At 47.8% G+C, this 106,504-nt stretch overlaps 3 protein-coding genes and 1 non-coding gene across 7 annotated transcripts; all 4 read right to left on the reverse strand.

The window, feature by feature from the left end:
• Positions 1-13,853: 13,853 nt before the first annotated feature.
• Positions 13,854-39,788, reverse strand: DAPK3 (death associated protein kinase 3). 3 transcript variants are annotated; one of them, XM_035120307.2, is made up of 9 exons: positions 39,683-39,788; positions 38,566-38,693; positions 29,586-29,946; positions 25,577-25,706; positions 24,978-25,026; positions 23,443-23,469; positions 21,870-22,022; positions 17,833-17,878; positions 13,854-15,754 (listed from the first exon to the last, which is right to left on the reverse strand). In XM_035120307.2, the coding sequence occupies exons 2-9, from the start codon at positions 38,625-38,627 to the stop codon at positions 15,212-15,214; spliced, it is 1,371 nt and encodes a 456-aa protein (XP_034976198.1). In that variant the 5' UTR covers positions 38,628-38,693; positions 39,683-39,788; the 3' UTR covers positions 13,854-15,211. The 3 variants fall into 3 exon arrangements, with proteins under 3 accessions (XP_034976198.1, XP_060131362.1, XP_060131363.1); XM_060275379.1 differs by having other exon boundaries at positions 38,566-38,737; XM_060275380.1 differs by lacking the exon at positions 39,683-39,788 and adding an exon at positions 39,562-39,627.
• Positions 39,789-43,774: 3,986 nt separating this feature from the next.
• Positions 43,775-64,094, reverse strand: LOC118086535 (elongation factor 2). The gene is made up of 15 exons (XM_035118262.2): positions 63,955-64,094; positions 61,323-61,537; positions 60,209-60,390; positions 59,767-59,978; positions 54,301-54,479; positions 53,667-53,772; positions 52,364-52,477; positions 51,246-51,384; positions 50,892-51,087; positions 49,455-49,713; positions 49,146-49,253; positions 47,087-47,440; positions 45,484-45,666; positions 45,249-45,381; positions 43,775-44,592 (listed from the first exon to the last, which is right to left on the reverse strand). The coding sequence occupies exons 1-15, from the start codon at positions 63,955-63,957 to the stop codon at positions 44,399-44,401; spliced, it is 2,577 nt and encodes an 858-aa protein (XP_034974153.1). The 5' UTR covers positions 63,958-64,094; the 3' UTR covers positions 43,775-44,398.
• LOC118088067 (small nucleolar RNA SNORD37) lies at positions 53,527-53,599 on the reverse strand. Its single transcript, XR_004692927.1, has one exon. It is a non-coding gene; the product is annotated as a small nucleolar RNA SNORD37 (small nucleolar RNA).
• Positions 64,095-74,504: 10,410 nt separating the features above from the next.
• PIAS4 (protein inhibitor of activated STAT 4) lies at positions 74,505-106,232 on the reverse strand. Of its 2 annotated transcripts, none has more exons than XM_060275378.1 (11): positions 106,170-106,232; positions 95,585-96,047; positions 89,249-89,333; positions 88,736-88,777; positions 86,153-86,243; positions 84,977-85,105; positions 82,932-83,037; positions 80,638-80,711; positions 79,693-79,853; positions 77,878-78,020; positions 74,505-75,808 (listed from the first exon to the last, which is right to left on the reverse strand). In XM_060275378.1, exons 2-11 carry the CDS (start codon positions 96,042-96,044, stop codon positions 75,606-75,608), a joined length of 1,494 nt encoding a protein of 497 aa, XP_060131361.1. In that variant the 5' UTR covers positions 96,045-96,047; positions 106,170-106,232; the 3' UTR covers positions 74,505-75,605. The 2 variants fall into 2 exon arrangements, with proteins under 2 accessions (XP_060131361.1, XP_060131360.1); XM_060275377.1 differs by having other exon boundaries at positions 106,174-106,231.
• Positions 106,233-106,504: the final 272 nt, after the last annotated feature.

Genomic DNA, 106,504 nt, shown 5'->3' on the forward strand with positions numbered 1-106,504 from the left:
GAAAACACATGATTTCCAGGAAAATGAAACTTATAGCTCACATAGGAATTCGAAACGTAACTACAAAAAGCACAACCATTCCAGAAATCCAAACTGCCATATTCCCTTCTCCCTTCTTATCTGGTCCTGTGAGCCTAGCATGTACTCACTCCCCTCCTTCCTTTTTATCTGGGGACTGAATGTCGTAACTGTCTTCCCTCTTTGTTCTCAAGTGGAAGTTACAGCAACAGTTAAAATTCTTAGATACATGGATAGGTGAAATAACTGTAGGAACTTAAAATACTCATGTCAAATGGCACAGATTGTTTGATACATTATAAAAGAACTAGTGTCATTCAGCCCGTTAAGTAAACGGGCGCTAGAACGTATGTGAGAGGAGCGGCGGGGCCGCGGCCTACCTCACACCCCAACGTGTGGGCGCATTGCTGGGCGTCTTCCTGCCGCGGCGGGCCTGCGTCTGGGAGGAGAAGGGGAGGCAGCCTTCTGAAGCCCACTTCCTCCTGAGTAGACCTGCCCGCCCCCTCCCGGGGGGGGGTCTCCCTTCCGAGGCCTCTCAGGGGCAGCTGCGGCTGCTGAGAGAGGCTGAGAGCCCAGGACACTCTCATGCGGCACCGGAGGCTGTGCTAGCGGGCCCGCTCCCAGCGCCGGCCTCCATGGGCGCCTAGAGGATCCCCGCCCGCCGCCCTGGCTTCGGCCCAGTGACAGCCATGTGCGTCCCGGAGCCTGGCTTCAGCCCAGTGACAGCCATGTGTGCCCCCGGAGCCACCTTTGTCACCAGCCTCCGTTGTTCTCAGGACGGGCAGAGGCCAGGGATGATGGTGGCGATGCGTGGGCTGTTTGGCCCCTCCCACAGCCGCTGCTTCGTCGGGGCGGCGCCCAGGAGAAGGCCGCGATTCGGCCTCTTTCTGCAGCGGCGGCAAAGGAAGCAGCCTCCTCCTCGCACAGTGAGGCACTTGTCTGGCCGGGAGCGGCAGTTGGCAGAGCGCTCGTGCGAGTGTGCGTTCCAAGTCTCTGCGTCCAATCCCTGTGTCCGTGGGGCACATGCGCAGTAGCGCAAACCCAGGGACACAGGGAATACTGGACGCAGAGACACATGGACTTTATTATATAGGGTACTGTAGTTGAATTATACTTTATAAGACAGATGTATGATATGAACAAAGCTTCAGTGTTTGCATCCTGGAGGTGTCTGTTTTAACAAACAACAAACAATGAGATTACTGAGCTTCTAATACTTGACTATGTAGTAGCAAGGCTTTCATATGCACAAAGATGGAAAGACTTATACTTAAAATATTGGACAGGAGATCATTATATTGTACAGAGTTCTTGAATAATAACCACTCTCTGTAATGGTCCTTCAGGCCCAAGCCCCCAAAACTTTGCTGAACCCTGGTCTACACCATGGGTAGGCAAACTAAGGCCCGGGGGCTGTATCCAGCCCAACCGCCTTCTAAATCTGGCCCGCAGATGGTCCAGGATTCAGTGTGTTTTTACATTAGTAGAATGTGTGCTTCTATTTAATATGCATCTCTGGGTTATTTGTGGGGCATAGGATTTCGTTCATTTTTATTTATTTTTTCAAAATATAGTCCTCCGTCCGCCCCCAAGATCTGAGGGACCGTGGACCGGCAACCTGCTGAAAAAGTTTGTTGACCCCTGGTCTACACTGAGTGGCAGCAACTCCTCAGGCTTTTTAGGTAGGGAACTGGAGTCTTCTCCCTGTTCAGCAGGTGCTCAAATGCAGCTGATGCCCCACTGAGAGGCCTCAACATCCTCTGTGGAGAGCTGGCATCCTCTAGTGGAAGATCCCTTCGAAAACATTCATGTTTCCTTGTAGAGCTGTGTGGCAGCTGCGTTTCAGAATCAACAGCTCGGCCACGGGACACGCCAGAGCCAAGGTTGTCCTCAATAGCCCGTTTGCAACCTGATTGAGGAGGCCCTCTGTTATAAGGGGGGGGGAACCTGCTCCTTTTCCCTTATGGGGTACCCAAGAGCCCATATAGAGTCCTTTTTTAGATTATCGGTAGGAGAAAATAACAGAGACCAACCAGAGAATATTGAGAAGCAAAGCAGCTAGTAAGCTTGATCTTTATTAAAGCTGTTGCAACAGGGTGCTCACACACACGGGGGGGACGACGACCCTGAGCCATGCGAGCAAGCAGGGCCGACCCTAAGGCAAGGCTGGGTGCGCAATGTGCCAGGGCGCCAGGGGGTGCCGCACTGCGCCCGCCAGACAGCCCTCCCGCCCTCCCGCCCTGCTCCTTGCCTCCCGCCCACCGCGGGGGCATGAGGAGGACAAGAGGCCGGGCACTGTGCGGCACCGCGCCCCCCCCCAGCAGAGGCCTCCGCGCAGGGCTGCCTTCAGATGTCTTCTAAAAATCTGGTAGCTGTTTTTCTCTTTGACATCTGATGGGAGGGGGTTCCACAGGGCAGGCGCCACCACCGAGAAAGCCCTCTGCCTGGTTCCCTGCAACTTGGCTTCTCACAATGAGGGAACTCCCAGAAGGCCCTCGGTACTCGACCCTATATATATATATATACACACACACACACACACACACACACACACACACACACATATATATGACCTTAAAATTCTTATAACAAGTCTCTCCCCACCCCTCTCCCCACCCACTTTGGACAGTATTGTGGGGTTTCAGGAAAAGCCACAGAGGCCTGTTCTTGTCCTGTTTGTTTGTTTGTTTGTTTTTTGTTAGCCTAACTGATGCTAGAAGTGTGAGTCAGGAAGTTCAGGTGATTAGCTGTGGGCGGAGCTAGTCAGAGCTTGGAGGGCAGCGACTGAGGAAGGAGTAGAAGGTGAGCTGAGCTTGGGAGACACTCTGTAGGTTTTGTGGCTTTGTCTTTTGGGGCTGTGTGTGAGTAAGTTTGTGTGCTTATCTGTTTTCTTACTTGTTTGTGTGCTTGTGCTGGTTTTCTAGGGCTGCTGCCTCTTGGATTTGGGTGACTGTTCAGGCTTGTGTGGGTGTTTGTTTCTGGCTGTGACCTTGTTTGTTTCTGGCTGTGACCTTTCACCTAGAAGTGTGAGTCAGGAGGGTCAGGTGATTAGCTGTGGGCGGAGCTAGTCAGAGCTTGGAGTGCAGCGACTGAGGAAGGAGCAGAAGGTGAGCTGAGCTTGGGAGACACTCTGTAGGTTTTGTGGCTTTGTCTTTTGGGGCTGTGTGTGAGTAAGTTTGTGTGCTTATCTGTTTTCTTACTTGTTTCTTACTTGTTTGTGTGCTTGTGCTGGTTTTCTAGGGCTGCTGCCTCTTGGATTTGGGTGACTGTTCAGGCTTGTGTTTGACCCATCTTTTTGATCTAGGGCAGCAAGTCTCACTCGTTTGTTAGGGGGGACCTAGGCCTCTTCCTCTTTCCCCCTTGACCTCAAGGTTTTCAAGATGGAGGTGGAGGGAACAACCGTTGTCACCTGCAATTCCTGTGCAATGTTTGTTTTCTTGCCAAAGGATGTGGGTAGCTACACCTGCAACAATTGCAAGTTGGTTGCCCTACTAGAAAACAAGGTTGCCCTTCTGGAAGAGAAGGTGCAGCAGCTTCAGGGGCGTGTATCTACGCTCCAGAGAATTAAAGAGCTGGAGCTTTTCTTGGATGCAGCAGAGCACACTGTCTGCACCAAGGAGGAGACAGGGGATCTCCCTGAGGAGGAGGTCAGTTCCCCAACACAGCAGCCAGATGTATGGAGGAACGTGACTCATAGAAGTAGAAGGCCCAGGGATCGCTCTGAGTGCTTAGAATTACAAAACCGTTTTGAAGTGCTCATGGAAGACGAGAAACAGACTCCACCTGAGGATCTCTCCCTCATCACAGTTGATGAGGAATATGAAGACGAGCAACCAAGTCAGTCCTCTGGGAATATGCAGGTAACCTTGGAAGGGACAGCACATGGAAGAATCCCAACCAAGCCTATGAAGAGGCGTGTAGTGGTGATTGGGGATTCCCTACTGAGGGGTACAGAAGCAGTAATCTGTGGGCCTGACAAGATGTCTCGAGAGGTGTGCTGTCTACCTGGGGCCAAGATCAAAGATGTAACAGAACGGCTGCAAGGAATCATAAAACCCACCGACAAATACCCCTTCCTTTTGGTGCATGTGGGAACCAATGACACTGCAAGCCATAGCTTACAGAAGATCAAAAATGATTATGAGGCTCTGGGCAGGAAGTTGAAGCAATTAGATGCACAAATTGTCATCTCTTCTGTCCTCCCAGTTGAGCGACATGGCCCAGGGAGAGAGGGAAAAATAGGGGAAGTGAACAACTGGCTTCGCAAATGGTGCAAACAGGAACGGTTTGGATTACTAGATCACGGTGTGCAGTTTCTTGAAGATGGACTTCTGGCAAGTGATGGACTGCACCTCACAAAAGTTGGGAGGAATGTTTTTGCCACGAAACTCAAAAACCTCATCAGGAGGGCTTTAAACTGACTTATGTGGGGGAGGGAGACAGTGGTCCTGAAAGTAGGAGTCTATCAAATGCTGAAGATGATCATCCGAATGTCAAGGACCAAATGGAGCAAGAAGCATGCAGACCTAGTGGTGGGACGAAAATATCCTTAAATAAGAGACATGGGGGAATGATCAACGGTCTTCAATGTCTGTATACTAATGCACAGAGCATGGGAAATAAACAAGATGAACTTGAGCTCTTGGTACAGCAAACTAAATATGACATAATAGGCATCACTGAAACCTGGTGGGATGAGTCTCATGACTGGAATGTAGTAATAGAGGGATACAATCTATTTAAGAGAAATAGACCAAACAGGAAAGGAGGAGGAGTAGCTTTATATGTTAGGGATATGTATACCTGTGAAGAGATCCAGGATTTAAAACTTCAAAGCCAAATTGAGAGTATCTGGGTCAAAATTAAGGGAGAGAAAAACAACAGTGATCTCATTGTGGGAGTTTACTATAGATCCCCAAGCCAAACTGAGGACACAGATGATGCCTTCCTGGAACAGATGGCCAAGCATTCCAAAGGAAGTGAGATAGTAGTAATGGGGGATTTCAACTATCCTGATATTTGTTGGATGTCAAACTCAGCCAAGAGCATAAGGTCGAACAGATTCCTCACTGGCCTTGCAGACAACTTCATTGTCCAGAAAGTGGGAGAAGCAACAAGAGGATCAGCCATTTTAGATCTGGTCCTAACCAATAGTGATGACTTGGTTAGTGGGGTAGAAGTGGCAGGATCATTAGGTGGGAGTGACCATGCTCTTCTGGAGTTTATTATCCAGCGGAAAGGAACAACCAAGCATACTAAGGTCCAAATTCTAGACTTTAAGAAAGCCGACTTCAGAAAACTTAGGGAAACGCTGGGTGAAATCCCATGGACAGTAATACTAAAAGGGAAGGGAGTTCATGATGGTTGGGAGTTTGTTAAAAGGGAGATATTAAAAGCACAACTTCAGGCAATACCAATGAGACGGAAACATGGAAGGTGCCTAAAGAAGCCAGGCTGGCTATCTAAAGAACTTTTGACTGAGTTAAGATTTAAAAGGGATATGTACAAAAAATGGAAAAGGGGGGAAATCTCCAGAGAGGAATTCAAACATATAGCCAGCACGTGTAGAGACAAAGTCAGAAAAGCTAAAGCACAGAATGAACTCAGGCTCGCCAGAGAGGTTAAAAGCAACAAAAAGGGCTTTTATGGGTATGTCCGTAGCAAAAGGAAAAACAAGGAAACAGTGGGGTCACTCAGAGGAGAAGATGGTGAAATGCAAACAGGGGACAGAGAAAGGGCAGAACTCCTCAATGCCTTCTTTGCCTCAGTCTTCTCCAAGAAAGAAAAAAACGCCCGACCTGAAGAATATGGAGCAGATGATTCAGCAGGGGAAACACAGCCCAGAATAAGTAAGGAGGTAGTACAAGAATACTTGGCTAGTTTAGATGTATTCAAGTCTCCAGGGCCAGATGAACTACATCCAAGAGTATTAAAAGAACTGGCAGAGGTGATTTCAGAACCACTGGCAATAATCTTTGAAAATTCCTGGAGAACAGGCGAAGTTCCAGCAGACTGGAGGAGGGCAAATGTTGTCCCTATTTTCAAAAAGGGGAAAAGAGAGGACCCAAACAATTTCCGCCCAGTCAGCCTGACATCAATACCAGGAAAGATTCTAGAGCAGATCATTAAGTCTGTGAGCACCTAGAAAGAAACTCTGTGATCACTAAAAGTCAGCATGGGTTCCTGAAAAAATAAGTCATGTCAGACTAATCTGATCTCATTTTTTGACAGAATTACAAGCCTGGTAGATGAAGGGAACGCTGTGGATGTAGCCTATCTTGATTTCAGCAAGGCCTTTGACAAAGTGCCCCATGGTATTCTTGTAAAGAAGCTGGTAAAATGTGGGCTAGACAATGCTACCATTCAGTGGATTTGTAGCTGGCTTACTGACCGAACCCAAAGGGTGCTCATCAATGGCTCCTCCTCATCCTGGAGAGTAGTGACTAGTGGGGTGCCACAGGGTTCTGTCTTGGGCCCAGTCTTGTTCAACATCTTTATCAATGACTTGGATGATGGGCTTGAGGGAATCCTGAGCAAGTTTGCAGATGACACCAAATTGGGAGGGGTGGCTAACACCCCAGAGGACAGGATCACACTTCAGAATGACCTTAACAGATTAGACAACTGGGCCAAAGCAAACAAGATGAATTTTAACAAGGAGAAATGTAAAGTACTACACTTGGGCAAAAAAAATGAAAGGCACAAATACAGGATGGGAGACACCTGGCTTGAGAGCAGTACATGTGAAAAGGATCTAGGAGTTTTGGTTGACCACAAACTTGACATGAGTCAGCAGTGTGATGCAGCAGCTAAAAAAGCCAATGCAATTCTGGGCTGCATCAATAGGAGTATAGCATCTAGATCAAGGGAAGTAATAGTACCACTGTATTCTGCTCTGGTCAGACCTCACCTGGAGTATTGTGTCCAGTTCTGGGCACCACAGTTCAAGAAGGATACTGATAAGCTGGAACGTGTCCAGAAGAGGGCAACCAAAATGGTCAAAGGCCTGGAAACGATGCCTTATGAGGAACGGCTTAGGGAGCTGGGTATGTTTAGCCTGGAGAAGAGAAGGTTAAGGGGTGATATGATAACCATGTTCAAATATATGAAAGGATGTCATATGGAGGAGGGAGAAAGGTTGTTTTCTGCTGCTCCAGAGAAGCGGACACGGAGCAATGGATTCAAACTACAAGAAAGAAGATTCCACCTAAACATTAGGAAGAACTTCCTGACAGTAAGAGCTGTTCGGCAGTGGAATTTGCTGCCAAGGAGTGTGGTGGAGTCTCCTTCTTTGGAGGTCTTTAAGCAGAGGCTTGGCAGCCATCTGTCAGGAATGCTTTGATGGTGTTTCCTGCTTGGCAGGGGGTTGGACTGGATGGCCCTTGTGGTCTCTTCCAACTCTATGATTCTATGATTCTATGATTCTATGCTATTTTGCTTCTGTAAAAAAAAAAGTGCCTGATTTAGAATTTAGGAGAGTGAGCCACAAATATGTGAAGATCAGATAACATTGCTAGGCGATTTTCAGGAAAACCCCCCTCTGCCAGGCAGCTCTCCCTTTCAAGGTCTCCAGGCAAGTGGGGGATGCCTATAAAAAGTATGAACAAAGGCTATTTGGGGTGACTTCACCATCACACTGCTGAGTGTGGTTCGCCCGCTCTGTTTTACTCAGCTGAATAAATGAGTGATTATGGGAATCTCCTCTGTCTATGGCATTTATTGGCCTTTCAGTGACCAAGGCAGCTTGGGCCCGATTTGCAGACCCCAACAGGATCCCCCTCCTGGTGCCCAGTTGGGTCTTGGCTGTGCCTAATCTGGAATTCCCCGCACTGCTTTGGGTTATTTGGGAGCTGCAAAGCCATATATTGCCAAGGCTTCGGGACGTCTATTCCTCCGCCTGGTGGCAGCGAAAGCAGAGAAAACGAGTCAGAGTCCTTTTTCAATGAGTTTATTCATTCATAATGCCAAGAGGCAAAAGAACGTGGCAAGCCCTAACAATGGCATTGCTCCAACTGGGCGCCTCCTTTCTAGATACAGCATTTGCCCTCATGGTGGCTGCTTGTGGCCAGTCCTGCACCCTGAATGCACGCCGAATCCTGGGAGAAGGGGGATCAGAAAAACTCTCCAGTGACGTGCCTCAGTCTCTCCCCCCCCTTTCCCCTAATGAGGGAGGACCCCAAGGGCCACAAAAAATTGATAGCGTATCGCTTTAAGAAAATGCTGTACCGCTTTAGGAAAAGGCTATGAAACTGTGAAGATTGCTAAAGCTTTGAAACTGCCGAGAATGCAAAAGCCCTTTCCCGCGAGGAAGAGCAGCAGCTAACATTTTTATCGCGGAACATACGCAGGTTTACAAAGCACAATAGCTTCGTGTAACGCGATGTTTCTGTATGGAGGACAGCAAAACAGCCAGTGCTTACGCTTATTGCGCAAGCGCACTAACCTAAAATGCACCCAATGATTAAAGGTAAAGGGTAAAGGGACCCCTGGCCATTAGGTCCAGTTACGGAGTGGTGCCTATTTATCTACTTCCACTTTGAGGTGCTTTCAAACTGCTAGGTTGGCAAGAGCTGGGACCGAGCAACAGGAGCTCACCCCGTCGCGGGGATTCGAACCGCCAACCTTGTGATCGGCAACCCCTAGGCTCTGTGGTTTAACCCACAGTACCACCCGCTCCCTATCCAATGATTGTTGTTTAGTCGTTTAGTCGTGTCCTACTCTTCGTGACCCCATGGACCACTATTGGACCAGAGCACACCAGGCACTCCAATGATTAGGCTGAGGTAATTTGAAATACTTCTATGCATACAATTGGATGAAAATTAAAGGACTTTGTGTAGGAACTTATATAAATAACCCCCCTAGACCGCTAGTTGGGGGTTACAGTTTTTGCAGAACGATCCAGCTGTAACCTATCGTTTCCTCACATAGGGACCTGCGATCCCAATCTTATGTAATTTGTAGCCCGGTTGCAGCTGGAATCCAATACGGGTACGACGTTCAGATATCCTCATACCTTAGGAATTTGTCTATCGGCATTTATTTACCAAAGCCAGACTAAATGTTTTTCCCTCAGAAGTTCTAAATGGCAGGCTGAGGGGTACCCCCTATCAGAATAGGCTTTGTTTATGTTCCCAGGACGTTGATTGTATGAAGCATATCCTACTGCATTGTGGGCAATATGAGCAAGCGAGGGGCCAACTGATCAAACCCTCACTGGCAAATTTGTCAGGAAAATCTGAAGCCTCCCATATTAAATATCTTTTGGATGACAGGTCTAATGATATTACACTGGCCGTGGCAAAGTTTCTTTCAGGGGTTATAAGAAACAAAGATCACTATGCCCTAGATAAAACAAAAGGACCGCCTTGGTTTCTTTCCATCTGTCTGTCTGGTCATTTTAACTGTATCTATTTTTAAAAAAATATCTATATATATTTTATTAAAGATTTCTTGAATCACAAAGGTGTGTGCAGTGTCTCTCATATTTTTACATGTATCGTTTTTGCAAATCAGTTTCATTTGTTAAGACACTAAGAAGAAAGAGGGAAAACGAGGTAGATAGAGGGTGGGAAGGTGGATGGGGATGAGAATAGGTGACGATGCTTCTGTTTTGCTTAATATATGCAGGGCTTGATGTCAGCTTTGTTTGTGTAGGTAGGTTCTCCTTTATTCGCTTGAGTTCTTTCGGTGGTGAGAGAGATTGGGGTTGGCCAAGGGTGTGGTTGTCCATTTGTGATTGGCTATGATGGCCTTTGTTTTCATGTGTGAGTGGGGTGGGTGGGTATTTTTGGGTCAGGTTAGCCATACTGATTTATATGCTGGCGGTAAATTTTTGTCATTATCTTGTTGGGCTGTGTGTGTGATAAAGGGGAACCATAGCGGGGTGAAGGCATCCTCTTCTATTTGTCCCTGTGCCGGTTTCAGCTTGTTGGTTAGTTTTTCTAGTAAGGCTGTTTCCCATACTACTTGGTACCATTGGTCCATGCTTACTCCTGACAGGTCTCTCCAATGCCTGGTTATGACATTCCTGGTTGCTGAAAGTAGGTGGGTTATGAGGTCTTTGTGGTCTAAATGGGCATTATTATCTTGGAAGATGTTTAGTAGGGCCAATTCTGTGGTAATTTCTATTACAGTGGTACCTCTACTTACGAATTTAATGCGTTCCGAACGCACATTTGTAAGTCGAAAAAAATTGTAAGTCGAATACCATGGGAATGCATTGGGAGAAAAAATTCGTAAGTTGAAGCAACCCTATCTAAAAATTTGTAAGTAGAAAAAATCCTATCTAAACCACATCCAAGATGGCGGACGGAGCTCCATTCGTAAGTAGAAACATTCATAAGTAGAGTTATTTGTAAGTAGAGGTACCACTGTACTTGTCCGGTTATTTTACATATTTCTTGAATGGTTGGTTTTGAAATTGTTTTGTGGGTCTTTGGACCGCAATAAAGTTTGATTTGAAGTAATAAAATGGCTGGAGTCTATCTCCTCCTGGCTCCCGAGTCTTACTGACAACAGACTTAGGGGTTTTTTTTATAGGGCTTGACCCCTTGCTACGTTAACACTTCCCAACTCTTCTGCTCGTCTAACTCTGAGCTGTGATCTTCCTCAACCCCCTGATGTAAACCAACGCTCCGCTGGAGTGTGTGTGGGTGTGTGTGATCTCCACCATTCCTCCTCCATCTCGTCCCCTTGAGTCCAACCCCTGACATATATACTGAGCGCTGTGACTCCAGCAGCTTCTGAAGATCCATCCCCGGCTGCAAAGGAATAAAACTGCATCGCCAACACATCGGAAGAGCTAACGTTCAGAATGGAAAGTGGAACCTGGCGCGTGCAGCTTGGTCCCAGGTACTGGTAGGCGTGGCAAAAGGAAATCAGAAGTGCGTCTCCTAAGTCCTGGGCAGAATGCGTGGGCATCAGCCCCTGCTAGAAATCCAGCGCTGGAGGGATTCTACTGACCAAGCAAAATGTGCCAACTTGGGCGACTGAAGGCCACAGTTGGAGCACAGCGTGGACTAGGGTGAAGTGGTAGGGGAGAGGATTTGGAGGGGGAAAGGGGGGAAATGAGACGTTCTGGAATTTCAGGATTTCATGGTCAAGGAGAAGTTACTTCCTTCAAGAGTGAATTCTGGGGTTGAATCCTGGCAAGAAATAAGTAGTTTGTGGGGGACAGGAGGCGGGCAGGTGTGGGGGACTCCCTGGTCCTGAATGGGGTAACTGTGCCCCTGAAGGACCAGGGGCGCAGCCTGGGAGTCATTCTGGACTCAAAGCATAGCTGCCAAGTATCCCGTATCCGCCGGGAAAACCCCTTTTTTCTTACCGTTTCCCGGCGGTCTCCCGTTTGGCAGAAAATCCCGGCATTGTCCCTTTAATTTGCTTCTTCCCGGCGGCCATTTTTCTGGTGCCGCTTTGCCCTTCTATGGGCACCAGAAAATGGCGGCGCCGGCGCCGGAAGTCGCTTCCGCGCATGACCGGAAGTTGCGTGACGCGACTTCCGGTTGCGGTTTGCCCTTCTATGGGCATCAGAAAATGGCGGCGCCGGCGTCGGAAGTCGCTTTTACGTGTTTCCGGTCATGCGCGGAAGCGACTTCCGGCGCTGGCGCCGCCATTTTCTGGTGCCCATAGAAGGGCGAAGCGCCACCGGAAGTTGCGTCACGCAACTTCCGGTCATGCGCGCGCTGCCGATCCCGGATCTTTACGATCCGAACTTGGCAGCTATGACTCAAAGCTGTCCATGGAGGTGCAGGTCAATTCTGTGTCCAGGGCAGCTGTCTATCAGCTCCATCTGGTATGCAGGCTGAGACCCTACCTGCCTGCAGACTGTCTCGCCAGAGTGGTGCATGCTCTAGTTATCTCCCGCTTGGACTACTGCAATGCGCTCTATGTGGGGCTACCTTTGAAGGTGACCCGGAAACTACAACTAATCCAGAATGCGGCAGCTAGACTGGTGACTGGGAGCGGCCGCCGAGACCACATAACACCAGTCTTGAAATATCTACATTGGCTCCCAGTACGTTTCCGAGCACAGTTCAAAGTATTGGTGCTAACCTTGAAAGCCCTAAATGGCCTCGGTCCAGTATACCTGAAGGAGCATCTCCACCCCCATCGTTCTGCCTGGACACTGAGGTCCAGTACCGAGGGCCTTCTGGCGGTTCCCTCATTGCGAGAAGCCAAGTTGCAGGGAACCAGGCAGAGGGCCTTCTCGGTGGTGGCACCCACCCTGTGGAACATCCTCCCATCGGATGTCAAAGAGAAAAACAGCTACCTGATTTTTAGAAGACATCTGAAGGCAGCCCTGTTTAGGAAAGCTTTTAATGTTTGACAGAGTATTTCATTTCATTTTTCTGTTGGAAGCCGCCCAGAGTGGCTGCGGAAACCCAGCGAGATGGGCGGGGTATAAATAAGAAATTATTATTATTATTATAACTCAGGTGGTTGAAGGGTCAGCAGAAATTGAGCCAGAAGAAAGCCACTGATAAGGTGTATGGCACCACAGGTACTGTTAATATATGTGTGCGGAAAGACAAAGACCAATAATGAGGGATATGATATTGTCTATACAGTAATAATGTTTATCTTTGTAACATAAGAACATGGTTTATATTCTGCGATATATAGAACACTCGTATTGAATATCAACTTTATGCATTGTTCTGTCATGTATTCTTTTGTTTATCAGTCTACTTTGTAATATAAAATCTTTAATAATAAAAAACAATTTTTTTAAAAAAAGATAAGCAGTATGGTACCACAGGTAAAAGGTAAAGGACCCCTGGGTGGTTAAGTCCAGCCAAAGGCGACTATGGGGTATGGCGCTCATCTCGCTTTCAGGCCAAGGGAGTCGGCATTTGTCCACAGAAACCTTTCCGGGTCATGTGGTCAGCTGAAGGAGGGGCTAGAGTTTGGACGCTGGAAAGAGTGGTGGCGTCGCATCTTTTGCAGCGAACGCTGCCTGAACGGAGGGTGGAGATCGAAAGAGGACACAGGACAAGCCGAGGGGACGGTGCAGCTTAAAAAGGGCGAGGCAAGGTGCATGCTCTAGTTATCTCCCGCTTGGACTACTGTAATGCGCTCTACGTGGGGCTACCCTTGAAGGTGACTCGGAAACTACAACTAATCCAGAATGCAGCAGCTAGACTGGTGACTGGGAGTGGCCGCCGAGACCACATAACACCGGTCGTGAAAGATCTACATTGGCTCCCAGTACGTTTCCGAGCACAATTCAAAGTGTTGGTGCTGACCTTTAAAGCCCTAAATGGCCTTGGTCCAGTATACCTGAAGGAGCGTCTCCACCTCCATCATTCTGCCCGGACACTGAGGTCCAGCACCGAGGGCCTTCTGGCAGTTCCCTCGTTGCGAGAAGCCAAGTTGCAGGGAACTAGGCAGAGGGCCTTCTCGGTGGTGGCGCTTGCCCTGTGGAACGCCCTCCCAACAGATGTCAAAAAGAAAAACAACTACTAGACTTTTAGAAGACATCTGAAGGCAGCCCTGTTCAGGGAGGCTTTTAATGTTTAATAGATTATTGTGTTTTATTTTTCTGTTGGAAGCCGCCCAGAGTGGCTGGGGAAACCCAGCCAGATGGGCGGGGTATAAATAATAAATTATTATTATTATTATTATTCCGAAGAAAGGAATGCTACCCCCCGCGAGTTAGCAGAGAACCTCAGAGCACAAGGAGCGCCATACTTGACTTTTGAGGCTGCAGGGCTCCAAAATAAGGCGTATGGACTCTGTCAACACTAAGCCACCTCACCTCCAATGCGCATTTTGCAGCAGTTGCATTCTACAGAGGGGTTCTAGACAAAGTAACAGTGCGCCAAGGTGGGTTGATTCTGTTTTATTGGTGGCTCTGCAATGCTTCCCCAAAGCTGCACCACATGCTTGCTGAAGCACAACATTTGCAGAACGAAACATTACAGGGTTTCAACAGGAGGTTACAGGATGCGCCCCGACTGGGGACGAAGCGGTGTGACCACCCCCAGAACCTTTGCAGTTACAAAACAGCGCTGAAAGCAGGACTTGTGTGTGACCGCCCCAGCAGCATCCTGAGCACAAATCATAATAAATGTTCAATACAAAAGACACCTGGAGGAGTCCAGACACAGCCCTGCACGTAGCTACACCAGTCCTAAGCGTGTGATTTCTTAACAAGGACACACACGATTCACAGTTTATAGCTGAAATTCCCAGAGCACGAGAGCTTCGGCTGGTAAGAGAAGCTGGAATTGTTGTTACCCTAATCACCTCCTCCTAAACATGACCCCAAACCAAGAATCCTGTGATTATTATTGTTATTATTTTAAAAGCAAAGATTGCTTCTTGATAAAAAGAATAGTAGTAGTAAAGAAATTGTCCCAGGAGGCTACTTCGAAACGATAAAAGGATAAAAGAGGCAGATCCTGTTAAAAGATTTAAAATGTTTGGATGTCCCGCCTAGGCAGGTGTTTGTTACTACAAACACTGGCCTTTAGGGAGGGAAGTTCTCATAACCTACTTTTCGCTGTCCACAACCCAGAGACACCCTGATATTTGTGAAGTGAAGCTTCCTCCAATATCCAGAACCCAACTCATGTGGTTTGTAAATGCAGCCTTGGTCCCAGAGAACCTGCTACGAGGTCCCTAGCAGAATAGACTTCACAGGGTAATGGAGTGTCATGCGATGCCCTGGAATGGCTGATTTAGCAAGGCAAAACCCCTTCTCTCGCACATCACATCTGGACCATAATCTCCCAGGGCTGCCTCGGCAGCCGTCTCTCCGCACTCAGAAGCCCAGCGAGCGAACGGAAACTAGACTTTCGGGTTTCAAAGTTTGCTGTTGGTACCTCAATCGTGGGAGAGAACACCGACGTCCTGCTCTCTTCAAACCCTCAAGAAAGTCGGCGCATCCTCGGGCCAAAAAAGGGCAGAACGAAAAGTCCCGGGCAAGATGGGATATTTAAAGAATCACAAAGTTCCACCTTCAGGCTACAAGTTCCAAGCCAGCAGGGATGTCGCCCGCCATGCTGGGTCCTGGCAGGAGCGCTGCATCATGGGATACGAAGTCCAGGAAGCATGTCACACCAATTATGAAATAAGGAGCCATAGATCAACGGGTCGTTGGGATGCTGGGCGGGGGGAGCAGCCCTCGAACCCACAGCCGAGACGGATCTGCTCCCGTCTCCTCACCCTGCCCCAGGAGGGAAGGGCGCTAGCGGATCCCGCAGTCCCCTTCCCCGCCCTGCAGCTTCTCCAGCTCGATGGAGTGCACCAGCTCTTGCACAAACTTCATCTCGGAGGCCAGCTGCTTGGCGAGGGCCTCGTAGCGGTTCTCGAGTTTCCGGTAGCGTCGCTTCAGCCCGTTGGCCGCCAGCGAGGCGCTCCTGGCCTCCTCCTGCGCCTGGCGCTTGAGGGCCTCAGTCTTCTGCATCTCCTGCCGGATCTGCCGCAGGTCCTGGCCGACGGCCTCGTTCTCCTCCTTGTACCACAGCTCCTTCTCCTCGTAGATGGAGCGCAGGGCCTCGATGTCCTCGCGGAAGGACTTTTTGCTCCGCTGAAGCTCGCGGAGGCCCTCCTCGGCCGCCGCCACCTCCTCCATGACCTTGGAGAAGCGCTCGAAGTTGACGTAGGTGTTGTTGGGGGGCATGCTTGAGTGGGACTTGATGGTGTACTCCTTCAGGCGGGTCGTCTTGAGGCGACGGCGCTCGGGCTTCTTGCCGTTGTCCTCGTTGCGGACGTTGCGGCGCTTGATCACCTGCAAAGGGTCGGCAGGGAGAAGCTCAGAAAAGAGGCCTGTGCGCTTGCGTCTCTTTCCCACCCGCCACTCCCATTCCAGGGGGTCAGTCTAGAGGACCCACAGGGTACCTCCCCACTTGGCAACTCTACCCATCCTTTTTATCTGGGACTAAAAGTTCCTTTCTTTTAAATCTTTACACGTCTGTTTACTTGGGGTTTGGGCTGAGGGTTCATCAGTATGCAGACGATACCCAGCTCTACCTGTGTCTTAAATTGGAACCAGTGAAGGCGGCGAATGTCTTGTGTGAGTGTCTGGAGGCGGTTGGAGGATGGACGGACTGTTCTTGGGGGACAGGGGGCAGGTGGGTGTGGAGGACTCCCTGGTCCTGAATGGGGTCACTGTGCCCCTGAAGGACCAGGTGCACAGCATGGGAGTCATTTTGGACTCACAACTGTCCATGGAGGTGCAGGTCAATTCTGTGTCCAGGGCAGCTGTCTACCAGCTCCATCTGGTACGCAGGCTGAGACCCTCCCTGCCCATGGACTGTCTCGCCAGAGTGGGGCATGATCTGGTTATCTCCCGCTTAGACCAGTGTTTCTCAACCAGTGTGCCTCCAGATGTTTTGGGACTACAACTCCCATCATTCCTGACCACTGGTCTTGCTAGCTAGGGATGATGGGAGTTGTAGTCCCAAAACATCTGGAGGCACACTGGTTGAGAAACACTGGCTTAGACTACTGCAATGCGCTCTACATGGGGCTACCTTTGAAGGTGACCTGGAAACTACAACTAATCCAGATTGCGGCAGCTAGACTGGTGAGTGGGAGCGGCCGCCAAGGCCACACAACACCGGTCCTGAAAGACCTACATTGGCTCGCAGAACTTTTCCGAACACAATTCAAAGTGTTGGTGCTGACCTTTGAAGCCCTAAATGGCCTAGGCCCAGTATACCTGAAGGAGTGTCTCCACTCCCATTGTCCAGCCCGGACACTGAGGTCCAGCTCCAAGGGCCTTCTGGGCGGTTCCCTCCCTGCGAGAAGTAAGGTTACAGGGAACCAGGCAAAAGGCCTTCTCGGTGGTGGCGCCTGCCCTGTTGAATGCTCTCCTATCAGATGTCAAAGAGATAAACAACAATCTGACTTTTAGAAGACATCTGAAGGCAGCCCTGTTTAGGAAAAGTTTTAATGTTTGATGTTTTCGCGTGTTTTTAATATTCTGTTGGGAGCTGCCCAGAGTGGATGGATAAAACCCAGCCAGATGGATGGGTATAAATAATAAATTCTTAATTCTTAATACCATCCTTTTTTCTGAGACCAAAAGTTTCTTTCTTTCTTTTAAATTCTGTTTACATATAACCTAACAAAAGGGGAGGGGAGGGGAAGCATCGCGGACCCCTCCTGGACCTCCCCTCCAGTCACCTTGCAGCCACCAGTTCAAAACAAAAGACAAAGTGAGTGAGGAGGATTCTGGAATCCATTTTGAACCTGCAGGTCACAGTCAGGGTGAGCTTGTCAAGGTGAATGTGCCCTTCTGCCACCACCGCCAAGCCCAGTGCTCCAACCCCTTCCACCAGTTCGTCCTTCCCCAGTGGCACCGTCTAGCAGTGAAGGCCGCTTACTGGGCGATATTGTATTGAACTTGCTGGCTCCCATCTTCTCTCCATCCCGCCCTCCTCAACACCCCCTTCTGGGTGGATTAGGAATCACTGGCATGCGAGCGCTCCAGTTGGAGAACAGACTTTACCAGAGGTGCCCTGGGCTTTGAAGATGCTCGAACTCAGAACGCAAGGGAGAAAGGTGCTAAGAGGAAGGCACGCTTGGCAAACCCTCCCCAGGCTCGACTCCTACCCGGAAGCCTATGTCCCCACTGTGGAAGGACATGTGGATTCAGAATTGGCCTCCACAGTCACTTACGGACTTATCGTTAAAACTATGTTTCTGGAAGACAATCTTACTCGGCTACGAGGGAACGCCAAAGAAGAAGAAGAAGGCTTTGCTTACTGATCGTACAAATCTGGAAGCCTACCTGCTTCAAGACTGGGTGAAAAATAAGCTTAGGAACCGCAAGCCAACATTCTGAAACACCTCGGTTTTTACCTTAATCCATGGGTGCTCCAGGCTCTGGTCAATCGTCATACGCTTCCTGAAACGGGACGAGGAGTAGAGGTCAGTTCTGTTCGTGAAATCATTAGCACTGTGGAGTTGGACCTGAGGGTCCCCTGCCCCTTGCGACTAAATGGTTCTGTTATTCTAACCCCCTTTGCAATGCAGGAATCATAGCGAAAGAATCCCTAGCAGATAGCCACGCAACTTCTGCTTAAAAGAAGGAGAGCCCAGCACCTTCCACGGAAGTCCGTTCCACTCTCAGACAGCTCTTGCCATCAGAAAGTTCTTCCTGGTGTTTAGTCAGGATCTCATCTTTCGTCACTTGAGTCTGTTGATTTGGGTCCTGCCAAGCTTGAAGACCAGCTTCCCTGTGACAGCCCTCCAGATAGGGGTAATGATTAAGCATCTCGCTCTCGAAAAAAAAAAAACACGCCAGGGACGCGAAGCACCGCAATTCTGCCCAATACAAGCCCTGTGGAAACTCACCCTGCTCATTTCCTCTTCGAAGGCATTTTATAAGAAAACACTGCTCCCTTTCCCTTATGGGGTATTCCAGAACCCGTATAGACTCCTTAAGTGGGTTCCCCATCGGCAGAAGAAAATGACAGAGGCCAACCATATTGAGAAGCAAAGCGGCTAGTAAGCCTGATCTTTATTAAACTGTTGCAACAGGGTCCCCCACTCATCACACACAAGAGGGAGAACCCCGAACAATGGTGTGCAAGCCCCTATATAGACTTTTGAAACTTCCCACCCTGTAGCCCAGGCATGTCAAACCTGCGGCCCTCCAGATGTTTTGGCCTACAACTCCCATGATCCCTAGCTAGCAGGACCAGTGGTTGGGGAAGATGGGAACCTGGGGAAGCAGGTTTGACATGCCTGCTGTAGCCCAAGAACACCACCCCGAAGCATCATACATACATCACAGGAGGAGGCTGTCTGCAGCAGAAATCCTGCCTACCAGGATACCTGATAATGGTCACTGAATGCATTACCTGGGCAGCCTGGCCATTCTTTTGTGATGGTTAATACTTTAGTCCAGGTCACAGGGTCAACTGATTCATACACAAATAAATATGCCCTTAAGACAGGATTTGTAAGCAAAAGATAATGGGAAGGCTTTCCCCATTTGCCTCCCTTACTGCAGAGGAATATTTGAGGTCATTGGGAGAGTCAAAATGGCTTCAGGATTGCTCTCCCATGCTATTTCAGACACATGGTTTATATATTTAGATATGTGTGCATTTATGAATATTTATTCTATATTGGAGACCTTAAAATTCTTATAACAGGTGCTTCTGCAGGAGAATATCCTAGGGGGTCATGCAAGAAGCGACTTCCTTTACAATGCTTTATAGAATCTTAGATTTGCAGAGTTGGAAGAGACCTTGAGGGTCATCAAAGTCATCAATGTGGGGCTCGAACTCACGATTCTGTGGCATTATAGATCATGGGTGGAGGACAACCTCAACCTGCCAGGGGGTCCAATTTGGCCCATGAGGCCATTTCCCCAAAACCGCATTCACCTGTCAATCTGCTGCAGGGGCTGTTCTGGAGAAACAGCCTCCTGCAGGGAGCAGGATTGAGCCGCTCTGTTGATAAGGTTTAAAAGTCAGTCCTGCTGGAAAGTCCTGCTTTCTCAGCACGTTCCCACTAGCAAAGCGCCCACCACCACCACCACATGTCATCTTTGACAGCCCACCTGTCAGTCACCTGACATCATGACGTCAGGTGACTGGCAGGTGGTGGCCCAGCCCATCTGCCAATGTTGACCAGCTGGGTAGGGGAAGATTCAAGCACTAGGCTGAAAAAGTTCCCTGCCCGTGTTCTATGCTTTTAGAAGCTGCACGAGGCGGCAATGCGCGAGCAAATACAAGCTAAACAGGTTTTGTGCATAGGTGTCTCATGCCGCCTAATTTATTCTACTTCCTCTCAGGCCTTGAACAAATGTAGGTCAACGGGAAAATGTATATTTGCCTCAGGAAAACACCCATTTCTCCCACTGTTGTCGTTTACGAACGTCCGGCCTGGCAAAGAGATCTGGTGCAGTTCCCAAAATTAAAACTGGACGAGTGGCAATCTTCAGGTTAAAATTGAAAGTGGTTGATACTCGCCAAGACCAACTGTTTCCACTGATATTAGAAGGACCTGTCCCGACCCATGACGTATCCCCTCTTCCGCTCACCCCCGGCTCATCCCTGTGACTGGTCCCGCCGTGTTCTGACCTATCCCGTCCCCTCCTCCCCCCAACCCCCACCCAGGCGAGTCAGTACCTCCATTCGGCCTAGTCTATAAAGGCTTCGGCCTAGTATGTAAACGGGAGCCGAGGTGCTGTTGAGAGGGAAGGTTTTATAGGTGCAGTACCAGTGTAGCCGCTGCTAGAGGGCACTGGTTTGCAACCTGGTTCTTTTCCCAGCATGCATTTTCGTCTGAGTGGTGTCAGGAGTATGGGCAGGAGTCAGGCTCTGGGGCCTGTAGTGCTTTGCAGGACTGGGGCCTGCCTCAGCTTTTGCTGGAGAAGCAAGGAGTGGCCACTCAGGTGAGGCCTCAGCTTGTGCTGGAGAGGCAAGGAGTGGTCACTCAGGTGAGGCCACTTGATACCTCACTGCACCTGGTGGCAGGAGCTGGGAGGGATAAAAGCTCAGCATTTCCCTTCAGCTCTTTGCCACAGCAACGCTATCCCTGCCTTGTTGCATCTGGCCTCCTGTTCCTTGATCCTTCGCCTTGCTCCTCAACCCTTGGACCTTTGCCTTGCCGACGCCTTGCTCCTCGACTCCCAGACCTTTGCCTCTGCCTTGCTCCTTGACCCTGCGACTGCCTGCTGCTGGACCCTCAGACCTGCACCTGTTCCTGCTTCTACATCACCATCTTGCCTCTGGTCCTGACGTCCCCAGTCAGGGCTTCAACCGCCCGCCGACCGGACCGTGACAAGTGGTATGTTTTGAAACACAGGGTTTTTGGGGTTTTAACTGGCACAGGTGTGCCATTTGTCTTAGCAAACTTTCCTATAGCCTTCGGACATTCGCATGTGATGTTGTGTCAAAATTTCACCTCAATCGGTCAAGTGGTTTTTTTGAACATTGGAGACGAAGGAACCGTGAACCACGAAAGAGAATGAACCATGGAAAGAGAAGAAGGGAAGCCATTGATATTTTAAGGCTGTTTAAATGAATGTTCTAAAATGTAAAACAGAAAATTTAATAAAAATTACAGAAAGGGGGTAAAAGAGTTGGGGACTTTATAAATTTGTTCTGATGTATTTTATTTACATTTTTTTTAAAAAAAACAACTACAGTGGACGCTCGGGTTGTGATGTGATCCGTGCGGGAGGCACGTTTGCAACCCACAGCGTTTGCAACCCACACCTGCACACGCCGGGTTGCGATTCGGAACTTCTGCGCATGCGCAAAGCAGGATTTAGTGTTTCTGCATGTGTGCTCGTGTTGAAACCCGGAAGTAACCAATTCCGGTACTTCCAGGTTCAGCGCGGAGCGCAACGGACACTGAGGTCCAGTACCGAGGGGCTTCTGGCGGTTCCCTCACTGCGAGAAGCCAAGTTGCAGGGAACCAGGCAGAGGGCCTTCTCGGTGGTGGCGCCTGCCCTGTGGAACGCCCTCCCATCAGATGTCAAAGAGAAAAACAGCTACCAGATTTTTAGAAGGCAGCCCTGTTTAGGGAGGCTTTTAATGTTTAATAATTATTTTAATATATTTTAATAGATAATGTTTAATAGATTTATTTCATTTTTCTGTTATTATTATTACCCGAAAAGACACAACCTGAAGCGGCTGTAACCCGAGGTATGACTGTAGTTTGTTTTTACTAAACATTAAAGAAGAACTTCTGACGGCAAGAGCTGTTAGGCAACATCACTGTCTCCCTCAAGAGGTTCTGGATACTCCTTCCTTGGAGGTTTGGACTGAAGAGCTGGATAGAAACGCTATTAAGTGAAATAATCTTGTTCCTGCCCTCTTGCCTCTCCCCCTCACACACAAAGACACACATAACCCATCACCCGAGTCTCGTACTTGGGATCCTTGACAAGCAGCCGCCGAATGAAGTCCTTTGCCAGTTCGCTGGTGTTGCTGAAGTACTCCTCGTCGAAGTCATAGTTCACGGCAGAAATGTTGGTCAAGGTTTCTTGCTTTGTTTCACCCAAGAACGGAGAGGCGCCACTTAAGCTGTGAGGGTGAAAGGGTAAAAAAAGAAGAAGAAAGGCCTTCATTTAGGCATTTTGTAACAACTAACCAAACAATTTAAACCAGGCATGTCCAAAGTCTGTTTCAGGGCCCAATCCAGCCCGCCGGTCCATTTAATCTGGCCCCCATGGCAGTACAGTGGTACCTCGGTTTATGAACACAATTGGTTCCGGAAGTCTGTTCATAAACTGAAGCGTTCATAAACTGAAGCGAACTTTCCCATTGAAAGTAATGGAAAGTGGATTAATCCATTCCAGACGGGTCCACGGAGTACTCAACCTGAAGCATACTTTACCCGAAGCATGGGTGTAATTGCTTCCAGAAGTCTGTTCATAAACTGAAGCGGACTTTCCCATTGAAAGTAATGGAAAGTGAATTAATCCATTCCAGACGGGTCCGCGGCGTTCGTAAACCGAAAATTCGTAAACCGAGGTGTTCATAAACCGAGGTTCCACTGTATATGTCCTGGGGTAAAATCTAAAATCCTTTAAAAAAGAAAAAAAGCTCAGCAACTTTGGAACTTTGGGGTAAAATTGTAAAAAGAACTCAACAACTTTGGTCGGCCCTCACGCATGTTCACTTCATCAAATATGGCCCTCTTTTTTTAAAAAAAAGTTGGGGCACCCCTGATTTAAACCATCAATAAAAATCCACAGATTTTTGTTTTGTTTTTTAATTTAAAGCAGGAATCCAAGTTGACGAAAAACATACCATACTCTGGAATCAAAGACTAGCAAAAGTCTGGGAGGGTTAAGTACATAAGGAGGTAGAATCATAAAATTGTAGAGTTGGAAGGGTACCCCCAAAGGTCCTCTAGTCCAACCCCCTGCCAGGCAGGGATGACGGATAAAGCATCCCTGACAGGGGGCCAGCCAACGTCTCTTTAAAAAGCTCCGGTGAAAAAACACCACCCATAACCAGGATTCGAACACACATCCAGAAGGCCCTTGTCATATCTTTATGATCTTTACAGTATCCGCTGCTCGGGGTCTCCCAGGCTTGTTTGACCCCAAAGCAAGCTGCTGTGTGTCCTTCGACCACCAGAAACACAGCTGTGGATTCCTGGCTGGGCTAAGATCTCCACCCCCCGCGAACCCCAGTTCCTGAATCCACCAGCATGTGCTAAGCGCCTAAAACAATAAACTAAGCCCCCCTCTTCCCCAAAGGCATCGCACTACTCAACATGCAACCCTTCTGGAGAAGAACAGACTTGTCAAGTTGGAAGGGGGCCGCGTGAGTCATCTAGCCCAACCCCCTGCAATGCAGGAATCTCTCGCCCCACGCAGGGATCGAACCCAAGACCCTGAGATTAAGAGCCCCGGACTCTACCGGCGGAGCTATGCTTGTTCTCCGAGTGCGGTGTTTTTACTTTGCGCAACGTATTTTGTTTTGAAATACTCACAGGATGTAGGTGATTACGCCAATGCTCCTGGAAGGAGGGAAGGAAAAGGAAAAGAGGGTCAACAGACTACCATCGAAATGTCCCAAAAGATGCAGACACATGGGGTGGCCGATCATCAACCCCCTCCAAATGCTGGCAGACTCGGCCCTAGCCAACTTAGAGATGATGGGGGTGGCGGCCCGACAACACTTGGTGCTCCCCACTCGACTCAACAGCCAAGCCGACACACAGCCGAGGATAAGCAGTCAGAAATGAGCAATAGAGAAGGACTCTGGGGGCATAAAAGGTCAGCAACTAAGAATATCTCTGGGTCCCAGCAGGGAGAAGCAAGAGGAGTGGGATTGGGGCAAAGAGGGAGAATATTATTATTATTATTATTATTATTATTATTATTATTATTATTATTACCCCACCCATCTGGCCGGGTTTCCCCAGCCACTCTGGGAGGCTCCCAAAAGAATATTAAAAACACGATAAAACATCAAACATTAAAAACTTCCCTAAACAGGGCTGCATTCAGATGTCTTCTAAAAGTCAGATAGTTCTTTATTTCCTTGACATCTGATGGGAGGGCGTTCCACAGGGCGGGCGCCACCACCGAGAAGGCCCTCTGCCTGGTTCCCTGTAGCTTCACTTCTTGCAGGGAGGGAACCGCCAGAAGGCCCTCGGAGCTGGACCTCAGGGTCCGGGCTGGACGATAGGGGTGGAGACGCTCCTTCAGGTCTACTGGGCCGAGGCCGTTTAAGGGCTTTAAAGGTCAGCACCAACATAACACAAACAAACAAATAAGCCATGACAGATTAGAGAAGCGGGGAAGAGGAGACCTAGGAAAGGAACTTGGGCTGCCTCAAGCAAAGGACCACGAGGAGGGGATAGAGCAGGCACCCCGAAACTGCGGCCCTCCAGATGTTCTAGCCTACAACTCCCATGATCCCTAGCTAACAGGACCAGTGGTCAGGGATGATGGGAATTGTAGGCCAAAACATCTGGAGGGCCGAAGTTTGGGGATGCCTGGGATAGAGGAAGAGTTCAGAAGGCTTAGGGTCGTCTAGAGAGGGAGAGGGGTTAAAAAGCAGGAAGGAGAAGAATTGCGGAAGGGACAGTGTAGATAAAGCAAAAACAGAGCTGTTGTCTCCTGTGATGAAAGGGGGAGAAAACACACTGAGTATGTTCCCCACCAGAGGTGCTCCGAAAGCTGGAGAGCATCTGGGATCAGAGGCAGGAATAGGGCTGATTTGCAGAATCTGCCCAGGAGCTTTCCTGAAGTTCTCTTCCCAGGCCCGGTTGCTACAGACCTTGGGAAGCGGTTCATAAACAAATAAAAATCCATGGAAACTGTGGAGTTGGAAGCCCCCCCCCCCGGTTCATTTAATCTGCAGGAATCGCAGATGAATAATTCCTGACAGATGGCCACTCAACCTCCATTGAAAAACTTCCACCGAAGGAGATTCCCACAGCGAAGTTACTGTGCATATTATAATAATAATAAAGCATTGAATTCCACAGGAAACCTAAGCCAAGCTTATTTTACTCACCACATATCAGCCTCCAGGCCCAAAGGTTCGTAGTTGACTATTTCTGGAGCTTTGGAGAGAGGGATGAGAAAAAAGAAGCATTTCTAGGACAAAGAACCACAACCAACCAGGATCCCTGCATCTGCCTCTCAAATACTTTGTGGCTCCGCGTATGTGGAGGATAGGTAAAGGGCTCCAGTCCAAGGCAACTATGGGGTTGCGGCGCTCATCTCACTTTCAGGCCGAGGGAGCTAGCGTTTGTCCGCAGACAGCTTTCCAGGTCATGTGGCCAGCAGGACTAAACCGCTTCTGGCGCAATGGGACACTGTGACGGAAACCAGAGCGCATGGAAACGTCGTTTATCTTCCCACTGCAGTGGTACCTATTTATCTACTTGCCCTGGCATGCTTTCGAACTGCTAGGTGGGCAGGAGCTGGGACAGAGCGACAGGAGCTTACCCCGTCGCGGGGATTCGAACCACCGACCTTCCAATCGGCAAGCCCAAGAGGCTCAGGGGTTTAGACCATACCTTCCTCCCCAGGCTGAGGGTTTCTCCTGCTTGCTTGCCCCTCGCCCCTCACCCACCGCACTCCCCAAACATCCTGGTCTCACACACATACCTACAAATTCAGGAGTGCCGAAGATGTTTTTGAACTCGTTCCCCGCTTCAATCTTGTGGGCGATGCCAAAGTCGATCAGCTTGATCCGAGGGCTTGGGACGTTCTTGTCAAGGAGCATAATGTTTTCAGGCTGGGAGGGGGAAATGTTGGGAGAACACATGAGCCCCAAGTCTCTGCAGCCAGAGGATCAGGGTAATCTTGTTTTATTATTTACAAGCTGCTCATCTGACCGAGTTGCCCCCGCCACTCTGGGTGGCTTCCAACGGAATATAAAAAAAGCGAAACATCAAATGCTAAGAACTTCCCAATACAGGGCTACCTTCAGAGGTCTTCTAAAGGTTGTATGGTTACCAGGGTGATGACTTTTTCATTTTTTCTCTCAAAAATTATTTCCTGTAGCACAAATGGATGAACTTTTGCCTATTAATGACTAAAATGGGGTATATCCATTGAAATATTTAAAAAGGTCACGCACAAACTGTTTTTAATTTTTTTTGTATGCCGTTTTACCATTTCATAAAATTGTATTAACAATTCTATATATATTTCGCATCAAATTTGGACACAACACCACATTCCGCAATGGGGAGTGTTCTTAGCAACATAGGGTATACAAATGCCACACCTGGCAAGGTAAAAAACCCTTTTGGGGACCTCAAAACTCAGCCAGCAGACCCTGCCGGGCATGCTGGGAAAAGAACCTACAGGAGAGGTAGCAAAACATCGTCCTCTAGCGGCGTCTATACTGTTACTGCAGCTAAAATAAGCTTCCTTGTGTGTTTGATGACCCTATATAATGTTGTATATATGTGACTCTAAAGCTTGGGTTCAATTTTATATCTGCTTACAGTGACTTCAAAAATGGTCAAAAAACTGATAAAATTTTTAAAATCATTTTGTGCGTGAGGTTTTTTTTAATCAAATCTCTTTGAAAGTAAGATTTTATCTGATCTTTAATGAAAGCTCATCAAATTATGATACAGGGAAATGAGGTTGTAAAAAAGTCATCACCCTAATGGTTACTTATCTCCTCGACATCTGATGGGAGGGTGCCACTACTGAGAAGGCCCTCTGCTTGGCTCCCTGCAACCTCACTTCTCTCAGTGAGGGAACTGCAAAAAAGCCTTCAGAGCTGGACCTGGGCTGAATGATGGGGGTGGAGACGCTCCTTCAGGTATTCAGAGCCAAGGCCGTTTAGGGCCTTAAAGGTCAACACCAAAACTTTGAATTGCGCTTGGAAACATCCTGTGAGTCAACGTAGTAGATCCTTTCGGACCGGTGTTATATGGTCCCAGCGGCCGCTCCCAGACACCAGCCTGGCAGCTAGCTGCATTTTAGATTAGCTGTCGTTTCGGAGTCACTTTCGAAGGTAGCCCCACGCAGAGCACAATGCAGTAGTCCAAGCGGGAGATAACCAGGGAATAGGGCCCAGTGGTTATTAATCGAAAGGTTGTGAAACATTTTGTGTTGGCATCAAACCATAAGTCGTATGCAGTTAGCCATGAGTCTGTTAAAAATGGCTTCATCTGACAAATGCCAATAAAAAGTGTAAATAACCTAAAGTAAATAAGCATGATTTATTCAGAAAGAGCATTCAGAAAACTGTGGATCCCAAGGTCAACAAGAACACCCCAAAAGTCCCCCCAAACCAGCCTAACTGGTCAACCATCTTCCTGGCTCCTCCAGGCTGTTGACCAGTTGGACTCGTCTGGGAGAACTGTTGGAAGCAGTATGGGATGGCAGCCTCATAAGAACATTAGAAGATGCAGTGGGAATAAATGAAAGGGAATACGGAAGGAAAACTGGCAAAAACTGCGTTCTGGATTAGCTGTTGTTTCCGAGACACCTTCAAATAATAACAACAATAAATTTTTATTTATACCCCGCCCTCCCCAGTCAAAACCAGGCTCAGGGCGGCTAACACCAATAAAATTACAATAAGACATAAAAGAAAAGAAAACAATTAATGAAAATACAGATTAAAATACAATATTAAAATTTAAAATGCAGCCTCATTTTAAGTAGTCCATAAATCCAAACCATGAGGGAGGAAAACACAGGGGTCAGACTGAATCCAACCCAAAGGCCAGATGGAACAGATGACAAATCCCACAGGGCCCTATGAAAGAGCGTTCCACCAAGTTGGGGCCAATACTGAAAAGGCCCTGGCTCTAGTAGAGGCCAATCTAGCCACCTTATGGCTCGGGATCTCCAGAATATTGTTGTTTGTGGACCTTAAGGTCCTCCGCGGGGCATACCAGGAGAGGCGGTCCCGTAGGTACCCCACATAGATGTGGCCCCACATAGATCTGGAGCTCAGGCTGCAGCCAATAAGCTAGCGAACGTTATGGACATCTGAAGCAGTCAAAGAAATGACTGTCTCTTGGAAGGAGTGGCAGGTTGTGGGGAATGAATGAAGAAGCAGCGCTGGTCCTTGGGGGCCAGGCCTGGTTTAGGAACTGTGTGCTTTATCTAGCCTAAAGCTCCTCCACATTACTTATACATTGAGCACTCATCCTGATTTGCTTGCGCAAAACTTACTTAGATATTAGGTAAAGGTAAAGGGGCCCCTGACCCTCAGGTCCAGTCGTGTCCGACTCTGGGGTTGCGCACTCATCTCGCTCTATAGGCCGAGGGAGCCAGCGTTTGTCCGCAGACAGCTTCCGGGTCATGTGGCCAGCATGACAAAGCTGCTTCTGAAGAACCAGAGCAGCGCACGGAAACGCCGTTTACCTTCCCGCCAGAGCGGTCCCTATCTATCTACTTGCACTTTGATGTGCTTTCGAACTGCTAGGTGGGCAGGAGCTGGGACCAAGCAACAGGAGCTCACCCCATTGCAGGGATTCGAACCGCCAACCTTCTGATCAGCAAGCCCTAGACTCTGTGGTTTAGACCACAGTGCCACCTTAGATATTAGATTACATCTAATCTTTGCTGAGTGTTCATTCTGATTTCTTTGTGGGTATGTTCTGTGACAATGAACACTCATCCTAATGTGTGTGCAGGGCATTCATATATATTCCCATTAATCATTCTTTTCCCCCACATTTCTTTTAAGGTGAATTTGTTGCTGGCCAGCAGCCACTTATCCTTTTGGGACCTTGTGTGTCAGGGGACCTCCTGAATTCCCTAACATGAGCCAAGTCGAAAATCCCGTGCAGGAGGGAAATATAGATGCAGAGAGAGAAGAGGCCAACGTATAGGAGAAAGAGAGGGAGAGAAACTCTGGCAGCGAAAACAAGCAAGCAGAGGGAGGGCAAGAGTTAAGTTCAAACTCAAGCACTGATGCTGTGTATGAACCTGCCAGTGCCCGTCGTTTCGTGAAAATAAGGGAACAACGTGAAGCGAGATGTAAAGCAGGCAAGGGCTGGCGAGGTTTATGCTGGGGTCATAAAAAGCTGATAATCAGCCTCGGTCCAGTATACCTGAAGGAACATTTCCACCCCCATTGTTCTGCCTGGACACTGAGGCCCAGTGCCGAGGGCCTTCTGGCGGTTCCCTCGCTGCGAGAAGCCAAGTTACAGGGAACCAGGCAGAGGGCCTTTTCGGTAGTGCCCCCCCCCTGAAGAACACCCTCCCACCAGATGTCAAAGAGAAAAACCTCTACCAGACTTTTAGAAGACATCTGAAGGAAGCCCTGTTTAGGGAAGCATTTAATGCAGGCATCCCCAAACTTCGGCCCTCCAGATGTTTTGGACTACAATTCCCATCATCCCTGACCACTGGTCCTGTTAGCTAGGGATCATGGGAGTTGTAGGCAAAAACATCTGGAGGGCCGAAGTTTGGGGATATTATTACAGTATTACAGATGAGCAGGGTGTAATAATAATAATAATAATTATTATTATCATCATCATCATCATCACCACGCCAACTTGATTCACGAGCGTGGGGAGTTTTCTTGTGTAAAAAGCAATAAAACTCGGACTATAAAACTGTTGAAGTGGCTAGCCTTCTATGTGAAGAGAGCTGCTCGTTCACCCCTGATATCGTGTGAGCAGCATCTCACCTTGAGGTCAAAGTGGGCGATGCGTTTGGAGTGGAGGTAGTGGACGCCGTCCAAAATCTGCTTGAGGAACTGCGTGGCCTCCTCCTCCGTCAGCGACTCCTTCTCTGCCAGGAAATCGAAGAGCTCTCCGCCGGAGACCAGTTCCAGGATCAAGACCACGTCCGTCTTGTTCTCGAAGATGTCGTGAAGCGTGATGATGTTGGGGTGCTGGATCTCCCGCAGGATGTCGACCTCCCGCTCGATCTCCTCGCGGCTCACCCCGCGGCGGCTGGAGGACAGGCGGCGCTTCTTGATGAACTTGGCCGCGTATTCCAGGCCGCTCTTCTTCTCCCGGCACTTGCGCACGATCGCAAATTGGCCACTGAGAGGGGGAGAGAGAGAGACGGCAAACATTGACTTCTTTTATTTTTATTTTTAAATTTTGCTTATGCTGCTCAGCTTTATACATTTCACTAATTTTACAGTCCTTTTGACATTTCAAATCTTGACTTCCTTCCCCTTTTTCTGAGACTCCTCTTTCCGACACCGCCGAAACCTCACACCGTTCCACTGTGTAAAAAGGTAAAGGGACCCCTGACCATTAGGTCCAGTCGCGGACGACTCTGGGGTTGCGGGGCTCATCTCGTTTTATAGGCCGAGGGAGCCGGCGTTTGTCCGCAGACAGCTTCCGGGCCGTCATGTGGCCAGCATGACTAAGCCGCTTCTGGCAAACCAGAGTAGCGCAAGGAAATGCCTTTTACCTTCCCGCCAGAGCAGTACCTATTTATCTACTTGCGCTTTGACATGCTTTCGAACTGCTAGGTTGGCAGAAGCTGGGACCTAGCAGCAGGAGCTCACCCTGTCGAGGGGATTCGAACCGCTGACCTTCTGATCGGCAAGCCCTAGGTTCAGTGGTTTAACCCACAGCGCCACCCGCGTCCCATTCCTCTGTGTACAACCAGCCTAAACATACTCACTCCCAAACAAATCCAGCCGCTATACGAAGCGACTCGCGGGACGAATTAAATTCGTCTTGCGAGGCAGCGCTGTAATTACAGTAGTTTTAATTCTGTCGCAGCGTTTGAGGAATTTCAGTAATAGTTGCAAGTTAGACATGAGTGTTAAGATATATTAAGAATAAGTTGAATTCTGATAAAAGTGTGTATTGGCAATAACTAATATAAAATTGAAATAAGGATTAGACGGGAGGCCGGGTCTATAGTACCAAGACCAACTTATGTTTTATTGTTTCTTTAAAAAAATTAAGAAGGAAGGAAGGAAGGAAGGAAGGAAGGAAGGAAAGAAAGAAAGCTTCTGCCAGTCATTGTAGACAGAACTGATCTAGAGATGAAGCAACGGTGTGACTCAGCACAGGGCAGCTTCCTGTGTTCCTGGAAACCGAGTCCAAGCAACACTTGCCACACCCAGACAGTTCTGTGGGCGAACCTTGACTAGGAGGCTCCAAAATTGGCTTCCACAGTCACTTACGGACTCCCTGTTTAAGACCGTGTTCATATAAGACAATCTTCCTCCATAATGAACTGTGGGGTGGGGGGTGGGGAGAGATGTTTAAAAATACTTTACCCAAAAAACCCAGAGTCCTTTCTGTCAGGGATAATCCAGACACAAATTCCCAGGTGTCAAAAAAGGTTACAGTGGTGCCTCGACTTATGAATTTAATCCGTTCCGAAGGCACCTTCATAAGTCGAAAAATACGTAAGTCGAAAAACGCCATTGGAAACACGATTTCCCATATGAATGCATTGAAAACGGAAAAATTTGTAAGTCGAAGCAACCCTATCTAAAAATTCGTAAGTCGAAAAATCCCTACCGGTATCTAAAACCGCCACGGGTTTTTTCTGGATGTCGAGCCATTTGTAAGCGCGCGGCCATTACCCCCATTCGTAAGTTGAAAAATTCGGTTGTCGAGTCGTTCGTAAGTCGAGGTACCACTGTATTTATGTATGCCACTACCACATCCTGTATTTCATTAGCCCAAAAATGGAAAAAAGTGAGGTCCCAACTAAAGAGGAATGGCAAAGTCAACCGATGGAATATGCGCAACTTGCGGACCTAACGTAAGGTTACCAGACGTCCCCGTTTCCTGGGGACAGTCCCCGTATTTACAAATCATTCCCCATACAAAATCCATTGAAGTGTCCCTGGATTCATTGAAAAAAAATATGGTAGCCTTAACCTAACATATAGAATAATAGAACAAGAAGAACGTACGTTTAGAGAAGATTGGAAAACGCTTGTCGAATATATGGGGAATAATGGTGTACAGCTGAAAACGCTGGCAACATTAAGTTAAATTCAACAGTGTAAATGAGTTATGATGGATGCAATAATGGAATACGGAATGGTTTAGTAGTTCGTGTAAAATACGCAGGGATTTATGATATGTAAAATGAATCATGGAAAGAGAAGAAGGGAAGTCATTGTTTGTTTGTTTATTAAAGGTTTTCTTGAGTTACAGAAATATATGCAATGTCTCTCATAACATGTTGACAAAACAGTTTCATTTGTTGAGACATTGGGAAGAAAGAGGGGGACAGAAGTAGAGGGAGGGAGGGGGGGTCAGGTAGGGTTTCCAGAATCAATAGAAGACTGCTGTGCCTTTAATTGCCCTGCTTGGAAATTAAACAAAGGGTCTGCTGGTTTCTCTTTAACGTTTCCAGACTCAAAAGAGAGCAGGGCAATTAAAGGCACAGAAGTCCTGTCCACTATTGAGTCTGGCAACCCTAGGGTCAGGTGACAGTGTTTCTATTTTACTTAATATACTTGCGTCGCTTGTGCAAGTTCTCTGTTGTTCCCTTGTACTGTATTCCTTTGGTGGTGAGAGAGGTTGGGGTTGGCCTAGGGCAGGCATAGGCAACCTTGGCGCTCCAGATGTTTTGGAACTACAACTCCCATGATCGCTGACCACTGGCCCTGTTAGCTAAGGATCATGGGAGTTGTAGTTCCAAAACATCTGGAGAGCCAAGGTTGCCTATGCCTGGCCTAGGGTATGGTTATTCATTTGTAAGGGAAGTCATTGATATCTTAAGGATGCAAAATGAGTATTTTAAACTGTAAAACAGAAAATTGTAATTAAAAAATTATAGATCGATGATAGACAGACAGACGACAATCTTACTCAGCTATGAGTGATCGCCAAAGAAGAAAGAAACACCACCAGAGTAGTCTTCTGGCCTGTTTTTGCAGGACAGGAGGGGTGAATAAAGGTGAGGACTCACCCAGAAAGCAACAAGGATGGGCAACAGGCAAGGACCCCAGGCCCAGACAGCAGGGGTGCAAGGAGCCAAGTGGATGAATGGCAGAAGAAGTTGATAGAATATATGGAACTGTCTGAGTTGACCGGGAGACTTCGAGATCGGAGTGAAGAAGATGATTGGAAGAAATTTAAAGTTTATTTGAAGAATAAGCGTACAATAGATTAGAATTTATGGAAGTGAGGGAGATATAAAGAGGTTGTAGATAATACAATGGTGAGAATTAAGTATTGATAGAACTAGTCATCATAGCTGCCAAGTTATCCCTTTTTTACAGGGATTTTCCCTTATGCTGAATAGGCTTCCTCACGAGAAAAGTGAAAACTTGGCAGCTATGCTAGTCATACTTGAGTAAAAAGAAAGGAATTAGTTGGAATGTTAAATATTAAGATATAAAAGGTATAGAAATAAGTTAGTATTAAGTAAAATTTAGAGTTTGTATAAGATTTAGAAATTACTAAGGACGATTTATAAAGGAGCGCAGAAAGACGAGGAATGAGGAAGTCATTAGATTAGAAACAAGGTTTATAAGTTGGAGTTTTTGTTTTGTATGTTTTTTTGTATTTTTGTATTTTGTAGATTTTGCAGTGGTTTTTTGTAGTCTGTATGTTTTTGTTGTTCGTTATAAAAATTTCAATAAATACATTTTTAAAAAAAAAGCAATGAGCCAAGGGGACAGGCGTAGCAAGGAAAACAGAAATCTTCAGCTAACTCTAAAGCAGGAACTCTTGGCTTCCCAGCTGCTGCGGAATTGCAACATCCATTCCTTCCAGGTAGCGTGGCCAATGGCAAGGCATGGTGGGAGTTGTAGTTCAGTAACACCTGATGGCTGAGGGTTCCACAAAATGGTTCTATTATGAAGCCAGGCAGATGGACAAGGACCATGAAACTGATGGAGCCATTTTGCAGAAAGGGGATATTTGTGGATTTCCCCGGGGCTCAAAAGAGGACCCAGTTAGCACACAGCACATTCCTGACACTCCCATCAGCACTTCCTGGTTTTGTGAGCGTGAAAAAGCTGGGAGAAATCTACAACCAGTTGTTAAAGAGGAGAAAATGTCCGTCACTCACACACACATTATCTCACAAATTCTGGAGCCTTTCCATACAAGGAAAGGCCTAACGAAGGAGAAACTTCTTTGCGCTCTGTTTTAATAAAGCCACAGGCATGGGGACATCGAAATGTAGCTATTTACATTTTTCATAGGTGAGATCACACAACCAAGCTGGCGACTCCGGGCTTTCCATATACGGTTGCAGTTGCAAAAACAAAAGGCTGCTAAAGCAGAACAGAAGCTACCCAACCTGTTTTATTTCTGCTGGCCATCAGCAAAAATTCATCTGGATGGATAGCAATGAGGCTGGCAGTGGAGGGCGGGGGGGGGGGGGTAGGGGGAGAGAACAAGCAGATTTAGCACACAATAGTGTGTTTTTTTAAAAAAAGAAGAAATAAGTGGATTGGCTTAGGTTTCTCAGTCCACAGTTCACCATTGTGTCCAAAAAGGGGGGGGGATTTGATTGCTAATCGGGATCTTAAATAGGGTTGCCATACAGTATTCCCAAAAGTGAAAATCTGGACAAAGTTGCTGAGTTATTTTTTTTGGGGGGGGGGCGACAAAATTGTTGAGCCTTGTTTGGGGAACATATCCCAAATAAAATTAAAATTTTGGGGGATTTTTATTATTATTATTCTTGTCAATAGAAATGTACAGTGAGAAAATTTGTATAATCATTTTGTGAGATTCTCCAAATCTCGTGACTCCCCACCCCACCCCACACCCCCTAACATGGCTCCTTATTACAATTAAGACTACATATCAATACGTTCTCCACTATTTTCATTTCTCCAAATTGTCCCTAATCCTCGTTACTTTACAAGTGATTCTTATAGTCCAGCTAAAGTTTTGATTTCCTTAGGGCCCCATTCTCTGGGGGGGGGGGGCAAAAAAAATGTAAAGGGAATGTACATTTCCAAAATATAAGATAAAAAACAAATAAAATAAAACTACATACAGCAAAGGGGGACGCGGGTGGCGCTGTGGTCTAAACCACAGAGCCTAGGGCTTGCCAAATGGAAGTTCGGCAGTTCGAATCCCCGCGACGGGGTGAGCTCCCGTTGCTCGGTCCCAGCTCCTGCCAACCTAGCAGTCCGAAAGCACCTCAAAGTGCAAGTAGATAAATAGGGACCGCTCCGGTGGGAAGGTAAACGGCGTTTCCGTGCACTGCTCTGGTTTCGCCAGAAGCGGCTTTTGTCATGCTGGCCACATGACCCGGAAGCTGTACGCCTGCTCCCTCGGCCAATAAAGCGAGATGAGCGCTGCAACCCGAGTCGTTCGCGACTGGACCTAATGGTCAGGGGTCCCTTTACCTTCTGCATACAGTGGTGCCTCGACCTACGAATTTAATCCGTTCCGAACGCACCTTCGTAGGTCGAAAAAATTGTCGAAAAGCGCCGTTGGAAACGCGATTTCCCATAGGAATACATTGGAAACGGAAAAATTCGTAAGTCGAAGCACCCCCATCTAAAAATTCGTAAGTTGAAAAAACCCTATCTAAAACCGCCGCAGTTTCCGTTCGGATGTCAAGAAATTTGTACGCGTGCGGCCATTTGCCCCATTTGTAAGTCGAAAAATTCGGTTGTCGAGTCGTTCGTAAGTCGAGGTGCCACTGTATTTTGTTATGTTCAAATGGCTTTAGATACTTATTAGGTCCATAAATTACCATAAAGCATATATTCAACACAAAAAACAGCGACAATTTGTTGTTGACAAAGGACAGGTGGACATAGAAAGGGCCCCCATTACCTTCAGTAGCTTAGGGACTCATCAAACCTAAACCAGGCCCTGTCCATTAGCCATGAGTTCTGGGCGTGAGAGCTCTCTCCCATCATTCTGGTGTTTTTGAAAGTGATTTGTAAAACGGTATTCCCCAGACTGGCATCCTTGCCATGTTTTTGGACTACATCTCCCATCTGTCAGCTCACTGGAAAACAGCAGGTTTAGGGAAGACCTTCCTCAAGGAAAGGTCACCAGAACTAAGCAGGGAAATTTTTCTGGCTCAGTTGAAGTGTGATCTCGCTTTTCAATGCAGGCTTGCAACTCTGGGGGCCCTAACTAAGGAACGAATCAGTGGGATTCAGGGTGTATTTGATTTAAATCAAAACAATTTAAATCACTAGTCCAGGCATAGGCAAACTTGGCCCTCCAGATGTTTTGGGACTACAACTCCCATCATCCCTAGCTAACAGGACCAGTGGTCAGGGATGATGGGAGTTGTAGTCCCAAAACATCTGGAGGACCGAGTTTGCCTATGCCTGCACTACTCAGTAAGGCTTGATTTAAATCTTCTTCTTCTTTTTTAACAGAAAGACTCATTCTTGCTGCTTATCATCTTAATATTTACAACTAGATGTAGGTTTCGTTTTTGGAATAATACATTTTCAGTCTTTTTTTTTTACAGTTATATAAAAAATGACTGATTTGGTTATACTATCAGAAATACGTAAACCGATAATTATGAAATGATTGCGAGGTTTAATAAGTCAACTGTTTATATTTGAACAACTTTTCTACTGCGCTTTATTGGAAGGAGAAAAGTAATAATAACAATTTAAACAATTTATTTTAACTTAAACAATAATGTTATAGCATATGTATCCCTGTTTGTTAACTGATGTGGTTAAACAATCTAAAAAAAAACACTTAGACTGAGTTTTAGCTCACATGAAAAACAAATCCTTATTTCCTGATGGACTATAATGTAACTTAAATAGAAAACCATCTTTAGAATGATTTTTCCTCCAAAAGCATTTTATTTTAAAAATCCAATTTATTTATTTAAAAAATCATTTCAAAATTTAAAAATCCAATTTAAATTTTAAAAAAATCCAATTTAAATTTTAAAAAAATCCAATTTAAATTTTAAAAAATCAGTTTTTTAAAAAACATTGATTTTTATCTACCCTGGTGGGATTTACTTCCACAAAAACAAGCATACATGGAGGCTGCCCTAGGGGTGCCACAGACACTTTTGCAAAGGTCTGACGCCAAATTCTGTTTATCGGCAGATCACGGTGGTGCTGTGATATTGGGCAAGGATCTCGCATCACCCCCTGAAACCAAAGTTGCGACACCTGTGGATTCTGAGTTCGGGACATGGGCGAGTTCCTTGCAACACCCTCGCTTCCTTTTCCCAGGCTGGGGGGGGGGGGGGAATTGCCTCACATCTGCTGGCCGGACTGGAATTACTCAGACAGGAAACGTCCCTGAAATAGTTTGTGTGGCTTACGCACAAGTCAAGAATGCAGAAACGCTGCAAGGGATGCTGCGGGGCGATCTGAAATTCTAGTGTGCAATCAGAACCCGCTTGTTAGAGGCAAGTTCACAGAATGCAAACACGAATAAATAGCCAGAAGATCGAACCAGGGTCTGAAGTTTTAATCCCCAGCGCAGCAACCGCCTCCTAGGCTTCAGTGCGCCAAAGCAGGCTGCCCCTTTGGTCCTGAAGGTTTCCTCCACTCTCCATAATTTCTTATTAAACTTTCTGTTTTGCATTTTAGAATATTCATTTAAACAACGGCTATCCCTTCTTCTCTTTCCATGGTTCATTTTGCATAACATAAGTCCCTGCATATTTTACAAAAAGCTACGCCGTTCAGTATTCCATTATTGCATCCATCAAAACTTATATACACAGTTGAATTTATCTTAATGCTGCTCACGTTTTCAAATGTACACGATTTCCCCCCATATATTCAATAAACATTTCCCAATCTTCTCTAAATGTACGTTCTTCTCGGTCTCTTATTCTATATCAGGGGTCAGCAAAGTTTTTCAGGAGGGGGCCGGTCCATTGTCCCTCAGACTTCATGGGGGGCCGGACTATATTTTTTTTGGGGGGGGTTAAACAAATTCCTATGCCCCACAAATAACCCAGAGATGCATTTTAAATAAAAGGACACATTCTACTCATGTAAAAACACGTTGATTCCCGGACTGTCCATGGGCCGGATTTAGAAGGCAATTGGGCCAAATCCGGCCCCTGGGCCTTAGGTTGCCTACCCATGTTCTATATGTTAGGTCTGCAAGCTGTGCATATTCCATCAGCTTAAGTTGAAATTCTTCTTTGGCTGGGACCTTGCCCATTTTCCATTTTGGGGCTAACAAAACACAGGCCGCAGTAGTAGCATACATAAATAACCATTTTTTGACACCTGGGAATTTCCGTCTGAATTACCCCCAACAAAAAGGATTCTGGTGTTGTTGTTGTTTTGGAAAAGTACTTTTAAACATTTTTTTCAATTCATTATGAATTATTTCCAAATTTACAAGTCCATCCTCCATTCTGTTATGGCATCCCCGAGTTCTCTGCAAAAGGCACTTTGGACTAACCTGAACTACAGAAGCTGCAAGCTGTTTATCAACATTGTGTTGCTGGGTTTTCCAAGGGAGAAGTTAGAATAGTCCATGGGTGTTTCGTGATATCATCTCGAATTGATCAGCAATAACTTTAGAATAACTTAAACTAGCATACACAAATAAACACACCTTGCTTCCTATAAATTCACCGTTGGGGAACACACAAGATTTTGGAGATTCTTGTCTTTTTTGATTGCTGGCAATTGTTGACAATGTGCTGGAAGGGAAAACCTGGCCTTTCTCTCTCTCACACACACACACACACAAAACATGCAAGCAGACACACAACAAAGTGCTCAGCCAGCTCACCTGCCCAGCTCCTCCTCCATCTCATAGTAGTCCTCCACATTTTCTTGCCGGAAGGTGGACATGGCTTCCCCACCCCTGGGAAAAGCGTCCGTAACCAGATTTCCAGACTGCCCAGCACTGGATCAACACTAAGGGAAGAGGGCGGATACAGATCAGTCAAATGTTCCTGCAACTGAGGAAAGGACAACCGCCGTAAAATCACATGCAATAATAATAATAATTATTATTATTATTATTATAATATTTATATTTATACCCCGCCTTTTCCCCGACAGGAACTCAAGGCGGCTTCCTTCTGAGACTCCTTTCTTGCCTGCTGTTCCCCCATCCCTAGAGATCCCCGCCATAAACTGTAGTCTCCCCCCCACCTTCCTCCAGCCCCCCCAAAAAACAACCCCATTCACACACACACCAGTTCCCTCCCAGGCCCACAGAACCCCCTCTGCACCCCATCTTTCCAAAAGCGTCCCTGCAACTTAACCCCATTTCAAAAACATCGCCAGGACTTAACATCAAAAGCAGCCCCACAACAACCCTTTCCCCTCCCATCAAAAGCAGCCCCACAACTTAATATCAAAAGCAAAATCCCCACGACTTAACCCCTTCCCTCCCATCAAAAGCATCCCCACAACTTAACCCCTTCCCTCCTAGCGCAAACCACCACCCTTCCGCCAGCCGTTTCTTAGAATCATAGAAGTGCAGAGCTGGAAGGGACACCCGGGGACATCTAGTCCAGCCCCACGTTTCCTCCCCACGCACCCCTAAGGGGGAAAACACCCCAACCCTATATTTCTCAAAACTCCCCCCTCCTTCCCCTCCCCCTTCGCACGCCTTCCCTGCCTCCTCCCTAACAAAGCCTTTTCCCACGAGCAACCCCTTACCCCTCCCACGAGCCCCACAGAGACCCTGCCTCAAACCCCTCGCGTCTCAGAGCCCCGCATATTTCCCCCCGCCCCCTTTTCGGCACATCTGGCACCCCCCTACAAACAAAAGCACCTTTCACGATTTCCAGTTCCAAACCCCCCATTTAATAGCATTAAAAAGCAAAAAAAAAAAAACCAAACCAACCCTCCTGCCAACGAGCGCAGCCTCCCCCACCCCCCAACCCATCGCCCACCTTAGGAGGGCGAGAGCGCGCCCGGGAAGCGAGGAAGGCGCGTCCCCGAGAGAGACAGAGAGCGAGGCGCCGCGTCCGCCCGCATTCCAACACTCGCTCCTCTGGCTCTCCCCATTGGCTAAAGCGCGGAGGTGACGTCACAGTCCCGGGCTCCGGTATCCTCCTCCGCTTCCCCGGACAGGCGGTGACGTCATTCAGCCAGCAAGGCAGCCGGGCCGGCCTTTCGGGGCAGCTCCTTGCAGATTTTGCTGGTTTTTTTTTTTGCTGGTTTTTTTTTTGCTGCATGCTATGGATTTCTGGAAATATTTTACTTTCATCGTATATATGTGGGGATGTTTTGTGTGATCCCCCCCCCCCATCGGACAAGGCACGCGAGTTTGCATTTATTTTTTCTCCCGTGTGTGATCGCAGGGAGGGTGGTTGCAAGCAGTTGGCCTTGCCTTGGATGCAAAATAGCCTTGCGGAGGGCTCACCTAAGGTGCAAAATAGCCTGGCAGTGGTCCAAATCAGTGCCGGATTTACGCATAAGCTAAACAAGCTTTAGTTCAGGGCCCCACTCTCGGGGGGGGGATTTAAAGGGAGAAAAGATGTACATTTCCATAATATAAGATTTAAGAAAAACAAATAAAATAAAACCTACATACAGCAACAGTGTTTCGTGTTGCATAGGCTCCTATTTGTTATGTACCTATTAGGTCCATAAATTACCATATAGCAAATATTAAACAACAAAAAACAGTGACAATTTGTTGTTGACAAAGGACAGCTGGACATATAAAGGACCCGATTACCTTCAGTAGCTTAGGGCCTCATCAAACCTAAACCAGGCCCTGGTCCAAATGCTTATTTTCTATCAATTATTAATATTTAAGAGTTGGGTTCCTTTTTATTTTGTAAATTTTATTTATACTTTTCAGATATAAACATTTCACTGATTTTACAATAATTTTGACATTTTAAAACTTGAGCTTGAGATAGCTCAAATTATTATTATTATTATTATTAACAAGAAGAACAAAGGGAATCACTCAAAATTCCCCTAGACAGGCAATTTCTTCTTGAATTGAAGCCCAAGAAATTAATATTTTTTACCCTGTCATTTTCCCCAGAGAGTGATTCAAAAGCAACATACAAACAAACAAACAAAAGAGCAGCTAAGAACATAGAATGAAATATTAAACACTGATATGATATAATTAAAACGATGTACGCATGAAAAACAGCATGGCCCCAGCCCTTTCATTGAAAGCCGTGGGTTCCCCTGAAAGCCTGTTGGGACAAGGAGGTCTTCCCCTGCCGGTGGAAGGGCAGCAAGGAGGGAGTTCCAGTTGTCTGGGAGGAGCCACCACCGAGAAGGCCCTCTCCTGCGTCCCCACCAAGTGTGCCTGTAATTTGTTTTTCCCAGAGGGACTCAAGGCAGCTTAAAGGGGGAAAAAATAAAGCAGCTAAAAAACAAAAGGGGGAAGTGACTTTGTGGGGAACATTTGTCTGAAGGGGAGTTAAATGAGGTTGTTGCTGTTTTTATTGTGATTATGTACTTTGTGGTTTTATATTATGTACTTTGTGGTTTTATACACGCTATGCCTGGCGTGCTATGGTCGGACACGACTAAACAACAACAATTCTGATTTTATCCTGTGAACTACCCTGAGACCTGCAGGTAAGAGGGCAGTAGCTAAACGGCGTTTCTGTGCGCTGCTCTGGTTTCGCCAGAAGTGCCTTAGTCATGCTGGCGACATGACCCGGAAAAACTGTCTGCGGGCAAAAGTCGGCTCCCTCAGCTAGTAAAGCGAGATGAGCGCCGCAACCCGCGCCTGGACTTAGCTGTCAAGGGGGCTTTACCTATACAGTACATTTTACTTATGTTGTTGTTGTTTAGTCGTTTAGTCATGTCCGACTCTTCGTGACCCCATGGACCAGAGCACGCCAGGCACTCCTGTCTTGCACTGCCTCCCGCAGTTTGGTCAAACTCATGTTCGTAGCTTCGAGAACACTGTCCAACCATCTCGTCCTCTGTCGTCCCCCTCTCCTAGTGCCCTCAATCTTTCCCAACATCAGGGTCTTTTCCAGGGAGTCTTCTCTTCTCATGAGGTGGCCAAAGTATTGGAGCCTCAGCTTCAGAATCTGTCCTTCCAGTGAGCACTCAGGGCTGATTTCCTTCAGAATGGATAGGTTTGATCTTCTTGCAGTCCATGGGACTCTCAAGAGTTTCCTCCAGCACATTTTACTTATAGATTCACATTAATCATTTCATTACCTACCAACATTCAACAATTTATTTCCATCTTTCCCCTTCCCCTCATAACCCTCTCTCTTCCCTCCACTCATCAGCCGGGTAAAATGCAGGGTTGGGACTGGCAATACGAAATGCCCTTTGTGCAGCCAGCTGTTGGGCTCTTGGGACCCCTCCATAAGGAATTTTGACAGGTGGAAGACAACTCACCCGTACATGATGCCGTGTGATTGACCTGTGGGTTGCCCCACCCAGCTGCACCGTTCACCCACTCAGTGGGGCCAGGTAGTAAAGATCCGGACCCCGGAGCCCAAAAGATTCCCCACCTGAAAATATATTAACATGAGCCTCCCCAAACACAAACTTCAGGCGAGTCTACCTTAAGAGCCAATAAGCTGGAAGGTACTAGCAGGCCAGGGCTTCCTCTTCAGAGAGGATCATGTGACCTCAATCCTTGCAGTCTGTCTCAAAAGACAATGGAGTGTGCCTCCAGGGATGAAGTCCAACCACTGTGTTAGCAGTACCCAAGTGACCACCCCAGGGTGCAAGCCTGGGCAGTGTGTATGGGAGTCCTGCGCTGCCCAGAGGAAAAGATTTGCTGATGGGGTCCAAAGGAGAGTAGAGCAAGACACCTAGCTGCAGGAGTTCCTGGTGCACAAGGCAGCATCCAATCATTTTAGGGAATCCATTTAGGATTTGTGCAGTTTATTCCTAAACCCTTTCTTCTCCCAAAGGTATCTCGCAAGGCAGGGGAGGTTTAGGATCAGTTTTCCTTCTCCTTCCCAGGTTAATAAGCCCCATCTGACCATACCATGATTAGTGATTAATTTTAGACAAATGTCAATTTGTTTCAATCACAAATTCAGTTCCACGTTTGTTTTTCAGGGTAGGGGTGGGGGCCTTTGCTTGTTTATTAAAAAGCTCTAATGAAAATTTCTCCCAATATCCGCATTCTGGTATGCAATTTTGCTCATACACACTTTTTGCAAGCAATTTCCTGTAATATACAGCAATGCATTTTTCTGCCATTCATTTCAATGTCCACTTTAGCCAAACTTAGACATTTTGGCATACATTGGGCTGGATTTGCTAACTTCTGAGAAGTGTGAATTTCAAAGGATGTTTTGGGTTGCCTAGTGTTTCAGGAAACATGAAACAAGTCCATTTATTTATTCAGTGATGTATATATACCTCTTAATTATTGCTAAGATAATTCACTCAATCACTACTGGTCTTTATTCATGCCTGTGAGTCCCCAGGCGACCTATTTTGATTGCTTGCAAACAGGCTAGATTGTATCTAGTCCTCACGGAGCATGTTGTTTGCAAGGGAAGAGGGGGTGGTTACAAGTTAATGAGCACTCATCCTGATTTGCTTGCTGGGAGTTTGCGAAAACCATTGTGTTTTTTTGACCAGCTATTCACAAAAATTAAACCCAGAGGCCTTCACATGCAGAGAAAAAGAATGTTAATGCTCAACAGGTTGCAATTGTCTTTTGAAAAGACCCTGGGTTGCAGGACAGTAATCTATGCTTAAATCCGGGAGCTATGAAGTTTCAAGGACCACTCATCTTTTTGAGGCCTGTGGGCATTATCTGTAGAACCAGATAAACTGTCGTGGGCACCACACACTGCAGCCTTCATCTATGGGTTACCGCTGAATGCTTGCCGCAGGCCTCATTACAACAGTCCTGCAGGTCACCAAAGGACTGTGTGCACACATACAACCCCTGCACTAAGCATAGAGTTTTCTAAATAAAACTGCTTTTGTACAGCACAGATGGAGCTCCCCCCTTGCTTCCAAGTGTATGGGCTCAGGTCACAATAGCTGTTAAAGACATCCAACACAACAGGCAGAGCCTCATCTTATTAAATTTATTATTCCAGTGGTACTAATACATTGATTTGCACAATGACACCCATTTTGCAGAGAGGCTGTGGGCCTTCTAGCTTTTGCCCAACTAGAAAAGCCTCCCCCCTTTTCTCTCCCAATCCTAAAAGAAAATTCCTCCAGACTGCCCCCCACCTTCCCTGTTGAATCCAGTATTTGAGTATGGAATGAAATTTCACGCACCCGTTTCTTTTCAGAAGTTTGCCTGTACTCCCCAACCTGCAAACAGAGGGAGGGAAAAACCAGGTTTTCCCCTTCACTTGGCTCCGAGCGTCAAATAAATATGGAGACGGGCAACGTTTCAGTTGCATCAGATGGAAATGTATTTTTTGAAGTTATAATGGCACTCGGTGAGCGGCCCCGCTAGTTTGTGTGCAGACGGCCTGGAACCCCTAAGGCTGAACGCAGACACAGCTCTTTTTAAAATCTGCCCCTAGACTGAAGATCAAGCAAGGAAGTGGCCCAATGCCTTTTGCAAGACACCTGCGGCACTGATGTTATTATGCAAGTTAAATTTGGAGTCCCACAACATACATTTTTAAATTTATTCTTTTACATCTGGTGCTGCATTTTTAATTCTGGTTGGTAGGTTTTTACAATTTGTCCAGGAAGTTATCTAGTGCGGGAATGCCCTCCTTCAGCCCTTTGCGCTTGCGGGTCTCCGCGACCACCTGGCAGGGGCGGCTGGTGTTGTCGAACGGGTCTCCGGGCAGGATCTGCCAGTGGTCAAACACACACTGGGGGAAAGCTTGGCCACCTGTGTTGGATCTCAAGTCGGCAGTGAAGCCTGTGGAGAGAGAGAGGAAGAGAGAAGAGTTTATACTATAAGCAAGCAAAACGTTAAGACAGAAATACAGGTGTTCAAGTTTACCCACACCCCCCACAACCAGCTCCTTGTCTTAGCTAACAGCAGCATCCTGGAGGCATATACCTTAATGAATAATATTAGTAATAATTTATTAATTTATACTCAACCCATCTGGCTGAGGTTCCCCAGCCACTCTCAACAGAATATTAAAAACACAAGAAAACATCAAGCATTGAAAACTTCCCTAAACAGGGCTGCGTTCAGATGTCTTCTAAAAGTCAGATAGTTGTTTATTTCCTTGACATCTGATGGGAAGGCGTTCAACGAGGAGGGCTCCACCACCAAGGCCCTCAGAGCTGGGCCTCAGTGTCCAAGCCGAACGATGGGGGTGGAGACATTCCTTCAGTTATACTGGGCCAAGCCCATTTAGGGCTTTAAAGGTCAGTACCAACACTTTGAATTGTGCTCAGGGACAGAAGTCTGCTATCAGGGCAAGACCCACTCAACTTTGTAGCAGCCACCTCCAGATTAGCCTGGGAGTCAACCTCTGATTGAACCTTCACACCTCTGGCTGCAGACAAAAGTTACCTGGAAGCTGCAAGTGCCAAGAGAGGCTGATAAAAGCTGACACTTACCAAAGGACTCGTTGACGGGGAGATAGGCCTTGACCACAAACATGGGGGTGCCAGCCACCTGGGACTCCTCAAAGACGTGGCCCCGCTTCCTGTTCAGCACGCCATAGATGCCACCCACAACCTGTTCTGGGCACTAGAAGGGGAAGAAAGTGGGTATGTGTTACAGCACTGCACAGAGTTAAGCCAAAGGGCTGCTGCCGCCTCTCAAGAACACAGCCTGCCTCAGGTTACCCACCTGGATCTCCACAAGGTAGATGGGCTCCATGAGGCGGGGCTGAGCTGTCAACACACAGGCATAGAGGCACCTTCTGGCCGTGGGAATGATTTGGCCACCTCCGCGGTGGATGGCGTCCGCGTGCAGGGTCACGTCATGCACGTCAAAGCGGACGGCGCGCATGTTTTCCTCGCAAAGGGCACCCTGGAGAAAAGCAAGAGGTTGGGGGGAGAAAATCATTTTCTAGTTTGCATTCAACCCAATTTTCCTGTCCTTCCTCTCTGAAGCAGACAACACAGTTGTTCTTTTATTATTAAAAAAAGCAATTAAGCAGCCAAGAAGCAAAGGTAGAGCCAATGTCTCCTTCAGCCTAAGGTCAGCCTTCTTCCTGCAGAGCCGGGAGAAGGAGGAGCCGCCGCCCAGGGGAACCACAGGGTGGAAAGAGGGCGATCCACTAAGGGGCAGAGAATAATAGACTAGATATGATGGAGAGCAGCAGCAACTGAGAAAAGATAGGCATAATATTTTACAAGGACGGGAAGAAACACCATGGACAGAATAATTGTCACACACAGGAGGGACAAGGATATAGTTTGCACGCTTCACCTGTAGCTTTATAAATCACTTAACGTGTCAATACGAATGGATGCCGTTAATATTGCAGCTGTTGTATACGGGACTGTTATTTTAACTGGAGTATAATTGAGATGAGTAAGATTTTGGAACGCAGAAATAAAGCAAACCATCAAACCATCAATTCTAGCACACGGGAGGCCACCTAAATTATTTAATCTGGCATCTGAATAATTGTAATTGGCAACTGTATTATATAATTTGGCTTTGTTATAATGAGGCTATTACTGGGTTATTGTAATTGAAAACTAATGAAGATGAAGATTATTATATACAAAAAAAAAAGAAGAATCGGAGACTAGAAACAGGGAGGGGAGATACAAGTACCCTTTAATTCCCCTACCATCCCTGCCCCACAGTAGCCTCATCCTCTGTCTCCCCACTCCCCCTGCCAGCTCCTCCTGGGGAAGAGGCAGTGTGTGGTGCATGTTGGTCAGTACTCATGCCCTCAGAGGGGGAACGGACTGAGCACCCAGCAGGACACCCCCACCCTCCTCGATCGAGAAGAAATGTAGACAAGCAACACCCAGCAAGGAAAAGCAAACACCTGAAAAGGCCGTCCCTTCGCAACTCAAGAGAGGCAAGAGCCAATCACCCATGAAGCCGATTCAACTTCCTAAAGCTGCAACACAGCCTTGAGGGGCTGATGGTGCCAAAGCACTCAGTGGAAGTTACAGGGAGCCAGGCAGAGGGCGTACTTGGTAGTGGCACCTGCCCTTGTGGAACGCCCTCCCACCAGATGTCAGAGAAAAACAAGTACCAGACTTTTAGAAGAAGCTTAGGAAAGCTTTTGATGTTTGACTGACTATTGTATTTTAATATTTTGTTGGAAGCCGTCCAGAGTGGCTGGGGAAACCCAGCCAGACGGGCGGGGTAGAAGTAATAAATTATTAATTACTACTACTACTACAACAAGTTCCGGCTCTATTCCAAGAAGGCAGAACACAGACAGCCCACCGCCCTGCAATGAGTGGAGCCCACTCTTGCTTACCTCCTTCGTGGCCCACTGGAAGCCTGCCACAACGCTGTCCTTGATCTCATTGAGGTACTGCACACCCTTGGTGATGTCAGTCAGGATGTTGGGGCCAGTGCCGTCCGGACCGAAGCACCAGATCTTGCGGGCCTCGGCGACGTCCCACTCATACTTCTCGGCCAGGTAACGGGCCCGTGTCTTCAGCTCCTGGCGGGCGGAGACATCGCCTTTGTCGATGTCCTCGGCCAGGCCGTCGGGGAAGGGGCGGGCTTTCATGTACAGGCGGTTGTGCTTGTTGGGGGACTTGGAAAGGCACAGCACACTCGACTCTTCGCTGACCGTCTCGCGGTAAGAGACCACTGGGTCGGATTTCTGCCAGGAAGATTTAAAAAGTTAATGTTTAAGTCCCTTGCTGCTTCAAAGCCAATGTGGACTGTTTTTATTGCATCTTGTACAATGCCTTGAGATAAAATAAAAAAATTCCTTCAGTAGCACCTTAAAGACCAACTAAGTTTTTATTTTGGTATGAGCTTTCGTGTGCATGCACACTTCTTCAGATACAGTGAAATGGAAGTTTCCAGGCACTTATGTAGAGAAGGGGTGGGGAGGGGTGGGGATGGGGAGGGGGGATCACTCAGAAGGGTGGTGGAAATGGGTGATTGACTGACTGATAGCTGTTGATGACCGCAAACGACTGCAAATGGTTTTGCATGAAAAAGCAAGGGTTGAGATGGCTGAAGATAGATAGAATGAGATAGAATGTAGAAATGGCTTTGTTTTAAGATATCAATGACTTCCCTTCTTCTCTTTTCATGGTTCATAAATCCCTGCATATTTTACAAAAGCTCTGCCATTCACTATCCCATTATTGCATCCATCAAAACTTTTTGACACTTGTTGAATTTATCTTAATGCTGCCAGCGTTTTCAAGTGTACACAATTCCCCCCCCCATATATTCAAAAAAAACATTTTCCAATCTTCTCTAAACATATGCTCTTCTTGGCCTCTCATTCTTATGTTAAGTCTACAAGCTGTGAATATTCAGCCAACTAAAGTTGCCCCTCTTCTTTAGATGGGACCTCGCTTGTTTTCCATTTTGGGGCTAACAAAACACAAGCTGTAGTAGTGGCATACATCAGGCTTCCTCAACCTCGGCTCTCCAGGTGCTTTGAGACTACATTTCCCATCATCCCTCACCACTGGTCCTGCTAGATAGGGACCATGGGATTTGCTGCTGAACTCCTCCATCAGCCCATTAGGAAGGTCAAAGATTATGTTAACTGCCAGCACAGCAACATCTGCACTGCCACAGGTTCCTCATCCGTCCTGTAGGGGGCAGCGCATAGTTTGAACTTAAGTATGGAACTCGCTCCCACAGGAGGCAGTAGGGGCAGCAGCTTGGGTGGCTTCAAAAGAGGATGGGCCAAATGCATTGAGGACAAGGGTGTTCATGGCTATTAGCCAAGTAGCCATGTTCTGCCTCCACAGCCAGAGGGCCTTCTCGGTAGTGGCACCCTCCTTGTGGAATGCCCTCCCACCAGATGTCAAAGAGAAAAACAACTACCAGAATTTTAGAAGACATCCGAAGGCAGCCCTGTTTAGGGAAGCTTTTAATGTTTGACGGACTACTGTATTTTAATATTTTATTGGAAGCCACCCAGAGTGGCTGAGGAAACCCAGCCAGATGGGTGGGGTATAAATGATAAATTATTCAAAAATTTGTTGTTGTTGTTGCTGTAACGCTCTTGAATATCAGGTGCTGGAAACCAATAGAGGGGGAGAGTGCTCTTATGGTTGGGTCTTGCTTGCAGGGACCTGGTCAGCCACTGTGAGAACAGGATGCTGGACTAGATGGGTCATTGGATCTTATAGTCAGAGACCTAAAGCCAAAAGTGTCATAACCAAGACTGCCCCCCCTCCCCCGAGCTGGCAGCTGAACCAGCTTTGAGCCTCACAAAGATTTATGTAGGATTCTGCTGCTTTTGAGCAAGGGGGCTTAGAGCCGCACCTTCTCTCAACTCCCGGACAGCTGCAGCCCCAAGACCGGGCTCGAGACTTGTCACGTGGTGCAAGTACCTTAATTGGAATGCAGGCATGGTCCTCCTCGAGATCCTTCAGGCAGATCTCCAGATGCAGCTCCCCAGCGCCAGCGATGATGTGCTCCCCAGACTCCTCAATGATACACTGGAAGATGGGAAAGAGTGAAAGGAATGAAGCAGCGCAGTTTCCTCAGGAAGCGGAAATGAGGCCCAGCCCAAACCAAGAAGCGTCCCCCATCCCCAACACCGGCTCACAATGTGCTGCCCCCCTGTCATCTCCCACACCTAAAAACCCTTTTGAAGGCCTCAATGGGGTTTTCTAAGCAGGCTACCCATCCCGGCTCACCTGCACCATGGGGTCAGACTTGGCCAACCTCTTCAGCCCCTCCACCAGCTTGGGCAGGTCCGCTGGGTTCTTGGCCTCCACGGCGACGCGCACCACAGGGCTGACGCTGAACTTCATGACGCGCAGGTTGTGGGCGTGCTCAAAGGTGGTGATGGTGCCCGTCTTGACCAGGAACTGGTCGACGCCAACCAGTCCCACGATGTTGCCACAAGGCACGTCCTCGATGGGCTCCACGTAGCGGCCCATCATGAGAATGGTTCTGGAGAGGGGAGAGAATTGTGAAGTGGTGAGAAGGTGAAGGACAGCAAAAGGAGATTGGGGGGGGGGAAGCTCTGGGGGCAGATTGGCATTCTTTTGAAATGAGCCACTGCCAGGGGAAAACTATTCCATATCCCCTCTCCCCAGGGACAGGTTATGAACAGGTTATCCTCAATCTCGGCCCTCCAGATGTTTGAGACTACAATTCCCATCATCCCTGACCACTGGTCCGGCTAGCTAGGGATCTGAAGCATGGGTTGGCAAAGTAAGGCCCGCGGGCTGGATCAGGCCCAATTGCCTTCTGGATCCGGCCCGCGGACAGTCCAGGAATCGTCGCATGGATCGCCAGTGCAAGCGTTCTTTCCCTCTCTCTCCCTCACACGGGGGCGGCCAGTCCTCCTGGCTGCTCCCCGCCCTGCCTAGAGGAGGAAGGGGGCTGGGCTTTGTTGATGCCAGCAGCAGCAGCTGCGCTCGAGCAGCCGCCATTTTAACCACCCCCTTCCCAGAGCTCTTTCGTGCGCTGCTCATCGCCTTGCCCGCTCGCAAGACACAGGGTAAGCTGCCACCAGGGCTCGTGGTTCTCTTGCATATATTTTTTCTTCAAAATATAGTCTGCCCCCCCCCCAAGGTCTGAGGGACAATGGACCGGTCCCTGCTGAAAACGTTTGCTGACCCCTGACCTAAAGGCCATTGGATTTCCCAGGTGAAGAAACTCATTCTCCTGCCCTGGGGAAGAAACTTATTGAGGAGGTCCTTAACCTTTTCTCTTAGAACCAGGGATGAAACTCGGCTGCTGGGTAAGCCTGGACTGGGTAAGCCTGGACTTGCACACACAAAAAAAGGGTGTCCTCCTCAACCAGGTCTGATCATGGGTGCATCTGTGGAAGAACTCCCTGCCAAATGGGAGCTCTCACTCAGTTCTCCTCTTTGAGGGTTACTTAAGGCGGGGCCCCTGGAATCACAAGGGTGCTAAACCCACTCACACCCAGCCTGGTTATGTTTTCTGGAGCTACATATAGCTGGACTCCGCAGAACAGAATTGCTGGATGAGGTGGGGTTTTGGTCTTGAACTCTTATATCCTTTTAGCTGCTTCCTCCTGCCACCCAAAGTTCACATGAGCCTGCTGACAGGGACGGCAAGTGAGAAGCAGAACCCGGCGATTTTTTGAAAAAACGGACCTCTGGATTGGCTTCAGGTAGAGATCCTCCTTCTTGCCTGGGGTGTAGTTTGGTCCCATGATTCTGCACTTCAGGCCGGTGGACACGATGCCAGAGAAGACCCGCCCAAAAGCGTAGAAGCGGCCCTTGTCGGTGGTCGGCACCATTTTGGAGATGTACATCATCAGGGGCCCCTTGGGGTCGCAGTTCTTAATTCCTGGGGGAAGAATTTTTTTAAAAAAAACATTATTTAAAGGCTCTAGGGGCACAAGAAAAAACTGCAACTGTTTCTGCAAGGCCGCTTTCTTCACTAGACAGTCAACCTCTTTCTGGGGAGGGGGCACCCTGCTCGTCTTCAGGTGAGCTGCTACCTACCCATGGCAGCTTCGTCATCAGGGGGCCCTTCATACAGCAACTCGCAACGATATTTCTGAGCGGTGACGGGAGAGGGCAGGTGGATGGTGATCATCTGCAGCAGAGCATCCCCAGCCGGCAGCCAGCGTCTCATCACAGCCTGGGAAGGAGAGGGAGGAACCACGAGTTCAGAGAGGAGAGTCATCTGACCCGCTCACATGGCAAGGGCACCACAAATCAGGGTGGATAAAAATCAATTGTTTTTTTAATTTAAAAAAATAGGGGGGTATCGCATTTTAAAAATTTAAATTGCATTTTTAAATTAAATAAAATGCTTTTGGAGGAAAAATCTTTCTAAAGGTAGTTTTCTATTTAAGCTGTACTTTAGTTCAAAGCAGGCACCCCCAAACTCGGCCCTCCAGCTGTTTTGGGACTACAATTCCCATCATCCCTGACCACTGGTTCTGTTAGCTAGGGATGATGGGAGCTGTAGTCCAAAAACAGCTGGAGGGCTGAGTTTGGGGATGCCTGGTCCAAAGGAAATAAGGATTTAAGTTTTTCATGTGTGATAAAACTCAGTCTAAGTTTAAAATAAAAATAACAAAATGTCTAACCACATCAGTTAACAGACATGGACACATATGCTATAATGTTTTTGTTTTAGTTAAAGAAATTGTTTAAATTGTTATCAAGGAAATGATTATTTTTCTCCTTCCAATAAAGTACAGCAGAAAAGTTCCCCCAAATGTAAAGTCAACTTATTAAACCTCACAATAACTTCATAATTATTGGTCTTTGTATTTCTAACAGTATAACCAAATCAGTAATTTTTGATAGAACTGCAAAAGCTACTCTGAAAATTTATTATTCCAAAAAACGAAACCGTTGTCTGGTTGTAAATATTAAGATTATACCAGCAACACCCTGCAGTGCTGAGGGAAGCTCCTGTTACTGCCCCCCCTCAATGGCTCATATCCCACAAGAAACCTGTGAGCCCATTTCTATGGAATCCCTTTCCAGCTGAGGTCAGAAAGGCCCTCTGGTGCCTACTGAAGGTTTCCTATCCCAGCAGGCATTTTAACTTCTACCCCCACCCCCACCCCCACCCCCCCTAGGGCATGAGCCACCTGCCCCCTCACCTTCAGCAAGGGTTTCCCCTCCTTGTCTTTATCCTCGCTGTCCAGCTTTATGTCCAGCTTCTCTATCAGTTTGGCGGTTTCCTCCTTCTTGAAGTTCATGATCGCATCAAACACCTTTTGAAGGAGAAATAATTGCACGCACATTAGGCTAGGCTGGATGGGTGCAGCTCCCACAGAAGAAGCGCGTTACCGTCTCCCAAAGCAAGGAAAAACACTCAAAACAGGTCGTCAGGCTTCCTTCCCAGGCAAAGGCAATACAGCTAATGCACAAGTCCATTTGTATTTCACACTGTGCTGGCTGCCCTGACGTTTGGCTTTAAAAAGCAGCAACTAAAATATCTACACTGGCTGTGCATATGCTGCCAAAGCAGATTCAAGGTTCTTTTGTTCCTATACAAAGACCTGAATGACTAGGTCCTGGGATACCTTAACGAGCCCCACAGCCTTCATATCCCAGACTTGGTCATTGAGATCATGCAGAGGAAAGCTGCTCATTGCCCCGCCCTCATTTACAGAGGCTCAGATGACCACAAACAGAAGTCAGGCACCCAGTCCCATGCCGATGAACACTCTTCCAGCTGATTTGACAAGTACCCTCTTTTTTTTCCTCAGGCGTCTCGAGACATTGCAACGCCAGGCCTATGCAGCTACTTAATTTTCGTTGGCTTGTCAACTTAATAACCATCTTGATTTTTTAAATTTAATTCATTAAGACTACCTTGATATTTTATTATATGGTGGGACAACAGAATCAGCAGTCGTACCTTGGTTTTCGAACAGCTTAGTTCTCGAACATTTTGGCTCCCGAATGCCGCAAACCCGGACGGGAGTGTTCCAGTTTGCAACTATTTTGGGGCTTCCGATTGGCTGCAGAAGCATCTTGCAGCCGATCAGAAGCTGCACTTTGGTTTTGGAAGTCAAATGGACTTGCGGAACGGACTCCATTCGACTTCCAAGGTATGACTGTACTTCTATAAATAAAATCATCCAGAACCACCATTTTTACGTTCTTATTCCAAGTGCTTTAGAGTTGGAAGCCCCTCTCAAGTCTGGACCTATACAGAGAGAGGGCAGTGGAACACTTCTACTGGTGCTAAAGCAAAAGCGGGAGGTTCTCAGAAAGTTTTATTGGGAGGCTCTGTAGTGTGGATTGGCAAACTCTGGGTCAGACCTACAAAAACTTCTTCAAACAACATGTCAGGTCAAAGTGAAGAATTTTTTTCCATCATCATGCTCAGATTGCGCCAGACCACAAAGAGCACCAAGCAACTCTATAGGGAAAACTGGGAGCGAAGTGCATCACCTTGAAAATCGGGTCCAGGATCAGCTGGCAGAAAGTCCTTGGCAGCTTCTTCCCATCTGGGCTGTTGGCCGACTTGCTGAATTTGCCGGTGGCTGGGTCAAAGTACCTAGGGACAAAAAGGCATGCAAGCTTCAGCTTTGCAGCGAAAGCAGTGTCTGGCCTGCCTGTCACCTTCTCAGAGTAACCAACTAAGCGGGCGGATTCCTGGAATCTGCCTGCATGGCCATCTTTTGGAAGAGCCAAATTTCTACATTCCAAGGCCCCCAACTCCTTTGACAGGTTGCTGTTTCCTCACTTGCCCCTCCTCAAAGGCAGTCAGCCTCCGCTGTGCCTTTTGGAGTCCTCCGAGCCTAGTTGGTGTGACCGCCTTGAAAACTGAGGGGTCTTGAGGGCTATGTATCCCCGCTCTCTAGAGAAAGCTACATGCTTTACATGTATGGCCTGGATCTGACCCTTGGTGGCCAAGCCAAGTCAACAAATAGGGGACAATTCTCAGGACTAGTCTCAGAACCAAGTGCTTGCTCTGTTCCTGCCCGTTTGCAGGGAGGTCAGCTGTAAGTGTTCGCCCCACAGCATTCCGACCTGCAGAGTGGATTCTAAAGAGCCCAACTCCAGAAGCCAAAGCCGCTCTCACCTGTCTCCCCACAGCTTCTTCATCATGTCTTCTACTTTCTTCGCACGGTCAGCTGTGCTCAGCTGCCCTTCGCCCTTTGCTGCAAATTTCGCCACATACATCTCGGCAAACTGCTTCAGCGTGAAAGCCCAGCCGTGCAAGCCAGAGCCAAAGCCGACGGTGCCCAGAACCGGATCAATCTGGAAGGCAAGGAGAACACATTAAGGTTGGGGCACAATACCTAAGGAGTCAACTTCCCGACGTGCTGGGAGCTCGTCTTTTAATATGTCATTATTATTTTAACTGTTCTCAAAGGGGGGGGACCATGAAGGGCACAGACTTTGAAAATGTTTATTACTGTGAGGGACAGGGGATATCGCGAAGTCCCTCCCCTCCTGAGTTCAAGCCCGTCCCCGAGCAAAGGGGAAAGCAGGGAGAGTTCCGATTCCAGTGGGGAAGCAGGAAGTCGTGTCCGAGGCTCAGACAAGGTAGAGGAGCCAGGGTCCCAGGGGGGACAGGAAGGGGCAAGCAAGGGGGGAAGACCCATCCCTCCAACTCCAGAATTACGCAGGAAGAGGAGGGGCAAGAGGATGGGTCTGCCAAAGCTTTTGTGTTGGAGAAAGACGCGCCAAAAGCCATTAGGAGGTTCTGAAACCGACTGACAACATCGCTCCGTGTAAATAGCAATGACTTGAGCACTGTAAATACGCAGCACCAATAAAAGAATAAAATGCAGAGCTGCGTAGCGTCGTTACTCTGAAGTAGTCCACTCCGGCCACTGTGACAGCAACCTCCTAATCATTTTTGGGCTACTTCGGAGTTGCCGGGATGAGCGTGTCCGAGGCGGAGAAGTGGCGGCAGATCGCTGAGCAAGCCCAGCTAGAACTGCAACAGCTGTCGCTGCAGGCGCAGGGAGAATTGAAGGCAGCTAAAGAGGAGACTAAGAAGGTCCAGGACGACCGGTTACAACTTGCGGAACAGGTGAGAGAGCTCCAGGAAAAAGAGCAGCATTTAAGGGCGGTGGCGGTAGACCTCCAAAACAAGCTGCATGCAGAGAAAAACAAGGCGGGAGGGGCTCCCCAAGTCCAAGTGCTGCCAGGAAGGAGAGCAGGGACCCTTGTAAGCAAGTTCAATGGAGACCCGAAGGAGTTTCAGGGCTTTGAGACTGAGATCGTGTATGCTCTTGAGCTGCACCAGAATGAGTTCCCCGATGATGAGCACAGAGTAGCGTTTATTGTGGAACATCTCACCGGAGCAGCCAGGGAGTGGCTAAGACCATTAATCGCAACCAAGAATCCTTGCATGAAAAATGTCCAACAATTTCTAGAAGGTTTGAGGACGATGTATTCGTCCGATAGTCATTTGGACCAGACTAAGGAGGAACTGCATAATTTACGCCAAGGAAATATGACAGTTCGCGCATATTGGGCGAAATTCACCATGCTGGTGCACAGACTGGGGTCCCTCCTCTTCAGGAAATGCTTGGTCTTCCTAGATGACATCCTTATCTACTCGAATGACCCAGTGCAGCATGTGAAAGATGTCAGGGAGGTGTTGCAACGCCTGAAGGAGAACCACCTGTATGTGAAGCTGGAGAAGTGCAAGTTTCACACCAAAGAGGTGGACTTCCTGGGCTACAAGCTGTCAGACAAGGGGCTGGCGATGGACAAAGACAAGGTGCAGGCCATCCTGGACTGGCACAGCCCCAGGACGCGCAAAGATGCCCAACGCCTACTAGGCTTCGCTAACTTCTACAGGAAGTTCATCAAGAACTTCTCTCGCGTTACGGCTCCCATCACGGACTGCCTGAGAGGCAAGCAGAAGTTCAAGTGGACACCAGAGGCGCAAGCAGCGTTCGAAAGCCTCAAGAGAGTGTTCGCCTCAGACCAAAACCTGTTCCATGTGGTGCAGGACGCGCCCCTACGCATTGAGACAGATGCTTCTGAAAAAGCTGTGGGCGCAATTTTGTTGCAACTGGACGCCAACAGGGAGTGGAGACCCTGTGCCTTCTTCTCCAGGAAGCTGACACAGCCTGAACGCAACTACACAGTGTTTGATAGGGAACTTCTTGCGATCTACGCTGCGTTCCAGCACTGGCGACACTTCCTGGTGGGCGCAAAGCACCCCATCCAGGTGTGCACAGACCACAAGAACCTGGAGTTCTGGAGAACTGCCAGGGTGCTCAACCAGCGGCAGATACGGTGGGCAGAGTTCTTCTCGAACTTCAACTTCTCCATCCACTACATCCCGGGGGAGCAGAATGTCAGGGCGGATGCCCTCTCCCGCAAGCCAGAGTACATGGAGGAGGAGGCGCCACCAGCCCCAAGGCACATTTTCCCCCCGTCGGCATGGTCCTGCGGAGCAGCTGTGGTGAGCGAGGCAGAACTCACAGCACTGACGGCAGCGGATGAATTTGCCAACCGCATCTTCAGAGAACTGAGAGGGGGGAGGGAGCAGGCAAAAGACTTTGCAGAACGCAGAGGGCTGCTTTTCTACAAGGGTGCGCTGTACCTACCCACCACCCAGCTTCGACGTACGGTCCTCAAGCAGATGCACGACAACCCTACAGCGGGGCATTTTGGAAGGGACAAAACCGCTCACCTAGTCATGAGACACTTCTGGTGGCCAGGGGTGCGGGAAGATGTTCGAGACTATGTAAGGGGCTGTACCACCTGCCAGCGGGCGAAGGTGGTCAGAGCAGCGCCACCAGGGTTGCTGGAGCCCTTAGCCACACCACACAGGCCGTGGGAAGTGGTGTCCATGGACTTCATCACAGATCTGCCTTCGTCCAGGGGTAAGACTGCAGTGTTGGTGGTGGTGGACCTCATGTCTAAAATGTGTCACTTTATACCGTGTGCCAGGGCAGTCTCGGCAGAAGAGACAGCCAAACTGTTTGTTGATCACATTTTCAGACTGCATGGATTACCTTTAAGGGTTATTTCGGATCGTGGCCGCCAATTTGTTTCCAGGTTCTGGCGGCGGCTCATGAACCTCCTGCAGGTGGAGGTCAGCTTGTCGACGGCTAGACACCCGCAGACCAACGGACAAGCGGAGAGGGTCAACGCCATTCTGCAGCAGTACCTGAGATGCTACGTCAGCCAGCGGCAAACGGACTGGGTGGATCGCTTGCCACTAGCAGAATTTGCCTACAACAATGCAGTGCACGTCTCCACAGGGGTGTCGCCCTTTAAGGCCAATTACGGGCGCGACCTCAGATCTTTCCCAGAGAGGGAGAGGGAGGAGGAGGAGGAGGAGGGCCCACAGGCTGAGGATTGGGCAGAGGAACTGGAGACGGTGCACCAGCAGCTCAGAGAACACTTGGAGAGGGCCAAGGAAGCGTACAAAAAGGGGGCAGATCGCCACAGGCGACAAGGGGAGGTCATCAGGGTGGGGGACAAGGTGTGGTTGTCCTCGGAGGGCCTTCCCACCAGAGGGAGGTGCAAGAAGCTGGCACCCAAATGGCTGGGCCCCTTCACGGTCACGCAACAGGTCAACCCGGTGGCATACAGGCTGGCACTGCCAGAGGACATGAGGGTGCATCCAGTGTTTCATAGATCGCTGCTGTCGCCGTACAGGGAAAGCAGCAGGCTCAGGGACAGCGAACAAACCCCCGAGGGAGGGGGGGAGAGGGAAGGCAGGGAGCAACTCAATGAGGCCACGGCCATCCTGGATTCAAGGTGGGGGGTGGGGGGACTGGAGTACCTCATGGCATGGGAGGATGCTCCACCGTCCCAGAATGAATGGGTCCCAGCCACTCAGATTCAGGAGGAATTCTTGGTGGAAGAATTTCACGCCCTCTTTCCCCACAGACCCAAGCCCTGGCACATGGAAAGGGAGGGGGAGGAGGAGGAGGCACGGGAGAGCAGCTCACCATGGCGCTGGGAAGCGGAGTTTGAGGAACCAGAGGATGAGGTATGGGTGTCACCGAGATCCACCCAGTCAGAGGAAGGAGCAGATTGGCAGAACGTTTTTACCCCCACCAGCTCTGACGCCACGGACTTTTTGGGATTCCCGTCCGCCCAGGCGGAAGGGGGGGGCTCGCAGGACTGGGGGGAGGTATTCACACCAACGGGCTCGGAGAGCACTGAGTTCTTAGGCTTCCAGTCGTCACCGACACATGGGGGGGGCCTGGGGAGGGGTGAAGGAGAGCTTGGGAGGGGGGTGGATGTGAGGGACAGGGGATATCGCGAAGTCCCTCCCCTCCTGAGTTCAAGCCCGTCCCCGAGCAAAGGGGAAAGCAGGGAGAGTTCCGATTCCAGTGGGGAAGCAGGAAGTCGTGTCCGAGGCTCAGACAAGGTAGAGGAGCCAGGGTCCCAGGGGGGACAGGAAGGGGCAAGCAAGGGGGGAAGACCCATCCCTCCAACTCCAGAATTACGCAGGAAGAGGAGGGGCAAGAGGATGGGTCTGCCAAAGCTTTTGTGTTGGAGAAAGACGCGCCAAAAGCCATTAGGAGGTTCTGAAACCGACTGACAACATCGCTCCGTGTAAATAGCAATGACTTGAGCACTGTAAATACGCAGCACCAATAAAAGAATAAAATGCAGAGCTGCGTAGCGTCGTTACTCTGAAGTAGTCCACTCCGGCCACTGTGACAATTACATATTAAAGTTACAGAATTAAAGCTCACTTCACCACTCCCTAAACGTGAGGCTATTCTAAGAAATTTGGGATAACTTCATATGAACCTTCCAGAGGCAATGAAAATGAATGCCTGTGTGGCATGCATTTTGAAGAAATGTTCAGTTGGTAGAAGATGAGATCTCTTTATCTCAAGGTTGTGGGTTTGAGCCCCATGCTGGGCGAAAGATTCCTGTGTTGCAGGGGGTTGAACTAGGCGATCCTATCCCACTCTACACTTCTAGGATTCTAAGCATTCTAATGCCTAAACATCAATACTGATTTCTCTGTCGCGCTTTGGAACAGGCCAAGGTGCTCAATTGTCAATGTAACTGTCCTTCCGTGCTGTATTTTAGCGATCGTTTGTGATATACAATAGGGGTTACGTCCAATTCACACTCACGAGTACAGCCACTGAGGCCCTTCTTCAAGGGAGATAACAAGGGTGGCAACCTTTTCAGAGGTGGATCCCTGTGTGTGGATCACTCTCCTCAGGGAAGCACACCATTAGTTGTCTGTCTATGGGTGCCAGGCAAAAACACTTATTTTCATGGGCAATTGGCTTTTAGGGTACCTAAAACATGTCAATGGACTTTGATGCACTTATCCATTAATAGGAGTGGGCAGGATTTGTACCTATAAAATACATTTTGAGTGCATTTCATTTTTATTTAGCACTCATTCTATGCCAGGTATTAATAGCCTTCACTTCTATTTTCATCGCACAAGCCGCTCTGAGAAAAAAGAGCACAAAAACGTAATTTAAGCCAGTCAGAGCAGACCCAATTTCAACAGGTCGACTCTTGAGCATGATACGGCTGCTCACAAAGGTGAAAGGTCAAGACTGCACATCCGCACGGCCTGCCTTACCATAATGTTGCCCATGGGGCCGCCCTCGCCTTCCCCGTAAGTGGAGATGATGACGTTCACGTTCTCCACAATGCGCTGGAAGGTCTGGTACAGTTCCTCCGGCTGAAGCTGAAGCTCCAGCAAAGCCCGGTCCATTTTATTCATCATCAGGACAGGCTTGATCCTCTCAGCAATGGCCTGGCGCAGAACGGTCTCTGTTTGGACACACACCCCTAGGAGGAAGAGGAAACAAAGGCTCAAGTCATTGCTATGGGGCTAGGAGCACTTGGGGGGTGATCATAAGGGTTAGGGCTGTGTCCTCCCAAACTTCCTAATGCAGAAGGTGGGGCTTCGTTCAGCCTATGGACACACTTGCTTCCCTTTCCAGCCTACGGTCCTTGGGAGACAAGGCCACAGCAAGGGGCCATGGCTCTAGATCTCAAGGCAAAAGGGGACATCTCACCAGAAACACAATCCACGACGACCAAGGCACCATCGGTGACACGCAGGGCAGCCGTGACCTCCGATGAGAAATCCACATGCCCCGGGGAGTCGATCAAATTGATCAGGAAGCCACAGCCATCTTTGCTTTGCTTGATAAATGCCAAGTCGTTCTCCGCAAGTTCATAGAAGAGAGAAATTGCTCTGGAGGAAGAAGATGCATAAAATTCCTAACAGTTAAACTACCGTTCCACCACAAGAAACCTCCTCCATGGAGGTCCGGAGGGTGAAAATACAAGAACGGGCCTTTTCTGCAGTGGCTCCCCATTTGTGGAACGCTCTCCCCAGGGAGGTTCGGCTTTAGGCGCCAGGCAAAAACGGTCCTCTTTAACCAGGTCTTTGGCTAATTGACATCCAATGCCCTTTTAAAGTGTGTTGGAGAGGGGAGGGAATTATTGAATTGTCATTATTTTTATTATGTATTTTGTGTTTTTAATGTTGTGAACTGCCCTGAAATCTATGGGTATAGAGCAGAATGCAAATGTAATACATGTTAATAATAATCCTGCCTTTTCCTTGAACTGGGACTCAAAGTTGCGTACACCCATTAAAAGAAGACAAAATACAATATACATGTATTGAGGGCCTATGGCTTGGCTTCAAAAGCACTAATTAATGCAGACATACTTGAATTACATCAGGAGTTTTACCTTTCCACTACCAACTTGAGATGCTTACAGCATAAATCAGCAAAATTTCAGACCTTTTCAAATCACAGAATTCTAGAGTTGGAAGGGATCCCAAGGGTCATCTAGCCCAACCTCCTGCAATGCAGGAATCCTTCACCCAATGTGGGGCTTGAACCCATGACCCAGAGATTAAAAGTCTCAGGCTTTGCTGACTGATGTAATTCCCCCCCCTTCACAGAGCTGCAATGCAGGAATTCTGCTCACAGCCATCCTTGGGTGGGTGCAAACCACCAACCTCCTGTGTGATTTTAATGGGAGAATTAAACCCCTATTTGAACATCCCCCAGCTGAAAGAAACCTGCCTGGCTGAGCCTTCTGCTGGGGATTCCTTTTCTGGCAGTTTCAGGAATAGAGAAGGGGGGGGGGACGACTCTGGAAAGGACTTACGTGGACTTGATAGTGATACACCTCTCCTGCTCATCTTTTCTCGTGTCCGTGAAACGGGTTTCTCCAGCACGGGCTGAGGCAATAATCCCAGCTTTGCAAACCAGCGAATCTGTTAGGGTAGATTTCCCATGATCCACATGAGCGATCACCGACATGTTCCGGATGTTGGCCTTCTTGTCCATAATGGCCCGGATCTGGTCTACGGTGAAGTTCACCTGGGGCAGCAGAAGGGAGGTTAATGTGGCTGCTTCAGACAACAGGCCATTCCTGGGCTGCTTTATTGAAGGGGGGGCGGAGAGAGGAAGCACTGAGGTGTCATTCTGTATTAGGAAGCTGGCTATAACTACTCTGCGGAATTCACCTCCAAACTTGGAAACATGTGGTTTCAGATCCTGGTTAGGGCAGGCCCACACCATACATTTAAAGTGCATCCAACAAACAAATAATCTTGTGAACGACAATCCCACCCCACCCCACAGCTTCCAGCAGAGCTACAATTCTCAGCACGATACTGTAGCAACCTACAGTGCTTAGGATTCTTTGGGAGGAGTCTAACATGGTGTGGATCTGCCCAAACTCCTGTTACCAATGAACCTTCTGCTTGCTGCAGTTGCAAGCATAACCGTTTCTTTCATAAGGCGAGAAGGAGAGGCATGTTGCACGTGTTTCTCGATGTTAAGCTGTGGCCAGCTCTATGACACCCGAATTGAGCCTGGCTATGAACCATTTTGTTCCTAAGCATCAGGGTGGGTGAAGCACTAATCTGCCTTCCATCCCATAAAGCCCAGCCTATCACTAACTAAAAAGAACTGCCCTTTTACTATCCTCAGTCAGAGAAGACAATATTGGACTAGGACGAACCAGCAGTTTGACCTGGTATAATAAAGTACATAACGTCACTTAGTCACGCCAGCCTCTCTATGTGCCAATTCAATTTTTTCCAAGGGCATTGCAAGACAAACATGAAAGCCTATAGACACATTGAAAAAACACACACACCAGACCACAAACACATTCTCTGTGGGCTTTTTTAAAAAAACAAAAACGGCACACAAAATCTTTCAAGTTGTACTGGGGATTGCCTCCACACCCACTGCACTCTGAACTATGGAGTCTGGTTGAAACGTAACCACCCTTCGCAGTTCCCAAAACGGCACCCGCCGAACTCTGGTTTGTGTGAACAGATCATTTCAGCACCAGTCACCCACGTACAGGTTCACTGGGCTTTAGGGGTGGGAGAAAATCTAATTCCGAAGTCTCTAGGCATCTCCTCCCCGCCAAAGACCGCAGGGCTTACATAAGACGGCTGCTTTAACGCAGGGAAGAGAAAGAGAGAGAAAATACAATTTCCACACTGCACACTGCAGTACCTCCCTTTGGCCGAGATAACATCCTGGCATTCTCCCAGCTTCCTCACACTGCCACATTTCACGTCCCCAAGTTATCTCCCCCCCTCAACAGATTTTTTTTTTACCTGCCAACCAAATATATTCTGATGCATAGAGCTCTGGGATTCTTTAGTTTGGCTGTGATTCCAAGACCTATTCTCCCCCTATTTGGTAGATCCCCAAAGGGAAGCCACGCCTATCTTCAAACGCACATAGAACTCACCAAGGCTTGAATATGTCATCCTGTGACCCCCTTCATCAATTCATTTCTTGTTATTACATTTAAACCCCACCTTTCCTCTCGGGAGCTGAAGGTTGTGTACGTGACTCTCTCCTTTTCCACTTTTATCCTAAAAACCCTGTGAGGTTAGGCTGAGGCCATGGTGAGGCTCAAGCCCACCAAACACCCCTTTTGGGAATACAAGGAGTTGGGACCCTTAACATGCATGTGTATGTACTACATACACTAAGGACATATGGGCATGGAGATGTAAAAATGAAATTCATCTATTTGCCCTAGCATATCCCCCAATCCAAACTTCTTATTATACAGTATTTGAAAAGGGGGGTGTAGGCTTGTTCTGCCAGAACTGCTCCGCAAAAACAAGGGGAAGGAAAAATAAAGGGGAGCCCCTTTAAAAATAAAAACACTGAGTATAAAGAGAAATACTAGCTACCGTAAGCGGTTAATTTAAAAAGAGGTTTGTATCCACCTAAGTGGAAAAAATCTGGAATTGAAGGGCCCCGAGTTACGTATCAATTTAATGCGCCTACTCTCGAGTAGGACTAACATGGGAAAGCAACGCAGGGTTTGGGGGGAGCCCTCTCCCTCACATTACTAAGGATCAACCACACCCTTCAGCTCAAAGGTCGGGAGCCCCACTCCAGAAACCCAAATTTTAAATTTCCATTCTTTTATTATTAGTGGCCGCCCTTTTCACCCCAAATTCCCTGGCCACAACATTAGCAACCCCCTGTAAGCAGGTTTTACAGTCGCGATAACAGAGCTGCTTTAGTTTTGATTTGCCCTTTTAGCTTATATACTTCCTCTAAAGGCCTCTTCTAGGCCTGGGGTTCTTCTCGCTACCGGCCCCCCTCCCTCTTGGTAGGCCTCCAACCCCACAGCAGGCCCGGCGGCCTTCCCGGAGCCTAAGCCGCGCTTCCCCCGCGGCCTTACCCAGCCCCGCATTTAGCTCCAGGCCCCCCGCTTCCCCGCAGCCCACCCCCAGCCTCCGATGCCTCACCATGTTGGCGGATGGCACCGGATTCTCCGGACGCGCTTCAGAAGGGACAGGGGGAAAAAAGAAAGGCCGGCAACAATGGCGGCGGCTCGGGTAGCCCTGTCTCGTTGGCAGGGGCCGAGCGGGCGGAAGAGGACGCTGACGTCAACAGGCTGCCTTTTATAGGAGCCGGCAAGGGGCGAGGGGGTGGCTCGCAGCGGAAGGAGGAGGGGCCTACGGCAGGAATCCGGAACGCGGCCGCTCTAGCCCCTTCGACGCAGCTCTATGATATTAGAGGCGGGAAAATAGGACGGAAGGGGAATAGAAAGGTTTGGAGGGTTCTCGCGCTTGCGTAGCGCGATCTTTCTATCAGTGCGGAAGTGAGCAGGTACGCTGCAGTCACGTGGGTGAAGTGCCTGATTGCAAAGGGGAGTTGAAGAAACTGCTATACAGTATTTCTTTTTATTTATAGCAATAAAGTTATCATATTAGTACTGATTTTTATTTTGACCTCTGTGTGGTTATTGTATCCCATTCGTAGCCATTTTATATTTTAAAAATAATAATGCTGATTTGTACTCCGTCTCATTGGTGATCTTTAAAAATCCTGGTTTTTGTCATTTGACTTGACTTTTGCAGACATACTGTTGCCCATCGCCTAGAGAGGACTAGCTCTACACCACGTTAAAAGCTTGCGCGGGAATAAAATTCGTTAGGTGACCACAAGACGTTTTTACATACGGCTGTTCCTTGGGGAAATCACTACACTGTAACGCCAACAACCCCCAACTACTGACAATGCTGGTTGGGGCTGATGGGTGCCGGGTACTGTAACCTTATGGCTTGGGGAGGGGGGCAATCAAGGGGCCAATTCACCTGGGTCCTCCAGCTCTAAAAGGGCTCAAACTTAAGACACGCTTTAACATTATTTTTTGGCATTTGATCGGTCTTGCAGTTTGCTTTTCAGATTTGGTGAAAGATGCAATTATTCTGTTAACGGGTATACCTTGTCATATCAAACAAGTTTTAAATGTTCCTAAAAATACATGGGTTACGATGTCACAAGTTTAGAGCTTTACTAGCATGTCATCTCAGGCCAGCTAATAATAATAATAATAATAATAATAATAATAGTTGTTGTTTAGTCGTTTAGTCGTGTCCGACTCTTCGTGACCCCATGGACCAGAGCACACCAGGCACTCCTGTCTTGCACTGCCTCCCGCAGTTTGGTCAGACTCATGTTCATAGCTTCCAGAACACTGTCCAACCATCTTGTCCTCTGACGTCCCCTTCTCCTAGTGCCCTCAATCTTTCCCAACATCAGGGTCTTTCCCAAGGATTCTTCTCTTCTCATGAGGTGGCCAAAGTATTGGAGCCTCAGCTTCACGATCTGTCCTTCCAGGGAGCACTCAGGGCTGATTTCCTTAAGAATGGATAGGTTTGATCTTCTTGCAGTCCATGGGACTCTCAAGAGTCTCCTCCAGCACCACAATTCAAAAGCATCAATTCTTCCCCAGCCACCCTGGTTTGCTCCTAACAGATTATTAAAAACACAATAAGGCATCAAACATTAAAAACATCCCTAAACAGGGTTGCCTTCAGATGTCTTCTAAAAGTCGGTTATTTCCTTGACATCTGATGGGTGTTCCACAGGGCAGGCTCCACTACCAAGAAGACCCTCTGCCTGGTTCCCTGTGTTATAAGAATTTTGATGTCATATATATATATATATATAATTGTTCATAAAACATGTACATGAATGTACAGTACAGGCACATGTCTGAAGCAGCACAGGAAGACAGGCCTTTCTGACACCATTTTTACTCTCTCAGACCTGGCGTTCCTCTGCAAGGAAGAAGGTGGGGGGAACCTTCTCATTGTCTCAGGAATTAAAGTGATAACCCTGGCATCCTGATACCTGAGTGCCAGACAAAAGGGTGTGATTAACTTGGCTGGGAAACAGGGAAATGTAAATATCTCTCAATTTTGTTGATTAGGTTTTGGGGGCAGGGGGCAGGGTCCAGACTGCTCAGATTACTGCCACCAGACCTCCCCGTTCATGATGTACCTATGATGAATCTAGGGAGGGGGGTCTTGGGCTACACCCCTTCTGTGACATATGGATGATGCTTCTGGGGGGTGGGCTGAAACCAATTTCAAATTTCTTTTTAAGGACAGGACACCTTTGTTTGGGCCCTTCCTTGTTCTCCTGCGTGAGAGGAAGGACCCTGTTGCAACAGCGAAATAAAAGTGCCTTGCTTCGTACGTCCTGGTTTGGTCTCTGTTATTTGGTGGGCAGGAGACGCTTAAATTCGTCTGTTTGCCTGGATCCTTGGGCTCTCCCTGGGCAGGATCCATTTCTCTGGGTTCATAGGAACCAGCTTAAATTTTACTTCAATTTGGCGACCACTTCGGGGACCCCAGTTTTGCCTTGAGCTCCGGGTTCACTGGGGAAGGGGAACCCAGCGCGCCCCTGCCCCTTTTGCAGGGGGGTAAACCAACCTCAGGACCCGAGGCACTTGGTAGTAATTGAGAGTCCAAGCGGGACCCCCAGGACGAAGCAACGTAAAAGGGGACAAGGCTGTTTTTCTTCAGGAACCAGTTGGAAGCTGGAGACAACGGGATTCGACTGAAAGGATCGGTCGTGAGTATTAAAAGGGGACACCTTGGGTGAGCTAAGAACCACAGCAACTAAAAATCTATTTCTCCACTTGGACTATCCTTTTCTACTCTCCTCTTTGGACCTTAGTTGCAGCAAGGCTGCCAGGCACAGTTATAAAGTAGAACTGAGGTCCAGGGCAACAGTGTTTACGTTAAACGCAGAGCCCAGAAAGACTGTCCCAGCTCCCTTCTGCCAAACTGAGCAGAAGTCTGAGCAAACTGTCGCTTTTCTACCAATCTGGGAATCTGGCTATCTCAGCTCTGTTTCCTATTCCTCTGCTCTTAATCTTCGGGTGAAGACGCCCCTCTGCCATGGCGACCCTTGTTGGGTATGACCCATGATCAGAGATTGCAAGTGCGCCTGTTCCTTTTCCTACTTTGTATTCCTCAGTTCCGACCTGACATTGCATAGGCAAGCGTTCAGTAGGATCTGAGTCTAGTGTGTAAGAGGCAGGGAAGTTGCTGTGGAACCCTCAGGCAATTGATGACCAGTGGGAGGGTTCCAACAGGGTTTTAGCTGCACCAGCCGCCAAGTAGTTAGTGCACGCGAACGGTAGGCAGGAACACCACTAGAACGTGGGGGTGAGTCATGGACTCGGGAAGTTAAGAGTGTCCAAGGAATAGGGTCGGGGACCCGAACTGCAGTATAAAAAGACAGAAGTAAAATGGGTGCAACCCACTCTAAGGAATTCCTTTCCCAGACTCCCAACCGAGGCAAAGCACAACTGAGGCTTGGCTCCGGTAAGGACTTTGAGGATGAAAGTCCACTCCAATACGTTCTCTTAAATTGGCACGAAATCCCCGGGGCGGACAAGCTTGAAGGAAACCAATTGCAAAAACTTTGTAAAAAAAAAAACATTGGGTCCGATTTACTATGGACCACCCAGATGAGGGGAAATGGCTACCAGGAGGTTCCTTTAACATACAGAGAATCTCCACTTTAAAATTGACCCTGGAAGACCAGTACCCCCTTCAGAATGTTTACGCGTTACATGTTGTCTGTTATATGTGTTGTCTGTTAAGTGTATGTGTGTCTGTTCCTTGTGTCTGCTATAGTTCATTGTTCCCCTTAAAGTAAATGAGAGATGTAATCCAGGTTTAGGAAAATAGGGGTTTGTGTTTAAAATTTGGCCATGACACCCACAGACTGCCTTTTTTAAGCACGCATAGTTTAAAATAATAAGGCAAGCTTGCTTAAATAATCTTATGTAAGGGCTTGATCAACCCAAAAACATGGCAAATCTTTAAAAGAGTGGAAGTAGTGTGTAAAGGTTTGTTTTAAAGAGGCTGTAGAAGGCCATTTTTTCCTCTCCAAAAGTAAAAAGAGGGGGCAGGATGAAGGAAAATAAAGAGTAGTAAGTTTGAAAATGCTTGCTCAATGCTTTGAAAATATTTTGAAACTTGAAAATGTTCACTTCATGAGGTGCGCAAATGTTTGTTATTGAGAGAGGCTCTAAAAGGGAGTCTTTCTCCAAGTGACTAGAGGAATATTGACTAAAGGAAAATTGAACAGCTATTCCAATAAAGGTGATTTGTTTGTCAAAAGTAGAGCTTCCATAGCCAGGAATTGTCTATCTGAGTCTAGTTTTAACTTCAATTTTGTTGGACAGAAGGGTTATTGTTGGGCTCCCCATATCAGTCTCTTAAGAAAAAAACAACTCATCTGCTAAAGGGTTCTGTATAAAGTTGGTATTTTCATTCAAATCTTGTGAATCCTGTATCTTAGAGGGTTAGACTAAATGACCTCAGGGTCCCTTCTAACCCCCATTTTAGAGCTATGTGAAAGGCAATGTGTCTGATGTGGTGATGGGTTGAAATTCAGCCCAGCTCTGCTTTCTGGCAAGGAAAGATTATTGGTTTTCAGAGTTGGAACAAGAGTGTCATTGTTTTTTTTTTATGGAGTGATTATATAAGTTTTTATCACTTTGTCTATTAAGGTTTAAAGTTTAAGCACATATGAAAGTCTTGAACATTTCCCAATCTTAAGGTTTGCTAAAGGCTTCTATATAACGTTGGTACTCTTAATCTTCCCCTTCCTTATTTTTCCCTTAGTACACACGTGTGCTTCCGTGATAGGGCATAGCCTGTGTTTCCTTCCCAGTCAGGCATCTGTACTCAAATGTATGTGAATCCTAAGGGCGGTGATAGTGTTGAGATCCCCATAATTCAGAAGGGGTGGACTAGATTACTCAAGCACTGAAAAGTGAGTTTAAACCCTGTTGGTATAGTGAAATGGCCTGAATTCAGTCAAGCTTTACTCTTTGGTGGAGAAGGATGGAAATATAGATTTTTAAAGTTTGGCATGAAGAGTTTGAGGTGCCACTTAGAAAGAGGTAGAGATGGTATATCATACATTGAAAATGAATGTCTGGGGTTTTTTCCCCCACCATATTGTCAGCTATTTTTTAACTGCAAAACTCCAGCCAACAGTTCAAGCACATACAAATTCATAATCAAGCAGAATGAGCCTTGACCATCCCTGTACATAAAGGCCAGAAGAATTAGTCTGGAAGATGGTGAGGCCGAGATCAGTGAGAATGTTGAATATCATTAAGTCTGCTCTGGCCATATTACCCATAGATAAGGGGGCAGAGAATTTAGTCTGCCATGGCTGTAATAAATTAATTAAAAACAAACAAACAAACGAAAACATTTGCAATTACGAATTCACCCCGAACCCTGTAGATAAAGGGGGCAAATCGAGATTTATTTTGCCTGGGGTATGAGATGTTTATTTGGTGACTTCATTAGGACTTTAATCTGACCCAACTTGTATTGCAGCTTCCAAGTTAGTTTAAGGTTTATAAGCCTGCTTCTTAAGCAGCAAGAAACAAGAAACAATGTATCAAATTGTATTAGGACTCCAAACTAGGAAAACGAATTTAAACTGGCTCTGAAAAAAACAACAACACTGCTATGTTTCTAAACTGGCTCTGAAAAAAACAACAACACTGCTATGTTTCTATCTTTTGTTTGAAATCTAACCTTATTTTTAAATCTACTCTTTCCCCTTCCCTTCCTTTATTCAGATGGTAATTTGGTCAAGAGGTGCAGCACTTTAAAAAATGGTATAATAGACTGCCGAATCATGAACTCTGTACATTCACAGAGGCTATGTCAGCTTGAAGAGGAAAATAGAGGAGAAATTGGAGGTTTTAACTAAGGGGCGAAAAAGTTATAATCTGCTCATGAAATATTATTCAAATTTCTTAATGTAAAGCTTTGAACCACTGAGGGCAAACAATCTCATGTGTGTTACTGGTCCATCAAAGTTAAATGGTTGCCAAGTTTCAAAATATTAACATGCCAGATTCTTTCCACAGGTATAAATAGCAGAGTACTCCTACTATATGTCTGTCTCTTGAGTAGTTTATAAATTAATTAAGAGGTTCAAGGTTATGCTTTGCACATGAAAGTTAAATTCTAATTTCCTTATGTAAAAATAAATAGATAAAGAACCATTGAACCATCAACTGTTTAGAAGCTGCCAATTCCAGTTCAACATGCAAAACTTTTCACAGCTCTCCCACTGTATACCTATACATTTTAGGAACAACATTTCCTGACAAGATTTTCACATGAAATAATTCCCCCCTTCCAGCAGGATACTGAGATTCAGGGTGCGGAGAAATTCTTTCAGAACCTTAATGCAAAATTATCTCCCAATGGGGGGGGGGACATGCCACCTAAACAATATATTGTTATAAGAATTTTGAGGTCATATATATATATATATATATAATAATTGTTCATAAAACATGTACATGAATGTACAGTACAGGCACATGTCTGAAGCAGCACAGGAAGACAGGCCTTTCTGACGACACCATTTTGACTCTCTCAGACCTGGCGTTCCTCTGCAAGGAAGAAGGTGGGGGGAACCTTCTCATTGTCTCAGGAATTAAAGTGATAACCCTGGCATCCTGATACCTGAGTGCCAGACAAAAGGGTGTGATTAACTTGGCTGGGAAACAGGGAAATGTAAATATCTCTCAATTTTGTTGATTAGGTTTTGGGGGCAGGGGGCAGGGTCCAGACTGCTCAGATTACTGCCACCAGACCTCCCCGTTCATGATGTACCTATGATGAATCTAGGGAGGGGGGTCTTGGGCTACACCCCTTCTGTGACATATGGATGATGCTTCTGGGGGGTGGGCTGAAACCAATTTCAAATTTCTTTTTAAGGACAGGACACCTTTGTTTGGGCCCTTCCTTGTTCTCCTGCGTGAGAGGAAGGACCCTGTTGCAACAGCGAAATAAAAGTGCCTTGCTTCGTACATCCTGGTTTGGTCTCTGTTATTTGGTGGGCAGGAGACGCTTAAATTCGTCTGTTTGCCTGGATCCTTGGGCTCTCCCTGGGCAGGATCCATTTCTCTGGGTTCATAGGAACCAGCTTAAATTTTACTTCACCTGTAACCTCACTTTTCGCAGGGAGGGAACCGCCAGAAGGCCCTCAGAGCTGGATCTTAGTGTCCAGGCTGAACAATGGAGGTGGCGACGCTCCTTCAGGTATACTGGACTGAGGCTGTTTAGGGCTTTAAAAGTCAGCACCAACACTTTGAATTGTGCTCGGAAATGTACTGAGAGTCAATGTAAGTCTTTTAGGATCAGTGTTATATGGTCTTGGCGGGCATTCCCAGTCACCAGTCTAGGTGCCGCATTCTGGATTACTTGTAGTTTCTGGGTTGCCTTTAAAGGTAGCCCCACGTAGAGCGCATTGCAGTAGTCCAAGCGGGAGATAACTAGAGCATGCACCACTCTGGTGAGACAGTCTGCAGGCAGGTAGGGTCTCAGCCTGCGTACCAGATGGACCTGGTAGACAGCTACCCTGGACACAGAACTCACCTGTGCCTCCATGGACAGCTGTGATAAACAAGCATCTCAAGAGTTTTATTTTTATGTGTGCCTTTTGTTTGTGCATGTCGCTGTCTTTAATTATGGCTAAGGGCCTTTACAGCTAAGGTGAGCTCTCTCAGAGGGGCTGCTGGAGCTGATCCAACCACATACTAGAGAGGAGACCCAGGGAAGGCTCATTCTCTGTGGCTGCTGCGCCATTTATTAAGCAAGGATAGAGAAATCTGTTCAGCCAAACTCCACACAGGAAAACCCTCCCCAGCACACATGAAAGAACGGGCATGCAAGAGGTTGCACAAACAGGGGGAAAGCAAATGGAACGGTTTCAAAACTCAAGCTGAACTCCCCCCAAAGGCATACAGATCCTCTCAGATCAAAGGAAATCTAAGGCTTCAGCCACCATGAGTAGATAAGATGTGGCCCTCCAGATGTTGCTGAACTACAACTCTCATCAGCCACAGCAAGCACGGCCAACTGCCACGGATGATGGGGCTTGTAGTTCATCAGCATCTGGAGAGTCAAAGGTTCCTCAGACCAGCTTGAGACATAGGAAGCTGTCTTAAGATCATAGAATTGTAGAGTTGTAGAGGGGACTCAAAGGGTCTTCCTGATGTTGAGTCGGAATCTCCTTTCTTATAACTTGAAGCCGGTGGTTCGAGTCCTACTGTCTGGGGCAGCAGAAAACAAGCTTATACTAAGTCAGCCAGATGTGGCAGTACCACAGCCTCCATCATTCCTGACTGCTGGGCCATGCTTCCTAGGGTTGACAGAAGTTGTAGTTCAGCATTATCTGAACCTACAGTAAATAAACTAGGGACAGGGGCTGTATCTCTCTCAAAGTATCGCCATATCAAAGAAACAAATGGGAAGGGGAAGGTTAGGACACGCACGCACACCCCATTTATCGTTCTCAGGGGCAGCTGTCTGGCTTTTTGTCCACAACAGTACTCTAGAACTTGTTTTGTTCCTGCAAGACAATTCTTACCCATGTTCTTCAGAAGTAAACCAACAGCTCTTCTAGTCTTCAACGCTAAACAGAACACACATGTTCAGAAGAAGCACACCAGAAGGTAGGGGTCAAGCAACAAAAGACTCATGCTGCTTGCAAGGCCTTCCAAACCATTGGGTTGTCCACTGCTGGAAACAGGACACTGGGCTAAGTCGGAGCTTTGACCTGACCCATCACAACAACTTCAGGCATAGGTGAAAGCAGGTTAAAGTGAAATCTTTCAATTAATTTTATTTAACAAACACTATATACTTTTGAATTCTGAAGAATGTGTATTGAAGGAAAGAAAAAATAATTTCTTTTCTTTACACACACACACACACACACACAGAAAAGGGGGGGGGACCAGTACAGGGATGTTAAGCAAAAACATATGTACAGAATGGACATCAGGAAGGAAGGAAGGAAGGAAGGAAGGAAGGAAGGAAGGAAGGAAGGAAGGAAGGAAGGGGGGTGCGAAGTCTCAATGGACAGTGTCTGGGATGGGGAGCCAAAGAAGTTTAAACACACAAATTATAATCCTGAGGGAGAGGAGTGTGACTAACTACTGAGTGGCTGAAGAGGCAAGTGACCATCTGTACAAGATCTTTGCAAACCTTTAGTGGATCTGGAGGTCTCGTGTGTGCACATTTTAAAAACTGCAAACGTATTGCTTCAGTTTGAGATGTTTGATTGGGGGCGGTTGGGGGAGAGCACGAGGGGGGAAGTGGAACAAGAGCCAGGAAGGCTGAGTGACTTGACACACCTCCCCTCCTCCAGCAATCTTCTCCACATCCGCTTCCAAAGGACTGGGACAGGGCTCCCCCCCTCCCCGCCAAGTGCTGTTTATCCCAGGGATTCTTCAAGAGCCCTTCAACAGGCACGGGGGCAATCAGTGGGGTGGGATGTTCAGGGGGAGAGAAAAGCAACTGACAAGAATTACTTGCCACGACCCAGCAGAACTCTTAAGCGTTTTGCTTCTCCTTCTTGGGTGAGGTCCTATACAGCAACCGTTTAGGTTTGGGGACTTCTATAAAATACACTTGAACTGGCTTTTCTTTAAAACACCCTCACTCTCTGGAGAGGGCTTTCTTTCTCCCATGCCATGCGCAGCCTGGAAAAGGGAGACAGAGACGCACTCTCGGAGCTAAGGAGGTGCCATTTCTCTGTTCGGCCATACCTCCCATGGGCACAATCCTTTGGAAGAGGTATTGCTCTTTTTATTAAAAAACGCAACGCTCAAGAGAAGCATGGATTAAAAAAACGATGACGGTGCTGTTCTCTCTGGCTTCATGGGATAGAGGGGAAGGTGGAGGTGCCTTGAATACACATCATGGCTTTGTCTTTTGTTTTGTTTTTCTGGGGGGAGAAAACAGCAAAAGCACCCCACGTTCCAGGTTTGCTGAGCTGGCGGAGGGACAACAGGTGGGAATGGCAGGGAAGAAGGGGAAAGGTAGGCAAAGGAAACAGGACAAACTCCCCCCGACCCGCCAAAAGTAAAATAAAATCCTAGGCCAATTGTTTTCAGAGTGTGCAATAAAAGCCCACCTAGCACAGCCTTGGCCTAGTGTACACACATGAAACCAACAGACACACTTTTCCTTGGTCATCTGCATGGGGTTACTACTATGCACCAGCTTCTGGGCAGAGGATGTGTGTGTGTGTGTGTGTGTGTGTGTGTGTGTGTGTGTGTGTGTGTGTGTGTGTGTGATGAGGGGCGAGCATTTCCTCGCTTGCCAGCAATGAAAGTCAAGAGCAGACGTAGGCAAGTGATCCAAGGCCAGGCAGAGCAGAAGGGGGCAGTATTTAAAAAGAGTCCACAGATACACAAGGGGCGTGCGCTTTTGAAAACAGAGGGGGAGACGTATCAAAGCAGCTGGAAGTCCGTAGGCAATTTTAAAAAGACAACAGTCACCTTGCATGCTGCCCCACACCACTTCATGACTGAGCTACACCTGAATTTCTGTTTGTTTGTCTTAAAACCGAGGTAGTTGGGTAGAAACAATAGTAATAACAATAAAAGTTCCTCCACCTGGCATTTCTGTTCTGGAAAGGGCCATTGTGTTCCCCCCCCAACCCGCCCGCTCCTAGCCCGCCCCCTGGCCAAAAGCTGTTTTGTTCCCCAAAACACCCAACTCAAGCTGAAGCCCTGGTGAGATTAAGGGGGGGGATGGGGACACACACAGCCCTTTTCGCCTTCCAAAACACACCAAGTTATTGCACTTCAAAAGAAAGGGAAAAAAGACAACAGGTTTGTGGTTCAACCCCATTCCGCATTCCAACACCCCTCCCCCTCCCACCTCCCCAATGGCTTTGTTCAACTCAAAAAAGTGTGGGGTGGGGGTAACAGGGAATCAGTATGTAAGAATTCTACATTATTTTCAGAAGAAGCTATAAAGAGTTCTTTACATGAGGTTCTCTCCAAGATGCTCCAAGGAACTCTAAGCCATCGTGGTTTCAAAGTCTAGGTCCATCTTTCACTGGCTCCCCTCCCGAAGCCCTTTCCTGACGTGCCCATGGGATGGGGGGCAGTGGAGAGGGGGGGCCAGGAAAACCTGCTGGTTCTAGGAGCCTACCAGCATCGATGTGAGGGGCAACAAACACACAGCACTCCCTTAAAATGTCCAGCAAGGGGGGTTTTGCACATGTCAGAGAAAGAGAAAGAGTGTGAGAGAGATTGAGAAGGAGTCAGGAATGGTTGTCGAACAAGGCAAGACATGCCGCTTTTGGGAGGCCCGCAAGAGTTCAGGTTGCCTGCCGGCGCTCAGACACACTCCGAGCAACTGGCACCAGGTCATCCAAGAAGCAACGGGGGCGGAGAGGAGAGCAGGGGGTCGGGGGCGCGAGGAAGGAGTGGAGAGCATGTGGCCAATTCCCGACACGACTCCTCCTTGCAAGGGAGGTGCGTCCTGTCCCGGCCCTGCTTCTCGGGGCGGTGCACGTTGCAGGAGCTCTGCCAACGTCGCTGCCATACCCTCGCCCCCGGCAGGCCTTCTTAATTTTTTTTCTTTTTCCTAAAAAAAACCAACTTGGAACTGGGAAGTCACAGAGGGCAGCTTTGGAAGAGGGCGAGATGGAGGGGAAGGGAGGGAAAGCCCCTCTTCCCATGTCTGAATAAGCACCAAGGTATTCAAGCTTTTCCCACGCGGAGGACCTGGAGCGCCCCCTGCAGTCAGCAGGCAGATGCCAAGCCGTTCTTGTATAGGCGGGGCAGTTTCCTTTTGGGTCCGCCGTCGTCCTCGTCCTCTTCGTCGTCCTCGTCCTCCTCCTCGGAGGACGAGCTGTCCAGCGTCAAATCCACCACATCGGCAGGGACCTTGCCGTTCTCCACGCTGGGGGCGGGAGGCGGCACACCGTTGGCATCCGAAGTGCCTCCTGGAAGCAGGGGAAGGAGAGCCAGGGGGAATTAACATGCATTATTATTATTATTATTATCCCCATCATCTTCTTAAAGTAAGATATTTCTATTATGTATACATACCGAATATTCCGGCGTTTAAGACGACTGGGCGTATAAGACGAGACCTCCAACTTTTCCAGTTAAAATATAGAGTTTGGGATATACCCGTCGTATAAGAAATACGCCCCAGCGTATAAGACGACCCCCGACTTTTGAGAAGATTTTCCTGGGTTAAAAAGTAGTCTTATACGCAGGAATATACAGTATATATTTATATCATATTTATCTAGCTTCTTCCAGCTGGAAGAAGCAAAGATCACCGGTGTCGAAGCAATGATTCTTTAACATCAATTTCATTGGACTGGTCATATTATTTGGATGCCTGATGATCGTCTTCCAAAGCAACTGATCTTTTCTGAATTTAAAAATGGAATGCGTAATGCTGGTAGTCAACAAAGGAGGCTTAAAGACTCTCTCAAGGCAAATCCTTAAAAAATGTACTATAAACACTGACAATTGGGAAACACTGGCCTGCGAGCGCTCTAATTGGAGAGCAGCCTTTACCAAAAGTGCCATGGGCTTTAAAGACACTCGAACTCAGGGAGAAACGTGCTAAGAGGAAGGCACGCTTGGCAAACTCTCACTGTGATCAACTCCTGCCTGGAAACGTATGTCCCCACCATGGAAGGACATGTGGATCCAGAATTGGCTTCCACAGTCACTTACAGACTCACTGTTAAAACTGTATTTAAAAATGCAATCTTACTCAGCTATGAGGGATTGTCAAAGAAGAAGAAAAAGAAGAAGATCATATTTATATTTAGTAACATGATAAAATTAAAACCATGTGGATTTACAGATTAAAATAACAAAATTAACACCACCCATAATCCCAAGTGTTACCACATCCAAGATCTACATTTTGCCGTGCTGAAAAAAAGCAGTTTTTTCCCCCTCTCAGGCTGAGGCCTTGGAGGCCTCCTCCGGCATTTTTAAACATGTTTCTGTCTTTCTTTTTATATTCCAACCTTTGCCCACCTCTGCAGAACTTTCCCTGTCTGATAGCGATGAGCCCGAGGGCAAGCAGCCTGGGGATTGCAGACACGGACACCCTTGCCAGCTCCAGAATTCGGCTGGGCCGCGCTTGCATTTGTGGCCCTGTGGCTCCAACCTCAGTGAGCGACTCGAGGGAAGCTGTGGTAGTGAGGCAATGGCTGGATTCTGATCACAGGGGGGCAGATTGACCCCAAGGAACTTCTTTTCACACTCTCAAGCCTTCTCAAACAGATCTCTTGTTCCTGTGGTTTCCAAGAACCGGCATTCGGAAGCATTACTGCTTCCAGCGATGGAGGAATAGGACAACCATCAGGACTAGTAGCCACCGATAGCCCTCCCCCTCCAAGAATTTGTCTAAAGGAAGAAGCCTGGTGTAGGAACAGTCCAATGGAATAGTTTGAAAATCCCCGAACTATACCTGAAAATTGTTCCCATAGCTGCTAGGCAAACTGTATGTGACTTAAGTTCATTTGGAGGTAGAACTCTGAACTGTCTCTAGTTCATTCTCTTATTGCTTTTTTTTTTTTGCGCTCTTTGGGCCTTTTGAGGCCAATCATTGGGGGAAATGAACAAAGCCAGTCATGTACACTGTGTGTGTATTTTGATGTCTCCTTTGTTAAGGATCATTTGGATGGGCTTGAATTGTAAACTGAATGTAAACCAAACTAGTTTTCAAAAGGGAAGTGGAATTAGTTCCCCTTTGAACATGTCACACTCATTTATTTATTGATTCAAGATGAAAGTTCTGATCCATGCAAGCTTCACTCACAGGAGACTCAATGGGTTGCATTCAACAAAGTTTTACTCCGAGCCGGGCCACAGAAATGAATAGATTTCTAACAGTCAAGTCCTTCAGTGGGTCTACTCTGATCAGGCAGGACTAACGTTGGTTGCAGCTGAAACTTTCAAAGCTCTGCGGCACCAGAGTTGTTTGGTCCCCGTTTAGGAAGGAAACACAGCTGTTGCCAGCAAATGTTTTTAGACTCACCTGTGGACCCACCCACAACTAAAATTGGACACTGGGGGCTGTAGCTCCTCTCCTTCTCCGCTTTGATAGGGCACCAGGAGCCGTCCACCAAGTATTCAATCTCGTCGGCATCTTCACATTCCGTCAAGATCTTTGACAAAAGCCTGTGGGGGAAGAGACAGCACAGCTGCCAATTCGAACTCTGAACTGTGTCAAGTATACACTTCCAGAGTTCCAGAGTTAACGCTAAATACAATACCTCAGGTAAATGAAGCCACCATAGGGCCGTGAAAACTTGTGTCCCGGGCTTTTTTTGACTCGTCTACCCATGTACTAGGGCCGCAGGTGGCGCTGTGGTCTAAACCACAGAGCCTAGGGCTTGCCGATCAGAAGGTCAGCAGTTCAAATCCCCGCGAAGGGGTCAGCTCCCGTTGTCCGGTCCCTGCTCCTGCCAACCTAGCAGTTCGAAAGCACGTCAAAGTGCAAGTAGATAAATAGGTACCGCTATGGCGGGAAGGTAAACGGCATTTCCATGCGCTGCTCTGGTTCGCCAGAAGCGGCTTAGTCATGCTGGCCACATGTCCTGGAAGCTGTACGCCGGCTCCCTCGGCCAGTAAAGCGAGATGAGCGCCGCAATCCCAGAGTCGCCCGCGACGACCTAACGGTCAGGGGTCCCTTTACCCATGTACTATGTGAAAACAAAGGGGCACGTTGGTTGTTGGATGTGAAATACATGCCAGATGTCATGGATCGGGTAGGGGCAGTCACAGGGATTAGCCACAGCAACGGGTGGCAGGATCAGCTAGTGTAATGTAAATACACACACACACACACACACACACACACACACACACACACACACGAGAATGATTAGGTTTATCATGATGTTTTTAAATGAAAATTGCTTGGAGATCTTGTTAGAAAGCGACATATCAATAGCCTAAATCCTCACACGAGACTTTGCCTTCCTTTAAAGCCCAGAGATGGAAAGAAGACAAAGTCCCTACCAGAGAAGAATGGCAAACTAAGCTGTTGATCTATGCCGAAATGGCAAAACTGACCAGAAAACTCAGGAACCAAGAAGACCAAAACTTCAATAAAGAATGGGGGAAAGTTATAATTTACTTGAGAGGCCACTGTAAGCAGATGAAAACATTAGCAGGATTACAATAACACTTGTAATGTAGAAGATATTATGGATAAACTGGAGAGACATAAAATTTGGATGGTGAAATAATACAGAGTTGAAAAGGTTTATAACAGGACCCATGGAGGGGCAGGTGGGAAGTCCCCAAATAGAGATTCGGAGAAGTCTCCAAATATGGATGTATATTTTGTATTGTTATAACTCTATACTTGTAAAAGCAAATGAAAATTATTTCGAAAGAAAGAAAGAAAGAGTTGGGCATGTTTAGCCAGGAGAAGAGAAGATCGAGAGGTGAAGTGAGACCCATCTTCATTGATCTGCCTCTTTGCTGCATGGAAGATGGAGCAAGCTTGCTTGCTTGTCTGCTGCTGTTCTTGGGGGGGGGGGCAGGAACCAAACCAATGGATTCAAAGGACGAGAAATGAGATTCTGACAAAACATCAGAAAGAACTTTCTCAGAGGAAGAGCTGCCCACTACCTCAGAAGGCGGTGGCCTCTCCTTCCTTGGAGGTTTTCGAACAGATGGCTGTCCATCAGGCAATTCTTCCACTATGTTCCCTGCATTGCAGGGGGTTGGACCAGATGACCCAACTCTGCGGTTGTTATTCTAAGGCAGGCCTCAAGACACACACACACACACACACGAGAGAGAGAGAGCTGCTTCCAACGGGGCAATCAGCTCAACTCACCCATCAATCATCAGTTGGTCGTAAGTGGCGGGTTTGTCGCAAACTGGGCACATCCATGTGGGCTTCTTCTCATTCATCTGCAGGTAGAAAACGGCATCGAAACACTGCAGATGAGCACAGGTCTCAGCCCGACACGGCACCGACAGACGCATCTTCACAAGCTTTGGAGAGAAAGGTGAGGAACGTTATGAGAGCCCCAGAATGGACGTAGAGGAGGAGGAGGCCACCTGCTGGTGGAGGGGGCCACCTGCTGGTGGTGGGCGGGACCTGAGCAAAGGTGGGCAGAGCAAAGGTGGGCAGAGCAATGGATGCAAATGTTTACCTTTGTATAGAAGGCTAATTCCTACACACACACACCCCTCCAAACTCCATCGAGGCAAGGAAGAGGCCTTATCAGAGTTCAATGGCACATTCTAACCATGCAGAGACACTCAAGGAGAGTCCAGAGCAGTGGAGGGGGGGAGAGGACTGCCCCCTTTTTAAATTTTAGGCAAAACCTAAGGGCAGGGATATGCCTTCGCTGAGCAAAGCCCAGTTTCCAAAGGGAGGATGGAAGACTCAGTAGCCTCGGGCAGCTTGAAAACAGCAGAGATCTATTTATTAAATTTATATACCACCCTTCCTCCTTTTCAGGGCGATTCCCAACAGGGTTGTTGAGGGGAGTAAATGAGGAGTAGGGGAAACCAGGCATGCCACCTTGATATAAATGGCATATAAATGCAACAAATAACCAAACAAATAATAAACGTTCCAAGGCTGCTGGACTTGAGAAAATCTTAAGTGTCAAAGCATCTCCTGCAATGGTACCTTCTCACCAATCAGCTGTTCCCAAGGCATGTGAGCTGTGCTGTTCCTGCCACCTCTAAACACACACACACAGAGAGAGAGAGAGAGAGAGAAAGAGAGAGAGAGAGAGAGCTTTACAACACAACATGGATCACTTACTGGGCATATGAGAGACACTCTGACTCCAGTGGTGGCGATTTCACTTTCTGGATCCAGGCGCAGCTTCTCTTTAACTACAGTTGTTTGAGTCGGGGGGGGGGGGGAGAGAATATGTGGAAGAAGAGAAGAGAGGGAACACAGCAGTGATCCTTTATTAGCAACTTCCACCACTCCCCAGGGAACGGAGGAACCGGGCCGTGGAAGAATCTGTCTCGTCCCCCCCTCGACCTGCTTCTGCCCAGGACAAAGGGCCCCTCTAGACCAGGGGTCCCCAGACTACGGCCTGGGGGCCACATACGGCCCCGGAGGCTCTTTTATGCGGCCCCGGGGACCCCCGCTGCCCGCTCTTACTGGCGCGGTGCGGCTGCCAACTTCCGACCCGGAAAAGCGATGGAAATAGCTTGTGTGCACGCGCATCATTTCCGGTGTACTTCCAGGTCAGAGGAGGCTTCTGCACATGCGCACAAGCTATTTCTGGCGCTTTCCAGGTCGGGAGTGTGCCAGAAATAGCGTTTACGCATGGGCGTGCACAGCCGCACGCCCCCGCGCCCCCTCCCCCACCCTCCGGCCCACCACGCAATCGGCGCGGCGGGCATCTGGCCCAAAGCCGGGTAAGTTTGGGGACCCCTGCTCTAGACGGATGTTTTACGGCAGGTATACTCTGGGTTTTTTTTGCACAACCATTGTGAGCTAGGGGTTGGGCTTGTTCTGCTTTATTAATTGGGCTCTTTCCCAATAGCATGCTGTTCAGAGGGGCCACAGTGATATAATAATAATAATAATAATAATAATAATAATAATAATAATAATAATAATACTCTGCCCATCTGGCTGGGTTTCTCCAGCCACTCTGGGCTGCTCCCAACAGAATATTAAAAACACAATAAAACATCAAACATTAAAAAATTCCCTAAACAGGGCTGCCTTCAGAGGTCTTCTAAAATTCAGAGAGTTGTGTATCTCCTTGACATCTGATAGGAGGGCGTTCCACAGGGAGGGCACCCCTACCGAGAAGGCCCTCTGCCTGGTTCCCTATAACCTCACTTCTCGCAGGGAGGCAGAAGGCCCTCAGAGCTGGACCTCAGTGTCCGGGCAGAACGATGGGGGTGGAGACACTCCTTCAGGTCTACTGGGCCAAGGCCATTTAGGGCTTTCAAAGTCAGCACCAACACTTTGAACTGTGCTCGGAAACGTACTGGGTGCCAATGTTGGTCTTTTAGGACCAGTGTTATATGGTCTTGGCGGCCACTTCCAGTGCAACACATATAATCTGCGGCATCAAATGTTGCAGGATCTTGGCAGGTTACAGGATATGCACTGACTGGGAGTGAACTGCTCGGACCGCCCTGATAGAACCATGAGCACACAGCACCGAGAATGCACAGTTATAAGGCAACCTGGAGATTTAAGAGGAAACAAGGCAACCTGGAGATATAAGAGGAAACCACTTTTATCCCACGACCCAACACAGTACCAGCCTTGTGCGACTTGCAGGGCTACCCTGAGCGATGTATTTCAATAGCAGAGAAAGAAAATGGGAGGCCCAAGGCACTGCATTGCTGGCATCCAATCCAATACAACCTGCCTCCCCATCCCACCCCAGCCTTACTACAAAATGTATTTCGGATCAGCAGCTCTGCCATTATGCTGGAACAAGGGGAGTGAAACTCCAGCCTTCCCAGTGTGCATGGAACTCCCATCCGCTCCCAGCCAGCATGGCCAATGGTCAGAAGTGATTGGAAGCCCAGGGCAGCATTTGAAATCCGCCAGGCACCAGGCGCTTGACATCTCCACCATCTGGAGGTGCGTGCCTGGGGAATACCTTGGATCTTGCCTGTTTTCACACACTTAACAACGCACACTGTAGAATTCTATCTGTGCTACTTTATCCGCACGATCAGAACGGATTTCAGGAACCAGAGAGTTGCACTGAAAAATACAACTTCCAAGTCGTCTGGCCCCCCAAATGCCAACTAAGGCAATCCATTTTGGCGACCGCAACCCTGGCTCAAGGAGCCACTTGGCACTTCATTTACATACCTGAGTTTCTAACACTGGCTCAGGGGCGGCGAACCGGCAGCCTTCTGGAGACTGCTGGATTGCAACTCCCGATCTGCAGAACTCCCTTCTTCATGTACCCCCCCTCCACAGGAGCACAATACCCTAAATTTCAGGGTCGTGGGTTCGAGTCCCCACGTTGGGAAAGAGATTCCTGCATTGCATGGCCTTCGGGGGTCCCTTCCAACTCTACGATTCTACAATTCCCTGAGAAGCGTGTCAACTGCCGAGCTCACCAAGTGCCTTGCACAGCTCTGGGTGCTTAATGCCGATTACTTTCAACCTCTGGAGCAGCTCTCCCGACGTCATCTGTCTCACGAGGAAGAGGCCCACGGAGTAACTCTGAAGAGTGGGATGAGAACAAAGGGTTTGTGAGAAACCACAAGGCAAGGCAAACTTCCTTGGTCTTCAAAGCAGCCCTCCTATCACCTTGCAAAGGATCCTTCCTGTGTTTCAGTTCCTGTGCTTATTATTTGAACCAGGGGAACCTCTGGGCTTGGTGGCAAATGCAGCCCTCTAGGCCATATACCCTCCTGAGCCACACCTCTCATTGGCCTTGCTTCGCCCACCCACTCCTTGCGTACTCGTGCCAGGCTAGAATGTGTTTCCTGACCATGCTTCCTGCTTTCCTGGTTGGAGAAAAGTGAGAGCGAGAACTAGCTGACTGTGAAAAGGCAAAATTTGCATCTCCTTCTCTGCCCATTATTGACCCACTCAGGGCATGCGACCCTGAAGGCAATGCAGCCCTTGGATTCCCCGCCCTTGATTTAAACATACACCTCCCCTTTCCCTCCAGAGATGCCAAATGCACCATTATTATTATTATTATTATTATTATTATTGAAAAATATCTGTCAAACTTGGCTGCTCTCTATATGGCTCAGTTAACGAAACTTAACTCGGTTAACGATAGCATTTTGCACCTGGCTATCAATCACTTGCGACCAAGTGAAGATGCCTGGGTGCCTGACATCTCCACCATCTGGAGGAGAATGCCTGGGGATACTGTTTTGACAGTATTACCACGTCCTGTAGAATTCTATCAGCTATACAATGGTACCTTGGTTTACGAACTTAATCCATTCCGGAAGGCCGTTCTTAAACCAAAATGTTCTTAAACCAAGGCGTGCTTTCCCATAGAAGAGGGGGACTCACTTTACAAATGGAACACACTCAACATGTTCTGCTTCCAAGGCTAAGTTCACAAACCAAAACACCTACTTCCAGGTTCGCAGCGTTCTTAATCCAAGTTGTTCATAAACTAAGTTGTTCTTAAACCAAAGTACCACTATATTTTATCTGCACAATTGGAATGAATTTTGAAAACCAAAATGCTTGTTCTGTACAGCCTAAGCAGGAGCAGGGAACGTCGCCGTGAACTGCCGTCGCTTGACTTCACTTAACCCACTCCACTGCCCTGCTCACAGTTGTGAAGAATATTCTTACATTACCAGTGGTCTGTGTCACCATTGAGAAAAAGAGATCGGAGGAAGCCAATATATAAAGTACAGCAGAAAAGTTGCCCAAATATAAAGTCAACTTATTAAACCTCACAACAATTTCATAATTATTGGTCTATGTATTTCTAATAGTATAACCAAATCAGTAATTTTTGATATAACTGTAAAAACCATCTCTGGAAATTTATCATTCCAAAAATGAAACCTTCATCTGGTTGTAAATGTTAAAATTATACTAGCAAGAATGGGTCTTTCTGGAAAAGAAGAAGATGTAAATCAAGTCTTAGTGACTAGAGATTTAAATCGTCAGCAAACTTTTTCAGACCGTGTGGGGGGCCAGACTATATTTTGAAGGGGGAAAAAATGAACGAATTCCTATGCCCCAAAATAACCCAGAGATGCATTTTAAATAAAAGCACACATTCTACTCATGTAAAAACACGCTGATTCCCGGAATGGTCGCTGGCTGGATGTAGAAGGCGATTGGGCCAGATCCAGTCCCCGGGCCTTAGTTTGCCTACCCATTATTTAAATCAAATCCACTCTGTTCTGAGCCAAGATTGTGACAGTCACAAAAGGGGTGGCCAATCAGCACTTTGCACAGCCAGCTTCTTAAAGGAACAGGGAGAGCCAGCAGCTCTCCTGAGCTCAACTCAGTTTTGACACTAGCACACCTACCAAAAGAGGGAGTGGGCGAGCATAAGAACACCCGAGCCCAGCTGAAAACATGTCTGCATATGCAAAGCGGGACAAACATTTAAGGGAGGAGGAGAAGAGAGGCGGCGGCAATTTTGTGACTGCCCGCCCAACCTGCCCCGCACCTTTCCGTAATTGCCCCAGATGACGGTGATGCGGTTGGTGGCGGAAGACAGGTACATGAGGTGAGTGAGGTTGATGGGACGACAAGGCCGCTTGGGCTCCACACCTGGTTTGTTGGAGGGATAATAGCCCTAGAAAGAAAGAAAGAGAGGGAGAGGTGTTTTGTTTCATTGCCAGCAAAACACACGCACACATCACACACAAAAGAAAGAAGCAGCCAATGATGTAAACAAAGAAGAAAAACAAAGCATCTCCAAGATGCACATCTTTTGCTAAATTTCTGCTCAAGAACCTTCGAGGGCTTATTTGTTTCTCTGCTATCTGCTCACAAACCGTCCGTTTCAAAGACCCTGCAGGGCACAAGATTCCCAGCAAGGACATCGAGGAAAAGTCACCCCAAACTGGACGCAGCTGGATATAATAACGTAATAGTAATAATTTATTACCCATCTGGCCGGGCCTCCCCAGCCACTCTGGACGGCTCCCAAGAGAATATTAAAAACACGATCAAACATTATAAACGTCCCTAAACAGGGCTGCCTTCAGATGTCTTCTAAAAGTCAGATAGTTGTTTATTTCCTCAATATCTGATGGGAGGGCATTCCACAGGGCGGGCACCACTACCGAGAAGGCCCTCTGCCTGGTTCCCTGTAACCTCACTTCTTGCAGTGAGGGAACCGCCAGAAGGCCCTCGGCGCTGGAACTCCATGTCTGGGCTGAACGATGGGGGTGGAGACGCTCCTTCAGGAATACTGGGCAGAGGCCGTTTGGGCCGCAGGCTTCCTTAACCTCAGCCCTCCAGATGTTTTGAGACTACAATTCCCATCATCCCTGACCACTGGTCCTGCTAGCTAGGGATCATGGGAGTTGTAGGCCAAAAACATCTGGAGGGCGAAAGTTGAGGAAGCCTGGTTTAGGGCTTTAAAAGGACAGCATCAACACTTTGAATTGTGCAAAACTCTGCCCCATCTGAGGAGGCTGGCTATGGTTGAGGACAATGTATTGGCCTGGAAAAAGTGGTAGTGGCTTTCACCTCTGCAATTGATGTGACAGCCCCCCTCCCCGCTGCTGACGGATGGTATGAAACGCCAACGGAAGGCAGCCCATCTCACAAAAAATGGGCAGTGGACACCCCTCTCCTCTTCTGTACGAGTTTCAGAGGATCTGGGTTGACTTACCGGGACAGAACAGTAACTATGGTTCACTTTCACAGCGATGTTTGGGGGATACTGGTCTTCCTGAGGGCAACTGGTATCTGTGTAGCAGATTCTGCGGGAGAAAGAAAGCAAAGGATCTAGACCAGTCGTTCCCATGCTTCTTTGCTCAGTTCCACATACCCATCCCATTAAAAAGCGTTATTCAGAATAGCGATTTGTAAAGATAAAGGACCCCTGGATGGTTGAGTCCAGTCAAAGGCGACTATGGGGTTGCGGTGCTCATCTCGCTTTCAGGCTGAGGGAGTCAGCGTTTGTCCACAAAAAGCTTTCTGGGTCATGTGGCCAGCAGGACTAAACCGCTTCTTGCACAATGGTACACTGCGACAGAAACCAGAGCGTATGGAAATGCTATTTACCTTCTTGCCACAGCAGTATATATTTATCTACTTGCACTGGCGTGCTTTTGAACTGCTAGGTTTGCAGGAGCTGGGACAGACCAACGGGAGCTCACTCTGTTGCGGGGATTCAAACCACCGACCTTCTGATCAGCAAGCCCAAGAGGCTCAGTGGTTTAGATCACAGTGTCACCCGCATCCCTGTGTGCGGTTTGTACAGACCCGCCAAGGAAGATGGTAACAAAATAAAATTCTACACAGTAGCAACCCATTGCATATTTATTCAAAATCCAAAATCAAAATGATTTAGTCTGATTAATTCAGCAAATCACCCAGGTGGCGCTGTGGGTTAAACCCCAAAATGATTTAGTCTGATTAATTCACCTGGGACCCAGGTGGCGCTGTGGGTTAAACCACAGAGCCTAGGGCTTGCTGATCAGAAGGTTGGCGGTTCGAATCCCTGTGACGGGGTGAGCTCCTGTTGCTTGGTCCCAGCTCCTGCCAACCTAGCAGTTCGAAAGCACGTCAAAAATGCAAGTAGATAAATAGGAACCGCTACAGCGGGAAGGTAAACGGCGTTTCCATGTGCTGCTCTGGTTTGCCAGAAGCAGCTTTGTCATGCTGGCCACATGACCTGGAAGCTATACGCCGGCTCCCTCGGCCAATAATGCGAGATGAGCGCGCAACCCCAGAGTCGGTCACGACTGGACCTAAGGGTCAGGGGTCCCTTTACCTAATTCAGCAAAACTTGATACTGCCTCTTCAAGAATCATTTACACCTCCAGCTCCCCGCTGACGCTGGGTGATTCCACTGTCCCCCTCCCTTGGGGAGCCACTGATCTAGATCAGTGGTTCCCAATTAGCTAAGCACCAAGGACCCCTTGTTTTTTTTAAAAAGCCAAGTCATGGACCCCCTACTTTTGAAAATGTTGATATCTCTATGTTAGTTTTTGTTTCTGTGAATAGTGCCACAGACCACCACCCCCCCCGGGTGGGGTACGTGGATCCCCTGGGGTCTGCAGACCACCAAGTGGGAACCACTGATTTAGAAAGAGAGAGAGAAAAAGAGAGAGAGAGAGAAAGTGAAAGAAAGACAAAGAGAGAGACAGAGCTCTTCTTGACCTCCCCACCAACATCTCCGGTTCCTCAATGATACCAGTCTTCTGGCTTTGAGCTGATGTCCAACGATTGCACTAGATCACCGTATGCAAGCCCTGATCCTGCAACCCCTGCCTGGGTGCCCCAAAGGACTAATAAGAAAAACCTAACTAACAAGAGTTACCTGCACAGGGTGCACTTGTGCACTGCAGAGTTTAAGCATTTCTGTGGGAGGACAAGAAGGGGCTGGGATCACAAAGACTGCCATGGCGGGGGCTCTGGACACAGCAGGTGTGGGGAACCGCTGCCTCCCCCGAGATGGAACAGAAAGCTCAGTTGGTACAGCATGAGAGTCTTTTTATCTCAGGGCATTGGAATCTAGCCGAACCCCCTGCAATGCAGGAGCGTTTGGCCCAACGGAGGGCTCAAACTCACGACCCTGAGTTCACAAGTCTCAGGCTCTACCAACTGAGCTACCCCAGGCCTGGGTACAGACCAAGCACAGAAGATCCTGTAGGCACCACGTGGCTTTAAGCCCTCACAGCAAGAGTCAGAATCTGCTTCCGCCCCACCTCGGAAAGTCAACCTAAATTTGCGCCTATGCATATAAATTAGCCTAGGCAAATGTATCATAGGCCTGTGCCCCAGGCTGCATACAAAGTACATTTAAAGCAAATGCTTTAATCCCGTGAACTGTGGCTTGCCCATCACACAGCTACACCTCCCAGAACCTCCTGATAAAGTGCTGCTTGTGGGGTTCTCTTGGGGGAAGCGATGTGACTTAAATGCACTGGGTGGAAGCAGCCCCGGTCTTTTGTACACCTATCCGCCACCCTCAAAAGCTCAAGGCTCCTCCTCGTGATCAGGAGTAGCCATGGAAAAGAAGCAGACGTACAGGCAAGCTGTGACCTTGTGAATCAGCAGCTTTGCCTTAGGAGAGGGAGCCTGGGCCCCAGGGAACCGCTATGCAGGGAAGCCGCCTGCAAGTTTGTCAACCAAGGATCTCATCTGATGACGCCACTGCCTGGGTTTTGTAACAGCCCTTCCCCCCCACCCACCCACTGCCCCCGTCTCAGGGGTTTTAATTAACAGCCGCAGCGTTCAGACTTACCTGAGGACTACCTGGACCGATCTCACACCTGGTTGCAGCTCCCTGCCAAATGAAAACAAGACAAACCTTAACCTGCAGGTTAAGCCTCTGTGTTCACAGAGAAGGGAAACATTTATTGCAAAAGTAATAAACCCAAGACCGACTCCAGGATTTTTCAGTGGACACACACACAAAGGAATTTTGGTTTGTCAGCTTAGATTTTGTTCTCTGATGTTGTTCCTTCCCAATTTGTAGACTAGAGGCCAAAAGCTCTGCTGGAGGGTTTGTCACTTGAATATGGTACAATTAACTCCAACGCACTTCGGAACAAACGCCACAAGGGGTCCCACTCACAGGGCATTGCCCAGAGGGTCATTTGCGGGGGGGGGGGGTTTGCCGGCCCAACGGCTCCAGATGCCAGCTCACGAGACCTGGAGAAAGGCTTAACCCAGGTAAAGACCCCAGCAGGGAAACAAGAAGTCTCCGGTCAAGGGGAAGCCCAACAGGGAAAGGCTAGGAACCCCAGCAGAATACCTGGAATTTCTGATGAGCTCCACTTGCCTCGGCGTCAGGGCAAAGACACACGGGCTCTCCTGTAGCTTCTCGTTGTTCTGTGGGACTGCACACAGGGAACAAAGAAGGAGGTCAAGCAAGCAGGCAGCCTCGAGGAGGAAGATAAACGGAGCAGAAAGCTGGCCCTCTTTCCACAGCAGTCTTATGCAACAGAACCAAAATATGCTCAAGGCTTGCCAAACCCCTGAACTGCAGCCTCATTTGGGGGGGGGCAAGAGAAGCCATGAGCTTCTTTGCAAGCTTTCGGGCCGCCTTCTGCCTTTCAGAAGGATTTCAAAAACTGGGGGGAAATTCATACAGCAAGGTTTATCCAAATGTTGCAAGGACCTTTCACTGCAAGCTTCCGGGATTGTAAGCAACAATGCCTTCCTGCAAGTGTTCTATTTAACAAAGGCTGCATGCCACCTAGAAAGTAAAATAAAACCACTTAATGTATGAATTAGACATTGAAATTCTCAACAAAATTCAACACTAAAAACCAAAAATTCAGATTAAAATACACATCCACGTTGCATGCCTGGGTACGATTGACTAATCAGAAAATATTTTAGCAGGCCCTGACAAAGGCACCTGTCTTGTGTCAATGGGCAGGGAGTTCCAGAGCTGCCTCACTAAAAGATCATCCCCTTACAAGCACTTACAAGCCGCCAAGAGTGGCTGGGGAAACCCAGCCAGATGGGCGGGGTATAAATACTAAATAATTATTATTATTATTATTATTATTATTATTATTATTATTATTATTATTATTATTATTCCAGCTGAAAAAGCATTGTGGAAACTGGCCAGGATGGAAGGGTACAAGTAGGGGTTCAAATATATTTTTGGAATGGTGATGAAGCCCCACTTATTCCACATCAGAGGCTGCTTCTCGTGGCCATCTCGGAAGATGTTCTGCGGCTCTGCCTTGCAGAGGATCACACCAAAGTCAGACTCCAGGTCCACCTAGCTCAGTTCCGTCGATCCTGACTAGCTATGACCCTCCAGGGTTTCAGACAATTCCCAATCCCAGCCCTAACTAGAGACCTTCTGCGTTCAAAGCTGATGTTTCACAGTTTTGGGGCGGTCACACTGCTGCCTTCCCAATCGGTGCACGTGCTGCAACTTCCCGCTGAGATCCTGTTAAGTTTCCAGTCCGCAGATGTTTCCGGTTTATTTTGGCCCTACTGTTTGTGCTGCTGCAGCCGCTTCAGACAGCAAGAACATGGTAGCATCGCAGAACAGCTAATAAAGGATTTCTTCCCGACACAGAACGAATACAATACCATTATGCTCTACAGCAGAGCTACAGCCCTTAAGACATAGGAAGCTGTCTTATACCAAGTCAGGACACTGGTTCATCTACCTCAGTACGGACTGATGCCAAAGGCAATCCAGGAGTTCAGACCAAGCGAGGAGTATCTCTCCCAGACCTACCTAGAGATGCCCAGGGATTCAATCTCCACGCAAAGCAAAAGCTCTACCACCGAGTTATGGCTTTTCCTTCCTTTCTTTCTTTTCCTTTTCCATATCATAAATCCCTGCATATTTTACAGAAACTATGCCATTCAGTATTCCATTAATACATCCATCATAACTTATTTACACTGCTGAATTTATCTTAATGTTGCCAGCGTTTTCGGCTGTACACAGTTATTTCCCATATTTTCAATAAACGTTTTCCAATCTTCTCTAAACGTATGTTCTTCTTGTTCTCTTATTCTATATGTTAAGTCTGCAAGCTGCGCATATTCTGTCAACTTAAGTTGCAAATCTTTAGTTGGGACCTCGCTTGTTTTCCATTTGGGGGCTAACAAAACACGGGCCGCAGTAGTGGCATACATAAATAAACTTTTTTGACACCTGCAAATTTCAGTCTGAATTATCCCCAACAGAAAGGACTCTGGGGTTTTTTTTGGGGGGTGGGAGTACTTTTAAGCATTCCCCCCCCCTCCAATTCGTTATGGATCATTTCCCAATACACTTTTACCCTTTTACAAGTCCACCACATATGAAAAAATGTTCCCTTAACCTCTTTGCATCTCCAGCACTTATCTGATTCAGTCTTATACATCTTAGCGTGCCTACTCCAAGTTAAATACCATCTACAAATCATTTTCAAGTAGTTCTCCTTCAAAGGATAACATGCTGTGAACTTCAAATCACTTTTCCAGAGTTTCCCCCAGAGGTTAAAATCTATATTGTGACCTATAGCTATTGCCCAGTGTGTCGCTGGCTTTTCCTTTCCCCCAGATGTTGCGAGACAGATAAAAGCCTAATGAACATCTGCCTTAATTGTTTCTGAATGCTAGCTGCTGCGAATCGCAAGTGGGGAAGAGTGCTGTTGTGTCTTGCTCTGAGGCTTCCCAGAACAGATGGCCAGGGTGAGAATGGGTTGCTGGACCAGTCAACCCGCTAGCCTGACCCAGAATGTCCCTTCTTCTGTCTTTCTATTCAGTGTAGAGGGTTTTAAGGAGGGGTGCCCTGTGGCCTCAGTGAAAAAAGCAAGGTGTAGCGTGTGGAAGGGGAACCACGAGGTGAAGGATTTGGGTGGTCGAAATGCAGCCCCATCCAAACTAGGGCTCCAGTCCCATGCGAGCGGCAGGAAGCCTCATAGAAAACACTGGGACACATACTTCCAAGTAAACATGCTTGGACTAATTCAGGCACGTCCAACAGGTAGATAATGGTCTACCGGTAGATCACTGGACGTCTGTGGTAGATCACTGGCTCCCCCCAAAGAAGCTCAACAAATTTTGCCCCCCCCCAAAAAGTTCAACATTTAAATTGCCCTGCACTCCCAAAAACCGGGGCTTTCGTCCTCCCTAAAAAAGCTCAACAACCTTGACCCCAACCTTCCAAAACAGGGCATTCCTTCCTTAAAAAAAAGCTCAGCAACTCAACCAAAACCTACCTTCCTGTCTGTTAATCCCATCACATGTAGTCCTGTCCTATGGAGACAGCTTGAGAACACGACTTTCCCCTCATTTGAGGAAAGTCTGCCACATCTCTCCCCCACATCCCTGCCCCGGTCTTCTGATCTCCAGGTTAAAAATGCCTGGTTCCTCCAGCTTCCTGGAGGATGTCTTTGTCCTCCTGCCCTTTTCTGAACCCATTCCTATATGTCTCAACTGAACATAGCACTCCAGAGTAGATCTTCCTAATTCAGAACGAAGGGGAATTATTGGACTGCATACAATGTTGGTAGACTTAGCATAATAGAATTGCAGAGTTTGAAGGGTCATCTATTCCAACCCCCTGCAAGGCAGGAATGACAACTAAAGCATCCGTGACAGATGGCCATCCAACCTCTGTTTGAAAACCTCCAAGGAAGGAGAGTCCACCACCTTCCGAGAGAGTCCGCTCCACTGTCAAACAGCTCTTACTGCCAGGAAGTTCTTCCTGATTTTTAGTTGGTATCTACTGTCTTGTAACTTGAAGCCATTGGTTCGAGTCCTACCCTCCAGAGCAGGAAAAAACAAGCTTGTTCCCTCTTCCATGGGGCAGCCCTTAAGATATTTGATAGGGGAATAGAACTTATCTGAAGACAATAATCCCTGTCATTTGGAATTTTGTGGTTCTATCAACAGCAGCCTAAAATCGTATCTGCAGCTGCACCAGGGCGATGTGTGTATGTTCTAGGTACTCAGCTCAGCTGAACGCAACAGGGCTCTCATGTGTTCATGTGGAATCCCTCGCAGAACCCTTTCTTTTTCTTTCTACCCTGCCTTTCTCCCTAACAGGGCTCAAGGCCGCTTACAGACAAGAATAAAAACTGCTAAAAGCATAGGAAAATAACCGTTAAAAAATTATACATTGATAGAATTAAAGCCATATGGGCTGAAGATGGCAACAAGTAAGGCTGCTGGCCATCGAGCTCCATGCTCCTCCCTGATTTTCATTTGTTTTAATGTTTAATAGGTTCAAAGTCAGTTGAGTCAGCAATTAATGGTAATTGCAGCAGACAGGCGGAGCATTTCTGTTTTGCTCTTATGTGGAGCTAAAAGCCATATATCTTAAATGGAGGACAGGTGCTGGGAGAGCAGCTGTTTTAGCTCAGGGTTTAGCTTATAAGGAACATTTAGACGCTTACACAGGCCAGTGTTTTAGGCATGGATGGGCGAAAGATTCCTGTGTTGCAGAGGGTTGGGCTAGATCAGGGGTCCCCAGACTACGGCCTGGGGGCCACATATGGTCCCCAAGGCTCTTTTATGCAGCCCCCGGGAACCCCCGCCGCCCACTGCCGCCACCCGCTCTTACCAGCGCGGTGCGGTGCGGCTGCCGACTTCCGACCCGGAAAAGCGACAGAAATAGCTTGTGCGCATGCGCATGCGTCATTTCCGATGTACTTCCGGGTCAGAGGAGGCTTCTGCGCATGCGCACAAGCTATTTCCGGTGCTTTCCAGGTCAGGAGCGTGCCAGAAATAGCGTTTGCGCATGGGCGTGCACAGCCGCGCGCCCCTGCGTGTGCTCCCCCACCCTCCGGCCCACCACGCAATCGGCGTGGCAGGCATCCAGCCCGAAGCCGGGTAAGTTTGGGCACCCCTGGGCTAGATGATCCTTGTGGTCACCATAGCTGCCAAGTTATCCCTTTTTTTAAGGGATTTTCCCTTATGCTGAATAGGATTCCTCGCGAGAAAAGGGAAAACTTGGCAGCTATGGTGGTCACTTCCAATTCTATGATGCTATGATTCTAGGATTCAAATCATGTCAAGACCAAGAACCAGAGGCAGCAGATTAAAAGCTGGGCCCTTCAACCACTATGTTGCACCACCCAATATGGGTTTAGGCCGGGAGAGTGTGCCTAGCACATGAGCCAAATCAATCTCTAATTTGGCTCATATACAACCCTCCAATGAAGGACAGCCTACATTAAATGGCTCTTGGGCTCCTCCTCCGGACTTTTTGTACTTTTGCAAAAACAGGTTTTGCACAAACTTGCTGATCCCTCCTCCTTTGTGTGTGTGTTTGTGTGGTGCCATTTAGGATATATACACAGAGGCACTCACCTCTGAGCATTGGAAGTGGGGGAACAATGGACCCTGTATCATATCCGAAATCCTGTAAACTGCGTTGGGAAGGTTGCGTACCTGAAAAGTGGCGGTTTAGATATAAAACACAGTCCCTTCTTAACTCCGCAGCTTGAGTTTTGAATAACCTCCAAGAGGGGGCGGGCAGGCAAGTAGCTTCCTCGCATGTAGAAAAATAGCCGATCAGGGTTAAGGTTTCAGTGCTAGGCTTCTCCCCCACATGTAGATTTTTCTACATGACCAGTTTACCTTTGATATACAGAACAGGTACTTTTATGGCTACCGTATAATGTCTGTTCTTAAGTGGGGCAGCATGGGGTTGAACTAGTTGGCTCTCAGGGTTCCTTCCAACCCTATGGTTCTATGAAAGTCTATCCTGTCTTTCTGCCTTCCAAGAGGATTGCGATTAGTGCTTGAGACCAAAGCTGATTAACCACTGGTGTTTAGGAATGCAAGAAGCTGCCTAACACCGAGCCAAACCACTGGGTCCATCTAGATAAGATTTTTACTACACTGACAGGTTACGGCTCCCCAAGCAGCATTCAAAATTAGCCATTTTGCACCTGGCTTTCAACCGCCTGGGCGCCAGGATAGTGCCTGACATCTCCACCATCTGGGGATCATTGGATTTGGACTGTTTTCACACACTAACACCACATCCTGTAGAATTCTACGCGTTCTATTTTATCTGTACAACTGGAACGAATTTCAGGAACCAAAATGCTTTGTCTGTGCAGCCCAAAAAGGAGCACGGAACAACGTTACAGTTAATTGTTTTCAGTTACCCCACCCCACTGCCCTGCTCACAGTTGTGAGGAATATTCCTATGTTACGAATGGTCCGTGTCACCATTAAGAAAAAGAGGTCGGAACAGGCCAATATATATGCGGACTGTCCTTGGATAAAGTGACTTTTCTTCTATAAGTTCTCAAAGCTCTTCAATGAGCTCAAGGCTGCAATCTGAATGAGCCAGATATTTTAGCTGATAATCAATCACGGTCCAGTCCATCATTTGAAACATAAAACTTCAGAGCCATCTTGCCCCGAAACGGCAACTAGACATTCCGTTTTGGCAACCGTAACCCTGGCTGAAGGAGCCAGTTGGCGCCTTGGTTATATATCTGAGTTTCTAACGCTGTTAATGTTTCGGACATTAAAGGTTAGGGCCTGTGCTCGCAAGCAGAAGCAGCAGCGCCAGCTGCCTTGAGCAAACCGGCCACCTGCAAATGTGGGATGAGGCAACGTCCCAGCCAACCAGGGCCATCCCAACCCAGCCCACCCAACTCACCAAGCTCGGTGGGCTTCAGGAGTTCATCCAAAATGCTGTAGAAGGGAAGCTTCACCAGCTGAACCTCAGGCTTTGCCGGTTTGACGGGTAACCGCCCCAGTCCGTTTAAGTACTTCCCGTAGAGGGAGGGATAGTCAATGTTGGCGGTGGAGAGAGCAGTCCTGGCCACCGCGTTGCTGCTGCGGTCGTAGGAGGAGTGGATGGAGAGGGCTTCCTGGGGAGGTCTGTGCTGGGGCGCCTGCTGCTGTTGCTGCTGCTGCTGCGGAATCTGCCCAGCATCAGAGAGCTTGGCGTAGCGCGTCTCGTAAATCTCCTTGATCTTCTTGAACAGTTCCGGGCTGCAGTCAAACTGGACCAGTTGCAAGGCCCGGGTCACCAGTTCGTGTTTCAAGCCACTCTTGCTCCGGCCGACGAACCCTAGCAACATTTGGAGGTCCGATACTCGGAAACTCATCACCATGTTCTGCGGGTGGAGAGGGAGGGCAGACAGACAGACATTTGAAGTCAAAGATAGTGGATAAATCAAAGCACCATTTATGGGACTGGCAGCAAACATTCTCCAAGATCTGGCTTAGGTAGCCCCAACTCAAGGAAGGAATTATTAACCAGCCTTCCTCTTGCCATGCTGCTTTGCCCTACGGGTGTGTTTTATTCTGAATATCATTAAAAATGTATTGTGGTTATAGCATTATTATACATTTGCAAAGACCACTCTGGGCTACTCTAAAATATCCCAGAAAACCACAAGGGGAATACTAGATTAAGGGTCCCCAAACTAAGGCCCGGGGGCCAGATGCAGCCCAATCACCGTCTAAATCCGGCCCGCGGACGGTCCGGGAATCAGCATGGTTTTACATGAGTAGAATGTGTCCTTTTATTTACAATGTGGGGCATAGGAATTTGTTCATTTTTTTCCTTCAAAATATAGTCCGGCCCCCCCACAAGGTCTGAGGGACAGTGGACCGGTCCCCTGCTGAAAAAGTTTGCTGACCCTGTACTAGATGGACCACTGATTTGATCCAGCAGACCCTTCTTATGTTCACATGTTTTAAAAACTGGATAGATGGCCAAACACACACACAAACACACACACATACAAACCAAGTTTATGCCACAGAACAGACCATATGGGGAAAGCGTTTGAGGTCAAGTATAATGGTTATGACAAAAAGGTCTTATGTTCTCTTTATTCTTCTGGGTTTCCTGCCAAGGTGGATTTGATATATTTTTATTTTTATTTTTTACAGAAAGACTCATTCTTGCTGGTATAATCTTAATATTTACAACCATATGAAGGTTTAATTTTTTGGAATAGTAATTTTTTCAGAGTAGTTTTTACAGTTATATCAAAAATTGCTGATTTGGTTATATACTATTAGAAATACATAGACAGATAGTTATGAAATTATGGTGAGGTTTAATAAGTTAACTGTTTATATTTGGACAACTTTTCTGCTGTACTTTATTGGAAGGAGAAAAATAAAATAGCCATTAAAACAATTTATTTAACTAAAACAATAACATTATAGCATATGTATCCATGTTTGTTAACTGATGTGGTTAAACATTTTTTAAAAACTTAGACTGAGTTTTAGCACACATGAAAAACTTTAAACAAATCCTTATTACCTGATGAATAGCCTTTGGACTATAATGTAACTTAAATAGAACCCTATATTTAGAAAGATTTTTCCTCCAAAAGCATTTTATTTTAAAAATCCAATTTAAATCCAAAAAATGCATTTTAAATTTTAAAAAATCTGATTTTTAATTTATTTACTTTTAAAAAATCATTTATTTTTATCCACCCTGTTTCCTGCAAACTCAGGAAGTGGCAGGTACAGAGGTGCCCACATTCAAAATATAGGGCCGATTGTCCATCAGTACTTAAGAGCAGTCCTTTTTTTCCTGGGGGTACGCAGGGGTACACATACCCCTAAACATTTTGTGAATCTAAGTTTGGTCTCATTGAGGGGCAGTGTTTCAATATGAGTAGGAAATTGAGAGTATCCCTGAACATTTTTTTAATAGAAAAAAAGCAGAGAGAACAAGAACAGAGGGTGGAATTGCCAGTTGGTCAACCATCATCAACACCCTCATGCGTTCACATTGCCTACCCAAGTTAAAGCTTGGATGTGCTACTGTTTCCCAGGCAACCGCAGCTTGAAAAGCAGCCCTGGGAGCCAATGGCACCCTGGACCCTTTCTCATTCCAGTCGCTCCAAGCCTCTGGGTTGGTTAGAACATGGTGCTGATAACACCAAGCTCGCAGGTTCGATCCTCGTATGGGACAGCTGCCTATTCCTGCATTGCAGGGCATTGAGATGGTTCTCAGGGTCCCTTCCAGCTCTACAAGTCTATGATCCAATGAATGCCACTGGAAACCACAAGGGAAAACAGCCCGTCTGGGCCCAGCTCCTAGTTTCCCACAATGGCCAACAACGAAATCGTGAAGGAGGATGAAGCTCCACCTGGCATGCAGAGAGCACGGGACTCTTAATCTGAAGATTGTGGGGTTCGAGCCCCACATTGGGTGAAAGATTCCTGCATTGCAGTGGGTTTGGCTAGATCAGCGATTCTCAACCGCTGTTCCGCGGCACACTACTGTGCCGCGAGACGCTGGCTGGTGTGCCGCGACGTGCCGCGACGAGAAGGGCGATTTGCATTGTCACGTGCCTGGCGGCCGCCAATACTCAACACTGGCCCGCCGGAAAGGAAGCCGGCCGGGTCACGACGCGGGGTGAGCACAGCTCTCAACAGCCACCACCACGGGAGGGTGGTTTTAGACAAACTTAAAGAAGCTGGCTGGATGAGCTCAACCTGAAACTTGCTGAGCAAAGGTTTGTGCTGGCAGAGAAATCAGCAGCTTGTGAAGCCTTATTACAGGAGATTGCAACCAACACAGCAATTGGCAAGTGTTTCTTACAGTCATAATTATATAGTCAATATAGGGTGGCACAAAGTTAAATTTTTTAACTTTTTTAATGGTGGTGTGCCTCGTGATTTTTTTCATGGAACAAGTGTGCCTTGGCCCAAAAAAGGTTGAGAAACACTGGGCTAGATGATCCCTGTGGTCCCTTCCAACTCTATGATTCTATGACCTATCTCTTTCCTCTACCAGCCGTGATGTCTAGGTTCTTCCTCCACCATTCGAGGCGTATGTACACATATGAATGCCAGTCGCAGGAAATCCCAAGAGGGAGAATTGCTGCTGCTGCTGCTGCTCTCAAGTTCTGTTTGCTGGCATCCTAGGGGCATAGCTGCCAAGTTATCCCTTTTTTTAAGGGATTTTCCATTATGCTGAATAGGCTTCCTCGCGAGAAAAGGGAAAACTTGGCAGCTATGCCTAGGGGGTGGCATCTGGCTGGTCACTGTGAGGACACGACGTTGGGCTCGGTGGGTCTTCGGCCTGAGCCAGCGAGGAAATCCTTTTTCATTCAATTTGTACACAGCCTTTCATCCGTGGATCTCAGGGCAGCTCGCAATATAAAATTACAATATCGAAACCACAAAATGCATAGTAAAAATAAGAACAACAAACCAAAAATCCCTGCCTCCACAGAACATTTTAAAAGGGCGTTGGATTGTTAATTAGCCAAAGGCCTGGTTGAAGGGGAATGTTTTCGCCTGGCGCCTAAAGGTGCATAATGAAGGCCCTGGGGAGAGCACTCCACAAACGGGGAGCCACTGCAGAAAAGACCCCGTTCTCATGCTGCCACCCTTTGCACCTCTCGTGGAGGCGGCACACGAAGAAGGGCCTCACAGAATGATCTCAGGACCTGGGTGGGTTCATATGATAAGAGGTGGCCCTTGAGTTATTGCAGTCCTGCTCCACTTAAGGCTTTATAGGCCAGCACTTTGCACTGGGTCCAGAAACTAGTAATCAGCAGCCGGTGCAGTCAGGGCAGGCAAGATGGAACCATCTTGCCTCGGTGAGCGACCTGGCTGCTGAATTCTACACCAGCAGAAGTTTCCGAACTGTCTTCAGAGGCAGCCCTACATACGACATGTTGCAGTAATCTAACTTTCTAGTTCAATACCAGACAGGAAAACATGATCCTCATCACCGGCTGGTACTTTTAACTGGTACTTTTAACTGGAGAGAGTGGGGGCTGAAACCTAGATCTTAACCACATGCAAAGCAGGGTCCCTACCACCAAATTATGGGTTGCTAGACAGTGTTCTTGAAGCTACAAACATGAGTTTGACCAAACTGCAGGAGGCAGTGGAAGACAGGAGTGCCTGGCGTGCTATGGTCCATGGGGTCACGAAGAGTCGGACACGACTAAACGACTAAATAACAACAGACCCACTGAAGTTAACAGGCCAAAGTTCATCCATGCCAATGGCTATACTGGTGCTGGCTCTAACCCTGCATTTTTATGCAGCAAATCCCCCTTTGTCGCTGCTTCAGGGAGAGCAGAGGAGGGGCATCTGCCAAATGCACCCTCCAGGGCAAATGGACCTACACAACCAAGTTAGCAAAGCAGTGAGGAGGGCAAGTAAAGAAATACAGGCAGCGATCCTGCATTTACAACGGGAAGATATTTCGCTGGTTAAAACAACACAGCATGTGGACCAGGAAGCCAAATTGCAGCCCACCTCCAGTAAGCAGAACCTGCCAAGGACTCAACGGCCTTTCTTGTTTTGCAGCCTGGGAGAGAAACCAGGTTTATCAAGCACTGGGGGCGGCGGCGGGGAAGAGGGGGTGCTTGCCATACATGGATGGCAGGCAGCTGAGTCACAACTTGCACATGCCAACCATAAACACAGTGGCACTTGATCACTCAAGGGGGGCACTTGATCACTCAAGAGTCAAGAAAACAACTCTCTCTGCAGATCCAGAAGATGCCACCTTGGCGGCCCATGAAAGACCAAAGAAGTGAAACCAACTTAAAGAATGCAACTCCGATCTTGGAACGATTTCTGCAGCCTGAATTGCAAACCCTGAATGGGAAAGGAAGCTCTAAATCTATGAAGGGTGATCTCTGAAACCGGTTTGTTTCTTTTTAAAGAATTGATAAACCTCTTAATGTTTGGGAAATCTCTAGTCTAAAACACCCCAAATATTATATTTTAAAAACAGAGTCTAAAAGCAGTAAAACAGCATTTAAAACACATGAAAGCAAATTATTTAAGGGAGCCGTGCATCTAAAACAGGGGAAGCCTGAGCAAATGGATCCGTCTTCAGAAGATGTATAAAGCAGGTGAGGGCTGCTGCCTCTGCTTCCTGTCTGCAACCCTACAGAGCTGCTGTCACTCAGTGTAGACAACACTGAGCTAGACTAACCAAGGACTGACTCAAGATTAAGGCAACTGCCTATGTTCCTTCACATATGGCAGAGGGAAGGCCATTCCATGATACTAGCAGCAGAAAATGTCCATTTATATAGGGGTTGTTACCTGCACCCTCACTCTTAAAGCATCAAAAACGAAAGTTGAATGCTGGTGCAGCAAAGCAGCTAAGAGCATGAGGTACAAAGTGATAGAATCATAGAGTTGAAAGGCACCTTTTAAAGGGTCATCAATCACAGCTAAAGAATCCTTGACAGATGCCCATCCAACCTCCGTTTACAAACCTCCAACAAAGGAGAGCCCACAGCCTTCTGAGGGAGTCCATTCTACTGTCAAGCCAATGGTTCCATGCAGCTCAGGACCCTCTACACAGCAGCCCTCTGTGATTTCAGACAAGAATTTTCTGCATGCAAAGCAGGTGTTCCGCCACCAAGCTATAGCTCTGCAACATAATACAGTCGCACCTAGGAAGTTGAACAGAATCTATTTTGGAAGTCCGTTCGACTTCCAAAATGTTCGGGAACCAAGGCACGGTTCCTGATTGGCTGCAGGAAGCTTCCACAGCCAATCAGAAGCTACGGAACCCGCGTCGGACGTTTGGGTTCCAAATAACATTCGCAAACCAGAGCACTCACTTTGCAGTGTTCGAGAGCCAAAACATTTGAGTCGCAAGGCGTTCGACTTCCGAGGTACAACTGTATCATAGCTGTCAACTCTATGTTTTTGCGGGAAACCCCCGTATGTAAATCCGTTTACCGCTGTTATCCTGAATTGCAAAATATCCCGTAAATCCCCCGGATTTATAAGAAAGCAGCTCCTGCCGGCCAGGGAGGCTCCTCAGCTGCGTAAATGTCCCGGCTCCCGGCTGGTCGCTCGCTCACTTGGCTTGCCAAGTGCTGCCGGAAATCGCCTCTGCGCATGCCCGGACATGCGCAGAAGCGATTTCTGTGCCCAGACATGCGGACACGGGCAGCCCGGCACCGGGAGTCGCTTCTGCGCATGTCTGGACATGCGCATGTCTAGACATGTCTGGACATGCGCAGAAGCGACTTCCGGTGCCACGCCGCTGCTGATCCCTTATTTTCTAATCTGGAAGTTGACAGCTATGGACTGTATTAAACCTCAGCAACCAAGTGAGGAGATAGCCTTGGGCTACCATGCCCACCCAGCAAATAAACAAATAAAGATGCTTTCTGTCTCAGGCTGCTGACCCACCTAACCCTTCCCTGCAATACTCATGCTCCAGGGATGGTTGGGGGCAGGATTCCTACACTGCGGGGGGTTGGACTATGATTCTCAAGGTTACCTCCCAAATTTACAATTCTATGATTCCATGATTATTGCAGGACTTCGGGGCGTAAGAGGTATTGTGGCCTGGATTTTTCTTGGCTCCCTTCATCAGATGTGTGAAGTAATCCTCAGCAGTCAGGTGCAGCAAACAAATGTTGTGCCCTCCATATGCTAAAAATAATGAGAGCCAGCAACTTGCTTTGCCCTTTACAGGGGATTAAAAGAAAAAATACTGATAGACTTTTACAGAAGACCAAAGAAACAGATTTGGCTGAACATGAGGGGGACCTTCTTAGAGTAAGGGTTTTTAAATAGCGGAACAGGATGACTTGGCGGTATCTGCTAATCCTGTGCTGAACAGGAGGCTTGGCTAAATTACCTTTCCAACACTATGGTTCGACAATGCTGCGCAGATCTCTTTAAGGCACTGAAACTGGGGAACAGCATCTGTGTCTAGAAAGCGGTATATAAATTGGTTAACGGTAACAACAGAAGCAGCAGAAGCAGCAAAGACTCCTATCTGTTCCAACTAATTTAAAAAGTAGGTCCCTGCTTCGCTTATTATGATTCACAGCCGTTTCCTTAACATCTCAAAGCTTCAAACCCCACCATTTCACAGCTGCACCCCTAAGCTCCAACTCAGGCATCCCCAAACTTCGGCCCTCCAGATGTTTTGGACTACAATTCCCATCATCCCTGACCACTGGTCCTGTTAGCTAGGGATCATGGGAGTTGTAGGCCAAAACATCTGGAGGGCCGCAGTTTGGGGATGCCTGCTCCAACTGCTCAGGACAGCACAAGCAAAGGGAAGCCCATGCAAAAACAACAGGAGTAATAGATAGGCAGGCAGGCAGGCAAGGACTTGGCAGTGGAGGCAGCAGGTGGGATTCCTCAGTGCCGAATCCAACCATCCCAGGGCTCTCTAGCTGGGCCTTGGAGCGTTCCACTGGCCACACACCCTCACCAGCCTTTGCTCTGCACCCTCCTGGAGTGATTTTGCCTGGCTGGAATGTGTCCTCTTGCTTTGTCTGGATGACAGATGGAGCAGAGTGTGTTGGAAGCACCCTGCTGCACAAAGCTGCAATTTGCATTCATTGCTCCACCCACTTCTGCCCACGATTGGTATGTGGCTCTTGGAAGGTTTCCCAGAAGGCCCTCGGGTTGAAAAAGGGAGTGAGGAGACAGCGCAGTTTGAGCAAATCTGCTGCTGTCCGTATCAGACTGGACAAGTCTACTGCAGATATTCATTTGCTTACAATAAACATTTATAGAGTGCCAAGCCTCCATAGCACTAAAAGATGCTGTACTCCTTACAACAGCCCTGTAAGATGGGCTAGCCTCATTTCTCCCCTATTAGAGCTGGGGAGCTAGGTGTGACAGCAGCAAGATTTTCCTTGCAGCCTTCACACTAACTGTAGCGGAGATAAAGTGCTCCTTGCACACTCCTTTCCCTTTTGTGTTTTATCTATCAGATTCTGAGTCTGAGGCCAGGGATTGTCTTATTATTGAAATTTATACGCTGCTCTGAGATCTTCATATGGTTCATAGACTCACAGAATCTTACGAGTTGGAAGGGACTCCAAGGGCCATCTAGTCCCACCCCCTGTAATGCAGGAATCTCGGCTAAAGCATCCATGACAGATAGCCATCCAACCTCTGCTTAAAATCCTCCAAGGAAGGAGAGTCCACCACTTCTTGTGGGAGTCTGTGTCACTGCTGAACAGCTCTTACTGTCAGAACGTTTTTCCGAATGTTTAGTCGGAATCTCCTTCCTTGCAATTTGAAGCCATGGGTTCGAGTTCTACCCTCCAAAGCAGGAGAAAACAAGCATGCTCCCTCCTCCATGTGACAGCCCTTGAGATATTGTAAGATGGCTCCCATATCTCCTCTCACTTTCCTCTTTTTCCACACTAAACATACCCAGCTCCTTCAAGCACTCCTTATAATGCTTAGTTTCCAGACCCTTGATCATCTTGGTTTTCCTCTTCTGCATATGTTCCAGCTTTTCCACATCCTTCTTAATTTGTGGTGCCCAGAATTGGACACATTATTCCAGGTGTGGTCTGACTAAGGCAGAATAGAGTGGCACTATGACTTCCCTTGATCCAGACACTAGACTTCTGTTGATGCGGCCTAGAAAAGCATTACTTTTTTTTGCTGCTGTATCACACTGTGGACTCATGTTAAGCTTGTGGTCAACTAAGATCCCTAGATCCTTTTCACATGTACTTCTAGTAAGCCAGGTGTCTTCAAGAGAGATAAAAGTGCTCTAAATAAGTAATGAATACATAAGTGCGAGGAAATTCAAGATTTCAACTGAAGACTTCCCTGTTTGTGTCCACAGCTTACTGAAAAAAACTGGAAGCCAGCCATTCCAAATTAACTATCCAATTTAACTACCTTAAAGTCGCTGCTCTTTGTTTCTGAATACTCACAAAACAAGCCAGATCCACTCTTATAAAAAGTAAAGGTACAATCATTAATACAAATGGCAGCACTTATAATTGTGGCTTCCTATATATGACTTTGCTTGCTACCTGAGATGTCCATTGGTTTCACAATTAGATCTGCGTGGTTCAACTTAACAATACAGAACACACAGAGAAGGAGCCTTAAAGAATATCACAGAAATTCCATTTTGGCAGGTGGTTTTGTGGCTTAAAGTCTAGATACATAGAAGATAAGGCTATCAACATCTACTAGCCATGACAGCTATGCCCTACCTCTATGCATGGCCACAAACCATAAGCCTCTGAATGCCAGTTGTTGGGAATCACAGGTAGAGGAGAGTTGCAGTTGCGCTCAGGCCTCCCATTGTGGCATTTGGTTGGCCACTGTGAGAATCGGATGCTGGACTAGATGGGCCACTGGCATGATCCAGCAGGGCCCTTTGTAGGTCCTTATGTGCTACAGAAATGCATTTATAGCCTTTTCTCTTATTATCCACATGCGCGCATATACAATGTAAACAAGTGAACAGCCAAGAGATGTGTTGATCTGTTAAATGTTTCTGATTCACCCTCCTCCATTAAAACAGCTAAGGTTACAAATCAACACACACACACACACACACACGTATGCACAATAAATACAGTATCTGTCAGGAGAGAGCCAACCCCTGACAAATCCAGTTCACAAACGTGCTTCAAGCAGAATAAACCTGTTTCACTTTCAAAAAGGTACCGCCACACTCGGTGGGTGCCTGCCTGTGTTGGCAGCAGGCGAAGGCTGCAACCCTTACCTAAAAGTCCAGCGATTTCCAATTAGGCATGTATACGATTGCCAAGCTGCTATTCCAGGTGACTTAACCAGCGAGTAACACCACCCCATTGAACCCAAGGGGGCTTACTTCTGAGTAAGACCTGCGTAAGATTGCACTTTGCTGCAATAGGGGGTTGCTGAAGCTGCTATTGGGTTTTTGTTTTCTTTTTGCTTTCAACACACACACACACACACACACACCAATCAGGATTAAATCAGCTCCAAACAAACCGTCCTGCAAAAATCCACCTTGCAGGGCTGGTGGCAAACTCCTCCTGGCTGTCAAAAGGTGCCCGAAAGGAAGGGCTGGCATGAGGGCAAGATAAAAGGCATGTAAACAATATGTCAAACAAACCCTCCTGGGGATAAAGTGTAGGGTAGGAGGAAATGGGGAGGGTCTTCTTTGGCATGGGGGGGGTGGCTGTCTTGAAGGTGGGGGTGCGAAAGCAGCAGCAGATGGGGAGAGGGGAAATATGAGAGTGGGGGAGGGGGAATTGGTGCGGGGGGTCGTCCCTGGAGTGGGGTGGGGGCAGCCCCCTCCCTCGGGACGAGGAGGCGGAGCTTCTGCTTGCCCCTCCCCTTTAGCCACGCCCCTCCCTCCTCAGGTGCCCCTCCCTTGGACAGAGATTCATAGGGTCGTTCCCCCTCAAAAAACATACCTCAGGGTGGGGGGGACGGGGCGCCCTTTCGGAACCCCGCTTTTCCTCTCCCTCCCTCCCTCCCTCTCCTCTTTCACTCACTCACTTTCGCCTCCACTAGCTCCGCCGCCATCTTGGCTTCCAGCATTCAACGCGCCGGGAACAGGTGGAGGGAGGGCGGAGAGCGGGACGGGGGAGGGAAGAAGAAAGAGAAGAGCCGCCAGCATCACGTGACGGGGGGAAGTCAAACGGCAGGCGCCCGAGCTCGGCCAATCCGGAGCGCGCGTGTTGTTGTTTCTTTCCCGCCCCCATCCTCTTTTCTCCAATCAGCGTCGCCGCTCCGTACAAAAACCCTCTCCTGACGTGCGCCGCCAGAGACGGAGGGGGGGAACGCGGCGCATGCGCGCAAAGCAGGGAAGCGACTCGGCGAAGCTTTT

Source organism: Zootoca vivipara, chromosome 6, assembly GCF_963506605.1.
Source record: "Zootoca vivipara chromosome 6, rZooViv1.1, whole genome shotgun sequence".
Taxonomy (NCBI): domain Eukaryota; kingdom Metazoa; phylum Chordata; class Lepidosauria; order Squamata; family Lacertidae; genus Zootoca; species Zootoca vivipara.

Coding starts and splice junctions, on each gene's coding strand:
- PIAS4 (XM_060275377.1), bottom strand. CDS start 106,215: ATGCTGGAAGCCAAGATGGCGGCGGAGCTAGTGGAGGCGAAA. Junction 88,778..89,248: donor GAGCTCATCAGAAATTCCAG/GTATTCTGCTGG, acceptor TTCATTTGGCAG/GGAGCTGCAACCAGGTGTGA. Junction 75,809..77,877: donor AGTTGTGGGTGGGTCCACAG/GTGAGTCTAAAA, acceptor CCCTGCTTCCAG/GAGGCACTTCGGATGCCAAC.
- LOC118086535 (XM_035118262.2), bottom strand. Junction 54,480..59,766: donor GCCCCATGGGCAACATTATG/GTAAGGCAGGCC, acceptor CTTGCCTTCCAG/ATTGATCCGGTTCTGGGCAC. Junction 44,593..45,248: donor CCCCGTCAACGAGTCCTTTG/GTAAGTGTCAGC, acceptor CTCTCTCCACAG/GCTTCACTGCCGACTTGAGA.
- DAPK3 (XM_035120307.2), bottom strand. CDS start 38,627: ATGTCCACCTTCCGGCAAGAAAATGTGGAGGACTACTATGAGATGGAG. Junction 29,947..38,565: donor ATGGAGGAGGAGCTGGGCAG/GTGAGCTGGCTG, acceptor TCCCCCTCTCAG/TGGCCAATTTGCGATCGTGC. Junction 22,023..23,442: donor GGCGTAATCACCTACATCCT/GTGAGTATTTCA, acceptor TCACCCTCACAG/CTTAAGTGGCGCCTCTCCGT.